Consider the following 144,179-nt stretch of genomic DNA (forward strand, 5'->3'; position numbering starts at 1 on the left):
GGGCTGTAATTACATCCTAAGGTTTTAAAAACTGAGCTTAAATAAATGATTAGCGGTAATAAAAGCAGAGGGAGGACAACAGTGATCACTGACTGTTTTAGGAGCTTTTTGAGATTAAATAGAAGAAAATACAAAACATTAAACATGTTAACAACACAAAAGCCATATTAAACGCAGACTACTTTAGACCCGGAAGTAGGATTTGTCACGTCATCACTTAACAACCGGATTCTATAAGGCCACAAAACGGCCACGCCCCAAAAAGTGCTATAAAAATATTATATATTCATATTTTTTTCCACTTTAAATTAGTCAGTCTTTTAAAACTACTCCCTGAAATATTCATATAAAGTTTTAATTATATTTCGGAGGTTTTAACCCTTTAAATCCCAGTTTCGTTACATGAGCGCACTGGTTTTTTAGCTGAAAAAAACGTAAATATTTTCCATAAAATACATTTGAAGTAATATTCGAGTGTTATTATAATTAGGCCTTAAAATGGTCCAAAGATTGGCACCAACATTCATTTTGATCCACTTTTTTTTTTTTTTTGCAGGAGCACATTTCAAAAAATGCACCCTTTTGTGTTCCTAAGGCCACAAAACGGCCACGCCCCAGAAAGTGCTATAAAAATATTATATATTCATATTTTTTCCCACTTTAAATTAGTTAGCCTTTTAAAACTACTTCTCCCTCAAATATTCATATAAAGTTTTAATTATATTTCGGGGGATTTAACCCTTTAAATCCCAGTTTCGTTACATGAGCACACTGGTTTTTTAGCCGAAAAAAACAAAAAACCTAAATATTTTCCATAAAATAGATTTGAAGTAATATTCGATTGTTATTATAATTAGGCCTTTAGATGGTCCAAAGATTGGCACCAACCATTATTCTAACCAAGTACTGTTTTTTTCTAGGAGCACAGTAAATGTAATATAACGGTAATCATGTTTTCACATTTGCTTATGCTAACTGCTTATTACCACTTATTATTTACTTATTGCGTATTACCACTAAATGCGCGTTACATTGTTGTGTTCTAGAATAAAATATGAAAATAAAAATACAAGATCACTTTGAACCAGAAAACATTTATTTTAGAACTTTAGAACAATGAACATATACTGTTTGGAATGGGGAAAGGTATGAGAGATATGAGATGTGAGAAAGAGTGAGAGATGGGAGTGTGGTGGTGGTGGGGCGGGTAGTCCTGCTCAGGTGGAACAGTTTTTGCAGATGGTCAGGCTGTGGTCCTTGCATGCGCCCTTTCCACATTTGCAGCAGGTGGTGACGACTCTTCTGTTTTCTGCGCAAAATTCGCATTGCCTCCTGCCCTTCGATTTGATGGCTGCAGAGGGGCCTGCAGAAGCAGCACCCTGCGCATGTTTGAGTAACTCTGCTAGGTGTGATGGGCGGGGAAGACGCTCTCTCTTCGCCATCTGCGGTTTAACTAACGTTTCTCCAACCTTCTCGATATACAACCTCCTCCTGTATGATTTGCCCTGCTGCCAGGCTGGGTCAACTGCGGTCCACAAGACGTAACCGTTGTAGTAAAGCGAGACGTCAATGACATGGTGGAAAAGGGCCAATGGCCACAGACTCGTTTGCCTACTACACGAGTAGGTGCCAACCACCTAATTTAAAAAAAACAAAAAAACATTAAGCCTACGTATATTTTACACAAGAATATATGAGCAAGAATGAATAAATTCGTGCGCAACTGATGCGTAATGACACCTACCTGATCAAGTTTGTCGACACCTCCCTTGGATTTGTTATAATCCTTTATTATTTGGGGCTTTCTCTTTGGGTCACCACTTACGCCTGGAGTGCGGTGTTTTGTGCTCAATAGGAGGACATTTCTGCCGCGGCGGGGGACGTAAGACACCACCGTGTGCGTCATGGCAAAGGCGAAAATGGAGGAAAACACCTCTCTCTGCCTTGTCTGGAGCAGCTGTGGCGGAAACTCGGGTTTGTTTTTTCTAATGGTGCCAACCAGGGTCATTTTTCTCCTGAGCAGCTATTCTGACAGAGGAAAGGAAGTGAAAAAGTTGTCACATGTGATGACTTGTCCCTGGAGCCCCTCTGTCAGTTCCAGAACGACCCGCATCCCCTGGTTGACCTCAGCGCGTTCCCCAGCAGCTTTGCCTGTGCAGAGCTGCAGTCTCCAGGCGTATGACGTCGCAGACTGCCCATATTTTCAGACCATACTTCGCTGGCTTTTTGGGCATATACTGCCTGAAACCGCACCTCCCTTTGAACGGAACAAGTTCAAATGTCCTGGTCTGGGCAGAACATCATCTCGAGGCGGTGGGTCCACATATCCCAGATTTTACGAAATGGAGCAAATTTATTACCACGGCGTCTTGGTCTGGAAAGTTTATCATCAAATCGCAGAGCCCTGCTGATTTGATGAAATCTTTTCTGGGACATGGTAGCGCGAAAAACCATCCGCCCGGATTTCTCACTCCAGAGACTGAGCATAGATTCATTTTTGGAACGGTAAACACCGGCAAGAATCAGTAGTCCCACATAAGCGCGCAGTTCGTCTGTGTCCACATCTCTCCAGTATGCGATTGTGCGTCTCCCTTGGAGATTGGTCATTGACGCAATATGCAGCATAATTTCATCGGTAACAAACAGTGAAAAGCTGGATTGTGGGTCACTGATACGAGCGGTGGCATAATGAGTAGGTCCGGTGTGTCCCGTGGCTGCTGGAACATAGCGGAGCGTCTCGGCGTGTGTAGGAGACCACTTTATTCCGTTTTTTGCAATCCACACTGCTGGTGCTTCCTCCGTCTCTCCGCTCTCATTTTCAGACGACTCTGCTCCACATGAGTCGGAACCTGACTCCAGCTCCTCCGTTTCCTCCTCCGATGAAATCTCCGCGTCATCCCCAGAATCCTCGGCGGATGATGAGGAGCTATCCTCGGGGTCCAGGATCATTTTCAAAGCTTCCTCTGTGTTGCAGTGTCTTGCCATTGTGAAAATGACTACTCCCGCGCTTCTGCTCATTCTTATAACCACGGCTTTAGTGCAGCTGCATAAACAACCTGAGCTTGCAGACAAAATAAAGTCTAATTTGGCTTTGGGTTTTAGTGTTATATTTGATTTGTTTGTATTGCAGTGTGGACTTCAAAGGAGAAAAAAAGTTTGAAATTAGACGCACACTCTTTTATTCTGAGATTAGACACACCTTTATTTTTTTTAACACACACACATTGATAGTGACCCACGCTCATCATTTGAGCAGAAAGAAAATTTGCTGTAAATGTGGGATTTTCCAGCAGGCGCTAAATGTGAAACAATGGCGCCACCTGGTGGACATATAAAAACATTACAAGCCCGGGCTCCAAAGTGTCACCGTCACTTACAGGACTGCATTAACTTTAGTTAAAATAATCATGCAATGAAAAACAGCGTTTATAATGGTTTTCAATGGGGCACAAATCGACCACTAGGAACAATAGAGGATGTGTTTCTGTAGCTTAGCCACTGAAGCTAATTTAAGGAAATCAGACTGAAATTTTAAAAAAAAAACTTTTTTTTTTTAGAAAATTTGGCTATATTCCATTCAACACAGCGCAAATGGCTTGGATTTGACAAATGCAAAAGCCACAAAATGGTCCCAGGAACTCTTAAAGACTGGATTTCACAGTTGCTCGCTTCCGGCCTACCCGGCTTTCGGAGGACCCGGCCCACTTAGACCGCGAAGGCCAGGTGCTCAGGTGGATGCAGCTTCTGAATTTGGGCAGCCCCGCTGTTTCCGGCTGGACAATAATAACGGTGACATTTAACGTACTTTATCCAATAAATAAAAAATGTAAAATTCAAGTTTTTGGTATATATATGTATATGTATACTACTCCCCCCCCCCCCCCCCCCCCAACAGCCGTTTTGAATGGCTCCCTAATTCTGAGGTCTCAAGGTTGGCAAGTATGACTCAAACTAAAACTTAGCTTAGCCATAACTTAGCTTAGCTATATCTCCCACTAGGTAAAATGAGTGAACAGAAAATAACAAGAGCAATAAAATTGACAAACTATCCTTCTAAAACAGGAGATTTAATGTAACTCACCAATCTTGTGTACACACACTCTGAAAGAAACCACATCCACTGCCCCTAAGCATAATTTCTGCAGATTCACACTGATTCACACTGCCTCCATGAACACATTTCACATCCCAACAGAACATTACTCACAAAAACGACCGCGCCCTCTAGTGGCGAGGCAAACTGCATCACAGAATATCACATCTTCAGAATAACTAGTACTGGCAACGTCAGGGTCACGACATTTGTATATACTTGATATCTGATTGTACGGAAATTTGCGGAGGTGTAGACTCGAGTCACATGACTTGGACTCGAGTCAGACTCGAGTCATTAATTTTATGACTTTACTTGAAAAAAGGTTGTAAGACTTGTGACTTGACTTGGACTTTTACACCAGTGACTTGGGACTTGAATTGGACTTGAACCTGTTTACTTGAAAAGACTTGATATTTTACCCAAATCTAAAATTTAACATACATATTATATAAAAAGTGTGGACCATTAATTCACTTTATTCATTCATTCTTACCACACTCCGTATGTATGTGAGCGCGAGCTGTAGCACAGCCAATCAAATTAACCAGATTTACAAAAACAAAAACGCTCGAGCCAAAAATGCTCCCAAGAGTAATTTCTTTCGGCTACATAAACTACGAAGTAGTCAACAAAAAACGAAATGCAACATGCAAAACATGCAAGAAGAGAATTACAGACGGAGATGGAACAACTTCCAACTTTGTCCGACATTTGAAGTTGCATAAAGAACGGTAGGTGCTGCCTTTTTTTGCTACGATGAGATAGCGACTTAGCTAACTTCATCTTATTAGCAAATGTTCTCCGGGCTACGTTGATGATACTGTTTGGCTTTAACAGGTATGATATGTTTGTCATGCTATTTTAAATCCGGTCCTACAAGCGCATCCAAGAATAATATGCAACTTGTTAGCTCAGAATTGGTGAGCAGGGTCCGTTTCAGAAAGTGGGTTCTGTAGCTGTACTCAGGGAAGAGAGTTTCTCTCCGTCTCCTCCCCATCATTAACCCCGTAGATTTGACCCAGTTTAGACTGACAAATATTTATTTTACCATCACATCACAATTCAAAATCACTGTTTAATTTGCAATTAGTGTATGGTCGTGTTTAACTTTTGCAAGTCTGAGCCAGGGAAAATTTTTTTTGGTTAGAAAATCTGGCCCACCTTAGTGTGTAATTGAGTAGTCCTGCTATATATGGCCTTTTTCTTCTGTCATTTATGTCAATACATGAAATAAAATACTTTGATCTTATGTTATTAGCTGTTGTTTATTTGCAAAGGTCAGTTATTCTTAACAGGGATGCTAAACATTGCTTATTAGAACTGTATGCAGAGTTTTGAGAAAAGTGTTTTAATAAATATTGTTTATATATTTTTTATTTATATTTTTATTGTCTGAAAACTATGAGGGTTTAAGTGTTAATAGTTATTTATTATTATTAGGATCAACTTAATCAATCAATCAATCAATCAATCAGTCTTTATTTATAAAGCACTTTTCATACAAAAAATGTAGCACAAAGTGCTTTACATAGTTAAAAGCAGCCCACCCCACCCTCCAACTCACTCCCCGCACTCTCATTAACATAAATGATGTGAATACACACATATCTCCCCCCACCCCCCCACACACACGCACACTTAAAGTCAAATGCAATTCATGAATGGCTGAAATGGAATTTCTGACATGAGTCTAATTGACTATGTGCACGAGAAAATGCTAACTTACTGGTTTGAGACCGGATGTGGGGTTGTGCATTTCCGGTAGCTTTACTTTGCGGTCAATCGCTACTGCGAAGATATATTCCAAAATCATGTCCAAAACTCGAAAACGTAAAGATTGCGTTAAGTTACAAAGACCAGAAGGTGGGAACACTCACCACTGTTGTGTCATAAAAAATCTAATGATCAATTTTGACATTTAAAGCGTTTAGATCGATCAGTTGTTTACATCACTCAACACAAGCAGAACTGCATTACTGCAGCAGAAGACACATCATCCACATTCAGAAGCACATCTCTGTATAGTGTCAGTTATTATGATTTAAACAGGCAGCATTCAAACTACAGGTGAAGAATAGTCAAACCAGATGTTTCTCCCATTATGTCGAGATCAGCTAGTCAAGTACACACCTACACAGCATGTTAACAAACCGTGAAAAAAGCCACACAAAAAATGAATGATTGCTGGTAAGGGTTTCTATACATTAGTATTTACGAAGGGTATGTTGTGACTTACCTTCAAAATTACAGCGGTCCCTCGCTAATAACGCGGTTCACCTTTCACCTCGCTGTTTCACGGATTTTTTTGTGCAAGTTTGCATGCTTTTTTTTACGTCACATTGTTTCCTGCGTCCTGATCGCTGCAGATGATCTCCTCCGTGACGTCTCTCCTGTACAGTACAGAATCGCTGCATCGATCGCTAGCGGTGTGACTCTGAAGTGCAGTACTGTATGTCCACGAAACGTTTTGCACCGTCAAAAAATAAAATTGGCTACTTGATTTCACCTATCCCTGGTTATTTCTAGAACATAACACCCGCGATAAACGAGGGACAGCTGAGAAATATAACATTTGAATCCCTTTTCTCTTTTTCTCTGAGGCGCGGGGGAAAAATATCGACAAGTCGATGAACATCATTTACAGATATATTGGGTAAATGCCCAAGACATCTATAGAAATGTAAATCGCCACTTGATTCATTCATTTGCTTAACTTGTTTTGGACCGTAAACAGGGCGCAAATAGGACACCGGAAACAAAGCTCCCCACAGGAGTTTCCGCACCGGAAGTAGCATATGCTAACGTGCACATAGTCAATATGCTTACCTCCATCAGATTTGAAGAATACCAGATGAAAAAGAGGATCACAAATGAACCTTAACAGCCTTTCATATCACAGTTTATGGACACTTGTGCCGGACAGTACAGCATGACTCATCCACAGCAGAAAGCTATCACGAATGCATTATTAAGTGACTTGATTATTGGTTGCAACCTGCCCCTTTGAATTTCAACCAGCATTCACTGTGTGCTTCCCCACTGAGCAAGGTGAGGAACATGATGATGATGGTGATCATCTTGACGACCCAGAGCTCTGGCATGACTTAACCTTGAAAGATCAGGAAACAGTAGGTGCTGCTATGGCAAAGACACAGCGCCTGCAGTGTTTTGCGCACACACTTCAGCTGGTGGTGAAAGATGGTTTGTCAGAGACCAAAGTGGCATCTCCTTCACTTTCAAAGTTATCTAAGCTCAGCTCTCTACTGCACACAAGCACAACATTCAAAGATGTGTTTGAAGCTGAATTTGGTGAACAGAAAGCGATCCCTGCAGCTGTAATCACAAGATGGAATTCAACACGGAGACAAGTGAAGGCAGTTATCCAATGTGAACATCTAAAACTCTGTGCTGTTCTTGAAATGGCTGGGCACAAGGAGTTATTATTCACAACACGAGAGTGGAACCTGTTGAAGGAGATGGTGGACATCTTGAAGCCTTTTGGAGACGCAACAGATTTGACACAAGGTGAGAAAATAGTCACGATTAGTGCTGTTGTTCCATCCGTGCTGTCCCTCAATCACCACCTTGAGAAAGTGAAGCCTCAAGTCCGTTTCCTGAAAGGTCTGGTCAGGAGCCTTCAAGCATCTTTGAACAAAAGATTTCTTGGAATCTTTATCAATGTGCGAATGGCTAGAGCAGAAGATGGGATCACTGCCCCCTTTTCAGATCCAGTGTACCTTAAAGCAGCTGCTTTGGATCCAGCATTTTCTCTGTTGTGGGTGGAACACCATGTGTTGGGCAGTGTGACATAAAGACAGAGGTGACACAGAAAGTTAAAGGTAAAGATTGAATATAGTTTATATTTTTTCTGTATTTTTTTGTCTAAAATTGTAATAAAGGCTCTTTTGCTGTTGTTAATTTGTTTTGCCAGATCTGATCCTGCAAGATGCGGCAGATCCTGCAAAGTCAGAGCAACCTGTCACTCCTGGTGAGGAACACCAAGAGGCCTGTGAAGATGGAGGACTCTTTGCTGCTTACTGTAAGAGGCAGAAGAAGGATGTGGGGAAGAGTCCAGCTCTACAGCTAAGTCACTACCTGGATATTGCTGATGGACAGAACGCCCTCTTGTTCTGGGCAATGAACATGCAGACTCTTCCTTCTCTGTTTCATGTGGCCACCAGAGTTTTGGTAGTACCTGCATGTAGTGCTCCTGTGGAGCGAGTTTTCAGCTATGGTGGCATCATTCTACGGCCTCATCGTGCACAAATGACTGACAGACTTTTGGCCAATTCGGTCTTTTGGAAATGCAATGCAGAATAGTTAATAGTTAACTGAAATAGTTAAAGTGCACATTCTTGCACATTCTTGTTCATTGTTCATTCATATATATATATATATATATATATATAGCAGCTGGATAGCGTAGTGGTTAAACTACACGCCTTTGGAACAGAGGATCGCAAGTTCGATTCCTGCCTGGGGCGTCTGTATCCAGTAAGGGTCCTAAGGCTAGACCCCCTATGCTAAGCAAGCCTACCGCAGACATGAGCGAGACAGATAAATATGAAGGCATGCCGGCTCGGACGTCGCCCGGATCAACAAGGTCCGCGTCAGGTGTTGAGGAACCAGGGCACCCTGACGAAAAGTGGGCTACTGGAACAAGAAGGCATCGGTGGGCAAGGGACGAAAACAGGGCGTTGTTGGAATGCTACTACGCAAGTAACCCCGGCGGAAGGGGCTACATGAATAGGATGAGGGACCTATGGATTCTTCGATACCCAACATCCACAATGACGGCGAAACAACTAGTAGCTCAGTGTTCCAACATTCGAAAGAAGGGACTGCTCTCACAGCTAGAGATTGACGAGGTACAACACAAATGCTACGGCAAGGAGGAGTCAGGACGCCAGGTCAGGGGGGAGATATCATCACCCCCACCCGAGATTGGGTACATAGCCCCAAGTGCGATAGGAGAAGGATCATTGAGTGCGAGAGGAACTGACCTGAAAAATAGGATCATGGCCAAGCTTGAAACCTGGATCCCCCGTAGCCGGTTACCAAGATTACGTGAAGTACCCTCAGAAGGTCTGCTAGATGATGTTAATGCAGCACTACGGGCAATACCTACAACCACGATTACCGACACTAACAAGCTGATCTACAATACGGCAGCAGTGATCAGTGAGATGCTTGGCTACAAGTTGAACAGCCACAAGGGGCAATACCCTCCATGGAGAAGGAGGCTAGAGGGCAAGATCAAAGTAGCACGGAGGGAGGTTAGCCAACTAACGGAGTTGCAGAAAGGTGCGACAAATAAGGTGCCTAAGAAATACAGCAAGCTGTCCATACCTGAGGCCTTGGAAACTGCCAAGCAAAGACTCACAGCCTTGGCCAGCCGCTTGAGGAGGTACACCAGAGAGATAGAAGGCAGGAGAATAAACCAGCTGTTCTCCACAGAACCAGCAAAGGTGTACTCTCAGTGGCAAGGGAACAATAAGAGAACAGCACCACCAAGGCTGGAGACGGAGCAATACTGGAAGAGCATATGGGAGAAGGATGCAACCCATAACGGCAATGCTCAGTGGCTAGTGGATCTGAGGGCAGACCACAGCGACCTCCCTGAACAGGGTCCAGTAACCATCACAGTGGCAGATATCCAAGAAAGGGTCTCCAGTATGAAGAGCTGGACAGCACCAGGGCCCGACATGGTTCACGCCTACTGGCTGAAGAAGCTGACTGCACTCCACGAGCGTCTGGCAGCACAAATGAACCAGCTGCTAGTTAACGAGAGACACCCGGAATGGCTAACTGAAGGCCGGACGGTCCTGATCCCCAAGGACCCCAAGAAGGGAGCGGTCCCCTCCAACTACCGACCAATAACCTGCCTCAGTACTACATGGAAGCTCCTGTCAGGCATCATATCGGCTAAGATGAACAGGCACATGGGTCAATACATGAGCGGGACACAGAAAGGAATTGGCAAGAATACCAGAGGTGCAAAACACCAGCTACTGGTAGACAGAACAATCAGCCGAGACTGCAAGACCAGACTGACCAACCTGTGCACTGCCTGGATTGATTACAAGAAGGCCTATGACTCAATGCCCCACAGCTGGATACTGGAATGCCTAGAATTGTACAAGATCAATGGGACCCTAAGAGCCTTCATCAGGAACTCAATGGGGATGTGGCGTACAACACTAGAGGCCAACTCCAAGCCCATAGCACAAGTTACCATCAAGTGCGGGATCTACCAAGGAGATGCTCTGTCCCCACTGCTGTTCTGCATAGGCCTGAACCCCCTCAGTGAGATCATTAACAAGACTGGCTACGGATACCGACTACGGAACGGAGCAGTTGTCAGCCACCTCCTGTACATGGATGACATCAAGCTGTATGCCAAGAGTGAACGAGACATCGATTCACTGATCCACACTACCAGGCTATACAGCAATGACATTGGAATGTCGTTCGGGCTGGAGAAGTGTAGTCGGATGGTAACAAAGAGAGGGAAGGTAGTCAGAACTGAGGGGATTGAACTACCAGAAGGCAACATTGCAGACATAGAGGACAGTTACAAGTACCTGGGGATCCCGCAGGCAAATGGGAACCATGAAGAGGCCGCTAGAAAGGCTGCAACCACCAAGTACCTGCAGAGGGTCAGGCAAGTCCTGAGGAGTCAGCTGAATGGTAAGAACAAGATCCGGGCCATCAACACATACGCCCTGCCCGTGATCAGGTACCCTGCTGGGGTAATAGGCTGGCCAAAGGAGGAGATAGAAGCCACTGACATAAAGACAAGAAAGCTCCTGACCATGCATGGAGGGTTTCACCCCAAGTCCAGCACCCTGAGGCTGTACGCTAAGCGGAAGGAAGGGGGCCGGGGACTGGTGAGTGTCAGCACCACAGTCCAGGATGAGACAAGGAACATCCAAGAATACATTGGGAAGATGGCCCCAACTGACCGAGTGCTCAGTGAATACCTCAGGCAGCAGAAACCCAAGAAAGAGGAGGGAGACGAGGAACCATCATGGAAGGACAGGCCCCTGCACGGTATGTACCACCGGCAGATAGAGGAGGTGGCTGATATCCAGAAATCCTACCAGTGGCTGGACAAAGCTGGACTGAAAGACAGCACAGAGGCACTAATCATGGCAGCACAAGAACAAGCTCTGAGTACAAGATCCATAGAGGCTGGGGTCTATCACACCAGGCAAGACCCCAGGTGCAGGCTGTGTAAAGATGCCCCAGAGACAATCCAGCACATAACAGCAGGGTGCAAGATGCTAGCAGGCAAGGCATACATGGAACGCCATAACCAAGTGGCCGGCATAGTGTACAGGAACATCTGTGCCGAGTATAACCTAGAAGTCCCGAGGTCAAAATGGGAGATGCCCCCAAGGGTGGTGGAGAATGACCGAGCTAAGATCCTGTGGGACTTCCAGATACAGACGGACAAAATGGTGGTGGCTAACCAACCGGACATAGTGGTGGTAGACAAACAGAAGAAGACGGCCGTAGTGATCGATGTAGCGGTTCCGAATGACAGCAATATCAGGAAGAAGGAACACGAGAAGCTGGAGAAATACCAAGGGCTCAGAGAAGAGCTCGAGAGGATGTGGAGGGTGAAGGTAACGGTGGTCCCCGTGGTAATCGGAGCACTAGGTGCGGTGACTCCCAAGCTAGGCGAGTGGCTCCAGCAGATCCCGGGAATAACATCGGAGATCTCTGTCCAGAAGAGCGCAGTCCTGGGAACAGCTAAGATACTGCGCAGGACCCTCAAGCTCCCAGGCCTCTGGTAGAGGACCCGAGCTTGAAGGATAAACCGCCCGCAGGGGCGTGCTGGGTGTTTTTATATATATATTAGATGAGAGAGAGAGGACAAGCTAATCACACTGCACTAAATTTACTGCGATGGTTCATTGTTTTGTACATAAGGAAATCTGCTTCTGCTTTTGCATTTTTCACTGAATGTTTGTTCTGTGAATTTGTAATTTAGAGGAAGACTGTTCTTCCAGCAAAGTTTAATTGACCTGTACAAGGTGCAATTTCAGAATTTGTTTGTGCATATTTTGTAAGTTACTTGTTTCATCAGGTGATGAGATAAATACAGATTTTAAAAAAAAGAGAGAACACATGGTCTATTATTTACACCTAACATATAACTGCAACATTGTTTTTACAAAAAAGACTTGAAAGGACTTGAAATTCAAAGTTTCGGACTTGGGACTTGACTTGAAAGTTGTCTGTCTTGACTTACGACTTGACTCTGACTTGCTTGACTTTACTTGAGACTTGACTTGTGACTTGAGGATAAAGACTTGAGACTTACTTGAGACTTGCAAAACAATGACTTGGTCCCACCTCTGGAAATTTGTATTGTCAAGGCTCCCAAATATGCTATGTCATTTCGTATATTAGATGGGAATCTGTGAGGACTGAGTAGGAACAAAGGCCCACCAACCAATACTAACAAGATCTAAGTTGTCACATATAATATAATTTGTTTTCTTGTAGTTAGTTTTAACTATAGGATCAGATCAGTGATATTTTGATTAAATCTAAAATCTTTATCATAGATGATCATCTTTAAATTATTTTCCCCAAGTCTTGGCAATGAGAGAACGTGAAAAATAATTGTTCTAAATTGCATGCATCATAAACTATTTCAGTTTATTCTTTTTTCAAAAAGCTTTTCTTCAAACTAGAACTTAACTACTGTTAAGATTGTTTGTAGCGTTGGGTCTCATCACCAGTGACGCCTCACTCAGAGGGTTAACTTGACTTTTGACATGATTCTTATTACAAAGGCCACTAGAGGGCGTTTACAGCACACGAGTCTAATCATGTTTCAGATAACATTGTAGAATCCTGCCAATATAACATTTAAGTATAAATAAATTATTATTAATAAAAACATATTTAATGTTAATTATAATACACTCATACACTGGCACACATCAATTTACATAACAGAGGGGGAGATACTTTGTCTCTTGTCTTGTAGTCATGAAACATACATATATATGTACATATATGTGTGTGTGTGTGTGTGTGTGTGTGTGTGTGTGTGTGTGTGTGTGTGTGAGTTTGCTTGTGTCAAAATTGGGGACTTCTGTCAGCTCACACACCAGTCAATTGGGGACACCTCTACCTTTGGGGACCAAAACCACCGTCCCCAATTAGATTTACCTCTAACAACGTTCAGCATGCTCTAAAACATATTTTAATCCAAAAATCTCACCTGTCCCCAAAAGTGACATTTTTTAGATTTTTTGTGTATGTGTATGACATTGCCCCCAAAAATTTTTGCAATCTGTGTATAACTCTATGTTGCCCCTAGTGGAAGTGTGTGAAATTGCAAGAATTTCCACTGTCCCCAAAAGTGACATATCTTGGATTTTTTTGTGTGTGTATTACCTCTCCCTAACCCTTATATTATTATAGTGTAAGATTTCTTTTAATATATTGATCTTTTTTGAAAATCTTATTCAACATTCTTCTGTATGAATGGTTTTATATAAACAAACATTTGTTCTCTTGACTAAATAATAGAAATCAGTAGACTATTTAGTAGATTATATTTTTAAAGGGTAAAGAAGACACTAGAAAATACAAAAGAGTCATATTTCACGTAATTATGATATAAATAGTTTTAATATTTTTTAAAGAATTATTTGGCATGATGTGAAGCAGATGCATGAAATAATGGAGCACTTTAGGTTCATATTTGCTTTCTGAACTGCAGCTTGACATAAATTACTCTAAATTCTTGATACTTTTAGTGCAAAATATTTAAGATGTTTCTTGAATTTCTGTTGGATGGTGCAGGGATCCAAAATTTGGTGAAACAGCTGAGCTAAATTTCAATTTCAATGTTAATACCTAAAAAGCATAAAAAGTCACAAGCATATGGCATAAAACTTAATTCTCACCAAAGTTTCTTTAAGAGCTGATCAAAAACTGTGTAAGACAATGGTCATTACATATGGATCATGACAGAAAAAACAATAATATCCTGGATACAAGTGGGAAAGATTAGCTTCTGTAGCATGGTTGACTGGGTCTTAGAGATATGTGCAGAGCTTGACTCAAGTCAAGTTCAAAGTCAGCTTTATTGTGAAAACCCACATGTACAGATGATACACAGGAATTTTAAATTGTAATGCTCCCACGGTCTACAGTGTACAGTGAAAACCTTAAAGATAAAAACAAAACAAAAGTCCTATGTACAACATAATACAATGAACACTAGTGTCATACAATCAGAGTGCTTTTGGGAAAGAGTTTGTGTGCAAGTGGGGGTGGGGCAGTAAGTCAAAGGGCGATGTTTAGAGTTTTGTATGTCTGTCGGGTGGGGGGGCTCAGAGGAAAGAGATGAATGCAGGTCTGGAGTTCGTGTGTGTGTGAGAGTGAAGAGGCACAGAGCAGGGACAGCCTAAAGATAGGGGAGGTGAGGTAAGACCTCTATGTCACCATAGGCCTTGATCGCAGCCATAGAGGTGTGTGCAAGCAGCAGCATGTAGAGCAGCTTTAAAGGTATGAAAAGTGATTAAAACTTTTTTAGTTTTTTATACCTATATCTTAAGGGTTCTGCTGACAAGTTTCAGCATTTTCTGTTTGAATGTAAGAAAGTTATTTAGTAATAACTGCTAATACTGGCTTGCTAGATGTGCCCTTGATGATTTGGGAAAAAAAAGATTCGAGCTAATTAGCCCGAAAAAGCTAGCCACATATAAGTTACACATTCAGAGCCGTCTTGGATTAAACATCAAGGGATGTTTGAATGAACCAAACATTCAATATTTTAGGGGATTTAATTTTTTTTATGCTTTTATGATTCTAAAATAATAAAGGATGTTTATTAGCATCCTTAAGTTTTTCATGTGCAAGCTAACAATGAGGATTATCTTGTTAATTAAGAGAGGCTAATGAAACGGAAAAAATAAATAAGCTTTATAAAGAGGAATATTATGCTATTTGTTTAATTTATTTATTTATTATTCTGAAACAAAGAAACATAAATAAACTGCAGGATTTTGAATGTCCCCATTTAGGTTAAAGTGGAGTGTATTTGTGTTAGAAACGTCCCCAAAAGTCATAAGAATATGGCATACTAGTGACTATAGTTGGATATAGTTTTGTATTTTTTTTTTGATATCATGTCCCTATTTTCTGTATAAAACTATCCATGAAGTCAGAGAACAATTTATCAATGATTCCCACACTCAAGTAAGGGCTATGTTGTAAAATCCTTCATTATGTCTAAGATTTGAAAATATGGAACAAATACCAATCAGAATGAGGATTAAGATGAAGCAATCCATCCCCCACATCATTACACATACCTCAACATATGCAGATGTTTAATAATCAGAGTTCATTGTATTTACCAGTTCCATTTATTTACCAGTTATTGTATTTTTAAAAATAATGTCATGTCCCTTTTTCAGTATAACTCCATGCATGAAGTTCGAGAACAATTTATCAATGGTTTAAAATGGAGCACTGTAACAAAAAATAATTTCCCCCAGGGATCAATAAAGTATTCTGATTCTGATTCTGATCCCCACACTCAAGTAAGGGTTATGTTAAAAAAAAACCAACCCCTTCATTATGTCTAAGATTTAAAAATACAGAACAAATACCTTAATATATGCGTGTGTTTAATAATCAGAGTTCATTGTATTTACCAGTTCCCTAAGGAAAGTTTCCCATTGAATGTCCCCATTTAGGTTAAAGAGGAGTGTATTTGTGTTAGAAACATCCCCAAAAGTCATAAGTATATGGCATACCTATGACTATAGTCGAAAATGTTTTTGTATTGTTTTTTAAAAATAGTGTCATGTCCCTTTTTCAGTATAACTCCATACATGAAGTTCGAGAACAATTTATCAGTGATCACCACACTCAAGAGTTATGTTGTAAAATCCTTCATTATGTCAAAGATATGAAAATATGGAACAAATACCAATCAGAAGGAGGATTAAGATAAAGTAATCCATCCCCCAAATCATTACACATACCTCAACATATGCATATGTTGAGGTATGTGTAATGAGTTCGTTGTATTTACCAGTTCCCTAAGGAAAGTTTCTCATTGAATGTCCCCATTTAGGTTAAAGCGGAGTGTATTTGTGTTAGAAACGTCCCCAAAAGTCATAAGTATATGGCATTCTGATGACTATAGTTGGATATACTTTGGGATTTTTTAAAAGATGTTATCATGTTCCTTTTTTCTGTATAAATCTACCTATAAAGTCAACAAACAATTTATCAGTGATCTCCTCACTCAAGTAAGGGTTATTGTTGTAAAATCCTTCATTATGTCTAAGATTTGAAAATATGGAACAAATACCAATCAGAATGAGGACTAAGATAAAGCAATCCATCCCCCAAATCATTACACATATCTTAATATATGCAGATGTTTAATAATCAGAGTTCATTGTATTAACCAGTTCCCTAACGAAAGTTTCCCATTGAATGTCCCCATTTAGGTTAAAGCGGAGTGTATTTGTGTTAGAAACGTCCCCAAAAGTCATAAGCATATGGCATACTAATGACTATAGTTGGATATGTTGCGGGATTTTTTTTTCTAAAAATAGTATCATGTCCCTTTTTCAGTATAAATCTATCCATGAAGTCTGTAAACAATTTATCAATGATCCCCACACTCTAGCAAGGGTTATGTTAAAAAAAAGAACAACCCCTTCATTATGTCTAAGATTTAAAAATACAGAACAAATACCAATCAGAATGAGGACTAAGATAAAGAAATCAATCCGAAAAGTAGTTACACATACCTTAACATATGCATGTGTTTAATGATCAGAGTTCATTGTATTTACCAGTTCCCTAAGGAAAGTTGTCCACTGAATGTCCCCATTTAGGTCAAAGAGGAGTGTATTTGTGTTAGAAACATCCCCAAAAGTCATAAGTATACTGTACGGCATACCTATGACTATAGTCAGATATGTTTTTGTATTGTTTTTTACAAATAGTGTCATGTCCCTTTTTCAGTATAACTCAATACATGAAGTTCGAGAACAATTTATCAGTGATCACCACACTCAAGAGTTATGTTGTAAAATCCTTCATTATGTCAAAGATATGAAAATATGGAACAAATACCAATCAGAATGAGGACTAAGCTAAAGCAATCCATCCCCCAAATCATTTGTGTTAAAAACGTCCCCAAAAGTCATAAGCATATGGCATACTAATGACTATAGTTGGATATGCTTTGTAATTTTTTTAAAAATAGTATCATGTCCTTTTTGCAGTATAAATCTATCCATGAAGTCTGTAAACAATTTATCAATGATCCCCACAGTCAAGCAAGGGTTATGTTTTCATTATGAAACATATGCATATGTTGAGGTATGTGTAATGAGTTCGTTGTATTTACCAGTTCCCTAAGGAAAGTTTCTCATTGAATGTCCCCATTTAGGTTAAAGCGGAGTGTATTTGTGTTAGAAACGTCCCCAAAAGTCATAAGTATATGGCATTCTGATGACTATAGTTGGATATACTTTGGGATTTTTTAAAAGATGTTATCATGTTCCTTTTTTCTGTATAAATCTACCTATAAAGTCAACAAACAATTTATCAGTGATCTCCTCACTCAAGTAAGGGTTATTGTTGTAAAATCCTTCATTATGTCTAAGATTTGAAAATATGGAACAAATACCAATCAGAATGAGGACTAAGATAAAGCAATCCATCCCCCAAATCATTACACATATCTTAATATATGCAGATGTTTAATAATCAGAGTTCATTGTATTAACCAGTTCCCTAACGAAAGTTTCCCATTGAATGTCCCCATTTAGGTTAAAGCGGAGTGTATTTGTGTTAGAAACGTCCCCAAAAGTCATAAGCATATGGCATACTAATGACTATAGTTGGATATGTTGCGGGATTTTTTTTCTAAAAATAGTATCATGTCCCTTTTTCAGTATAAATCTATCCATGAAGTCTGTAAACAATTTATCAATGATCCCCACACTCTAGCAAGGGTTATGTTAAAAAAAAGAACAACCCCTTCATTATGTCTAAGATTTAAAAATACAGAACAAATACCAATCAGAATGAGGACTAAGATAAAGAAATCAATCCGAAAAGTAGTTACACATACCTTAACATATGCATGTGTTTAATGATCAGAGTTCATTGTATTTACCAGTTCCCTAAGGAAAGTTGTCCACTGAATGTCCCCATTTAGGTCAAAGAGGAGTGTATTTGTGTTAGAAACATCCCCAAAAGTCATAAGTATACTGTACGGCATACCTATGACTATAGTCAGATATGTTTTTGTATTGTTTTTTACAAATAGTGTCATGTCCCTTTTTCAGTATAACTCAATACATGAAGTTCAAGAACAATTTATCAGTGATCACCACACTCAAGAGTTATGTTGTAAAATCCTTCATTATGTCAAAGATATGAAAATATGGAACAGTTACCAATCAGAATGAGGACTAAGATAAAGCAATCCATCCCCCAAATCATTACACATATCTTAATATATGCAGATGTTTAATAATCCGAGTTCATTGTATTAACCAGTTCCCTAAGGAAAGTTTCCCATTGAATGTCCCCATTTAGGTTAAAGAGGAGTGTATTTGTGTTAGAAACGTCCCCAAAAGTCATAAGCATATGGCATACTAATGACTATAGTTGGATATGTTGCGGGATTTTTTTTCTAAAAATAGTATCATGTCCCTTTTTCAGTATAAATCTATCCATGAAGTCTGTAAACAATTTATCAATGATCCCCACACTCTAGCAAGGGTTATGTTAAAAAAAAAACCTTCACTATGTCTAAGATTTAAAAATACGGAACAAATACCAATCAGAATGAGGACTAAGATAAAGAAATCCATCCGAAAAGTAGTTACACATACCTTAACATATGCAGATGTTTAATAATCAGAGTTTATTGTATTAACCAGTTTCCTAAGGAAAGTTTCCCATTGAATGTCCCCATTTACGTTAAAGCGGAGTGTTTTTGTGTTAGAAACGTCCCCAAAAGTCATAAGAGTCAGGTATACCAATAACTATTGTTGCATATGTTTTTGCAATTTTTAAATGGAGGTATATTTCTGTATTTAGTATTAATCTACCCTTGAGATCAGTGACAAAACCGTTAATGGTCACTGATCGTTAATGACGATCAGTTAATGATCACTGTACTCTGGTACTATATCAATTCAATTTCATTTATGTATATCCTTTTGATTGTCCTCATTCAGGTTAACGCAGTGCATTTTTGTTAGAAATGTCCCCGGAAGTCATAAGAGTCATCTTCTTTGGCAGTTTTTAATTGTCGCTTGTCTATTTGTTATTCATGTTAAATCTACTCGTAACATCAGTGAAAACTAAAATTAAGATATCCATTCTAAAATCGTACAGCTTGTCTTATCACTCACAGATCTTTAATACTGTACTTATTGGTGCCCTGATGTAAAGGATATTTTGATTGCTTCTAATGTAGGTTAAAGTAGTGTGTTTATTAATAATTAAATTAAATCTTTTATGATAGGTTTGGATAGTTTCTGAAAATCAAATGAACTCTTGGTAATTGTGTTCAAATTATCTGTGTTAACAATTCATAGGTGAAATTAGAAATTTCTTTTAGTTTAAATAGAATATAAAAACTAGTTTAACTGTCTAATGTTTGCCTATTTAACTGATGTTTATCTACTCAAGACTAACCAAGCTGAAGCAGCATCATGAGAAATGCCTGAAATGTAAAAAAAAAAATTGATCTGCAAAATCCAGATTCCTCAAGCAATGAGATTGAGTCTCTTCTGTCAGGTATGGAGCCAACAAAAACACAATAGAACAAGAAAACGGATCAAGATGAAGACAGGGGACCAGGGACTTCTTCCCAGTGAACATATTTGGAAGCAAAGTTCTTGCCTTACAATTTGCTGGTAACAAACACTCAATAGTACAGATGATTTTTTTTTATCCAAGTTTCTCTGCATTAATGATGTGCATATAAACTCCCAAAACAACACAGTAGTAATAAATGCAGTCAAAAATTTAAATTGTTCTGTGGCCGAGACATTGGACATAGTTTTGATTTCTTCAAGATAAATAGAGACCTTAATTATTGTTTATATTATTGTTAGATTGGGTAGTTAACATTACATTGTACTTTGAAGGAATTGCCTTTAAGGGAAGTATGGTCCCCAAAACTGACATAAAATAACTTGTGTATGTGTGTATTGCTGAAGACCCCGAATGGAAGTGAGGTCCCCAAAAGTGGCATAAAATAGTTTGTGTATGTGTGTGTCGCCGAAGACCCCAAATGGAAGTAAGGTCCCCAAAAGTGGCATAAAATAGTTTTTTTTATCTGTGTATCGCTGAAGACCCCAAAGGGGACATTAAACATTCCAAGTCCCCAATGGGAAGGTAAAAATACTGTCTGGACAAAAGTTGCTTAAAATTAAAATCTCAAGTGATTTTTTATTTCTGTGGTCTTGGAGGAGTAAAACTGAGTTGCCAGCTTGCTTCTAAACCATACAGAAAGTGGTGTCCCCAAAGGGGGGGAGTTAAGATATGCGACCCCAAACGGGACTTAAGCGAGTATGTGTGTGTGTGTGTGTGTGTGTGTGTGTGTGTAATTTTCTCATCTACACGCCAAACATAAAAAAGGATTGAAGGATTTAATGTTAAACATTAGTCCTCAAGAGAGAAAGTCGATTTCACTATGAAATGGCCATCCCACTTCTGCGTTTATGTACACTGTAGTCGGCCCGGGTGTGGCTTAAAAAAAAATGTTGGTCTGTGTCCAAAGTGCCCGGTGTTCGTTATAAAGTGACCGTGACAGTCTGCAAGTTAGAGACTCAGACATGTCCAACGCGAAGGCAGCTGCCGTCATCGGGCTGGGAGTGGGTGCAATGCTTATCACACAAGGTGGAGATCCGCTGGGCTCTGTGGGCAGCTGGTACCCGATATGGAGCGAAATGGGCTTACGCGGTGCCCCAGCCCGGGCCTTCTTTTGCTTCTCCGTCGGTGTTCTTTTCTTCGCTATAGGCTGGCTGTACCGGCAGCTCTTCAGTCCTCTGGAACTGCTCAGGTCGCCCGAAGACGTGGGATACGTCGAGGAGGACGGTCGCACCAAAGCGCAGGCAGCCAACGACGCCAGGCGCAGGAGGAAAATCGGGGAGCTCCCACCGGTTTACCCAAACGGCTGGTACCGAGTCCTGGACTCACACATGCTGCAGAGGGGCGAGGTCAAAAGTGTGTCTATTCTAGGTACGATGCATAGTGGTGGTTGGATCACTGCTCTTAACAGGGAATAACAGAAGAAACACAGTTACGTTACAGTATATGGTGTGCAAATGCTAAGTAAAAGAAACAAAAAGCACCAGCAGTTGTAATTAGCAAAAAATAAATAAATCAGATGCTGGTATACGGGCAGGCTGACTAGACAACGTGTTTATTAACAGAGTTGCAGCAAGTTAAAGAGTCATTTAAAGCTGTAAACTTAAAATTAGGCTATATATGTGTTCAATAAAAGTTTGGGGGATATTAAATGTGTGCCACCAGCTTACTTTGGAAATTGGACAATGATGTAATGACCCTTCGTGACTGTTAAAGTTTAACTCAAAGTTTGATTGAGTGATTAGACTGAGCTTTGTAGGCTTATATGTAGGCTTATTTTTACAGGTGTTTATTCGGCTATGCATGCCTTTCAACAATATCAGAAATTCCATCTGCAGGGCTTTTCCACATAATTTATGGCTGACATAATTTTAATAATGGATAGTTGTTAATGGTTAGTTATTTTTTGTCAAAACTGCATTTTTGAATGAGTAAACAAATTGCTGGTTGTTTTCTGGGTGCATGGTGAAAGTGTGGGGTACAGTATGGGGTAAAGTATAAATGCACCAAATTCAGTTTGCCCCCATCATGAGGGATAAGCTGAATTTCTTTTCAAGCAGTCAGGTAAGTGTTACAAGTGCCCGACACAGAATTATTTAAACTTTCATTCTCAGGTGTGTAAAAGAATAAGTGTGATACTTATTGAAGCACAGCAAGTAACATTATTGTCAGACCTTTTAGTTGTTTGCCACCTTTCCAGCAACCCAGATGTTTGCTATCTCATCCAGGTAGGACTGTTGCCAAGACAGACGAAACAAGCTCACATTACAATATTTTTGGAATTCAGGGAATGTAAAAGCATTTCAACACGTTGGCCAGGCCTTTGTTAAGAAAACGGTTGTGCATTATGGTGCTTAGTAACATTTTTTCTTTTACACAAAGGTTCAAGCTTCACCTGCATGTTTGGTTTGAAGGCGCCTTGGAGACACAGTGTTGCCATTACTGATGTTAATTACTTCACGGCAACATTAGTGCTTTGAAATAAGAGCTAGTTTCTTCATTAATTAATGCGTTAATAATTTTCTTGATTAGAGAATTAGAGAAGAAAACTTTAATGAATGCACATTTTCTAGAGCCTTAGGTTTGTTTTATAATTGTTTTTTATCATTCTGGTAACTTGCAAGAACTCTTCATTTGAATATCTAGTGTTTATTCTTTTTCTAATCCAACACTTGTTTATTATTACATCACATTTTATTATTAAGATCTGTCTTTAATGATAAGGTTTGATGTGTGAGCACTAGCTGACCCCTTTGATCTCCTGCATCAGGTTTTTCTGTGATCAACAACAAGACGGTCTCATCACTGATGGCCTAAAGTTTATGTGTATTGATTCAACCGCTGTTGTGTTTCACTTACAGATTTGTGCTTCTCATGTTGATATGTGGTGGGACTGTTTGATCTCTTCAGAGAGTTTCTTTGAGTTTGAGTTCAAAAGGGTTTCAAAGAGCCTGTCGGGCTTTTTAGGTTTCTGTCACATAGCTTTCAGTAAATGACAAACAAACAGTGTATGAGAGGATTTCACACCTGGAAAAGATATCCACCGGTAAAAAGTGAGACTTGCTCTTGTGGATTCAGCTCACAGTTGTAAATAACAGTCATCTTTTCATCAATTGCTCTTTAAGTGAGTTACACAAGTTAGCAACATACTGTAATCCTGTGTTCCTGCCCTGTCTGCAACACCCTTCATAAAGGAAAAGCAAACATCATCGAACAACAGTTGAGTTAGGCTGTTGTGCTACAAAAGTCTCCACCAACTGACTTCACCAAATACAACCTTTCACGTCAGTATACATTTTATTGGATCTTACAATCAGAGTTAGCAAAGCAATCTACTGGTCTTCACATCAAGGTGGAGCTGTAGTTTATTAATGCAATCTTCATTAATGTTCGTGGAGACCTTTTCATTTGTTTGTTCGTTCTGTATTTATAGAACGACTCATTTACTAGATCATTGCATTTTTAGATTTGTATGAGGGTTTGGCATTGTAGAAATACACCGTGCTCAAGGGCTAGGTATGTCCCAGGCCTGCGTGAGTGTGAAGGCAGGCGGACTGAGATGAACAAAAGAAAGCTATTTATTAAAGGCTGATGGCAGGATTGAACAAATGCAAAACACAGAGTACAAAGGAAACTGAAAACTACAACAACTTGAAACCTAAACGTGGAAACACACTAAGGCCAAGAAAACAATGAAGCTAGGAAACAAAGAGGGAGGAATAAAGCTGGAATCTCATATTTAAATGAGATTCAGATTTATTTCTCCCTCTAGAAACTAGAAAGTAAAAAAAAAAAATCAGCACCATAACAAAGCCACGTTATAGCAGCTACTATTTTCATTTCACGCCAATTTGAAACACCACCTGATATCAACCACCACAGACATTTTATACATTCCAATGCTGTCTGCTGTGATTTAACTAATCCCCTTACATCTGTTATATTTATCCTTTGTAAACATGTTTTATCAGAAGAGAGTGTCGCCTCTAGTTGAACTGCACCCAAAAGTGAACTGACATCATAGTTTCTATGACTGGCACTCTGTATATGTTTATGGGACTAGTAACTAAAAGGGATACCATAACACCAATATCAGAAATGATCAAACACGTTGTGACTGTGCAATTATTTTTTAACCCTGTCCATAACAGAGAATCACGTTACAAACTACAAGATGCATTTCCATCGCATTAGCTTGTATTGCTAGAATACTTAAATCCCAAGTCAATTTGCTGAACCAACTTAAATGCATTGCATTGCTAAAAAGATCATTAGAATTAATCCAGGTAAAGCACAAATTTGAAAAAGTTGTTGCACAAAAACAAAATGAAAATAACTGAGTTGAATGGCATTCCTTCAAAAAAGGGAATGAACTTTTATGTTTCACTGGAAAATACATGAAAACAATCATGACAGTTGAAAATAAAAATAAAACATTTTAAACTGTATAGTATAGTAAAAAAAGGCAATATTTTTAAAAACAGTATTTTGAAAACATTTTGTTTTGAAAACACACATTGAAAGCTCACATGTCATAAGGAGCTCCATATTTTGATATTTGAATGATATAACTATAGCTTCAGATATGCTGATTCCCTAAAGCTGCCTTGAGGTTTATTTTGAAAATATTTCATTTCATTTGATTAACTGGGTGCCTTTATTTCGAAAAACAAACAACAACAACCAACACTATCTGGTACATTTAAATCATCTTTAAAAAACAAAAACACATTTTTTTCATGTCTATAACATAAGAAAAAGAAGCAATTGCAAGGTTGCAAGGTTTGCAAACATAAAGATATCAAAAAGCTGGAGGTAACGAGTGAAAGAGGCTTTGAAGAGAATTTGGAAAGTATATATGCTAAAAAAAGATAAGCAATTGAAAGGTTTTGTAGCTAAAAGTTTTCTCAAGTAGATGCATGTTGACTGATTGGTTTTTCTACACGTTGGGAATCTTACTGTGAGTACAAGTGTGGCAGGTTATTAGACCTCCTACACACTGCAAGTGTGATGCAGAGCAGTGGTTGCCAATTTGAGAAGTTGCCAGAAACCCACCAGGGTGTGTCAGCATGTTGGAAAACATAATAAGAAGCATACAGATTGTTTTTCTCTAGATAACATACACATTTCTCTACCCATAATTCACACTGGATATATTTTATTTTTCTAACTTCTCTTTTCCGCTTTCTTCCTCACTATATCTTCTAGGTTCAGTTCTCCCTGTAGCCCCTGACATTTTACTCCCCCAAATTCTTTTGACCCAAAAAAAGATTGGCACCCATTCAGGATCTGCATCCTGCTGTGTCTCCCTCCTAACTTTTCTCTGCAGTAATGCATTCACATATTAAATTCTGCTGAGTGTGTCTTTTCCCCCGTGCAGTTCTCTGTAGTGTCGTTAAATTCTGCTCTCCCAACAGTCTGGGGGCAGCAGTGCAGTGCTGTGTCACCCTTCATCTGGATTATTTGGTGTCTCAGATTCTTTTAGTACCCTGACTAATCACTAGTAGAGCTTGCTCAGCTGTCACTCTATACTACAGTTGCTCAGCTTGCACCAACCTGAGTGCTGTCTGAGCACGACAGATCGAAAGCTCAGCTAAAAATCCAGCAAAGACAGTAGGAAGAGATCTTCTGATCTTGTGTCAATTTAGACATGCACCACAGGAAGCACTTTCCAAGAAGACCTCCACTAGGAACGCCATTTGACCATAATAGGTGTGCACCGTTCCATTTAAAATTTTGTGCCGCAGTAATTCTGATGCAACTGCATTTGATTTTGTTTCAACAAACAAAATAAAGCTCATCAGAATCATTTCAAAGATCATACAAATCTTCTATGGGTGGCATTAATTGTTAATGGAATAATTTAAGAAACACAAAGTTGTGCATTATAAAATGTAAAATCTGGCATAATAATTACTAATTCTGTGTATGGGTTGGGTTGTTTCTTGGAAAATTTGTGTGTTTCTTCGTTAATAAGTGCTGTCTATAATTAGCTATATTGCTCCAAGTAGGGCACTAAGGAACATACTAAGAAGCGGGGAAAAGGGAATATGCTGCAAAGAATGCACGTTTGTTTTTCCTTTCTCTTGAACTGTACAATAAATATGCAAACACTGGTCTGGTTTGGATAAAACTGTACAAAAACTACAGTTTGCACAGTACTGTTATCCACTATGGCCCATTAGTGACAGTTCACAAACCCAGTATTAAAACCTTTCTCTGCTTATAATCATAGGTGAGCAGGTGGCAGTGTTTCGGGGTCACGATGGAAAGGCCTATGTGGTGGATGCCTACTGCCCTCACCTGGGTGCCAACCTTGCTGTGGGTGGACGGGTGTTTGGGAACTGCATCGAGTGTCCATTTCATGGATGGCAGTTTCAGGGGGATAATGGTGTATGTGTGAAGATTCCCTATGCAGAAAAAGGTATTATAATATTGTTATGTCACAGTTCTAAGTAACCTTGAATGTTTGGATAATATGCTCGCTAAGAAACAAAAATCACTATTTTAGAAAACCTACATAAAGAAAGCAAGTTACTGAACATTTCATTGCGATTTGTAATGAGAAGACATTTAAAGCCTTCATAAATATTAGGTCCAAATCTGAAACTGATGGCAGTTTAATCTTCAGATGTGCATGAATATGCTTAGCCAATGGCTTAAAATATTATATAAACTTAGAAGTAAACAGACCAGGGTCAGATGTTATTGGTCAGTTATTAGTTATTGGATTGGATTGGATTGGTTATGATTATTGGTTATTGGATGTTATTGGTCAGATGTTAACTGACATGGGTGTAGGGCTGCTCGATTATGGCAAAAATGATAATCACGATTATTTTCACTGAAATTGAGATCACGATTATTTGACGATATTTATTTCGTCCGCCAGAGCTTATATTATTTTTTTACATGCTGTAGTGCCATTTGTGGGAGCATTTCAAGTTGCTATACATCAATACAACTGTTATAGCCCATATTTTAAAAATGTGTATGCATTAAGTCCATAGTAACTACATTAATTGCAAAAAAGTGCAATAAACTACAAAAAAATTGAAAATCGTTTTTGTTTTTACATATATTTCTACTTGGAGAAATTTAAGAGGTTTATCCCTCAAAACTTTAAATACAAAAAAGTTGCAAAAAATAGTTTACAACAACAGGAAATTTATTTTGAGTGTCTTCATAGTTTTATTTTTGGAGATACAGCAATTTTTATATACTGCAGGAAAAACAAAAAAACAATCCTATGATGCAAATTTGCAAAGAATGTGCATGTGCATCAAAATAAACTATTTCCAGCAGTGCAATTCGAGTTCTAAGGCCTACAAGTAAAAAACTACATTTTCCGCAAAAACGACGTCACTTGCGATAGTTCGCGTTGGCGTCTTGTTCAATGTGGGAAGTTCATGATCGGATCGTCAAAGCGTGTTTCTGGAATATTATGTTTTTGTTCCTGCAAGCTCTTTTTATGCTATTTTTGCAAAGCTATATGTGGAAGGAAACCGTGACCGAGGACAAGCTGATGGCATAAGAAGTACGTACAACTCCTCTGGTTTCATATGGAAAAAAATTTATTGTGCTAGCTTAGCGTTCAGGTTCTACAGGGATTTAAAAATAGTTACACAAAATGAGCATGCTGCTCTGACCGGCTTTAAAGGTTTAACAATAACAATGTATTGAATAATGACTTTAAAAAATAATATAAAATAGTGTGCAAATACTGATAACAGCGCAAATGTTTGCAATATAAGAAATAAATGAAAAATGTGAACTTTGCAGTGTTGCTCTGTGGTGCAGCTACGGCACCATAGCAAAGTTTACACACTGTGTCTACTTGATCCACGTCTGACTCCGCGAAGCCATAATGTTTCCACACCACTTAAGTTTTTTTTTTTTACCTCTCTTTTCAACCAACGGCAGTCCACTCCTCTCCAAATAACTTCTGCTTAGCTTTCCGAGCTTCCCTCGGGTCCTCTTAATTGTTGTGACGCGTGTTCGAAATGCAGAGCAGTGCGCTTGATTTGCCACATGGAGCAGCACGAGAGTAAAGCATGAGGGAGGGGCTAATAATCGGCTCAGTCATTTTTAATGATCGTTGAAAGCCCAGATCGTAATCATGATTAAAATTCGATTAATTGAGCAGCCCTACATGGGTGTACAGAATAGAGTAAATCTTGATTAACCCTCTACTGCATAGCGTTGCCCTGAGGCAACAAACCACATTTACATGCCTTACGGTGGCCCTTCAAAAAGAAAAAAAAACTTTTTTTTTTCAAACAATGCTACCAGGCACATCTCTTTCCAAGAAAATGATGAGTTGAAGGAGGTGTGACTTTGATTTGGGGGGGTAGGGCCCCTTTCTGCAAGCTGCACTACATGAGAGACATCTCCATTAGGAGGCAAGATAAAGATCACTATTTTACATGTTTATAGTGAAATAAATGTATATTAAAATATACTTGTATGTGCATGAATATGTTAAGAAGCATATTTGATTGTTTGTTCTACTTTTTTAAATCTATTTATACTGTAAAACTGTTCATTTTCATTCGTTGCCTCAAGGCAACACTGCGCAGTTAGCCCAATTTTTTTCAGGCAATATAATGCATTTGGATATGTGTGTAGAGATGTGTTTGTGTGCATTTATATGATCATAGTCAATGTTTTTTACTTTACAATCTACTCATAATTACAGGACATGGATGTAAAAACTTTTTATGCAAGGAAACCAAGGGAATGTGCACTTTCTGTCCTCAGAAAGTGAGGACAGTGAGCTTTCAGGGAGTGACAGTGAAGTAGAGGAGTGGATCCCTGAATGAGGTTTGAGGGACACTTAGGAGCTCAGGGGTCAGTGGTCAGTTGGTAAAGTAACTGTCTGTGTGTGTGTTAGTGCCCACATAGTAAGCAGGTCTGGCCAGGATCTGGTATCAAGCCGGCACTTTGAGTAATCTGGGAGAGTAGAAAAGCGCTACATAAAAATCAGTCCATTCACTATCTGAACAGAGTTTCGGCATGTTACTTTTGCACTGTTTTGCATGTTCTGGCACATGTTGTTATTGCATGGCTTGATTAAGGTACACATTATGCTGACATCTGGGGCCAGAGCTGAAACCGTTCTGGGCCAGCACAGGGCCAGCAGTGTGTCTACAACTGGCCCGTGGCTGCACATCACCTACAGATGGCCCACATACCGCAATGAATAACGGCCCTTTGGTGGCCCAGATCAGGTTTGCCAGAGGTAATCCACACATGGGCCAGCACAGAACGACCAGGGTGTCTGAAACTGGCCTTGTGCTGGCCCATGTGTGGGCCACCTCTGGCAAACTAGGTCTGGGCCACCAAAGGGCCGTCATTCTTTGCGGTATGTGGGCCATGTGTAAGCATATTGTGTGGGCCTGATCCCTGCCATACCAATATTGCTGTGTGGGTGTCAGTGTGTGTGGTCATGTATTACTTATTGTTGTGGGGACACAAATTTGTTTACACACTCATATTGTGAGGTCTCGCCTACTTTATGGGGACAAATTGCAAGGTAAATCATTCAATTTTAGGGTGAAGGCTTGAGTCAGGGTTAGGGTAAGGTTCAGGCAGGGACTTGTGATGGGTAGAGTCAGGATAAGTGTCCAGGAAATTAATGTAAGTTAATGTAACGTCCCCAAAAGTGATGGAAACACAACGTGTGTGCGCGCGCGCACGTGCATGGGGTTAGGGTCAAATGTTGGATGTATTTTGGTGTTTTATTGTTTTGTGAAATGTTTACATTGTTTATTTATGTGTTCATCCTTGTTGTACTAATACAACTTATTATAGAATAACTTGGCATTTTACTACCTTTGTTGCACAGTGTTGCCTTGAAGCAACAAACTAATATCTGTTTAGGGGGGGGCAGGGTGTCAAATTTTATGATTGATATATTATTAGGGATCCTAAAGCTCCCCCAAAATAGGGAGAAATATTTTTTTCCCCCAAAATTAAAAAGTCATGCAGTAGAGGGTTAAAGGGGTTGTGATTTAGTCTGGGGTTTCATTTGTCCATCAGTGCCTGATTTTGCCAGCGTGCGCAGCTGGCCCAGCTGTGAGGTCAACAAGCAAATCTTGGTTTGGTTTCACTGTGATGGAGAAGGACCTCAGTGGATTGTCCCTGAGCAGCCGGAGATCACAAATGATGAGTGGGTCTATCGGGGGAGAACTGAGCATTTTATTAATGCTCATATACAGGTATGGTTCATACATCTGAGTGGAAATGTATGGAAACTTGTATCTTCTCTTGTATCTTCTCTGTTTGTCACCTATTAGAGATAGGTGACAAAAAGATATAAAGATATTAAAAATATAATGACATAATGTTTTTCAGTGGCAGAAGCAAGCTTCCATAAGGAATTCCAAGTCACTCTATAAATAAAATGTATGTTGTGACAAAAAACTAATCTATCTTCTAATGATTTGTATGTCAGTAGTGTACACTGTCTTTAGGGTAGTGTTTCTATATCCATCCGTACATCAGTTACCTTCAATTTAGCATCAGTTTCCTTTTCATGGTCACTCCTCACACACTGCAATGAACCATGCATTGTTGATATTTATTCAGATTGGTTCTGATCAGAAGCAAAGCTACAAGCTTTTCATCTCCCTAAAACAACACTTGTGCTAATACTAAGATATCTCTAGAGTATACTAAGGTGTCACGATCCTGGGTCTTATGACCCAGCGTTTTGGGTTTTAGTTCATTTTGATGTTTATAGTGTATGTTTAAGCTCATTAGGTTTTCTATGTTCATTTGCTTATTATATTCCCCTTGTGTTTTCAACCCTTGTGTTAAGTCTCCCTTATCCTTTATGTGTTTCACGTCTGTTTCTTATGTTGTTAAGTTCATGTAGTCATGTCAGTGTTTCATTGTTTCCTATTTTATTTTGAAAGAGGTCCTGTGCTTCTGTGTTTTGTTTTACTCTTCCCCTGTGGCGTCATTATGTCTACTGTGCCTTTCTGTCCCATGTTTCACGTCTCTATGGCTGTGTCCCAATTCAGGATCTGCACGCTTGAAGTACGCGCACTACGCGTACTACGTACAGTGCGTACTATAAGTACGAGTAGTGCGGAAGTGAGAGGCTTGTGAAATGGGACGGTCTGGCCTTCGTTGCGCTGTTCAGGTTGCCTAGCAACCATGATACTAACCGCAAGAAACGCAAGATAGTATGACATAAATGAAGGAGAAAAAATGTTTTGTTGGTGATTCATTTTTGTCATGACATAACTTTGATTAGTTGAGTATCTGAGGCTGAGACCACGGGACTGTAAAACATGATTGTTGGGCTTCATTTCTGTACTGAACAGTCAGTTCAAGAGTAGTTAGTAAATAACAATTAGCTCTTGTTGTTCATGAGACTAAAGTCATCTCACTGTAGTAATGTAAATATAATATGACCAATATTATAGTATTGTCACATTATTATGATATATATATATATATATATATATATATATATATATATATATATATATATATATATATGTATATATATATATATATATATATATATATATATATAGAGGCTGAAAGTACAAACATCACTAATGTCACATAACTTTGCCGACATGTGGGCAACAGCAATGTTTTAATGTTCTTCGTTATTAAACATTCGCACATAAATAAGTGACGTCATATTGAGTACTTACTATTGACAGTTCACTCTTAGGCCGCTCCCTTCTGCCGTATTTTGCGGCAAAATTATCCACACCCACCGCCGCGCTATGAATTGTGGGATATATGGGACCACGAAGCGTGCACCGGACCACACTTGATATTTGGGGAAATCGACGGCGCATTTGAAGTATGCATTTGAAGTACACTTCGAATTGGGACAGCCGTCATTGCGTGGCGGTGACGTAATCACACTTAAAATGCGTACTTCAAGCGTGCAGACCCTGAATTGGGACACAGCCGTTGTTCTGTCTCCACAGTCGGCTAAGTTTACATGTTTTGAGTTCAGTCAGTGTGTTTCCTTTTTTACTTTTACAGTCTGTCCTATGTTAATGTTTCTAGTTTTGCTTCCCTTGTCTCATCCTGCGTAATTACTCCCAGCTGTGCTCTCCTCCTGTGGCTCATTATTTAAGCCCTGTGTTTTGTCAGTGTTACGTACTCCATCATAGCTGTGTTAGTCGCCCTGTGTTTTCATGTATGATTTAGTTGTAGTTTTCCCAATTTCTATTTGTTCTTTGTTTCCTTTCCAAGCCTGCAATAAAGCAGTGTTTTGAGTTCATTTTTGTCTCAGTGAGTTTTGCATTTGGGTCCTTCTCTTGCCTGCACACAGCCAAAACATGACAGCAAGGCATTTATGCATTTCATGCAGTATGTTCTTTCATGTTCTTTCTTGCAATCTTTGAATATATTTAAGGGACTTTACATGTATCTTAGAAATCAACAGACAGAAACAATATACCACATGCTAGCATTTTATTTTTTTTGCTAATAACTAGTTGTCTTCTCTTCTGTGTAGGAGATTCCAGAAAATGCAGCGGACATAGCTCACTTGTCGCACCTTCACACTCCAAGCATGCTCAGTGGAGCAGATCTACGTTACACCAATAGCAAAATCTGGGAATTTGTGCAACATGACTGGAAGGTAAACTGGAAACACTACACTAAATTTGATGTTCCCGTTATCCACTAAGGTGAATATGTTCGCTGTTATACCTGCAACTTTTGATTTTGACACTGTTTTTCACTGTGTGTCTTGAAGGTTGACTGGAAACCAGAGTCAGAGCCTAACAAGCATTGTTCTCAGATGTTTGTGAAACATGCACTTAGAGTGTTTGGATGCCACTGGCCTCTTCTGGATGTTTCTGTTGTGGCGAGACAGGTACAGTACACCAGGAATGCCATTTTTTAAACAATTCCCTATGATTGATTGTACATTAAACTGGCACAAATCACTGGTCTTGTCTATAAATTTTATTCAAACTAGATATAACCAAAATAAATCATGCTAGATCTGTAAGCGTCCTTTTAAATTGGATGAGAAGTACATTTCAACAATAAACATTATGTTTCACAGTGCAGTAACAGTACAGTTTGCTGTCGGCATTGTAACAAAACCGGGTTTGACAAAGCTTCCTGTAATCTCTAATGTCGAACATCACTGGCCTGATCAGCCTGAGAAAAATGGTCGTTTTTGCTTAAGCAAAAAACACAGCACAGTGTGACTTTTTGCCTTGCTGCGTGAGTAAAAAAATTATATGCAAGTGTAGCCTGAAACCACTAATTTCCCTAGGTTAACCACAAGGCTGCAGAGGGAGCTGGATCATTTACACGCAACACAAATGTTGGAAGCAGGATATGTTTACTGTGGCCAGCAGTGGGAGATCGGCAGCAATATAATATGAGAGGCAGGCATTATTGAGCTTAACCATGCATGTAAATGTGTTTTTCAAGCATTAATTTCTCATGAACAGACTGATGCTTTTTTGGCATTTAATTATCTGGAAATAAGGCTTGATGTTAAATGATGCAAAATACATTTTTACTACAGTAACTGCTAGTGAATCTGACTAAATGAATGAACCCTAAGTGTATAGATATGCTTATCAGGAAAAGTTGAAAACTTTAAATTGTGCTAATATTACATGTTTATCTTTCAGGTTGGCCCAGGAATAGTATTTCTGCTGTTTGACCAAACTTTCTTGGGCCGGGGTGTAATCATGCATTGTGTGACTCCTGTGGAGCCTCTGTTGCAGTGTGTCACTCACACCATTTTCTATCAGTCTAATATCCCACCTGTGGTGCCCAAGTTCATCCTCAAAGTGGAGTGCATTCAGGTGCAGTACCATTATCTTTTATGATAACTATAACACAGGCTTGTTTACATATAATTTATGCTGCCATCATTTGACCCTTATCTATCTATCTGATAAATGGATTGGCTCTTATATGGCACTTTTCTGTTGTACTTGAGAACTCATTGAGGCTCATTTGCCCTTTAACACAAGCACTTGTTTCTATGTCAAAGTTCTTTCTATCTTACATTCATACTCCAATGAACACATCAGGAATAACATAGGTTTTAGCATTTTACTTTGGCAGGCAGACTGGAGCAACCAGGGATTCAACCACCAACCTTACAAATAGTAGATGAACTGCTCTAACTCACTAAGTTTAAGGCAGTATCATATAATGGCTTTTGCTGAAAGGCAAGCAAAGAAGATGATCCCCTCCCCCAAAATAGACACAAAACAAAACAGATCCAACACTGTTCCACTAACATGACAGATTGGAGCTGATTAAAACATATAGGATTTTTAATGATTTTGTCCTGGATGACTTTTATTATCTTCTATATCTTGCTGCACTGAGCCTTAATATCTTCAACTTTCCTCTACGTCACACATGTTAGCCAAAGTGATAAGAGACAACTTACCTGCACTTTGATTGCTTAGTAGCAAATGTTCCCTCTTGTTTTCACATGTGTGTGGACATGTGTATAATAATGTATAAGAACTAATAACTGATCTCACATCAGTGAAATGCAGCTCCTATCTCAGCTTCCCCAGCTGCAGTCTTTGATACTGGGTTACAAATCCCCCTGTGAAAATGACAGAAACTATATTTAAGTTGAGCTTCCAGAGACAGTAGGTACTTTTGGCCAAAAGATGGCAGTAACTTACAGGATGGATGCAAACAAGGAACGATTCTTTATAGGACCAAATACTAAATTGTAAGGTGAGAGATCGCTTTCCTTTTAGTTCACTTTTATTGTCCATTTTCTAGATTTCACTTGGCAAGCACTGCTTGCCTTGCATGCCCCACTTACTCTCATCTAACACCCATAGTTTGTTCAAACAAGGGTTTCCCCCCCATCTTTTAGTCAATGGGTGGGCTATTATTCACTGGTTTGTTCCATCACATTTAAACTTTTGTTGTTTATCTTTCATTTCATATATCAAAACTGCAATTTATTGCTATTTATTAGTGAGATATACCCCAGTGCTGCTCTAACTTGGAGAGATCACTGTGCACATTAACCTCCCACTCTGCCTTTGATTAAATTCAGCCTCCACATTATCACGAGAAGTAACACCACAGTCACGGATAAGGTGTGAATAATCCTCATTAAACCTGATAATTAGCTTGGTGATAAAGACACATAGTTGCACTTTAACAAGAAATAATAGTAGGCTCAAAATACTTTGGGAAAAGTTGTCTGGTTCTTAAAATGTCTAGACTTGTCCTCCATTAAGATTTTCTAAAAATATTCAGACAAAATACTTTGATTAGCTAGATACATAGTTTAATTAAAAACAAACACAAGATAAAGGAAGATGATTGCACAGTTTCATGTTCCAAGCTTATGTTTTTAGATTAAATTTTTTTTTCTCCACTTGGTATTGACAGCAGTGGAAGGGCGTTCTCACTGAAATGTCAGCAGCTGACGGAGTTACTATGGAGTGACATTTAATGAGCAGCACTTCACAAAGAAACCCCTGCTGATAAAGTATTGTAATTTAATGCAAAAAGACACCAGTATAGTTTTCATTATTTAATTCTTGTTATACTTCAGTGAAAATCTGTTCCTTTACAAATTGTATTCAGCTGGGCTGCTTCATTATCATCAAGGACAAGTTGGATATTGTTAAAAATAAAAATGTTTGAAGTAGGCTTAAAACTTTTACTGTATAAAAATCTTATAATTATGTTTGATATTTAGTGCTGTCCCGTGACTCTCTCTTGTTTTTGTTTTGTCTTCAGTTTGAGCGTGATGTGATGATCTGGAACAATAAGAAGTATGTCTCCAAGCCTCTTCTTGTAAAGGAAGATTCAGCCATCCAAAAACACAGGCGCTGGTTCAGTCAGTTCTACAGTGAGAACAGCCCACTGCTGCAGTACCAGCGTGACAAGTTGGACTTTTGACCTCCCCGAACCACAAGAGGAGATTTAAGCAGAGATTATCAGGTCAGAGTACATTAATCTGACGCTTTGGACGAAGGCGTTCACCAATCATTTGTATTTGTTGCTGATGAAAAGGGGAGCCAAGAAGCCTGGCAAGTTTAAGCAATTTAGATATGCATTTTTTTGTAAAGGACTCAAACCTTGTCTTGTTAAAGACCTCTTTTTGGGGTATTTTTGATGTGTGTAATTTTACTTTCCAGCCTTATAAAATGCCTGAAGTGCCACTGAGATTTCACAAACATCTAAACAACCAATACCCTGACACCAGAAATCCCCTATTGACTGTTTGATTGTCAAAACTGTTTTACTCTGCACCAGGCCAACTATCTATAACATAAACTGTGAAACATATACATAGATATCCCAATATTTGCTCTTGACTAAGGGACTTTCTCTATTTTGTTGTTTTTTAGTCTGCCTGTAGTTTGAGATCATAGGAAAGGCTTCCTTCTTCTGCCTCAGAATGCAGTTATTACTTCTTCTCCCCTGTTATGCTCTTATGCCTCACACTGTAAATTTACATCTTTAATGTGTACTCAACCTTGGCTGTGTTTGACCTGCAGGTGTAAGAGCAGGCGTGTTTGTTTTTTAAATGATTTCTCAGGTTACTCAGCAGCCAGCTGACAACAGTCTCTTTGTTTCAGTGGTGTGACACGACAACTTAAAAGGACCATGCAACAATTTTTAAGTCTTATTTTATTTTATTTTATTTTATTTTTCAACCAAGAGGAAGCCTCTGAAGTTGGAGACGAAGGCAATGCAATGTGTCAACAACTGCAATACCTCTAGTGGCCACTTGAGGCTGGCTCCAAACATAATTCAATCCCTACAGACTCCTGTGTTGAAACCTTGTTTACAGCCTGATTAAAAAAAAAAAAGGTTTCTGCCTTTATTTTGTAGCACTTTAAGGTGTGTGCATTACACCTGTGTTGTCCATAGAAGCAACTTGCTAACCAACCTTGCTAGCATTAGCATTAAACTGAACTATCAGAGGTTCGATGAGATGACTCGAATTAGCTAAGGTGAAGCCAGGTAGACATCTAGCAGTTATGGTCACCTGTGTTCGCATAACATTAAGCCTCAGAACAAAAATATTTGCACCCTCCATACAGTTGTCATTAAGATGAATATTTGATAGAGACCAAAATAAAATTTAGCAACAGGCCAAAAGTATGTGTCATAACTCCAGGCATTTTAGCTTCAATGTCTATGGGAATCTATTTATTTTTGGAGCTCAGAATTGCAGGTTTTTACATTTTGTTCTACATTTCTTTGTCTTGGAAGCTGCTGCTTGAAAACAAATCAGTTTTTGGTCTGTGTGCTATTTCCCTTCAAAACAACACTACTTGCTCTGGCTACATATTTGCACAGTTTTCCAAGGTACTGCTTGTCCTGCTTAGTAGGACCCATGTCATCATCTGCTTGTTGGTTGTATGGCTACAAATGATTCTTTATGACTCCAGTTTTGTGAAATATTATGTCATTCATATGATGACTTGGTTCCCATAAACATCTGAGAAAACCTTACACCTACTAAATGCTCGTGCCAGAACTGCTGCTTGTTGTTTATTCCTGGACAGTTAGCATGCAGTCATTTTTTTCAGTGAGAGAGAAGAGGACAACAAACAGCTGTTAGACAAACACACGGAGGTGAAATGGAGCTCTGCAAGCAGCTCTGACCTTTTCCACCTACATGGGCTCATGTGATTCTTTGTTGATATGCAAATCATGATTATAGCAGGCATTGAAATATTCATTGTTTTTTTTTAAGAAAATAATTGTTCATATATATAATGCATTGCAAATGATGAAGTGATCATATCGGTGTGATTTGATAATTGCAATTTATAATGCACTGTCACAAATGCTTGCTGCTGCACATTTGTTTTAATGTGATAAGACACTGATGCTCAATTAAATTTAGGATATTTTTTAAGATTGTGAAAGCAGATAGCTCTAATACATAGAATGCTAATATTTATACTTATATTATATTATTATTATTATATTATATAGAATATTACACTTGGGTGTTTAATTAATCTGGGCATATGTTCCCAATGTAATCACTGATGACTGCAGTACTGTGAGGAGTCTTTACTACACACTATGGTGTTTAACTGTATAAAGGTTATAATAATGTCTTATTGCATTTGCCGATGTGGCTTTCTGCACTTTTAATTTCTGTTGGATTGCATTAGATGAGAGAAGACACATTTCAAAGCAAACAAGCAGCAATGTTAAAGCACAATAGTTGTTAAAATATCAGATAAACTGCTTCCTACCTTCTCAGTTTTAACATGTGCTTTGTGCCTGTCTAATCTGCAGATGTGATGTTTGTATAAATATGAAGAATAAATCTGTCCCTTATGCTCTAATGTGCTTACTCATGCATTTGTGAACCGGCAAAAGCTTTCAGTTGCAGTGAATATGTTAGTATGTTAAATTGAGCATAATGCTGAAATGTTCACTGTTCTTCTTGGCCAGTGGCACTTCTCTGAGGTGCACATTATTTCTTAGCACTCCTTATCTGCGAATGTACTTTTCTTATCTCAGTTAGAGGTGGGAAAACTGTGTTGCTCTCCTTATACTAAAGCATTACATCAGTAATTGGCCCGCTTAGTGCAGGAAGAAAGTAGACTTGCCATAGTCGACTTTGTGCTAGAGCTGTGTTGCCTGTATTAAAATCTTATTAATGAAGGATGGCTGAAGCAAAAGTGTTTGACACTGAGGAGGAAGGTGTTATTACACTGGAAGAAGATCAACAGTCATCTACAGAGGAAGCTTATTTCAGAGAAGTATACAAATCCAACGGAGAAAAAACAGAAGATGTAAGCGACTCAGTGATAAAGCCTCTGCTTGGGTACAAACATCAGGACAGCAGTGACAAGAATCACAAAGCAGGCGCACAAACAGCGACAGATGGGACTGACCAAAAGACATCTGTTCCACAAGAGCTGGAATTGGCTGGCAGGGATCAGCCAGGCTGCAGTGAAAGTGTCAGGAGTTTGTGCAGTGACAGCAGTCGGCACGAGTGCCCCATCTGCAGCGAGCTGTTCGACTCGCGCGGCGATCACAGTGTCACCTTACTCAACTGCAACCACAAAATATGTCACCGCTGTACAGATGCCATCATGAGCCGGGCCAAGGACACCAGCCGGCTTCAGTGCCCCTTCTGTCGACAGACCACCCCTTTCCCTGAGTGGGAGATTTGGAGACTTCAGGAGGAGTCTTACAGTCACGGCACATATGAACCCGGACTGGCCCTCAGCATCAGTTCAGGTCCTGAACTTCAGCCTGCGCCAGCACCACTGTTATGTTGTTTCACTCTGGAGAGGCAGCTGGAGGCTGACACATGCAGAAATATATGCGGATACTGCTGTAACCCTTCCTGTCTGGTTGAAGTACTGAGAGCCAGGTACTTCCTGTGCTTCCTGCTCCTCCTACTGGTAATGCTGGGCTGTTTTCTGTACATGGTCCTCCCACTTAAAATGCTGTCCATATTTTAGATGAATGAGTTCTAAGTGTGACCTGGCAGTGAGATATTTCTCATGCGCTTTGATTGACATTTGAAATATATTCCTCTGGCTTTTCCCACATTAACGAGGGAGCATGGACATTTATCTTTTCTTCTCCAGATTTCAGATGTCACCTGTTCCTGTTGATTGATAAACCTCACTTATTGTCTTCAAATTCATGGTGCACAGCTCTTTATTCTAAATAGATTTCCAATTTATAGATGGCACAAGTTCACTTGACTCCTAAATAATGTCAACTGGAGGTCTGCATGAAGAATTACGTTTTACCACTGTAATAGTTCATCTTACGCCACATTTAAAATATCTCTAAAACTGAAAGCATCCAATCTGCTGTCAGCTTGTCAACCTCCTGACTCTTGTTTTCTTTGAAGAGTGACACAGCTTTGCAGGATTTGGTGCTACAGATAACAGAGGTTTGACTTTGAATCAAAACTCCTATCTTATCTTTCTGGGTCTCATATTGACCTATTTCTCATTACAACATCTAGGATGTTCTGTGCTGTTACTGCTGCATATTATTAGCAACAAAAAACCCAGCTTGATCTCCTTTCCAACTGCACATGAAGGAAACCTGTCCCTACAATTTAAGCCTGTTTTTCTTTTCTTTTTATTATTATGCTTTGTAGTAGATGTACTTGCACTCAAAGATTTGTTTCTATGTATCTGTGGAAAATGTGTGTATTATCTTGATTTTTCAAGTGAACTGTTAAAAAACAAAATAAAACCTTGCAGCAGTCGGTGTTTCAAACATCAGTTGTGATGTGCAAAAGTTTGTCCACCCAACTTTGTTTTTTTTAAACTTTGTACTTTTATCCTAACATTTTTTTTAACTTCCCTATCGTGTCCTGACTTTCACAGTTTCCATTACCTGGTATTTTTTCATAACATTTCAAACAGTGGAAAATGTCAGGCTGCCTCCTGAAATGGCTTTGACCCACTGAAACATGGACAGAGGGCATCTGGGGGTGTGCTGTAATGGACTGGACTGGCAGTTAAATGGAGCTTTTCTACGGTCACCACTCAAAGTAATCTAGACTACAAGCCTCATTCGATCATAGATTCATAAAGTGCTTTATTCTGTACACTTTAAGCACTTTGTCTGCCTCATATTCATGGGCACTGATATAATGAAATGTGTAGAAGATTTGTGCATGCAGTCTTTGGCTGGGCTGCAGGAGGTTGAAAGGAGTCCTTGTCATGTGGGAAGATACTTGTTATGCAGTAATTTTTAGGTGGGTGGCACATCAATAAGATTTGGCCATGATTACAAATTGCTATCCTCTTTGGGTGTCAGCCAAAATACAGTTCTCAAATGATGTCAAATGTTATAAAAAGCTACTTTCGGCTACTCCTTTTAATCATAAGGGCTTTACCACAATGGATAGCTTGACAGATAGTGTCACCTGCTTCAAAATGTATTATCATGTAATAAAGTTTTCCCTTGATTGATGTGTTTTTCCTTATAATTTACATGAAATAGCATATCTCTTTCTTCTCTTGAGTCTGTAATAACATGAATGCTTGTTTTCCTTATCCCGATTCTCTCCTGACTTGGTGGACTGTCTCCGTTTTAGAATCACAAATTTGGAGCAAGCAGGCCTCTCTAATGTGTAACAAAAACATTGATCCATATCGATCCAACTCTGAGCCCTCACACAGGGCTTTGCAGCATGTTAGGAGCAGAGCTGGAATCTAAAATTCGTAAGAGTCTCTGTGTTCTCTGCAGCATCAATGCTTCAGCTCGGCATCAGGACAAGCGAGCGAGCACCGAGTGGGCTCACACATCTATAATTTATGCAAGGACTTCACACTACATGAGAAACGCATCAGATAGGCAAGCATCCATCTGCAGATGACTCATTTAGGCGACCCATTTCAAAGGCCTCACTGGCTCTGTTTATATCAAAGAAACATCAGAGCAGGACCTATTTCACGTCTCGCTTCAATCAGATAATGTGGGCGCCATATTAAAAGCGTCCAACTTCTACAGACAATTGTGTTCTGCAAAATGCTGCTCCATCACTTCTCATTTATGGTTCTTCGCAGCATTCAGCTTCGACATGTTCACGTCAGAGCAAATGTGTTCTGAAAAATGCTCTCGTGAAACACTGCCACACGGAGTCATGCGCTAAAGCATGTAGGAGTTCAAGTGCGACATCGGTTTCTGTCTTCCGCTTCATTTCCTCTTTATGGGTTTCATAAATGAGAGATTTGTCATTTAAAAGCACTTTGAAGATATAACGCGAGTATAGATGACACTATAGCAAGAAAGGTTTTATTCTCATAAGCGCGGCTGTAAGTGGCTGAAGATGGTCCTGGATTTGGTGTCATTTTTAGTTCTTTGTTGTATTATTGAGTTTGAGATTTTGACTGGGTTTTCTGTTATTTTAAGTGTTGATTCATATATTTGCTTGGTTGAATTGTGGGAAATACCATCTAGAAAGTGTCAGATTGGCAACAGCTTCATTTTTCAACATGACAATGATCCCAAACTCGGATCACTGAATTGGTCATGGATTGGCCTCCCCAGTGGCTGGAGCTCGACATTTTTGAAGCAGTGTCCTGACAAGGCAGCCAATACCCAGAGAAGAGCTTTGAATGTCCTTCAATGTATTTTCGAACTTGTTAGAATTGTACAACCTGTGTCTTTCCCTTGTAAACTGTATTTCCATGTACATTTGCACGTTTCAATAAGCTGCTGCACCTATTTCCCATTTTACTTGCAAAATATACAGAAATAAGAGGTGACTCAAGACCTTTGCAGAGTATTTTACTTTGCATATTCACTTTGTATTTTACTCTCATACATAAATGAAAATGAAGTGGGAAGGTAAATAAGTAGAACATTTAATGAAAAATAAAAATGAATAAGGGATATCAACATATGTCACATTTTATTTTAATTGATGCCTAATTTATTTTACTGTTATATTTGTTGCATCTAATTAAATATTTATTTATTTATTTAGCAGTAGTTGTCCTCCTGTAACTCCTTTCGTGTATTCGTGTGATTTTAATAATAAGCATTTTTGTTTCATTCTGGCTTTAAAACAGACACATACACACACCCATATACGCACAAAATATCCTTTCCTCACAGTGCAGAGGACAGTGTTGGTGTTGTATGGGTCTGTGTTACATCTGTGTGGGTGGGTGGCTTAAAGTGTGAACTCGGGGAGTGTGTACATGTGCGTACACTTCCACGTGGATTTTCACATATGTGAGGAAAGCTTCATACTATGTTTAAACGCCTGTGATGCTCTTTGTGTGCTTGGCTGCATGCACTTCTTGCAATGGCCTCGCTGAGCTGGGGAGTCTTTATGAAACTGTGTTGAGCTGCTCCAGCAACACACAAAACAACTTGTTATATAATTGCTGCAGAGCAGACTTGTCCGGCTTTATTGATGTGTTAGCATTGTGGATGAGTGGGCTGGAAAAGAGACACAGGAGGGTTCATCTAATAAGAGGCCTTCATGCCATCAGGGCCGTACAATAAGTGGTGAGATTAACAGTAACTGGCTGTGGCAGCAACACCAAGACTGGAAGAATAATCATTAGATGTTTTGTTCAACGTTATTGTTTCTTTCAATTGTCAGTGCTTTGATCATTTGCTCTTAAATATGTGGCAGACACACTGAAAGCAGTATGCGGTCAGGCTTTTTGTTTACTCGCCTCAATTTGGAAAACGATGTCTGAAAATGGATCTGTCCAGGCTGAGCTCCAGAGGGACACTATGTACCAAAAATCCTGGACTCTAACACACTAGTTTGTCAATAATTCATAGTAATTCTCTTTTCTTGAAAGGTTTATGACTACAAAAAGATTTCTCCCTTTGGAGCTACGGTATTGATTTGTTACCTATGGGGATGTTTCCTTCCTCTGCCTCCAGTCATTTTTTTGTGGTTATTTTTTTTTTTTGCCACTATTTTTGTTAAAAATGTGTCACTGTTCAGTAATAACTAAAGATTTTTGGATTTTGGGAAACCCAAAGGATTTTAATTTGAAAAACATCCTATATTTTATAAAACATATATACATTGAGCTCCTGTTCTTTAAAGATTAATGTTGTTATGAAAGTTGTGTGAACTGAATAGCAACTGGGAATAGTGTGATGAAGAAACATGTTTCAAATTCGTTCAGAGTACTGCTTTGTGTGTACAGCAGTGTAAAGACTTATGTGGGTGTACATACACCTATCATCCACAACAATAAAACCACTAACAGGTAAAGATTGTAACACTAATCATGTCATTAAAAAGGCTACTGTGAATCCTTGGGTCATGGTATTTATATGGACCTTGATACATACCGCCCTTTAAACTTATTTTAAAAACCAACAAACAATATTAGAGAGAAAACCCCAAGGATCAGTCAATTCTCTACAAGCAAGCACAGGCACAGACCTCTGGCTCTGGGAGGGGCAGCCATCTGCTGTGGTTGGTGGGTGAGGGGAAAAGGAAAAGGAAAAAAAGGGACAGCACACAGGCTGACCACGAGCAACAGACTGGGTAAAATGCAAACTGCAGGAGAGAGCAGATAGAATTGAATGACATGCAATAGTGGCAGATAAATGCATACGCACTAAAACGTGGGAGTAGAGAAGAAATGCTCGGTGTATCATGGAAAGTCACCCAGCAGCCCGAGCCTGTAGCAGCATAAACAAGCTCAAGTCTAATCTTAAAAGCAGAGAGGGTCTTTCTCCTGAACCCAAACTGGATGCTGGTTCCACAGAAGGAGACATGATACCTGAAGGCTCTGCCTGCTATTTGCTATGATGACTCTAAGACATGATGAGGTCTCATCATTCAAGACTTTGCGCAGTAGAAGGATTTTAAAGTCAAACTGGGCTAGAGAAATGCAAAGAGACCAAAATGTTGACTTACACCATCTCAGTCTATAAAGGATCCCGTCCTCCTGCCGCCGATGTTTAACATCACGGGACGTTAGCTAATCAACAAACAAACAAAAAACACCCCCAAGGGTTAGACCAGTGGTTCCCAAACTTTTTTCGCTGGGCCCCCCTTTGTTTTACAAGAAAAATGTTCGCGCCCCCCTCGCGCGCGTACGCACACACACGCACGCACAAATACATCCTCCAACAACACACACCCATATTTTGCTCATTTCACACCTCAAACATTTAGTAAACAATTAAGCAAATACAAGTAATCTGCAGGTAGTAAGAAAATAAACTACTAACTCTTTTACGCTATGTCCGCACCTACACCGGTATTTCTGAAAACGCAGCTGTTTAGTCCAGGGGCGATTTTAGCCATTTTGGGGGGTGCTTCAGCCAAAATTAATCAATGCACCCCCAAAGATTTCTTACTTTTTTTGACAATATTTGCTGTTTGTGTGACACACTACTAAAAATATAAAAAGCATACAGTACTGTACTTGTTTGAGACATAAGATTTTAACAACAAAAGTATAGATACCCCCCCCCCCCCCCCCCTCCCAAAATGGTTTGTTCCAGCTCGCCTCTCCCCTACTCTGGCTCTAGCCTCTTGCTGCCAGAGCGATGGTGGCTTAGACGCAGCAGAGCGGAAGTGTAAGTGCCTGGCTTAAAACAGGACATATTAGCTGCATTTAACCTTCAGTTACTCTTTATATAGTTAGGTAGGAGTCAGACCATGTTTCTTTTTAGCTGAAAAACATTACACCAGGTAACCTGCAGTGTTGAAAACATGTTTTCCGACAATGTTTGCTACCCTACAATCCGTCCTGCTCTGTAGTAAATTCAGCGACATTTGACCGTCCTGTTGCTCCCATTGAAATGTATACAGCCTATTTAAAATCTAAAACTTGTCCGCAGCCTACTGTTGGTTACCACTGTCCTGTTTGAAATGGATACTAACTAGCTAACTGACTGAATGCCCCTTAACCTTATAACTCCTGTTGTGTGTGTGTTTGTGTGTAGAGACAGCCAGGTCCATAATGGATATAAGGAAGTTTTTTCAAAAAAAGGAGTCACATTCAGGTAAAAGTGTAAGATCAAATGATCCGTCAATCAAGAATAATGTTGGATCAGTGTTTCAATGTTTATATCTTTTATTAGATGTTCATGTGGTTATTTGCCTTTTGGTTGAAAGTACACTGAGAGGACTTTTTGTTAGCGATCTTAATAGAATTTTTTTCATATTAATGTAATTTTTCATCTAATTGAATACAATCTATTTGTGTATGATTGTCAGTCCAAAGAGGGAGCGAGGAAAGAGGGGAACGTGAGGACAAAGTACAAGGTCAGGAAGAACCAGGTAAGGAAACAGACAGGGAACAGTGACAGGCACAACAGAAACTATTAAACTGACAAAGAGAAAAAATCTGATTTTACTCACACAATCTGGAAGTTGTGTTCTCCCTATATTAAAGCTGTTATACAGAATCTGCAAAACAAACTGGGTTGAAACATTTTTGACCCTCTTTAACAACATTCCAACATAACATTATAATTGATTGGGGAGATTAAAATCAATGATATATTTTTATGTGGTTCAGCCACAACTCTACTAAAACCTCAGCCAGTAATAGGTAGGCCAACTTTTGGACCGTCCACTTGTCTGTATGACTGCCGCAGTACGTACGTGAGGAGCTGTAAAGAGAAGCAGAGTTCTCTGTTTATATTCTAAAAATGTTTTAAGCTTGTTTCAAAGATTCTGTACTGCAGCTTTAAATGTTTTCCAAAAGCACACACACACTTACCTTATCAGTGTTTCAGTGTGATACCACCTGAGAAAATGTCAAGCTCTCCTAAGTACCACTATGAAAGCATAAAACTCATAAATCTTACAACACAAAATTATTATTATTAAATTAGTAAAATTAGTATCTACAATAAAGATTTTTTCATACATTGTATACATTCTACCACAGGCTAAGTTGCCTCCATTTTTATAGTTTTATTAATATTTTGTAATAATTTATTTGTAATAATTTATTCTGTTTTGGGAGTTTATTTTTATGTATCTGTATTATATTATACATACACATTAAAAGTGAATCTCTGTCCAAAAAATGCACTCAGTTTACTTTTTACTCACTATGAGCATCATTCATTATTCTCCCCCAGTAATTAAGGTTAGGATTTTTTCTATTCCAATCCATTCTTCTTTTGCAGCATTTAAATAACATTGATCAGATTTGATGGTTTTGTTACAGACTTTTCAAAAAAGTGTTTTGCTTTTCTTTCACAAATGTGGGGATTAAATTGTGTAAAATGTACAAAACAGTAATGTCATGTATTAAGATGAGGACCCAGGCACAGAGAGACTTGATGAATTTAAGAATCTTATGATTTAATAAAGAAATTTGCAGACTTGCACAGAAATGGTAAAATTATGATGACTGATAACGGAGATGAAGACAACAGACGATGAGGACAGGGAGGAACAGGGGTTTAAATGCACCAAGGAAACAGTCAGAGAGAACTTGGGACAACCTTTAAGGATGCAGGGACTGACAGAGACAGGTTTATCTTGCATGGCTGGGCATCTCTCTGGGTGCTCAGCACCCCCAAAGTTCTGATCCTATAATCGCCCCTGGTTTCGTCCACACGTAAACGGCGTTTCGAATCACCGAAAACTGAGATTTTTTAAAACTCCTTTTTTGCTTTTACGTGTGGACGAGGAATACAGAGTTCGTCACGCAACGTCAAAGGTATGTGCCTTTTTCACGTCAGCTGTGCGCCACGTTATTGTTTACATGACATGAATTGCAGAATGACAGTGTGGTATCGCAAGAAATAAGTGGTTATATAAATATGAGTATACATAATAGTTATTATTCATAGATACCTACATCCTAAGTTCCTGTTAATCTTCTGAAAGAAACAGAATGAATGTGTTGTTACAATGGTAATGCCAGGAGAGGCAGTATTAGTTCTGTGTTACATTAATGTGTAGGGAAGTGGAAGAAGAGTGTGTCCTGTAGGAGGCAGTAGAAAAATGGATGCTCATGTTCTGTACATGCCCTGAAAGTAAGGTTCAGTAAACCAGTGCAACGATACCCCGGTGTAAGGCTCAGTTATTGTATTTTTATTTTTTGAAGATGCAACATCTTTTTGGCGACGAGGACGTTTAGGGGGAAGGAGTTTGGGCGATCGGACTGAAAGAAAAGAGAAGAAAATAAAGTGATGGAGTCGGCTACAGGTTTGGCTAGCTTTTCAAAGAATGCAAAAGTTTTCGGCTGGAAATAGAAGGCAGTGACCTCGAAGCGGAAATGGCTACAATTGGTACGCTAGTAGCGTTCGATCCAAAGAATCAGACTTGGGATGAGTACACGGAAATACTCGAGCAGTTTTTCGCAGCTAACGGGATCGACGATGCAGAGAAACAAAGAGCGATATTAATAAGTGTCGTCGGAGCAGCGACGTACAGCTTGATGCGAAACCTTCTCAGCCCGGCCAAGCCCAAAGACAAAACCTTCCAAGAGCTGGTGCTTCTGATGAAAAATCACTTCGATCCGAAGCCCAGTGAAATTGTGCAAAGGTATAAGTTCGACTCTCGCTCCCGCAAGCCGAATGAAACCGTCATGGAATATGTAGCGGAGCTGCGTCGCCTGGCACAGGATTGTAACTATGGCAACACGTTACAACAGATGTTGAGAGATAGGATCGTCTGCGGAATTAAGGATGACCGAATTCAGAGACGTCTCTTGTCAGAAATAGATCTCACTTTTGACAAGGCTCTGTCAATTGCAGTAGCCATGGAGACTGCAAATAAAAATGCACAGGATCTGCAGACCTCAGGGGCGTCAGCAAAATGTTTCAGTCTCGCTAGAGGACAACAGGAGAGTCGTACCTTTAAAGCAGAAAATAAAGAGTGTTATCGTTGCAAAGGAACCAAGCACACAGCAGCAGACTGTAAGTACAAACAAGAAAAATGTCATGCTTGTGGTAAAATGGGACACATAGCTAGAGCTTGTAAAAGCAAGACTAAACTGAACCAGAAAAAGTATGGATCGACATATGTAAAGAAAGAAAAAAAGCAGAGTTCACACTACAGTACTCACAATGTGGGCGAGAAAGCAGATAACAACAAAACTGATAGCTCTGAAGATGACTCTTTTATGTTGAACTGTGTCAAGTGCAGTCAAGGGCACAAAAGAAAACTGTTCAAGTTAGGGCGTGGCAGTGCGGTACACTTAAGAAGAGTAGACCCCTACACTGTGGATATGCAAATTGATGGAAAAAAGGTGAACTTTGAAATAGACACTGGATGTTGCCTAACAGTCATGAACGAAGCAACATTCAGAGAAACAGGGAAAGACAGCAAGCCCCCCAGCCTGCAGCCCATCAAAATCAAGCTCGAAACTTATACAGGGGATCCTGTTAAGGTGATTGGTGCAACACGAGTCAGCGTCAAATACAAGCAGCAGAAAAAACATCTGCCCCTGGTGGTGGTCGAAGGCGACGGCCCCAGCTTGCTAGGTCGAGCTTGGCTCGAGGAAATTAAATTGGACTGGGGTGAAGTGAAAAACAGTCCTAACAACAGAAAGCTGCACCAAGTCAAAACAACAGAGAAAACACTTCAGCAAGTGTTAAGTAAACATGAAAATGTGTTCAAAGAGGAGTTGGGCACCCTGAAAGGAATGAAAGCTGCTATTCATGTGAAAAGTGATGCCACCCCACGCTTCTTCCGTCCGCGTTCTGTCCCCTTTGCTATGCGAGCAAAAGTCGACGAGGAAATAGACCGACTGTTGAAAGAAGGCATCATCTCGCCAGTGAAATATGCTGAATGGGCGGCACCAGTAGTGCCACTCCTGAAGCCCACAGGGACAATAAGACTGTGTGGGGATTACAAGCTTACTGTAAATACCGTGGCTTCACTGGAGCAGTACCCCATACCCAGAATGGAGGACTTGTTTGCCACACTGTCCGGGGGTAAGCAGTTCTCAAAATTAGACATGAGCCACGCTTACCAGCAAATCCTCTTGGATGACGAATCGAAAAAGTACGTGACAGTAAACACATCTCGGGGGCTGTTCACGTATAACAGATTGCCTTTTGGAGTGGCCTCTGCTCCAGCAATATTCCAGAGGACCATGGAAAGTCTTTTGAAGGGGATACCTCATGTAGCAGTGTATTTAGATGACATCTTAGTGACTGGAGTGGATGAAGTAAGCCATCTACAGAACCTGGATGAGGGGGTCGGTTGGAGGAAGCTGGGTTGAGGTTAAAGAGGTGCAAGTGTGCCTTCATGCAAGAGAAAGTGGAGTACTTGGGGCACATAGTGGACGCCCAGGGGCTCCACCCAGTGGAAAAGAAAGTTAAAGCAATCATGGACGCACCTACCCCCACAAATGTCACTGAACTGAAAGCATACTTAGGTTTGCTAAATTACTACAACAAATTCCTTCCAAACCTGGCAACCCGGTTGGCACCCTTACATGAACTTTTGAGACACGAGGTACGGTGGACATGGCAAAAGAGACAAGAGGAAGCATTCCAGAAATCTAAGAACCTGTTGAACTCAGCAGAGGTGTTAGTTCATTATTCTGCTGACCGTGAGTTGGTTCTCTCATGTGATGCATCCCCATATGGCGTAGGCGCCGTATTGTCACATAAGATGGAGGATGGAAGCGAGAGACCTTTGGGGTTCATGTCACGCACACTCTCTCCTGCTGAGAAAAAGTATTCTCAGCTTGACAAAGAAGGTCTAGCTGTGATATTTGGCATCAAGAAATTTCACAAATACTTGTATGGCCGAGTTTTCACGATTTATACAGATCATAAACCCCTAATCTCACTGTTCAATGAAAAGAAGCCTATACCTCAGATGGGCTCACCAAGAGTACAAAGATGGGCCGTGACATTGAGTGCTTACGAGTACAACATCAGGTACAAGCCAGGAAAACATCATGAAAACGCGGATGCGCTCAGCCGGTTGCCGGTACCAGACTCAGCACCTGAGCGAGAGATGGCTGAGCAGGTTTTGATGATGGATGTACTGGATGACACATTAGTGGACACTGCACAGATCAAACGATGGACAGCTAAGGATGTCTTGTTGTCGCAAGTCCACGAGTACACCTTAAAAGCCTGGCCAACTGAGACCGACACCTGTTTAAAGCCGTATCGACAGAGAAAGCTGGAACTGAGTGTGAGGGATGGTTGCGTGCTCTGGGGAGCCCGAGTAATTATTCCCACCAAAGGCCGAGACAAAATATTGAAACTCCTGCACCAGACTCATACAGGCATGTCGAAGATGAAAGGCTTGGCAAGGTCGTATGTATGGTGGCCAGGGATGGATGAGAACATTGAAAGAGAAGTGCAGGCATGTGAGGAGTGTCAGAAACACTCCAAGTCACCACCTACTGCACCATTACACCCTTGGGAGTGGCCGGAGTCACCATGGTCCAGAATCCATGTGGACTATGCAGGGCCTTTCCTCGGGGAGATGTTTCTAATCATTGTGGATGCTCATTCCAAGTGGATGGACATTTACCCTGTGAAATCCTCTACATCACAGGTAACTATAGAGAAACTGCGCCAGAGTTTCAGTGTGTTTGGACTACCTAAAATGTTAGTTTCAGACAACGGAACATGCTTCACAAGTGCTGAATTTGAGTCATTCATGAAGCAGAATGGAATTGACCATGTAAGATCAGCACCTTTCCACCCTTCTTCAAATGGGCTGGCTGAGAGGGCGGTCCAGACCTTTAAGGAGGGGATGAAGAAAGTCAAAGGTGATACCTTGCAAACCAGACTGTCCCGATTTCTGTTCAGTTATCGCATCACACCGCATGCCACTACTGGTTTATCACCTGCAGAGTTGATGATGTCACGGAGACTCAGATCAGTTTTGGACTTGCTCATGCCTGATGTGAAAACAAAAGTGCAGCACAAACAATCGAAACAGAAAGAAAATCATGACACCAAGAAAAGACTGAGAAGTTTCACACCAGGAGACAAGGTCTTCATCAGAAACTACTCCTATGGCCCGAAGTGGATTCCCGCAGTCATTGTGAGAGCATCGGGTCCAGTGTCTTACATTGTTACCATTGGATCAGGTCAAACTGTGAAGCGGCATGTGGATCAGGTGAGAGCAAGAGTGGCTGACACTGTTCCCAGTACACCAGACAGGGAGGTGGAGCCATTGCTTGACAAAGAATCAGTGCCTGAGTGCTGCTTGCCATCAGAGTTGGACACATCGCCACAACCTCCGGCAATGGAGTTGCCTTATGCTCCGGAGACTCCAGCTCCCGGAGACTCCTCAGGGACACCCGTGTTGCGACGTTCCCAGACAGAGAGACGTCCACCAGAGACTTTAAAGGACTTTGTTAGGTAGTGTGAGATCTTCCAGAAATAGAGCAACAATGCGCTCTGATCTCACAGGAAGGACGTACCTTCCTAGTTAGAGAAAAAAAAAAAAAAAGAGAAACATGGAAACCTATGTACAGTTGTATGGTTGTATGGTTACCTTAATTACATGTTGATTGTTTGTTAAGCATTCTTTAGATAAACAGTTATTTTGTAAGTCAAGGGAGTTGTTGACTTAAGGGGGGAGGAGATGTGGTATCGCAAGAAATAAGTGGTTATATAAATATGAGTATACATAATAGTTATTATTCATAGATACCTACATCCTAAGTTCCTGTTAATCTTCTGAAAGAAACAGAATGAATGTGTTGTTACAATGGTAATGCCAGGAGAGGCAGTATTAGTTCTGTGTTACATTAATGTGTAAGGAAGTGGAAGAAGAGTGTGTCCTGTAGGAGGCAGTAGAAAAATGGATGCTCATGTTCTGTACATGCCCTGAAAGTAAGGTTCAGTAAACCAGTGCAACGATACCCCGGTGTAAGGCTCAGTTATTGTATTTTTATTTTTTGAAGATGCAACAGACAGATAGTCAGATTAACAGTATTTTGTCTCTATCTTCAGGTTTTACACTCTTACATATAAACACGCAGTTACTGTCCCTCCATTTAGAAAGGCAGAGGCGTCACTGTGTGATTATTTTACATGTAGTTGTTTTTTCCTGTGTAATAATATTCAACATTGCTATCAAGAAATTTTTCAAAAAATGCCTCTCTGTGCAAAATGGGTGTAAAAACATAAACAGCTGTGGGATACTGTTTGTCTGTGATTTAGACAGGGGGAACAAATCGTGGCAAATAAATTATTACTGATGTTATTTGTATCCCGCTGTAACTTTACTGTATAAAGAGCTAACATCTCCAATATGTCAGGAGTAGTTAGTCATTACAACAAGTGTTTGTGAACTAAAAATCAAGAATGTGGGATACTGTTTGTCCATGATTTGAAGAGCCCAGCGCTGCTCCCGACAAAGGGAAAACCAATTCTGCAGGGGAGACCTACCTTGGCACTTGTGCAGGTGAAGCCAAAGGGAAGATTTGTTCCACCATATTTTCTAGTCTTTGGCTTAGAATGAAGTTGGTTTGGAAACATATTCAGCTATGCTTCATCTCCTGCTTTGCCTTTGTGTAGGCGCCCCGTGCTAGCAGTGTCCATGCCGCGCCCCCCCTGCAACGGTTCTGCGCCCCCCACACTTTGGGAAGGTCTGGGTTAGACTAATCTTTCTGTCAAACTCTTCTCTTGTTGCTCTTTTCCTCTCTTCCACTCTCTGTGTGAATGCATTTAAGTGAGTGAGCAGCTAACAACGCTTTTGTGTTTCAGGGGTGGGATTCCTCTTGGCTTCCTTCCATCCTTCGGTCCTGTTCACCCGGAGATGATGAGAACATCCATTTGTCATCGTCTCATTGTGCTGCTGATACTTAAGCTGAGGGAAGACATTCAGTTGTCGCCTGATCACTGATTAAGACCGTTAGTGATGTTAGCTCCCCATGTCTGTATTTTTGCTCTGTTTTTGACGGTGACTTACACTTGCCTGTTTTCTTCCTCTGTGCAGAAAATCCTGGTGTGTTCCTGAGAAAGCATTTCAGAGAGACAATCTGTTGTGTAAAGAGTTAGTGAAGGACTTGAACCGTCACTAACTGGAAACCCTCATGTTTGCCTTTTGTTTCTGTTCATCTTGCTGTAAATAAACCTGAGTCACCCACTTTGAGTCCAACATCCTCCATAGTCCACAAAACAAATTACATTTGAAGGGTAAACCACTCTCTCTAGGGCCCAGTGGAGTTATGAATCCTCTGCAATCAATACCATGACATGAGTGACCCCTTGCTGGGCCAGAACCCTGGAGAATTTTGTGTCGTATAATGTTTATGTAAGCCAGTGTATGTAAGCCGACTACTGTAACCATTAAACTAGTTTTTTTAACAACCCGAAACCATCAGTAGAATTAAAGAAGTTAAAGAAAATTAGAGCAGACGATGTCGTGACTTATTGCCCTTTGCCTTCTGTTGTTCAGCTGATATCTGTCCACTTATCTTCCCTAATTAAAGCAGACTAAATCATTCTCTCTTATGGCACTAGCAGCATGAAGCCTGCAGCTACAGCACACAGCTGTTTCAACTCTGCAACACAGTGTGTGGTATTGCAAGTGCTGGGTCTAATTATGTGGTAAAAATCTACATTAGCATTCACTGTGTGCAGCTTGGAAGCGAGGATGGGCAATCAGATCCCAAAAAACTAAATCTAGGACACATAAATGCAAAGAACTTGTCTAATATTCTTCCCCATGCCACAGCAAAAATGATGATAATAAAGACAAAAACTCTAGGAACTTCCTTCCACAGCCTTACCTTGTATGGAGTATTTCCCTCTCTTTATTGTAGCTGCATTTCCTTTTCTTTGTAGTAGTCTTCAACATTTTCCTGTCAAATGCGCAAAGCCTTTGACTTTGTGGTGACTCACAATGTCCCCTGTTGGTCATACTCTAACCTAAATGTGAGTGATGTTGACAGTCTTCTCTGCTTTCTTAGCAGCCATTGGATAAAAGTAAAGTGTCTTTACAGCAGATGCAAGTTTTCCAAACTTGAACCAATCAAAATGCGGGACACTGCCTCAGTTTGTGGGATGGGGGATGGGCAAGGGACAAATATGCAGGACAAATCCATGTAAACAGGGACACCTGCACACTGTAGGGACAGACAGCGGCTGGCAGCTTGGCTTTTACCCTACAATTGATTATCAGACTCCCAGAGGACCAATGAATATGTCTCCGTGCCTCAGGGATGTTCAGGTAGGATGATGGGAAATCTCTAATAATGGCTTTAATGTAATGGTGCATGGTCACATTCTTGGTGTATATGGGCATTTTCAATTCAATTCAGATTTTTTTTATGTAGCACTAAATCACAACAACAGTTGCCTTAAGCTCTTTTCTACAGTAAGGCAAATAGCCTATGGTGTTCTGGAGAAAACCCCAACACTCAAAGGTCCACTGCTGCATAACTAAAGGATGATTCAGGGTTGCCTGATCCAGCCCTTACTATAAATCTTATAGAAAAGAAACGTTTTAAGTCTAATTCGAAAAGTAAGGAGGACACCTGTCTCCCAAATCTAAATAGGGAGCTTTGTGTTGCTAGTTTCATAAGCGTGTTCTGTGAATAGACCAGTATCCCGAGTGAGAGAAGCTTGATCAGAGATTGTTATGGTTGAGCGGTACATGTGAGCACCCAGAGAAAGGTGCAGCATATATATGCTGACAACATACAAGAACCTGCTCTATTAGGGTGCAGACCATCACTCTGATAAGCCCTCCAAGCTCTCAGAACAAGTTAAAGTTGGCTATAAAAGTCATCTTGTAGTTGCAACAGACTGACTAAGCTCAGCAAGCAACTGAAATGACCCACCCTGCAGTAGAGAGTAGGAATTGTGTCTGAGATGAAAGTGCGGTAGTTCAGAGACTCCATTTGATCCGACATGGACTACAACATACTTCAACTTAGCGTGGTCCCATATAGTCCCCGGAATTTCGCTGTCTAATTCCAGAACTCAGGTATCTTCATCCCGATATTCCAGGCAACAGGGTCTCATATAACCACGGCCGTGAAGCAGGATGGAGCAAGAATCAAGGTGAGGATCAGCTGTGGTGTCATGGAAGGACCTGGCTGTGGATGGACTGTGAGATGGTGCACAAGACCATGGAGAAACCAAGACCGTGGCATCTCTTGTGGAGCCAGGGTGATAGCCAGTGGGGTGGCAGGTTTCATTGAGGAGCCTGGTCTAGTTAAATTGCCTCCAGTGTTCTTCAATGGAGACAGAGGCTTCTCATTAGTGCAGCAAAGTCCCAGTCAACTGGATGCTAAATTTGTTGATTAGCTGGCTGTCCTGGGAGCGCGGGCTGGAATCTGGACACTTTCTCCAGTACTTGCTCTTTCAGATTGTGGTCGCAGGCTTCACTTGCTAGGCAGTACTGCTCACTCGGTCTACTTTGGTTGTGGCATCCAGTGTGCTCCAGTTACAATAGAGTCACCTTCTTGGTAGAGGGTGGCAAACCTTTGGTCCAGTTCGGTGACACAACAAAAATAAAACTGAGTTAAATGCCTGATTCTGTCTAGATCAGGACGCAGAACCTAATTTCCTGATTTAAAAACAACGATTGAAAAAGAAATGCTAAATTATTTATCTAGATTTAGAAAATAGAGTCCTACAAGACCCACTGTTAGACTAAAAGTACACCAACAGAACAACACACAAGCGCAGTAGTGAGACACACAATCTCTTTTTAAATTAACTTTGTGTAGGTTTGTAATACAACCTACACAAAGTTAAATTCATGCAACACCTTTCTCCATTCGTTTTTTATTAGAACTACTGGTAAACATGTGTCAGGTTTCCTGCGAAATTGAACCGTCATGCCTAATATCCCCTTTGTCAGTGCACATTGTTAAAGTTATAAAGAAAACAGTCAGATCATACTTGAGAGGAGCTCACTTTGGAAGGAGAACAGCCTGCAGCTGATGAATGTTGATTTCTTTCAGCCTTGTGATTAATTTATCAGCTCACTGCGAGCAGAGAGACACCACAGTGTTTCAGTGATTTAGAATTCGGAGCACTGTTCAAACACTGGCCTCATTTCAAAACACCTTTTTTTTTCCTACGTAGGAATTGTTAATACCGGGAATAAACGCATGTACTCTCAGGGGAAATATTGAAATAGTATCCAGCTTATTATGATATTAAAAATAAAATGATAAACTGATGTTTGACCATTTGAATCCTTCCGATTAAATATCCTCTTTTTAATCTTTTTCTTTTCATTTTGGTGTTAATGACCGTTTTGTTACAGAAAGATATTTTGACGTTTCCTGCAGTGATGAATAAACTCATTGTCTCACTGCTTTCCATTAAAAAAAAATTGAGAGAACATTTCCTCCGTGTGAAGCTCTCCGCTGTGTGCAAGCGCGTGTGCGTGTGTGTTGTAAAAGCCAGTTTCCTAGGTAACCAGGAGGTTGATTCTGCTCGTGTCTTCAGCTGCAGGGAAGCAAACAGTTTCATCAACAGAGGGGTCAGATATAATGCAACATCCACAATATCTACAGTGTGTTTCTTTTACTTCGCCTCTGCACACACGCACACGCACACACACACACACGTACAAAAATTAGAGAAACAAGACAGGCGAGTCATCTTCTGCAGAAGAGTGACGGGCTATGACTGATGATGCCGACATCCTGTGTGATTAATGAGCTGCTCACGGAGGTCGGTCCAGTTTACGAGAGAGAGCAGTATGAGAAATCAGGCTCTCTTTCCAGTTCCAGTTCCGGGGGGGGGGCATGACTACTGTTATACTAAAAAGACAAACGCCTTCCCTCCTCCCTTCTGACCATTTCAAATTTTATGCACCAGCAAAGCCCACAACGCTGATATAATTTTTTTTTGCAGCCCATTCATACTGCTCCTGCCTTTCGTGTCCTGTTATGACAAACATGATGATCGAGTGTGTTTTTAACAAGTGATTACATGTATTTTTCATAGGATTAGCTTCTTCGCCGGCATCATTAGTAGCTGAAGCAGCAGCAGCAGCACAGCACGCCAACGCGCAAAACTCCGGAGCAGGGAACCGATACAGCGGGAGCGCGCACCACAGGCGCGCATGCACAGCTGTCAGGACCAAGGACAGCAGCAGCAGCAGCAGCCGCTCAGCCCGGAGCAACCAGCGCGCCACGCATCGGTGCTGAGTTCGGAGAAAGCGCACGGGAACAGAGGCTGGAGAGAGCGATACTCGCCCCGGAGAGGAAGCCGTAAAAGCGTGGGTTATGGTTTAAGTCTTTGTGGCTGCCACTAGAAGGTTTTGCAGCTCCTCAAAGGAGAGCAAAGAAGGTGGACAATGCGGGTTAGATGTCCCCGGTTGACAGCCTGTCTCTAACATGATCATGCACATTCCTCCGCATTGCATATAACCAAACCACCTTTTTTTGGACAAAGTCTTCCTCTTCCTTTTTTGGCCTCCCTCCCTCGCTATCACCGCCCACCTGGATTGTGCCTGCAGTCGCGCATTCAACTGGCTGAGCTGTCCAGAAGCTGGTCGAGCCGACCCGCCACCGGGGAGAAAAGCGACCGGGCTGCGCTGTGCTGTTTGGTGGTCCACACGATGCGTCTGTTTCTGCTGGCGGTGCTCTTCTCGTGCTCCTGCGCGCGGGCCGGCTGCGAGCCGAAGATCGTGAACATCGGGGCCGTCCTGAGCCAGAAGAGATACGAGCAGGTCTTCAAAGATGCCGTGACCCAGGCCAACCAAGTCTATGGCAGGGACAAATTCAAGCTGACCGCCATCTCCGTAACGCATAAATCCAACGCGATCCAGATGGCTCTCTCCGTCTGCGAGGACCTCATCTCCAGTCAGGTACAGTTTACTGCCAATGGGCTCTAGTTGCCTTATTCATATCTTTTAGTATATTTGCCACGAGCTAAATGCCAAGTCCACCTACCTAAAGATAGTTGCATCCGGGTGTCTTTGAGGGACTGCTTCTTAACAGAGAAAGTTTGTGCTTTCGGTGAAATTGCTTACATTTCAGAAGCATCTTTGTTTTTTCACCTTTGCACCGTTGAAGGGATTGGTTGTCATAACTAGCTTATTAGTCTCAAATTCTGAATTAAACCTAGACAGACTATTTTATTAGATCTTCAGCTGCAGAATATCTATCAAGCAGGAACATGTTAATGTAGGGGCAGGAAGTTAGACTACATATTATGCTGGCCTTCTGTTGTTCCATTTGGCACTATTCCACACTTTAACTCACATTTTAGTTCACTTTGTATAATACACTGATCCCTCTACAGCTCCATCTGTTTTCCAGAAATCCAAAAATAGGCTGTGGTTTGGGGCAATAACTTGGATGAGAGGGCAATTGTACTTTATAGGACACCCAGCTGCAGAACAACTCAACTGCAAAGGAACCAGTCAGGAGTGAAAATGTGCAATATGTAATTTGTGATTAATGGCTTGGCTCTGACCGTGCGTGTTGCATGATGAGTGAACATTTTGGAAAAAGGAGGCTGGAATGGTTTGAGGTAACAGTTTAGTATGTTTGGTGGATAATGACCTCAGTTCCTCTGATAGTGATCCGAAGCATGGGTGGCATGAGAAACTGTCTTTGTAAGGTATACTAGGAGGAGGCGCATGTTAAGAATGACCTGAAATGTGAATTATCTTGGAGATTCACGCCATTTGTGCTGCAGATGTAGCCAGCAAAACATATGTCATAAGTAATACATGATTAGAGAGTGTGTGCCTTTGAGAGTTGAAGCATGCTGACAAATGCACCGACCATCCTCTCGTGGTGATGCTCAACACAGCTTTTAAAAAGCGCCAACATTATGTCACAGCATGTTGAGGCGTGAAGTCCCTCTTGCTCTCACTCTTCTTTCTCCCACACACATAATTAAGCTTTATAAAAAAAAAAGAAAAAAAACACCCACAGCTTCAGTGTTGCGTTCATGTCCCTGGTCCTCTGCTTAATACAACGAGTCTAAGAGACACAGGCTTGTAGGAATAAAACCATCATATTCTGTCTCTGTCATACAAAGTAAGAGTGTACAATCCACCCACACGAGATTCTAAAGACAACACCAACAATGTTCTCTGTGTCCCCCGTGAACTTAAGGGACATTAAACTGATTTACAGTGATTTATTGGGGATATTGTTTACCTTAACTACCTGCCTAACCCTACCTGCCTAGCCCCTTAAAAGACCGCATTATGTTAAAAATTTCAGGTTCACACTTGTTCACCATACACATCCTCACAATGTGAATGTGTATGAAGAGCAATAGTCACACACACACACACACACACACACACACACACACACACACACACACACACACACACACACACACACACACACACACACACACACACACACACCTCTTGTGAATGAGACTAAATCACACTTGAATTGGACAGAAAGTCTATCGAAGGTGTAATCTGATGAGATCAGTAGGTGCTAGCAGTCACAGAGGAGGGAAGACTGTGGCAGATGGAAGAGTAGATGCCTGGGAGCAGTCCTTGGAAGATAGACCTCATTTTTGACCCAACCATACGGACTCCTCATATCCAATAATCCATTCCCGCACAGCCATGCCAACTTTATTCCCCTTCATCCACATCTCCGGGGCATTTCTCAAATCGATTCTCACATAAATTCATCCTTTTACTTGAGTAGTTGATCAGCTTGGGCTCACTTTTTGCAGGAATAAGACAGCACAAATTAATATTAGTCTGCCAGCCCACACAGTGAGCATCATCTCAAGGAGAAGTTTCTTTTTTGTTTTTTTGCTTCTCTCTATTTTTTGTTATAGATGTGGTTGCCCCTGGCTACAATTTATGTCTAGATTCAAGGTTCACTGAATGAATAATGAGTATATTGTATGTTAGGCACACAGAAGTTTCATTCAAGCTAAAAAAAATAAATAAATAAATAAAAACCCTGATGTTGCCGCCAAGGCTTAATTGCTGGCTCTGTCTAGTGGACAGCTTCCCCAGGGCTATATATGCTCACTGGCCTCCAATGTCCTAGATTCTGTGAAGCAATCAGTTTGTGATCAGTGATTAATTCCAAATAAAAACTGAAATGAAAAGACTTTAACACAATTCCTGCATTTTAATCTAGTCTTAAAGGGAAACTGCACATCAAATTGCACAAGGATGGAGACATACACTTTTTCCTATTCAGTAACACACACACACACACACACACACACACACACACACACACACACACACACACACACACACACACACACACACACACACACACACACACACACACACACAAAGCCACAAACTGAAAACACTTGTGTGGAGCTGCTTAAAGTGACAAAAACTAAATTTGAAAACTGGCCTCTTTCTAAAAACTATGACCCAGTTACTCAAAAAAAGTTTGAATGTTGGAGCTTTTTTCTTTTCACTGAACTACACTGTCAACTGCATTACTATGCAAAAGAAGGACTGCATCTCTTGCATGCTGAAAGGCTCACACTTTTGATGTCATCAGTGGCTTCCACCTGCTTTCTTTAGGTGGTTGGCGCCATTATGCTCAAGAGAAGGCAGACCCAGACCCAGAGGCTGGGCAACTCACATCTAAACAAGACCTGGGAGAAGATGTGTGTGTTTGATTTTGGAGGACACTGTGTCTTTAAGGGTCTGTAAAAATAGACTGTATATCAAAGATGGATGACGCCACCTGGACATCAACTATTGATTTTTTTTTCAAGCCTAAGTATTGGTATTTTGTGCCACAAGTATGTAACTTTAAGCCTTAATGTAATTTGAACAGGTCTCTTATTAAATATTGCGACTCAACCCCCTATCCTAAAGATTTTGGTATCTCTAAAGGCAAAGACCAAAATATTTTTTATAACAAACTGTAAAATAGTCTTTTCTCCCAGATGCACCGATTCACTTTTACTGTATAAAAAGGTGAATAAAACCATTGTGACTTCTGGCATTTGTTAGTGAAAAGATGAAGTTCATCATGAAGCTGATGGATACTGCACGCAAAAAGGAAAGACACTTACCAATCACATGATAAAACGTATCATACGTTATCCTTGTTTTTTAAACCCTTTAAGACCTAACCTAGAACCAAGTCTGCCAGAGCTTATCTTTATATTTTTACATGCTTTAGTGACATTTTTGGGAGTATTTCAAGTTACTATACATCAATACAACCATTATATCCCAAATGTTAATAATATTTATGCATTAAGTCCATAGCAACGACACAAAAAAGCAAAAAAAAAAATGCAATAAACTATAAAAGAAAAATTGAAAATGTTTTTTTAACACATATTTCTAGTTAGAGACATTTCAGAGGGATATCCCTCAAAACTGTAAATGCAAAAAAGTTGCACAAAATAGTTTTCAACCACAGGAAATTTATTTTGAGTGTCTTCATAGTTTTATTTTTGAGATACACCCATTTTTATATACTGCAGGAAAAATGAAAATAAATATTGTAATGCAAATTTGCAAAAAACAAACATCATTTGCATCAAAATATACTATTTCCAACAGTGTAATTTGAGTTCTAAGCATCCCAGAAACTATAAGAAAGGCATAAACTCAAACAGGAATTTTAAAAACACCAGCATATCTTTGTAAATGCCATATAAGACAAAAACTACATTTTCCACAAAAATTACGTCACTTCCGGTTTCGGGCAGACATGCGATAGTTCTGTGACAGCTCTGACCTCTATTCCAACGTAGGAAGTGCTATAAACAGCTGATTGGATCGGCAAAGTGTGTTTCTGGAATATAATGTTTGTATTGCTGCAAGTGCTTTTTATGCAATTTTTGTAAAGCCATATGTGGAAGGAAACCGTGACCGGGGACAAGATGAGTGTATAAGATATAAGTACAACTCCTAAGGTTTTATATGCAAAAAAAATTATTGTGCTAGCTTATGGCTTATGAGGTTGCAATTCTACCAGGCTTTAAAAATAGCTGCGCAAAACGGAGGCTGTCCACTCTGACCAGCCATAAAGGGTTACCTGGAACCATGTTTTAAATAATTTTTTCATTGAGATATATTTAGCTTGGCTTCTTTGTACAACAGGAAGCATCACTCCCTCTTGGCCATTAAAAGATTGGAAATTTAAGACACCTGGTGTGTCTTCACTTTTCGGACCTGAAAGCTACTTCCATCTTTAATATACAGCTTCTAAAGAAAGAAACAAAGATAGAAACTGCTGCCCCCAACATCTATCGGAGTAGGATGAGTGGTCTTAACATTTTATCTTAATGGCAGTGTCAAAATGACAAAGGGTCCTTCTTCTGTATCTCTGCAGGTCTATGCTATCCTGGTGAGTCACCCTCCCCAGTCCAATGACCACCTAACCCCGACGCCTGTCTCTTACACGGCAGGCTTCTACCGCATCCCTGTGGTGGGGCTCACCACCCGCATGTCCATCTACTCAGACAAGGTGAGTGATGGATGTGAGAGATGTAAAAGGAGACAGAGAGAAAGAGGGAAACAGGAACAACAGGAAGAGCGTGAACACAGAGTGGAGGAATAAGAAGCTCCCCTGGGGCATCTTCAGAGGCTTCCTAGATTAAACGTCCCATCAGTGTCCATTAGGGGAGCTGTGATTAAATGGGTTTCCAGCTGAAATTTGAAAGAGCATCATTAATAATGCCTCTGACCTGACTTGTGTTTTTAAGAAGCACAAGCAACCAAAATGAAACTAAAGCAATCACATAAATGCCAAAGACATGAATTGAGTGTTTAAAGTGACACAGTCCATAATCTCCCAAAATAAGGGAAATGAGAGGCATTCAATTCAGAGATTTAGATAGGCCTGGGGGAGATGTGAGGAAGGAAGATCAAGGAAAGGGATTCCATATTGTTGTACATGATATTTATCCATTGTGTTTGCTTTTGTTCACTGCCACAAAACATCTTAAATATGTGGTGCATGATTTGTCTAGAACAGATTGAGCAGCTAAAATGAACAGCATACAAAACCATATCCCAGATCACCAAAAGTATGTGGACACTCAATTAAAGCTATCCAGATGTAGAGACTTGCAGCATCTTCAAATAATCCTGTTTTTGCATTCAAGTCTTTATTTTGATGGCTAAGGCTCTTCACTTTTATTTGTGCCCCTACTTTTAAAAAAAAGTATTTATTTGTTTAAAACTCCTGGTGCAGACTCTGGACTCTCAGCCAGAACATAGTAGTAACTTCAGACTCCACTCAGTCTCAGAGATCCTCTTTTTCCCAAGTGGCTAATTACTTCCTTTATTGATATTCTTCAAAAGAGGAGAATTTTGGGGATGCAGCGCATGTCCACTGCATACTGGATTACTTTTGGGTACACTGTGTATACTTACAGTCTTATGTTGCAATCAATGAGACCATTGGAAATTTAGCTGTTATGTAGTTCTACATGATACATTTTTTTTTTATCTTGTGCACACGGGATAATTATCAAGTTGTCAGAATATGATTTAATATTATTTCCACTTGATAACAAACAGATTTTAAAAAACTAATCATGCATCTTTGCTGATCACCTTATTTTCTGCTCAATGCTCCTCAGAGTATCCACCTGTCCTTTCTGCGGACAGTCCCTCCCTACTCTCACCAGGCGCACGTGTGGTTCGACCTAATGCGCGAGTTCAACTGGAACCACATCATCCTGATAGTGAGCGACGACCACGAGGGCCGGGCTGCTCAAAAGAGGCTCGAGACCCTCTTGGAGGAAAGAGAAACAAAGGTGAGATGCTCTGGCTCCCGGCCTCCTAGCCTCCTCCCCCGTCCCCTCGAGTGTATGAGCATGAGCGTGCGAGTGTTTAAGGCTTTTAAACCTCAAAGGTCTTCTATGTATGTGACTGTTTTCCTTTCTGTTGTGTGGCCACATCTCTTTCTCACCATTGTGTAAACATTGGCTAACATTCCTAGAGACATTACCAGCGTTTAATGTGGTCTAATCTTACAAAAGTTTGTATGTTTATTTGCTCATCTTCACTTTGCTTTTCTCCATAGTCCAAATTATCCAGTGTCTTTCCACATTGGGAGCCAAATAGTGGAATTTAACATGGGGCTTTGCAAACCATCACAGATTTAACTGTTTCACTGGAGTCAGGTGTTTCTTTGCAGGCTTTGTTACTGCACACAGAGGGCTTTCCTTTATTGCAACCTGCTACTTCATGTTTGGAAGATAAGAGGATTTATTTTTTTCTTTTTAGCGCTGATGCTTCCATTTTAAGTATTGCTCTGGGCTGTGTATATGGGTCAGTGAAATGCTGATCTTTGAGCCAAAACAGACTTGAGACTGTGATGATGTGTGCCCTTTGGGGCAAAGAGAGTTAGATGGCTAGAAAGATGAAGAAAAAAACAAAACAACTGCATCTATTTCATCCATTTAATAAGATGAAATCACGTTGCGATGCATTTTCTCTTTGTACTCTGCGTTGCTTGTCCCTCTCTGGGGCTCTTTTGCTGTAATTGTGTGGCAGAGTGAAATGAGTCCTGATTCGGAGACTTAATTAAATCAGAAGATGAAGAGACACTGGGTATGACACACACCCGAGGCAATTTTGCAGAAGGCAGCTACGGTTAAAGCAAAGCTGCTTAAATGAAGCGAGCGGGATCGGCGTCAGACACCAATCGGAAAAAAAACACTCTCGATTGTGAAACTGCAGCTGCGCACTTTGAACCATAACCAGTGACAGTCAGATGGTGGAGATGTGACTCACATCCTGCACTGGAAAAGATAAATTTGTATATTAAAAGCCTGTGCAAGTGCAAAGTCTTCGTTTGGATCTCAGAATGAACCCATCTGTGCATTCAGCTCATTCAGTCCCATAAAGCTGAGCGAAGTGGCAGCGACTCTCTCTGCTGATGAGAGCCTCTACCGGTAATTATGAATATATTTAGTCCTCACTGCAGTGCCAGTTTGAGAGTTTCTGGGCCCTGAGAAGGATTTGTTTGAGAATCTTTCCAAAAACATGCAGAGATAATTACACTGAAACCAGTGCAGAGCAGCATAAGACAAGTCCTGTATACTGCTAATGACTGTTTTCGCCATATCCAAAGGCTGATGTATGTCTTTCAGCTGTGCCGTAGCGCTCAGCTGCTGTCGATAAACCATAAAAAATTAACGAATCCTGCTGTCACACTGGCATCATCCTTCATTACCACGAGCAAATCCTCTATAGTTTGTTTTGAGTCAGTCCAACATACACTCATCTATACACTACTGGGTAATGCCTGTTAATCCATAGCTGAAAATAGCCGTGAACAAATGGTTAATCTGGACTAACATTTTCTCAACACTACAGATTCCAGCTCTTCCACTAAATTACTGCAGCTTTTCTTTCTTAAATGAAGCATTAAATAGGAAGAAATATGCAAGAGGCTTAGAGCCACACGCATGTGGAGAAGTTGGAAAGCTTTAAAAGGCACGCTGATGTAGTTCTGGCTATGCTGAGAAAATATTAAACAACAGAAGCCTTAATATCTTAAAATGCAACATGATTTTCATAAAATGTCACAAAAGAAGAATCAAAACTTGGTCCCCAGCTGACAGGACAGTTGGGGTTTTACGCTTGGCAGTGTGACAAAATCCGGGAGTGTAACCTTCATACTCTTAAATGACGAGAAAAGAAATGTCAGAGAGCAGCTGCTCAGCTCACTTTCCCCTCGGCTCTGACATCCCGTGTGTCACTTAACAAAATAATCATGATAAAAAAATCTTTTTCACTACCAAACCAGCTTTTTCTTTATAGATTTGTCTGGATGTCATATCTCCAAATGCTTTAGGTGATGCTGAAGGATTTCATTTTGTCTCAGGTAGACCACGCTCTAATTAAAACTGAGAAATGTTGCTCTTGCTAATCACCTTGTTGTGCTGCATAAACTCAGTGACAGGCAAGATGGAGTATTTTTATCTCCGTGGTAAGTCTTTAGCGAGGTCACACAGTCACAGGGGGGCTGTCACCACCAGTGAAAAGGCGCTGGACACAGTGGACTTAGCCAGAGAGCAAATGTGGCCAACACAAAGTGAAATATTAATGCCTGGCTGCAGATACAAAAATAGAGTGCTCAGAAAAACTCAGGGGATAAAGACAAAGTCCTTTTTTTCTGGAAGGCTTCAGAGAGGGTTTCTACTTGAATTAGATGCAAAAAATTCTCAGTTTATGATAAATTTCCAACTCGATTTTTGCCTTTATAGTTGATAGGATACAGAGAGAAATGCCACTGCCAGGAGCTGAAGATCAAACACCATTACCGTAAGGTTTCTGGGACACTTTTGTAACATTACTTTGAAATAAATTTAGTGATCTGTCACCACTGATGATAATTCCAGATATTCCAAATATTAGGTAGAAGATTCTTTTGCAAAAATACAATTTATATACACTCACTGGCCACTTTATCACATAGAACCTAACAAAGTGGCCAGTGAATACCACAATTCACCTTGATGCTGATTGTTGCAGGCAGCTCCTTTGAGTTTTTTATAAGGAACAACTTACTAGTAATGGTTTGAACCCCTTTTGTTCTTCAGAACTGCCTAAATTCTTCATGACATAGATTCAACAAGGTGTTGGAAATATGCCCAAATCATTATACCACCACTGTCAGTCTGAGCCTTTGACACAAGGCAGGATGGATCCATGCTTCCATGTTCTTTATGCCAAATTCAGACCCTACCACCTGAATGTAGCAGCAGAAATCGAGACTCCAGACCAGGCAACACATTTGATTCGCTTTCTTGATGCTCGTCTGTATAGCTTGGTTGTAATAAGCGATTGTTTGAGTTACTGTTTCCTTCTTATTAGCTTGAAGCAGTCTGGCCATTCCTCTCTGACCTCAGACATTAAAAAGGCATAAGCCCCCAGAAAACTGCTGCTCACTGGATATTTGCTCTTTGTTAGAAATGGTTGGGCGGTAAAATCTCAGTAGGTCAGCAGTTTCTGAAACACTCATTTCTTCCTCGTTCTGATGCTCAGTTTGAACTTCAGTGGGTCATCTTGACCATGTTTAGATGCCTAAATGGAGTTTCTTGATGACTGGCTGGGTAAATATTTGCTGTTGAACAGGTCTATGCAATGAAGTGGCTGGAGAAACATCTATGTGTTGTTTTTATAAAATAGAAACATTCTTTTCCTTTGTTTTTTGTTCTTATTCTCCCATTAGCATCCAACAGTTCTCATATCTATATCATATATGATAATTTTTTTATGGGCTTTTTATTCTTTTGGAACACAACAGCATCCACACAGAGGTGTTTAACATTTGTTTGTTTGTTTGTTTATGTGAATAAAAGATTTACTAGGCAGCATCTGTTGTCAGTTTGCTGAATAGTGCATTGATGCACAGTCAGCCTGAACTTTGCAAACGGGGGAGTGCGGACCAGAGTGCACTGAGGTGTGAGCTCTGAATCCAGGCAGCTGTGAAAGAAACCCTGTGATGCAGAAACACGCAGTTTGCTATTTTACTGCAAAATGGCTTCTAAACTCAGCCTGGACTCCCAAGTGGCTCCTCTCGCAGGATACAGAACAGGACCAGAGTCTGAAATGGTGACACCTCAAGTGTTAGATAGCCTGAATGTAATTAAACGTGCATAGGAATCCCCTATCGGATTGCTCTGTCTCGCTTTCACAACACATTATTTTTGTTAGTACTGTGCTACATGCTTTAGGTGTCAATCAAGCTGAAAATGCCACAAAAAACAAAATGCTGCAGATGGAATGTGAATGTTTTTTGTGAAGATTTATTACTTAATTTGTAGACCAAGAGCTTTCTGGACCTGCCCTACAGCACCACCACTCACACTTTATTAACTCTGATTCAGCTCTGTGGGAAACCTTTGTTTCCTTTGTGCAATAAATTTTGAAAACAAGAGCTTGCTACAAAGTCAGACACTTTTATTGAGTGCTATATTTTTATTTTTCTAACATTCCCAGTTTAGACAGTCACCCTCAAAGACTGCCGAGAATTAGTCTGTATAGTGCCAAGTTGGGACAGAAGTTTTCCGGATTTGCTGGATTTTTACGGGGTAAAAAATGACTGCGTGTTAGCAGTTGATGTTGAATTACTGCTGTTACTGCTTGCAAACTGCAGCCAAGCTTTTAATGATTGTGTCTGAGGATGCTAAGTATAGAACGAGCTTCTGAAGATGATGTTGAATGAGCAGATGGTTTTGTGGAGTAGCAGTTTCTTTTGCAAGTGCGCCATACTGCGAAAAATTTAATGAGCTCTTTGTGTTTTTGTTAAGAGGCCAAAAAAGTGATCACATAGAGCTGATTTTTAAGGCGTGCTGGAAATCTGATCACTCTCCTTGACACTTATGTTTGCCTATGCGGCTGGATTATCACTAATAATTGATGCATCACATGCACAGTACATGTAAATGCTGTATATACTTAATATCTGTTTTTAATAAGAGGACATAATCTCAGCATGATTGCAAGTGGTCATCTCTGATGTTTTTGCAAGCCCCACTGTTAAAGATCCCAATTTGAAGCAGAAAAGTGGAGATTTGTTGGAATGCTTTACTGCCCTCCATTTTCAACTGTTTATAATATTTTTCTGTGTCTGCATATTTTCTCTGTGCACATTACTCATCAGAATAAAAAAAGGAACTATGAAAACCTCGACCAACTGTCCTATGACAACAAGCGAGGACCTAAGGTATATTTGCATGGTCAATGCACGCCGCCCACCAACTTTCCAAACGTAGCAACTAGAAACCAGACCAAACCAGTCACCAGCCGACCCAGAAATGTCCCTCTCTTGGTAGCACGTGTTTTCTTTAATTTTTACTTTGAGACATTTCCCTATGATTTAAATGAAGAATGATTTTGTTGTGAAAAAAAATCTATAATTTTTTAACATAAAAAAAAAATCAGTGGCCAGCGCCTCGCTTTTATCATTTTTCATTTTTTCCTTCAGTAAAGGAATGCATGTACTCAGAACACACACACTCACACACACAAAAAAAGTTTGCAACTCCATTCCTTTGTGGAGAACCGGTAGTGTGGGACAAAACCGTTTCCCAGATGCTACTTCCTCCTGTTCTGTAGCACTTCCCCAGTTTTCAGCAGTTTTTTTGTTGGGGGAAAACGTCCCTCTCACCCCCCTTCACCTGTTTTTAGTTACTGGTTGCATTGACCTTCTTCTTTCCCCCTACCTAACACATGCACGTCCTTCTTTGGAGCCTTGATAACCCTCAGTTTGCATGCGAACAAATGCAAAAGTTTTTTTTCCCTTCAAGCTTTTTTTATTTTTTTAGTTCAGCCGGTTCCCCTGGATCGCTTTCCTTTTTATATCTCTGTCTCTCGTTTTCAAACAAAATCGGCCAAGCTCAAACCAACAAGGTAAAGAGGCAGCATGGTGTCTGAGGTAGGGGAAAGTAGCTGGCTTGACCTTCCTTATGCCCCAATCACAGGCAGAGAAAGTCCTCCAGTTCAGCCAGGAGACTAACTTAACTGCTCTGCTGCTGGAGGCGAAAGAGCTGGAGGCCCGAGTCATCATCCTGTCCGCCAGGTGAGGTGTTTTATTTATTTATTTTTTAAATAAATAACATACATATATTTATAGACCTTCTGGAGAGTGCTTCAAAGGTTTCGGCTGCACTAATATGGAAAGTTGTAGAAGTCCTGCAGCTCTATATTGAGCTTTGTATTTACTTGTACTTACATTTCTGCATTTCAGAGGAAAATAATTCAAATGTATTGTATTTTCATAGAAATGTGTCTATGAATAGAATATACACTTAGATTTCTTTTTGATGTAAGTAATCATACACGATTGATAGTGATGGATTCTGACACAGGGCATCAATGTGTCCAAAGCCTGACATCAGTTTTTGTCATTTCACTCAGTATAAGAATAATATAGCTTGAAGTAAATATTGTAAAAGTGAATGCAATATCTAAAATATGAGTGGGTTTTTTCTTTTAAATTAAAATGTGGGTAAAGTCAGCCTTAGGGTTTTTTGTCATCAAGTTACAAATATGTAAAGATCTTGTGTGTTTAGCAACTTTATGATAAACGTGTCTCCCTTATATGAAATTATGTTTTGGGGATTTTAAGAATATAAAGCAGAGGATTCTCTGCAGTACAGAGTTGTGTGTTTTGGGGCCTTTTTTAGCTTTCATAATTGGCTGCCCGGGATGATATGATGATTTCTGAAAAAATCTGGGATACCAGTTTAGCTCACGTGGTTGAACAGGTGACCATGGTTTCAAGTGTGACTCCAGGTCTTTTGCTTTCACCATTTTCCTCTCTAACTCTTCACTATTCTATCAAATAAAGACGTAAATATCCCCCCAAAAATGACAAAAAACTGAAATGATAAACCTTCATCAATAGAAAGCCATTTCTTCAGACTAAATCATAAAATGCTGTGCAGACTAGAGAGCTTCATACTGTTTTCAAGGAAAATGAACTTGCATAAGTGTCCATCCATCCATTTTCTTCCACTTATTCAATTCAGGGTTGTGAGGGAACTGGAGCCTATTGCAGCTGTCATGGAGCATGAAGTGGGGTTCACCCTTCACAGGTTGCCAGTCTGTCGCAGGGCTACAGCTAAATGTATCGTAACAATTTACTATGCGACATGTACACGATTGGAAGACAGTTATTGGCTAGATTAAGGGGGAAATGACCTAAAGATATTTATTACAAACCAGAATTACAAACTTTGTCTAAACCCTTAAAATTTAAAAGCAACAATTACATTTTCTTCGGTTTTGTCCTATAATGACTCACGATGATCTATTTTTAATGAAAAGTTTTTAATTAAAAATCCATGAGTGTCAAAACTTTAAATTATTAATCTTTTATATCATCATGGCTGACTTTGTTTCTAATGCTCGGAAAAGCCGTCAGGTTGGATTTTGTTTAGTATTTTTTGTGATTCATGTCACTGCTCCTGTTTTGGTTACTTGAAAGCCTCGACAGACTCGCATATCAGATCAGCATCATCTGCTGGTTAAAACAATCAATTGTCTTTTATTGATTTAATTTTAACAAATTCCAGTGAGGAGGACGCTGCCGCAGTGTACAGGGCTGCCCGTTTCCTCAACATGACGGGCTCCGGCTACGTGTGGCTGGTGGGCGAGCGTGAGATGTCGGGTAAAGCCCTGAGTGAGGCGCCAGACGGTACGTTCATCCAGCTTAGATCACTGGGAATGCACCAGTTTACCTCAGCTTTACTAAGAGGCCGAGCATAACACACACAGGATTAGAAAGATTAACCATTTATCGATGGGTTTATTACATGATTATTTGTATTACTGCTTGTTTCGTGTTGAGCATTTAAACGTTTAAGCATTCTTTGTTTAAAGGTTTAAATGTGGTGTGTACACTCAGTTTTTACTTTAAATGTGTGTGTATCCTGGCTCATCCAAGGCTAAATTCACTGTGCTAATCTGCCATATTAACATCCTGGTCTCTAATGAATTATAAAGGGAGAGTTTTGCAACAGATAACTGATAGAATGGTAAGCCACAACAGTCTTTTTGTATGTATTCGTGGATATTTTTGCACATGTCTCACAGGTCACGGTATTTTATCACTTTCTGGTCACAAATGTCGACCGTTTCTCCCCCAGGCACTCAAACACAAGCAATCCCCGCAGAGCATTTGTTGTCCTGTCCGTGTCCAGTCTCTTCCACCTGCACTGCAGCTTCTTTTAGGAGCCTGCAAGACTGATGGACCTGGTTGCAATCAGAAAACTTAGCTGAAGTTGGATTGTTGCTTGGTTTAAAAGTAGGCCTGGTGGTATTTTTGTTTAGCGAGAACACAAATAATATGTGTGCCTGTGCTGAGTCCTCAAACTTTTGCCAGAAGGGCTGAAAAATATAAATCCAACTTCAAGGGACTCCTTGCACATGCTGCGAAAAGGTCATCGGTGACAACATCAGAAAAATGATCCACTTATTTCTGCTGTCTTTTATGAGACACTCTTATTGAACTTACCCCTCCCAGTGGATCAGAGCTGGATCAAGCAGCTGATGTCTGACCTTTTTTCAGGATGTTTAAACTGGAGGCCCTATAAGTTTTTTTCCACTTTGCGCATTGCAAAAGGCTCCTGAGAGAGTGTGCCTTGCTCAGGAAGGTGATTATCTTTATGTTGTTGGAATGCTCTCAGGTCTAATCGGCCTCCAGCTCATCAACGGGAAGAATGAGTCTGCCCACATCAATGACGCAGTGGCTGTGGTAGCTCAGTCCATACAGGAGCTATTTGAGAAGGAGAATATCACAGAGCCTCCAAGGGGATGTGTGGGCAACACTAACATTTGGAAAACAGGACCCCTTTTTAAACGGTAAGCTTGGCACAGAAGCTTTGCATGTTTCATGGTTTTAAAATAATCCTTTTTTTAATCTTATACAATATATGGCCCAAATGTTTCGGCTCCTCTACCACTTCCATCTAAAGCAAATTACAACTGATTGGCTTTCCCTTTGTAAACAAAAGGTTTGAACAGCAGGTGGTGGGGCTTTTAGGATACCATACAAACCTATTTAGTTAAAAAAAACTTTTTTTTAAACTAAATAGGTTTTAATCATAAATACTGTGGCTTCTTCATTAGAAATCTTTAATATGAGCAGCTATTATTACAACAGTGTAGACATATGACAGAAAATGTCATATAAAAAATGTCTCAATTAAAAATAATTGGAAAATTAAGATATGTTAGAATTTCCATTATTGTGATAAAGGGCAAAAACATATTAGACATGCTCAGGTTTAATTACTGAAACAGGCCTGCAATATAAATAAGTTGTATGCTGCATTGCAGTCATTTCCCCCCCATTGTTGACAGTTTTAACAGATTCATCAGATTTATCAGGTTTTCCTGAATGTACCATAAACCTTGTATTTGTTATTTCCAAACGAAGCCAGTGAGTTTCAGCTGACCCACTTAGAGCAGCTTCGAGGCAGCATAACAAAATATAAAGCGCTGCTTCCAAACAAATGCAACAGCAAGTATTGTCAGCACTCAGCAACCACAGCTCTGCCTTTCGTTAACAAGAGATGTGGTGAATCAATTTTATTTATTTTTTGCTTCGTGCACTGAATTAAGAGCCCTACACTGAGCAATTTACAATAAAATACACTGTTACACTAACATGAGATGATGCACAATGGCCTTACATGGGCACATTTGCACTGATTCACACAGATAACAGTTTTCATGTGCTTGCCACAGGGTGCTGATGTCATCTAAATATCCCGAGGGTCTCACAGGGCGTGTGGAGTTCAATGACGACGGAGATAGAAAATACGCCCACTACAGTATACTGAACTATCAGAAGTCCAGACTCATCCAAGTTGGCATATACAATGGGACGCAGGTACACAAAGGCACCTACAGATGTCCATTCCCTGTTTTATACTCACAAACCATGTGTGGATTTTGTCTTGCCCACATACAGAATCATCTGTTTTTTATTTATTGTGGGTGGGTGGGAGTCAGTTTTCTATCTATACCACATACCAGGTAATGTACATCTACTCCGCATATCTGTGAGCCGTTGCATAAAAAAGGCAGTTCAACAAATGCTCTTTTCTATTAGAGGGATATTTCAGATTCTTTTACTCATCATATGATGACAATATTGGTAAATGTAGCACAAATGTCATTCAGAACTCCTGGATGCAATGAGGGCAAGAAGAGAAAGTGGCAAGATTATAAAATCAGTCTTTCTTTTTTTCAATCCTGCTTGCATTGCATGAAATGGGAAATACAACCAATCATGAACCCCAAGTATGCAACAGAAACCGATAAAGAGGAAATATTTCACTCATTTACCATTTTGCAAAGCACACAATAAACTTCCAAGTACATTTTTTAGCGCTGGCTGCTCATTTACTCACCATGAAAATAAAGGTTTTAGTACATTTTATTAAACTTTAGTGAGGAAACTAAACAAACACAGCCCTTGTTTTGGCTCTAAATGTACTCTTCAATCTTCCACTGATCCAGTTCGGGTTCACGGGTGAGCAGGAGCCTACACCAGCTGTCACAGGGCAACAGGCAGGTTACCAGTCTATTGCAGGGCTAACACAGAGAGACAGGCAACCATTCACATTTTTGGCAATATTAGAGTTGTCAATTAACCGAACATGGATGTCTCTGGACTATAGGAAGAAGCCAAGTACCCATAGAGAACAATCTCCATTTAGAAAGGCACTAGGCGGCACATTCAAGCTCAGGACCTTCATGCTGTGAGTCAATGGTGCTAACCACCAAACCACCATCCTGCTCTGGTCCACTAACGATGTATCCATCTGCGAGAATGCCAGCCTCACTAATATCACCAGAATAGAGCTGTTGTGCAGTTTTAATCAAATCCAAGCCCAATCAGAGTGTACTAAATGTAACAAATTCAGTTTCTGATTCTAATTTTACTGCTTGTTCTTTGAAAATCCCTGCAGTTTGTAGCAAGTAGACTAAGGTGTAGCATGTGACTTACTTCCCATTACCGCTAATCCAACCCTTCTGTAAAATGGAAGCTGTTTTATAAGCCTTGTTTCCATCCCACTCTATTTTAGCTAATGGTGGATATTCAACTCAGCCAGGCAGCCGATAAAGGCTGCAAGGATCAGCTCTTCTAAGCTCTTCAGTTATTTGGCGACAGGTGGAAAAGTAATAATTTCATGAAACCCTGTATCATACAAAAGTCAGAGGTTGATGCAATAAATAAACTGCTGAGCTGTGGTTATGTAAAGCTGACTCATTAGTGATGCTCACCCACAGTGCTGAAGCCTCATCAGCAGCAGGCCTTCTGTCAGCACTCACCTATAATACTGTATATGTGTGTGTGGCATCGCTACAGGTGGTAATGAACAATCAGCGGAAGATTATCTGGCCCGGAGGAGAGACTGAGAAACCACAGGGCTTCCAGATGTCCACTCGACTAAAAGTAAGACACCTTCACTTTGCTGCTGCAATGTGGCACTCATGTCTACACGGATAGACTGCGGACCTGAGCCGAAATACTCGTGTTGGACAGTGTGCTAACATCTCTCTCTTGCAGGGAAGCTAATCTGTGTTCTTAAAGCAGAACTGACATATTTGCTGTGACTTTTATCTCTTCACTTCTGTCTTAGGCCTCGAGAGAAGCTCATCTGTATCCTTGTTTATTATTTTTACTTTCACCTGTCCATCCTTGCACATCTATATGTTTTGGTGATGTGTAATGTATGTTTTTCTCCTAAAGCAGATGCATCTCCAACTCCGTGATAAACAGCTTTCTGTCCCGTCTGTTGTAGATAGTGACAATACACCAGGAGCCATTTGTGTATGTGAAACCCACTCTGCCTGACGGTACTTGCAAGGAGGAAATGACATTAAATGGAGTCTTAATTAAAAAGGTTATCTGCACTGGGCCCAATGAGACCATCCCAGGTAACACATCAGGGACGTTTACATTATCACTGTGCTTCTAGCGCACCCGCCAAACATCCACCGGAGATGCATACATATATATGCAGCAGGTATCTATATATGTATGCATGTAGCCATTCAGACTGAGTGATTGTTGGGATGCTGGCACACACCTGGTCTGTGTGCAATGAGGCTGTGTGAGGTTGTCTGCAGTGTATCAGTGTGTCATGCATTCTGTGCAGTCTACATGCGCCGCCTTTGGATTCAAAAAAGCAAAAACAAAAAGAAACCAACAACAAATGAACCAGTTTCCACCAGGTTGTGCATAACTTCCAAATGTTGCTGTTTTCGTTACAGGACGCCCAATCGTACCCCAGTGTTGTTATGGATTTTGTATTGACCTCCTGATAAAGCTGGCTATGACCATGAACTTCACCTATGAGGTGCATCTGGTGGCTGATGGAAAATTTGGAACTCAGGAGCGGGTGAGTTTCACATTAAGATCCATGGTTGGTGTATTTTGGCTCACAAGAAGAATATATTTTCCATCTGCAGTCATTTAAATCTGGTGGCATGCCTTTATTTTGGGACTTTCCTGTAGTTCCACATGAATGTGTTTAAAAATCACTCAGATCTAAAAAGGAGATCATTAGCTCAAGGCAGCAAAATTATACAAATTTCCAGTTGTCAACTACCGATGAGTAGTTGCCTACCAGTTGCAGAGTGGCCTGCAAGCCACCAAGCACTTCCAAGGTCACCAGGTTCAATATGGTTTTGAGTATTTGTCTTTTTGGATGGCGTTTAATGCTTTTGTTAATCGTTTTTTATGAGTCACACTTACTTCACAGGCTCAGAGAACTTGACTCACATTGTCTGTCCTGTCTTCTAAATAATTCAGAAGACAAAGGGAGTAGAGTGCCATTTAAATTTAATCATGTTTATTTTTGACTCGAGTCCAGCTGTTTTACTGCGATCCAGCCTTCTGCTGCACATCCTTCAGCTTTCCAGCTGCTTTTTTTTCTTATTGATTGCCATCTTTGGATCAGATCACTTATATATGAGTCGTAGCTGTCTTGTTGCCAGATTGTGTTTTTACTGCACCGCTGCCAAATCTGTTCTGTGATCCATGAAAATGGAACACATACAAACTGTACATACCACCACTTGTGTGCTGAAGATTTTTTTTTGTGGTTGTTGTTTTGGCAAGGTTTGTTCATTTTTTATGAACCCCTCCTGGGAAAGAGTTGGGTTTTGTGCAGATAAAATAGGACACATGCCCTGCTAGGATCAGCTATATATAACCTAACCTTGTATTGCTCAAGCAGCACACCGTCATGAGTGCACAGAAACTAGCCTGTGACTTATCTTTGTAACCAGTCCAGTCTTTGGTTTCTCTGTTTACATTCTCAACAGATTGCATTACTTTTCCGGGAATCTGCTAATCATCAACTACAATACTATAGAAATATGTTAACAATGAGCTATCAGCAAATATTATTGTATAATATAAAAAAATGTAAGCTATCTTATTTAATAATAGCGGCAATGTTACTATTAAACTGCACTGGCTTATTTAAGATGAAGCTACTACAGGCCTACATGAGGTGCGACTTATGTGTCTATTAATTCTGATGTGCAATAGAAAATGTAATCATTACATTTTTATAACCCAAGGGCATCTTCTTTTGTTCCTGTTAAATGCTTGTAAATGATGCTCAATTTTACTTCCATCTAGGAATCTTTTTTTTTCAGTTCAACAAGGAAATAAATTAGTGTGCTAATAACACTTTATAGCCTGAGGACATTTTGAATGGAATCACACCATTTTGAGTCAAATCATGCATCATTTGGAAGAACAGAGCCTCAAAATATACAATAATAAACCATTTGAGAATCACAACAATTATAAATGTATACTACAGTGCATAGCACTTGGTAAAACAGTAGTTTCTTGCCTTTTTCAGGCATCTCTCTGAGCATATGTTTGTTCATAAAGTATGTACTGTAATGCACATTGTTTTTAAAGGCAATAGTCAATCATACAACATATTCCTAAGCTTTTAATAACTGTAGTGAAATGCATTGCTATGAATTGTAAAATTATGCTCTAATATTAAGAAGTCTAAAAATGGCCAACACATTTTATACCAACACAAAAGTCATATTATGTCCTTCATGCCTGTCCGTATTATTTTTGTGACAAAAGAAATTGGTGCAAAGATTTTCAGGTGTCCCTGTGAAAATATTCACCCTTCTAATGGGTCTTTAGCCCCCAAATCTCAAGAGCACAATCCACTGTATATAGGTGACCTGAATTAGAAAGGACATAAAACAGATTTAATCACCTCCTATTACCATTCTAGTATGTTCAGTGCAGATTTCATGTATCATTGCATGTTTATTTTTAGAGCATTAATTCTTATTTGTCACATATTAAACAAGGATGATCTCTTGAAATTGAGTCCTTCCCAAAACGGGAGCGTGAGGCTGTAACATGTCGCAGAAGCCGTAAGAACTGCAAGAAAGCAAAAAGAGAAGAAACTAGATACGCTGAACTGAAAACCTGCAACCTTCTGAAACCTGAAACTCTGTTCTTTAGGCAAAGCAAGAACACGCTGTTCTATATTTTTGACGTTTACTTGGTTTAACCCAAATCCTTAAATCCTGAAGCAAATCTGTGGTCTAGACAACAGCAGGGCTAAAGCTGATTCAGATTCTCAACTTTCTCAACTCCTTCCATTTTGGGACTCCAGGTCAACAACAGTAACAAGAAGGAGTGGAACGGCATGATGGGCGAGCTCCTGGGAGGCCTGGCTGACATGATTGTAGCTCCGCTGACTATAAACAATGAGCGAGCCCAGTACATCGAGTTCTCCAAACCCTTTAAATATCAAGGCCTCACTATCCTCGTTAAAAAGGTAAGCAGGATATTTGGTACTTAGACCTATGACTAGGGGAGATGCATCTATTGCTTACTTGTGCATCTGTTCATTTATGTAAAAATATAATGAAGCAGAGACAGAGATTGTATGGCTTCAAGAGAGATACATTTTAATACAATTTGCTCAGCTGTGGCAGAAAAAGGTAGTAGAGGTGGTCTCAAGATACCATCTATATTATTTGTATACCAGGTTAATGACAACACGACAAAGAACTACGTAGCTGCAATTTAAAGTGGTGGATGGAGATCAAATCACCCCTGACAGTTTGGAAAAATATTGATTTGATCCGTTAACTTTAATTTCCATAGGTTATTAAAATCTCTAAGTGGACAAAGACCTAGAGGGAATATGAGGTGATGCAGTATCAGTTAGCCATTCCCTCTACCATCTTTCTTTGAAAGAAATGAATGCCATCTGGGAAGGATTAGCCATGGATTACACATCTCAAACAAGTGTTAAGATAATGCGTTCTCATTTTCTGTCCTTGCAGATTTTCGCAGACACAGAAATGAGCCTGAAACAGTAAAAAAGACACAACTGTGTTCAGATATAAATAACACTGGTTAAAATGTTAAAGGCATGGAAACAGTCAAACTTATTTTATCTCATTTGCCAGGTTTAAACCTATTTGATGTATGTGAGTGCATAATAACCTGCACTGTTGTGTAAAAGACACCCTTTATTTTTGATCTTGCATTTTGCACTCTGCATTTTAGTCAGAGGTGTTGGGGATTTTGCCAAAGATGGAATCGAATTATGAATGCAGAAAAATACCATCAGGTTTTGACTCATCATGCATTAGCATGTCGAAAGTGTGTCTTCATTTTCCCAAACACACTGCCAATGCATCAAAAGCATATCCACTGAAGCAGTGTAGGATCATTTTGACAGAGAATAGAACAAAAGGCAGCCAACATCCAAAGAAAAGCGTTGAATGTCCTTCAATAACCCTGAAGAACTATTCCTGAAGACTACTTAAAGAAAGTACAAGAAAGTTATCAAAGCAGTCATGCAAATATTGACTTGAAGTTTACAATATTTGTACAGTTTCTGATTTTGCTTCTGTTTTTATCTGTACATGTTTCCCATTTTCCTAGCTGAATATAAAGAAATGAGGGATGGCTCAAGACTTTTGCACATTACTCATAAAAAGACCTAAATTTTTTTTACCCATAGTACATTTTGAAAAAATTTACATTTAACAGACCACACAGTTACAGAACATATGAGCATATAAGTTTTTTCTTGCTAGAATCCTACTTCAGTGCAATATGGAAGGTCATGGGTCTTTGTCAGTAAAAAGACTGTAAAACCTGACAATGAGCCAGACCAATGGTTCCATAAAATTCTAAAAGAATTCATTATCAATCGATAATCAACTGCCTGTATCTGTTTTCAGGAAATTCCTCGCAGTACACTGGACTCGTTTATGCAGCCGTTCCAAAGCACGCTGTGGCTGCTGGTGGGTCTTTCGGTGCATGTGGTGGCGGTGATGCTTTACCTACTAGACCGGTTCAGGTACAAGGGGGGCCTGTATGTGTATTCATGTATCCATATGTGTATGAACGACTGTGTGTGTGAAGTACATGCTTGTGTGTGTGTGTACATGGACTCCTGAGCACTGCAGATCTTCCCTCGATGTGGACAGCAAGGCAGACAGAGGTGAAGATTGGTTCCAGTCATCCCACAGCTCTGTGCCACCGTCTTCACCCTGTTTTCTTTCTGAGGACTTTGTCTTGCTTCGCCCACTCATGTTCAGTTTTCCTCCCTTTTTTGGGGAATCACTGGGTTTTTCACATTCAGCAAGTTGTTGGACATTTCTCATTTTATATCTTCTGCAACCCTCCCAATTTCTTCCCATAGCCCGTTTGGAAGATTTAAAGTAAATAGTGAAGAAGAAGAAGAAGATGCCCTCACCTTATCATCTGCCATGTGGTTCTCCTGGGGAGTATTGTTGAACTCTGGTATAGGAGAAGGTGAGTCATACCCAGTTGTTGAATTTTCTCTTTCCCACAGAGCTCCTGGATGATGTCTTCTAGTCTTTGAACAGTTTTGCATTTGTAAAAGGATTGATATCAAGTGTCTGTGTGGCTCCAGATATCCAGCTGCTACTGTCATATTTTTCTTTGAAAACGACAAAGAAAAAAGAAAAAAAAGAAAAGCTGGTACAGCTTGTAACAGTTTTGTTATCTTATTTGATTTTCTGTCAAGTGTTTCCTTTTCATGATATTTTATGAGTTTTATATATGTATATAAAAAAGCTACTTTTGCAAGGCTCCCTTTAGGAGAGCCCTCTCTTTAAGATTTTGTACTCATAAACAAACTGATCTATCCTCATAAACTTAAAATGAAACCATTAAAAATCTATAGGACTGGGTGCCAGTTTGTAGAAACCATGTCGCTGCGCCATCTTGAATACAGTGGAAATAAATACTGTCCCCGATGTTGTTCTAATTGCTTATTGTCAGCAGGTTAGTTACTGAGATGAAAACTCAAAACTTGGACTCACCACACAGGTGCACCACGTAGCTTCTCAGCGAGAATCCTGGGCATGGTGTGGGCTGGTTTTGCCATGATCATTGTGGCTTCCTATACTGCCAATCTGGCTGCCTTCCTGGTGTTGGACCGGCCTGAGGAGCGCATCACCGGTATCAATGACCCACGGGTATGTGAAACAAGGAGCTTATTACTACACATTACCTTTTTTCAATCATATTATCAGATTGTGCTTTTCCTTGTCTCTTTATGCAGCTGAGAAACCCATCAGACAAGTTCATCTACGCCACAGTGAAACAAAGCTCAGTGGATATCTACTTCCGGCGGCAGGTGGAGCTTAGCACCATGTACCGCCACATGGAGAAGCACAACTATGAGAGTGCCGCCGAGGCTATCCAGGCCGTGCGTGACAAGTGAGTCTCGGCCAGGCCGGGCCGACCAGAGTACGTGTCGGCCGGCTGTTCGACCTATCAAGCACGTAGACCAGGGCTATTCCAGTTAACTCTAGGGGAGGGACATGGACCTCCGGATCAGGTGGAAGTGGTAGGCTTTACTGCGACATTCGCCCTGATTCAGGCCCATCGCCCAGCCAAGGCAGGTTTCCAGGGACAGCAGCAGGAGTGGACGTGTCAACAGCACTGACAACAGTGTGAGGTTGAGCTAACATTGAGTCGAAGAGCCCCCTTTTTCAGGTTGTACCCAGACGAACATCTTTGAGATTGGGGGAATCCAATGGGGGACGCGCCCTCACCCATCTGGCATTGGATTTCATTTGGGACATAAGCAGCGGTAGAGATTGCTGGTAAACGCTGACTGACACACACGATGTGGTGTGAGAGAGAGAGAAGGGTGGGAGCCGTAAATGTGTATGTAAATCATTGTACTGTTGCACCGTAACCCCCTCCTTCCCCTCCTTCCCCTTCCTCCCCACTTCCTCCTCCTCCTCCCTCCCCCTGCCCCCACAGCAAGCTGCATGCTTTCATCTGGGACTCTGCGGTGCTGGAGTTTGAAGCCTCGCAGAAGTGCGACCTGGTGACCACGGGAGAGCTGTTTTTCCGTTCGGGCTTTGGCATAGGCATGCGCAAGGACAGCCCCTGGAAACAGAATGTGTCCCTGGCCATTCTCAGGTCTGTCCCAGCCGAAGCTGCATTACTCGTATGACCTTTTTTTTTTCTTTTTTTTTTTCTTATCAATATGATTTCATGGTCACATATTGACCCTTTATAGCCATCCAATACATTGCCTTATGTCACATCTTTGTATCTCCCCTTTCCTGCCCTGTTTGTCTGGTTGTCTCTTGTCAAGTGTATCACTGTTTGTCAGTACACGTGTCTGTACAGCTGTCTGTGCTTCATCTGTGTTGCTAGCTGGGAGTAAGCGGCTCAAACATTCGGTCATTTGCGGCATTCATTAACTCTGTTACCTCTCTCCCCACTACCCCCAACCCCCTGCAGTTCTCATGAGAACGGCTTCATGGAAGACCTAGATAAAACCTGGGTGAGATACCAGGAGTGTGACTCAAGGAGCAATGCCCCAGCCACACTCACCTTTGAAAACATGGCAGGTATGGTCCTTATGGCGTAGAGAAAGCGTTAAAAGTGATTGGACAAAAACTGCAGTGGTAAGGTACTGTAGCCCTTTTTTGTCCAATACCTTTACAAAATCGTTGTTTTAGTGTCAGCGTGGTGCTCTGTGGGTAGTGTGCCGTACAGTATCTTGTCCTGTGATTTCGTGCGGTTGTGGTTCTCTATTAATATTGTGTAGTTTGCAGCAGTCGTCGTCAGTAGGAGCTGGTTGAGAAAGGAGGGCGACCACTGAGCATGACAGTCAGACCATGCGTTCATGCTTAGTGGGAGCGGGGGAGATGTAGACAGGAAACTCACGCATCCCTGTGTCTGCTCTGTTTCTGTTCATGTGTCCCTCCTTCACAGGGGTATTCATGCTGGTGGCTGGAGGAATAGCAGCAGGGATCTTCCTCATCTTCATTGAAATTGCCTATAAGCGCCATAAAGACGCCCGCAGGAAGCAGATGCAGCTGGCCTTTGCGGCCGTCAATGTCTGGAGGAAGAACTTGCAGGTAGGATTGATACCCTGCATCCACTGAAGGTGGAAGGGTCAAAACTGGGGTGGAAGAGAGCCAGAAAAACCTCCCTCGAATGAGGGTTGATTTCTGTTTCTCAACCCATCTGAGAACTTTGGGGGTTTTTTTAAGTAGTGATCAAACCAGCAGATCACCATACAAGAAACAGTGATCTCTGATGCCTACATATAATGTAAGGCATGCTGAGTGGCCACCCTGTGGGTTTACACAGTTCCCTGAGGCCAAATGCACCCGTGTCTCTTGTGTGTGTGCCTGCAGGATAGTAAGGAGACTTCTGGAAGTCAAGCGGTGGCTGGAACTCCCTCTTTAGTATGTAGTAGAGCCATTTCCACCGTCATGTCACCTCTCGTTCTTGGCGTAACAATAAGATAATTAGAGATTCTCTCACACAATAAATCTCCAAATGAAAACTCTCCACTACCCACGTCCATGGCATGAACCAGTAGTTCTAAGCTGCTGCTGTGGCGCTATATTCTTCATAAGGTCATATGATTTGTACATGGAAATCCAGCAGAAAAAACAAATTCCCTGCCAGAAACATTGAAAAAACATTATTGACAATGAATACTCTAAGGTTGATGCATTTTGCTCGCGACCCCATTGATTTCCTTCTCTCTGGCAGCAAAACTAACAGCAGCCAAAAGCTGATAAGACAAATAGAGCATAAAGAGTCAAATCAATGCCCTGGCACAATCATACGGCAGTGATCGTTCCACAATTGTCAGCATAAGTGAAATGTGCAATGCTGCAGCGCACAGTGTGTCTCCTTATCCACCGCAGTGTTCATGATGCAGACACCAAGCAAGAACTTAAAATCTCGCATGGCAAAGGCTTCGTGCAACATTGCCTGAACAGGCATCAATCTAAAGGCTCAGTTCACTCAAATATAATTTTATAAGTCCTTATTTTCATACTTGCTCTAGTGGTATCTAACTATACAGCTAACTTAGATTCATTTTCAGGGGTTTTCAGAAACATTCACGTAATTAAAAAAAAACAATAAATGGAACTTCTTTGCAGTTTAAAGTCATTTTCATGGCCAGATACCACTATGAACATTTTTGTTTTTTGTTTTTTTTGAATGAACTGACCATCTGAGCTATAATCAAGCGATAAGTTCCTTTGCTCAGCCAGTGAAGAACATGATTTCCCCTGCACTCTGATGCAATCAGTGCTGCTTTGAAGGTACAGGGTTTCCACATTTGATGGCCAATCACAGCCTGAGTCTGTGATGTGGCTGTGGCAGTTTGTCTGCTGTGTCTCTCTTGAACCAAGTGAAATGAGACAGCAGGGCTGGAGGAAGGTACAGTATAATTATCACAAGTGCCTGTCAGCAAATCAATGTCCTTCTAAAAGTGTCTACCATCAAACTGATAGCTGTATGTAACTGTCGTATGTGTCCTCATATAGCTGTACATATAGATGTAGGCGCATACAGCAGATGAATGCATGCAGGGGGGCGTCACTGAGAAAGGAGAGGGACACACTAAACTGCCCGCAGACTAATGTAATTTATATCCATGTCAGTGATGATCATGCCAATTTCTCTGCATCACTAAACAAAGATGGCTCATGCTTGCTCATCTTGCTCATTCACCATCACTCTGGGCCCAAAAGCTAAAATTGCTAGACACACATTGCTCTAACTATAGCTATTACAATGGCGCCTTACGCAAGAAGCGCTGAGAGGACCCATGAAGTAAGGCTAATCAAATCTGCTTTGCATGAAAATTATTCAGGATCTTATTCACACTGTTTAGGTACGCTGATTTGATTACTCACAGTGATCTAAATTTCTGAAATTAAAAATGATAGCTTGGTTTTCCAGGGTACAAACTCAATCTAAGATCACAGTTTATGTGGCCTCTTCCTTCTCTAGTACAGCAATCACTAAAACCTCGATACCCATTACTGGCATCGTTTCGACTGCTTCCATGTGTGTTTTTTGTTATTATGTGCTTTTAAATGCCTCAGGTTGTATTATGCAAAGCAATGTGCAGGACTGTGCACCCAAATGCCTTCAAACAGAGGTTTAACTTCAGAGAAAGTGCACTTCTGAGTAAATCTGTTCACAAAGTAAAATCCTCACTAGTTGCCACCTTTGCATTATCTCTGCACCCAGTTATTTTTAAAAGCTAAAAGCTCTCAAACAAGAAGTTCATTAGGTGTCACGCCACCATGGCATTGGTTTTGCAGACTTTTACTAAGAAAGAAAAGTGCATGTGTGTAGGTTGCCCAGGATTGTAAAACTTTAAAAGCTGTAGCAACATACATGATGAGTGAGTAAAGGGTCTTTGGAGTAAAATTTATTTTTAGTTTTTTGAGTTCTATAATGAGAAATGCTAGTTTACTGGGGCATTTCCTACTTTTACCTAATTTAGCTAATGCACATGCATTTTTGTGTGTGAGAGCTTTTTATTTGGTTGCCGATGGTGCCTAAATGATATTAAGGCTTAACTGTCCCTTTTAAATAAAGGCATGATATATAGTAATGGGCCGAAGTGTCCGCTTATTCCATTATTCAATTTATAGAAAGAAAATCTTAGTATAAACAGAACCAGTATGACTTTAAAGTAAAAGTAGTTGTGCCTTTCAAAGTATGTTGGTTGGAGGGGAAAAGAATTAAGCCAAACCGATAAAGAAATAACCTAAATAGCAAACACAATTAATAAGTATACGTGTTACACAGTCATCTATCTGTCACTTTACCATAGCTGACTGTGAATAAATCGCCTAAGGGTGCGACCACTCGAGTGCAACGATTGCTATAATTTATGTAGGGTGTGTAAGTAATAACTCATCTTCATCTTTAATAAAAGCTGTCAGTTACATTAGGACTGGGGCAGGGTTAGGGTTAGTGAAAGGCTGCTGCTGATCCACTCTCTCTGTTCTCTTTTTTAGAGGTGGACAATGTAGCTACAATGTGAACATTTATATTATAAAAAAGTTACATTGTGTTCCATTACTAAGAGACTACACATGTGGCTTCTACATCTGTCTTTTCAAACAGATGTTACTTAGAAGTGCACTGTCTGAACCAGATTGAACCTGATGATAGTTTGGGATGAAAACAAAGCGTCAGAAAGTCTGCTGCGTGACGATAACAGTGATGTTGTATAATGATGCTGGACTATGACAGCTCACATCTGTTTCCAACGGGAAACACGCAGCCGATGTACACGGTGCAAGTCCCATGCCGCTCTTCATCTGATGGTCCAGCATGCCCTGCATGGCCGGGACTGTGCACACGCAGCGCCTCATCAGGGCTCTGGATGGCCGGGCTTCACTCCTGCAGTCTAACATGTGTAAGAAAAGGGGAAAGTAAAGATTAAACGAACACCTGACGTCACTTGGGCATTGATTTTTCTGAACCAAGACCAATACGCACGCTGACTTTAACCATTTACTAACACGAGATGTCATCTTCCAACAGGAAAAAGATATTTTTTGCACTAAAATCGAACGGTGCCGTGCACCAATCACTCTTCTGCCAGCTTTCATCTATCCTGCACATGAGATAATACCTGCTCGCCACCTGATATTATGTCATCAGGGGGTTGAGAGAGTGCTGGTTGGCGGGGTGATGGTGGAACAAATGTGCCCTGAAAGAGCCTAGTCATGTGACCTGATGAAAAAGGATGAACTGCGGGGCCAGTGCTGGCCAGGATTGATTTGTCGTGCTATTTGTTTTGTGTTACTTAATCTATGTTCCCCCTTTTATTCCTTCCCTCCATCCATAAAACGATTTGGCATGTTGAAATTCACACCACACTGCCCCGCCCACCCCAAGGGCCTCCCTTGCTGCTACTAATCTGTCATCCTCCACTTATACTATACTCTTTTTTTTTATTAGAAGTAGCATCTTTTAGCTTTCATTTGCTCAGTTAATTATGAATTTATCATTTAAACACTGACTTTTGTTTTTGCACTTTAATTTCAGTAGAAAACAGGCTTTTTCGTTGCTCTAGTAGACAACCATTCCTTCTTATTTTTACCTTTATGCTCTCCATCTCATCCCATTCCCTGGTGTGTGGGGTGAATTTCCATTATACCCCTTAAAGGTATAATGACGTTAAATGGGCTTTAATTACTGACTTATGTCGCTGTTGTTTTCCTTCTATGCATCCAATACTGTAGCTTTTTTATTATTATTATTATTATTTTTAACTTTTTATACCTGCCTGGCTTTGGATGTGAATGTTTGCTTTGCTAGTTTTGGGATTTTTTTATCTGCCATTTTTGGTTCCCTTGGCTTTTGCTTAAGGATATTCTTTAAAGTAATAACAATCCAAGTGGATGGACATTTATTTTATTTTTCTTTTCTCCCCCTATGCAGCCCTCTTCCTCTGTAGAGACTCAGGATGTAAGAATACCTTAATATGAGTTCTTAATATGAGTTCTTTTTTTATTGTTGCACACAGACATCCAGTAATTGTGCTGAGAATAGCTGTGGGGCACTCTGATGGTATGAGGGAGCGAGGGCACCAAATTGGCTCACCATGTTGTAAGAATACGGTTAATAGTGCTTCTTTTTCTTTATGTTTTTATTTTATTTTGACAGGTATGCATTTGAAGATGTTACCTGTGTGTTACTGAGTAAGAGTAGATTGAAGATTAATCATGTGCTGAGATAAAGAAGTGGCAGCTTTAAAGTGTGTGTGCACTCACACAATAGCGAGTGTACGGGTAGACTATTTTAGATGGTTTAAAACCTAGGTATCACACCCACTGACATCTTTACTAGTCATCACTCATTCCAGTGCATTTCTAGGGCCAACTGAGTGTGTTTCTAGAGGACTACTGTGCCATCTTGTGCAGTCCAAGTGTGATTATGTTGCATAAAATGTAGACAAATGCCCTCATATCAGACTGAACAGACTTTGTTCACTCTCACATCTAACAAGCTTTATCCCCTTCTTTCTCCCTCTTTTACATTTCCAAATGGTGTAGTGTTTTTCACAAGGACCCTCCCAGTAATTAGTCTATTAAAAACATAAGGTAATCTATTGGGGTGGCAGTGGTTTTGGTGGTGGTGGGTAGAGAGAAAACGGGTGAGACTGAAACCACGGTTATCACCCCAGCCATAGGACATGAATAATGTTTCTACATATATTTATTTTAGGATAGGAAAAGTGGTAGAGCAGAGCCTGACCCCAAAAAGAAAGCCTCTTTTAGGTCCATCAGTACCACCCTGGCCTCCAGCATCAAGAGACGTAGGTCCTCCAAAGACACGGTAAGGAGACGGAAGAAGCGACACCTTCCCTTGTTTATTCTTTCCTCTCTTTCCTCTTCTCCTCCTCTGTCTCTGCTTCCATCTCTTTGTCTTTCGCTGTCCTCTCTGCCCCCATCCCCATATCTGACCTCAAAAGAGTCCCATGTTCCACTCACTCATTTCCACACGGCTCCGCTGGCCTCTGCCACGTGTCTGTCCCTTCACCATCGATCAACCATTACCATTTAGCTCTTATGGTTCCTCTACAGCATAGAGGGCATCAGTGCAGGATCTCAGGTCAGGCCAGGCCAGGAGCTGGGCTCTGAATTTGGAAAGGGAGCGTCCCAAGTGTCCAGGATTTGGGGGAAAAGGGGGGAAGGATTTAATGGGATTAGTGTCTTCTGGAGGAAGGGGCGCGACAAAAGCAAGCAGTCTGCCAGTGGTGTTTTGTCTTGGGCTGCTCTTCCTCCCTGCCTCTGGTTTGGACGTGGATTCTGTCCGTATTTGGTGGTGGTGGTGGCACTGTGGTACGTGTGTGCGTGAGTGTACCGTATGCGAGCGTGTCTGTTTATACGTTTCTGTTCATGTCCTGTCATTTTGACTGCCTGATCCTTCGTATATCCATTGTTTCTTTGCACCAATCCTGCACTTCCTCTGTTTGGGTTTCAGCCGCTGTTGGTTTGCTTATGGTTTGAAAAGCATGCGCTGGTGTTCTGTCATTTTTTTATTCCCAAAACCCTTTTTTAAAATTTAAGGTGACGTCCAGCCCTCCCGAGAAGAAAACTAATGTGTTGTCATATTTTTCGGTGTGTCTATTTCAGGATTCCACTCATGGATTTCTATTAATCAATTTACTTTTTTGCATTATCATATTTTGTTTGTCATAATTCTTGTTTTATTTCCAGTGTCCTTGTGGTCCGAACTGTGCATGCCTTTTGCAGGGTATATTTTCAGGTCGTGAAGACAGTCGACTTTAAGTTTTACATATTGTTTTTATTGTGCTAAAAACTCTGTGAAGCCTTAGACTCTCACTGTGTTGTGATGCAAGAATAAATACAAGCTACTGCCCCCCCCCATTCTTTTTATATCACTCCTTTGCTGCAGCACAATGAGAGTGTCAGGTTTTCTGCATTCCTTCACAGTTCGGTTGAAAGGCCCTGCTCATTGCGGTTTGGAGATTGCACTACACAAGCTTGGATCGCGCTGACAAACCGGTGACCCACGGTCATTTGTGCCCAGCTGATCTGCCAGGCATAGCTGGTTGTTAACCAAATCTGGGCTTTATAAAAGAATGGCAATAATTTGTGGAGATAGCCTTCATAGCCTTTTGCATTAACACTATGCTTTGAATGTGTTTCTCTGGAGAAATGTAGCCTATGGCAGCAAAGATAACAGCTTGCAACATTTAAAAAAAAGTTACGATTTGATTTTCTGTTTCTCCTTTCTTTCTCTTCTGTTAACTATCTGTTGTTGTTTTTTTGTTTTGTTTTGTTTTTTAACGGATGTTTCAGCAATGAAGCCAAGCACCTTTACTCTTCCCCGGCGTTTTTCCAATAGAATTTCTTTCATTTTATGAGAAGAAGAGCGGGATCGCCACTGCCACTTTGTCTGTATGAGGTTTCGGATGCTGGTTTGGGAGCCCTATTGGGGGAAGAAAATGTCTCAAAGTGTAAAATGAAACAGGATTTAGTGTAATTACAAAAGATGCTCCAACTGAAAGACCTACCATCTTCAGTCTTTGACCATTATTTTTGATTTTATATAAATGTTCTTCTTTTCTATTAATGGATATCAATGGACTTGAGTGTCAGTGTCCCTCACCCACATGCCACACTGCTCCTCTCTCCCTCTACAAGCATGCTAATTACTTTAACTGTCATAGATGTAGTAACCGTAGAAGTAGTAATACTCTTTGTAGCTGTTCCATATATGACAAAAAACCCCAACAAAAAAACGTCATCTTAGTTGTGCTGAATAAGTAGCTTTTAACTGTGGTTGTGATGTCAGTGAAGTGTTTCTCTTTTGCTGGTCCACTTGACCCCAGTAGGGTGCGCTGTTAGCAGGCCCTCAAGGTACAAGACATGTGGAGACCCAAATGGGGGCTGTAAGCTATGTGATGATGCAACTTGCGGGTCAAGGAGATGAGGGACATCCACTCTGACTCCTATTTATTACCTTAAAATAAAAAGCAACAATTTTCCCATTCAGTCTGGATGCCCCCACATCTGTCAGCATGTTAGTTGCATCATACCAACTTCTGAAACTCACATGCTTGAATGTATCGGCTCTATTGGCTTAAAACGAGAGGTGCTTAAATCAAAAAAAGTGACAAATGAGACGGGTACACCTTCCCTGTTTTGGTTCTGAATGTCATTAATGTGCAGTAGTAATGTGCTTAATGTAAAAAGAAAAGATGCTTTCCTGCATGCTTTGCAACACAGCACTGTGAGTCAGAATTTTGATTGGCATGTTGGAAATTAGCTGAATTATAAAGGACATAATGCAGTTACTCCACCCAATCTCACTGTGTTTCAAAACATGAAGCAATTCTACAAAAACAACATGTTCTGCAAACTCGATTTATGATGTATAAAGCGGATTCTGTAATGTAGGATTTCTGTGTTTCTATGTAAAAGATAACATTTTAAAAAATGGCTTACTGCTGCCAAAAGCACTAAAAACAACCCACTCAAACGAAGCATATGCATGGATATGGGATCTTGCCTCCCCTCTCAGCATTGTAGAAGCCTATAATTCAACATATTCTGCTCTTAAAGAAGCACAGTGATGCAGGGATTGGACGTAAGAGTCGGACACAGCAGCACTTGTGCAATCAGCCCAAAATTCATGTTCTCCTCTTGAGCTAAATATAGAGAAGCTGCCTGTCTGCATGCACACAGATGACTGTGGGGGTGATAAATGAGCTGCCCATTTTATCCATGGCAGGAAGTTATCACCCAGTCATGTTGCTGAGGCAAAAAATAAAATAAAAAAAATAAATGACTGCTGTTGTCAAGACTCTCGGGATCTTACGTCAGCTCCAAAACTAGCCCACCCCAGGCACAAACTGTTCTACAAAAATTCAGACTTTAAAGAAAATGACACAAAATTAAAGTCTGCCTGAGAGGGGTTAGAGCAACATCCAGCTTCTGCAGAACACAGTTGTTCCCTAAATTAAAATTAATATTTAGACAATGCTAGGACAACAACAACATCGGCAACAAAAGGGACACTAAATTTTGTCAAGAAATGACACCCTGTTATGTGTCTCTCTTCCTCCGCCCTGTTTTTCTTCACCTCTGCAGCAGTACCCACCCACTGACGTCACGGGCCAACTCAACTTGTCTGACCCGTCTGTCAGCACAGTGGTGTAAACGGAGAGGGCGACAATGAGGTTCACTCCCCAAGGAGAGGAGGAGAGGAAGCCAAAACCGAAGCTTTTATTTCACCGCCTGCCAGCGGAGCTTTTGAGGAAACTGCTTGCTGAGGAACTGGCTGAAAACACTCAACTTGCACCTTTCTTTTTCTTTTATCTTTTTTTTTTTAAAGACGAAATGACTTTAATGTTCGTAGGGTCCCTGAGCATGCACAGAAGAACCCATCCGACATATACAATCTTTTCCTTCTGTATATTATTACCTAACTTATTTAACGTTGTTTTGTCCCTTTAATTGCACACATTTACTTAATGTTTGATGTTTTCCAATTTCCCAAGCAGCTTTATAGCTTTTAGCAAGCCAGGTTAGTTCGGCTAAGTTTATGGATGAACCAGTTTGGCTGCGAGTATTGTACTGGACATTTCACTTCCACTTAGGGCCTAGAAGTCACAATATTTAATATTTCTTAACAACATATACTGCAATACAAAATGGTCTGTAAGCTCCGATGGAGGTCAAGTATTTTTTAATAGGACATACCTGTGTTTTTATCCACACTAATAATGGCACTACAGAAGGCAGTTGGCTAACCATGTCAACCAGAGAAGATGATGAAGGCATGGGTGTGCTTGGGCAAGGGTATACATCAGCTTCTGGAGATGAACAAATTGAACCTTTCCCCACTTTTATTTTGCACTAACCTCAAAATTTGCATGTGTTTCTATTTTTAACAACAATTCAAGTTTGAAGTATTTAGCTTTACTACTATTTATAGCACGACATATGCAGGTGATATAAGAAATCACATCCTACTTAATTAGTTAAATACTAGTGGTGTCTTTCATATTCAGCCATATTTGAGACAGTTGGCTGTGAGCCATGCTGCTGTTTTGGGACGCCCTCTCTCTTCCTCTCTCCTGCCGCCGCCACTGCAGTCTTTCTCATTTCCAGTCTCCAAGGGGTTGCATCAAAGGGCCAGGTTTTTCACCCAACCAGCACTCGGTCTTTCATGCAAAACCTCCTCCCCTGTGCAGCGCCGGAGAACTTTTACACGAAGGAAGCCGAGTGAATTTGAAAGCTTCGCTCAGCTTGCAAGCACATGTGCAGGTTTGGTTAGATGCAAAAACAGGCCGTTTCCCAATTTCTGGAGATGAGAAACCACTGCTCTGAAGAAAACTGTAACATTCTTTCTGGTGTATGGCACTGCATAGCACTTTATGATGAGGAGTCTCCCCAAACTGTATTTAAACAAAACACCGATTCCCAAAACAGAATGACAGTCATACTGTAAAGTATCTTACCGGTTTCCTTTTTAATTTGCTTTATTGAGAAAAAACAGAGCAGGATCTACAAAGTCTTTATAGGATTAAATGATTTTAATTTGAGCAAAGAGGTTGCTTCTGATCTCATTCAGACCTGTGCATGCTTATGTGTTATTATTAATGCTTTAGTTTGGATGCGTGCTGTTGCCATGTACAGTTAGCTGAGCCGTGAGGAGCACTTAAAGTTGAATGAAATGTAAATAGAGTCTGGCTCTGTGTAGATGAGGTTCATGAGCTCGTACAATGACTGCAGCTGGGAATGTCTTATACTATAGTTACACAAACACAAAACAGGTGTGATACACAGGCATGCATCAACACACACATATACATATGCATATACGCGCACACACACACACACACACACACACACACACACACACACACACACACACACACACACACACACACACACAAACATTAAGGGAAGGTTCACTTGTTTTTCTTACCTTTTCCAGTGACGATCTTGCATTGAATCATGTTGTTTATACACCTGTAAATAAAATACACTTACATTGTCATGTCTAATGAATCCTTTGCTTTAATATGCTAAATATAGGGCTCCAACTAACAACTATTTCTCTCGTCAATGTCAAGTAATTCTTTCAGTTAATTGATGACATCTACACAATGTCATATAATCAAGGCAAGCAAAAAAAGTACAAATAGGGCTACAGCCACTCCATGCAGGTCTGTGAAAAACTTAGTGTATCATTACTGCAGCCATAGAAATTAAGAGTGAAAGTAGGAGACATATGCTGCTAATCAAATTCACTTGATTAACTGATTGTCAGAAAATTTTGGCAGTTCTATAAACGCAGATGTTTTGGCAATTTGATGGTTTTAAGCATCCAGATGTGTAAACACAATACTACAGTCTTCTCAGGAGTGGGCCTCCCAACAAATTCACTTCAAGGTCTGACCGTGCGATGCTCAGAGAAACCGCAAAACATCCAAGAGCTACATCTCAGACTCTACAGGTCTCATTTAGTATGATAAATGTTAACATTCACAAGTGCAAAGGTAGAAAAAAGACTAAACAAATTTAAAATGGTAGCATAACCCAGGTTCACACAGTTCCATCTGAACTATCCACAAGATTCCTGGAACTATGTCCTCCAGACAGATGAGACTACAGTAGAAATGTTTGGCCATAATGCACAGAACCACATTTGCAGTAAACAAAACACAGCATATCACCACACACACTTCATATTAAATGCCAAGCACGGTGGTGGAGGGGTGATGATTTGGGCTTCTTTTTCATACACACCCATCTGAGCTTCTTGCACATGACTGCAAGAATCTAATAACTCCTCTGTATACCACAGTGATCTAGAGTCAAACCTGAGGCCACCTGTCCAACTAGCCAAGTCTAGTGATATAGGTTAAAGTTTGTGAATCCCCATAGCTTTGTTTCTGTTGTCTACATTTAGACTGTATAGTTGTCTGCTGCTTTTACTCATTGTTATAAAAGTATAATGCAAAGCAAAGGTGTGTCTGAAGTACTTTTTACATGTTCTCCTCAGCTGCTTCTCAGTTTGGTCCCAACTGAAATATCTCAAAAACAGCCATAAAATCTTTGTAGATATTAACCATAGTACATTTCTGCATTGTAACATGGATCTCATTCGCAGGTCAACATGACAGCAGTATTGCTGTGAGTATATTAGCATGATTAGTAACATTATCGATTAGTTCAGAAGGAGTCTGCTAGCCAACTTGTTTTAGTTGCATCTGTTAGTTGACATATTTAGTTATTTTGGTTAATAAGATAAGATAACCTTTATTAGTCCCACACGTGGGAAATTTGTTAAATTTGTTAAATATCCACAAGGGTTATGAAACCAGCTTTTAGCTTTTCCTCTAAAACTCTCAGTAGAGTTACTCATATAAAATAGCTGATTGAAACTTGTATTTCACAGCAGCTTTCCTAATGTAAGGGTTAATAATTTGACATTTCAGCAGCTGTAATTATACCACTGTTTTCTTGGATGAAGCATAGCGCTAACATCAAAATCACATTAAGTGTAATCTGAAATTTAATTATGAGCGTCATCTTTGGTCATATCTCAGCTGTCACTATTAATTAATGCAAATGTTGCAGAAGCAGGAGGTGAGATATTTGTCTTGGTGCACTGACTTTCTGTCCTAATCACAGCAGACAGTCTGTCAGAGTCGTTATAATGCTCAGCCATCAACCAACAAGCAGATTTCAAGTCCTGAGATGAGACCACTGTATGTACACAATATGTTTTGGGATTTGTGCTCAGGACATTTGCAGGTTTGCTTTTAATATGCAGTGCAGTCATGCAGTTTTATAAAGGTATGTAAGTCAATTATTTCACACATACATACAAAGTGTTGAAATTGTATTTTATACTTTTCTCAGCGTAATTTTAAATATAAGGTCCAAATTAATGTCAGTGGAAGTGAGGCTGAAAAAGCAAAATAGCCTTGTAAGACAGACCAAAACCTTTAAGATCTGCCAAATCAACAATCTAATATATATACTCTTAAAAACTTTGGATACACTGGCCACGTCAGCAACACTGAGGGGCCTGAACGACCACAGAAGACAACCTAAGTGCATGATGACCGATTTTTTCCGATGGTTAAGAAAAACACCATCAAAACATCAACCAAGTCAAGAACACACTCAAGGAGGTAGGAGTTTTTTTGTCAAGGGCTACAAGCAAAAGATGCCTCATGTGAATATAAAAGCATTTATAATAAGGTGAAACCCAACAGTTACATTAAAGAACAGGAAGGCAGATTAGACTTTACCAAAAAGAAACATCTAAAAGAGCCTGCATAGCCCTAAAACTAAGTCTTTGGATGGATGGAAGGAGGAATGAATATATCTACACTGAACAAAAATATAAACGCAACACTTTTGTTTTTGCTCCCATTTTTCACGAGCTGAACTTAAAGAAAGATCTGAAACATTTTCTACAAACACAAAGGACCCATTACTATCAAATACTGTTCACAAATCTGTGTTAGTGAGAACTTCAGGTTTGCCGAGATAATCCATCCTACCTCACAGGTGTGGCATGTCGAGGTGCTGATTAGACAGCATGAACATTGCACAGGTGTGCCTTAGACTGCCCACAATAAAAGGCCACTCTGAAATATGCAGCTTGATCACACAGCACAATGCTACAGATGCCGCAAAACCAGTCAGTATCTGCTGTGGCCACCATTTGCCTCACACAGTGCAACACATAGATGTGTTGCACTGTGTGAGGCAAATGGTGTGCAATGGGCATAGAGTTGATCAGGTTGTTGATTGTGGGCAGTGGAATGTTGGTCCACTCCTCTTCAATACTTGTGCAAAGTTGCTGAATATTGGCAGGAAGTGGAACACGCTGTCATATACGCCGAGCCGAGTGTCCCAAACATGCTCAATGGGTGACATGTCTGGTGAGTATGCTGGCCATGCAAGAACTGGGATGTTTTCAGCTTCCAAGGAATTGTGTACAGATCCTTGCAATATGGGGGAGGCCCATATTATCATGCTGTAACAGGAGGTTATGGTCATGAATAAAACGCACAACCATGGTCCTCAGGATCTCAACACGGTATCTCTGTGCATTCAAAATGCCAACAATAAAATGCACTCGTGTTCATTGTCCATAACCCCACCGGCACCATGGGCCACTCAGTCCACAACATTGACGTCAGCAAACTGCTCATCCACATGACGCAACACAAGCTGTCTGCCATCTGCCCTGAACAGTAAAAACATCTGTCAACAGAACACCTCTCCAACGTGCCAGATGCCATTGAATGTGAGCATTTGTCCACTCAAGTTGGTTAAAGTGATGAACTGCAGTCAGGTCTAGACCCTGATGAGGACCACGAGCATGCAGATGAGCTTCCCTGACACGGTTTCTGACAGTTTTTGCAGAAATTCTTTTATGCAAACCGATTGTTGCTGCAGCTGTCTGGGTGGCTGGCCTCCACCTGGTCGACCATCCTGGAGGTGAACATGCTGGATGTGGAGGTCCTGGGCTGGTGTGGTTACATGTGGTCTGCAATTGTGAGGCTGGTTGGATGTACAGCCAAATTCTCTTAAACGCCTTTGAAGATGGCTTATGGCAGAGAAATGAACATTCATTTCACAGGCAACTGTTCTGGTAGACATTCCTGCAGTCAGCATGCCAATTGCATGCTCCCTCAAAAGCTGTGACATCTGTAGCATTGTGCTGTGTGATCAAACTGCATATTTCAGAGTGGCCTTTTATTGTGGGCAGTCTAAGGCACACCTGTGCAATGTTCATGCTGTCTAATCAGCACCTCGACATGCCACACCTGTGAGGTAGGATGGATTATCTCGGCAAACCTGAAGTTCTCACTAACACAGATTTAGACAGATTTGTGAACAGTATTTGATAGTAATGGGTCCTTTGTGTTTGTAGAAAATGTTTCAGATCTTTAAGTTCAGCTCATGAAAAATGGGAGCAAAAACAAAAGTGTTGCGTTTATATTTTTGTTCAGTGTACTTAAAGTAGTAATTATTTTGTTATACATAATAATAATGATAGCTGACTTCCAGATGCTGTTCGTGCTGGCTCACTGTCACACTGCCCTGCTTTACTGAGACATCTGAATAGAACAGACCCATTGTTGTCATTATTGGCGACACTAGTGCTTTTTCGACTGCAGCAAATTATACTGACTGCTGTGAAAAAGGCCTGTGACACAAGGTTTAGATGAACAGCAATAACCTTTTAGTTTATGGGAGACAAAAACTCTTAAGGTATGTAACAGGATTCAAGCAAACAGACAACAGGGCATGCAAAAACAAGCCTAAGTTTCCAGAAAATTGGAAAGAAATGACTTATACGCACAAAACATGCTATGGCCTGCTGTCATGTGTGTGAAAAGAACTGGCTCCAGAAGGAGATGTCTGGAAAGTCACGCCATCTGGATTATTTATGCTTAGGCCCAGAGGTTAATAAAGTTTTGTCGTACAACCTATGCTACAACCTGGAGTTGTGAAATAAGGAAATCTTGGAAATGACCCAGGTAAGCTTTGACAACAAATATATCATGGGAACTATAAAGGATTTTGAAAAGTCTAAAATCCTCTCCTTAGAGTGCCATTTAGTGTAACCAAATGCTGAATAAGAAAAAATTGTATCTTCCTGTCACTTGAAGCACAATGTCTTATTGTTATTCACTTTAATTCTTTTTCCACCTTGTATAGGCCAATATCACATACAGAGGGTCAAAGAGTCTCTGTATGTGATATAGAGAAAAAAAAACATAGTAAAACACAAGGTGATGGTACTTGTCACATGTCCTGGTCATATCGTTTTGTTGCCACCTCCTCCTTCAGCAGGAACTTGATACATGGTTAAGGTTACCATGTGAATCTCTTTTTCTGTTTTTGTTTTCTTTTTACCTTCTCTAGTCTGACTTCTCCCAGTATCTCCGAACCTTTGCTGGTTACAAAGAAGGTCAAGGTCAAACGCTTAGACAACCTAGGTACCCACGTCCCCTGAGGTTTAGTATATTGCTGTGAAGTTTGAAGACATTCCATAAAAATATTAATAATAATATTGTAAAAATTTTCCTGAGTTGCACATTTGGTGTGACCTTGACGTGATTTCTACCAAAATTAAATCAGTTTGAGATGTTACTGGTATCTACCAACACACAAAATTTGAAAACAATATTTTACAAACTGTGAGTCTGTTGGGTCTGTGTTTCCACAAGCCCCGCTAGTTTAGAAACTTATTCTCGTTAATGACAAAAACAAGACGAACATCTTTTACTTGCTAGCAAGGGAAGTCTTTGCTCAAGAACCAGCTCTTGGAGCTCACGCTCCTAACCTGACTCCAGCCCAAAGTCCTTCAAAAGAGCAGCTGTCCCCGTAGCTATTTATTAACAAACTGTTACAATACACATCACAGCAAAAGCACCTCCCCTCGTAAGACCCCTCTTGATTACAAAGACCAAGAGAGGTATGTGTATGTATGAGTAAGCACCTATATGCATGTGCAAGAACGTGTGTGTGTGTGTGTATGTGTGTGTGACCTCCTGCTGACCAAAAGGGTCATAAAAGCAGGAAGAAACATCACAAGAAACAGATCTTTCAGATAGGATGTTTCTGCAATAAAACCTCCCCCAGCACAGAGTGGCTGGAGAGGTGTTCGGGATCAAAGGAATGTCTTGATCCTACTGCTTGAACCAAGACTGGACAAATTTAATAACATAATGACAAGATTCAACAATTAGACTTAACAGAGTCCCAGACTGCTAACAAACAGACAGAGAGACAAATGGACAGAACTGATTACATACCCTTTGAGGGAAGAAAACCAATATCTGTTCATTTTCTCATATCTGTCATTTAGGCCTCGATGGTCTTGGCTCATTATCGACGTTAGACAGGCATACATTTATTACCAGCGGCTTAATCACTCTATTTGTGAATGTGTTGGGAAAGCAAGGAATCAAGGCTGGACTGGGACAAAAAATCGGCCCGGGCATTTTGACTAGAGACCGGCCCACCAGGATAAAGATTGAAAATGTGACGTCATTCAGGGATAAAACCGCAAAGGATTCTGGGAACTTGTGGCAAGAGGTACTAGCGCACGCAGGCTTTCAATTGAACTCAGTTACACAGCGATAAAAAGAAACCCAAAAAATGGCAAGAAGCTGTTGTATTATTATTAACTGCAATAGCCGGTCGCATGACAGCCACAGGAAGTCGACGGGTAAAGAGATCGTTTTTTTTTTTATCGGATTACGTCGTTGAAGTGAAATTTTTTAAGCCATGTTTCCGAAGTAAGAGCCGATGGATGGTCTGGATATACCAAATATAACGTCTCAGAACACTCCAGCTCACATGTTAGTCTGTTCCAAGCATTCCCACAAAGGTCAGAGTTTTGTAGTAGTTAATACGTCATGTTTCTTAACATAATTGGTGATATAGGTTACATGCAAGTCTGGCGCTGAACAGAAATTGTCGCGCTATGCTCCTTTGTTTATTGTGCATAAATAGTGAATTGTTCTGACACAATATTGCGTTTCGCTTCTGTTATAACCATGGTACACTGACAAAAACATAAACTTTTATTCACAGGATAAAACAGTTGTTTTGTATCACTAATTGTCCATTGCGATTACAATATACAATATTACTGTCACTGCTACATTTCTATAATGCTACTGTAACCGGTTTCTGCTTCATCCCGCTGCAACAGTTCGGCCCAAACAGACTCCTCGACTCTGCGTTGTGTAGTGTTTTTAAAAAGACAAGGAGTCTCTGATCGATCGTTGCCACTTTATTTCCTGAATGGAAACAACGGTGTATTATCAGTGCACAGGCTCGCCATACACCACTCCGCACAGCACACTCTCGTATGGCTACGGCAGACTGGCAGCGATTACTGCAGCAATATTACAATTTCTAATATACAATAAAATAACAGCAACAACAAATGATGTACCTGAATGGAAACAACGGTGTATTATCAGTGCACAGGCTCGCCACACACCACTCCGCACAGCACACTACGGCAGAACATCTCATTAGCATTCCGCTTTAGCATACAGTTTCACACATTAATAAACAAATGAAAAGTACATAAAACTGGTGTTGGACATGTGTCCACTAAGCACTTATTACACTCGGTGCTCGTCAGCTAATCAAACATGTTTTATGTGTCTGTACTACTTAGCTATATTGTGTGCGGAACAATACAACTCACCTCTCGTATGGCTCGTACGGCAGACTGGCAGCGATTACTGCAGCCAGCCACACCGAGAGGGGGGCGCTGTTTCCCCATTACACTGATATTTGTGGCAAGTGGAATAATACCACATAAACACTGTTACACTACCAGAAATTATTTCCACTACTAATTAATTACCGTTGAGCTTAAAGGTCCTATTAATAAACTGTTAATGAATGTGTATTTATGAAGACGATTTGTGAGACTGGTAAACTTATGATATGTACAATAGTCTTTCGTTCTACACGGTGCATTTCAAGGTCCTGTACCCATCCGTCGGTAAACTGTACCTGGGCTTGTTGCAGTGACCTGAAGTTACTAAAGTTCATGAGTGTATGCACTCACTCCAAGAAGCGTATAATTATAAATCTGAGCGTGGTGAAAGTTGGGCAGCACGCTGACGTCTTTTGTCCACTCTTTCACTCCTTTGATTTTTTCCTCGTATCTTTTCTTTGTCTTTTCGTCGAGTCTGTCTTTGTACGGACCGACATTGTTCTCCTTTTGTTTTGTACATTCCTTTTTTGTGCGGCAAAGAAAAAAAAAGAAGGTATTGGAACCGGAGAATGAACGTTTTGCGGTGCTGCAAATGTTTGCATTTGATGCGGTACTTGGATTGTTTTGCCACGAGTTCCCGGCATGCAATGCGCGAAAATCACGTGATTGCTAAAGAAGGGGGAGGGTGCAGCCAGCCTCCTCGGCTGTAATTGGTCCAGCCCAGAGTCGATCATGACCAATTGGCCAATCCAACACCTTTCATTATATATACCCTTCCTAAAAAAAAACCAAAAAAAAAAAAACCATCGGCCCATAAAAACAAAAAATCGCCAGCGGCCCACCGGGCAAATGCCCGGTATGCCCGATGGCCAGTCCAGCTATGCAAGGAATGGAAAGATAATGGTATTTTATTATTTGTCACAATGGCAATAAATGTGCCATGTCTATTGATGTGAAGTCACTAGAAGGGAGGGAATGATTTAGCTTTGTGATACATTATATGCATTAAAGTGCTGCATTTATTCCATGTGCCATTTACATCTCACGTCTTCCTGAAGACAGATAAACTCATATGGAATATTGACAGTGAATGATGCAGCAATAACAATTTGTGCTATGAGTGATAATGTGGAGAGATGATATTCAGAAACTCTTTCAAAATAACTCATTATGTATTCTGCTAAATTTAGAGCTTGTCAAAAAAAAAAAGGATTTCAGCAAAAAATAGACTTTAAAAAAGCACTTGTACAAACAAAGTATAGGCCTCTGGTGAAAAGACATCATTCAGCAGAGAACAATTTGCAAGTCGGGTTTAAGGCTGCACCTATTCAAATGCAAATACTAGTTGAAAACAACCAGCTCTGCAGCTCTTCAGTCCAGAAACTAGGATTTCTGTCAGTTTAAACCACCCAGTTCCATTCATGATTAAATAATTATGAATCATATGTTTTCCTTTCTGTGTTGAATTAACAATAAAGTGCCTGAGCAGCAATTAGTCATTAGCTCCACCCAAGCTAACTGCTGAATATAAATGAACAGCAGGCCACTCCATTCTCTGCAGCTCTGGCCATGGCAAAACATTTTTCCTTCCATGGTTCGAGTAGCCTTGGAGCCATTCCCATTCAGTAGAGGCACATTGAAAAGGACTTGGCTGGCATTTAAATTCAGGTCTGACTTTGCTTTCTCAAGTAAAATACAATACAGGACACAAGGCAATGTAGCAGATGAAGAATATAGTGGACTTATTTGCATCTAATCTGGGCTCATTTTGGCATTTATGGCAGTTGTGGAACTGGTAAATATGTGTCTTGAGCCAGATTTGATATGAGCTACAGCAGGCGCAAGTGTTGACATCTGGCTTTGGTAAGGTGGACCTTTGGCTGAGCTGCAGCGGCGAGACTCACCTTGAGTCAACATGATCGGTCAAGATATCTGTCTGGTGGTAAAGACATAAGAGACCTATCGAGGCAAAATCGTGGAGTTATACAGATTCTTGGATTGAGACAGGATATAATAGATGCTGATGTAGTGACGTTTGAGAAGGTTTAAAAGTGTGATAAATGCAGATAAAAATAGACAGTACAACTTCCACTCCACTTCTTCTTTGTGACGATATACACTCACAGGACACTTTATTAGGTACACCTGGCTTGTACTGGGTTGGCTCCTTTTTGCCTTCAGAATGGCTTAATTCTAGAAATGGAATTCATAGATTGCATAGGTAGAAACATAGAAACATTCCTCAGAGATTTGGGACCATTTGACAGAGTATCACACAGTTGCTGCCGATTTATTAGTGGCTCATCCACTTTGCATTTTTCATTATGACAAATATCCACATGACTGACATGATACCTAAGGTGTTTTGCATTCACTGATCTAAATACAGGTGACAAAGGGAAAACTAAGATATCTTTACTTTGCGTTCCTTTGATAACGAGCTCCCAGTCTCTTGATCCAATATTCTTCCACACAGTATTCCTTTTTTTGTTCTTTTGTTGGTGGTGGTACGAAGCACTACTCACTGATTTTAAGTTGGGTTGACATCTGGTGAAAGGCAAATCTGGAGCTCTATCAGCAGTGAAGAAATGTTTGATTGTACACTAAGACAGGTGAATTTTATCTACATATATTTGGACAGACATGCTATTTTTCTGATATATTTACCAAAACATATTCATGTTGCAAATTCATGTTGATAAATCACAGAGAGGCGAAACTAAAAACAGACTGCAACTTAAGACAAAAGCAACATTTTTCAAATTTACATACATTTGGAAACTTCATAGGTTTGACACTGCAGCTTTATTATTATGATAAGAATAAAATGCCTTATTGGAAAAAAAACGCATAAATAACTTTTTTCAATAACTAACCTTTTCACATATTACGTAATATACTTCCTTATAAGCTTGCACTTGTAGCTGTTGCTCTCTTGGTGTGACGTATACCGGGTTGCGTGTTCTCAATTAATCATCAGTAAATCATTCGAATGATTTACACATGGGCACACCGCCTGATCTGGAAACAAATCCAGCATGCACTGTTCGGATTGGGTAGCTAAAGACTCCTTTTCTCCTGGATGTCTCACTTCTGTAGTGTTTTTTAACTACTCCTCCGGTTATCTGGCAGCCAGCCATTTCTCCCAGTTGGACGCTATTACAGTAGGTAGGCGCTTGAGTGTCCTGCAGGCGCAGAGAGGAGTTGCGTTTCACGCTTTCGCTTCATGGCTCAGCGGTCTGCTCACCTTGTCCCGATCGCGCTGCTGGTGTTTGGACTTGCCGGAATCCTCCTCCTTACTATTTCCACCGAGAATGTTCAGGAGGAACCTGAGCTCAGGGTAAGGTCGGATCGGTGCGCGTCAGTGTGTTGTGCGAAGGGTGTGAAACAGGTGGTACATTAAAAAAAAAAAAAAATTAAATAAATAAAATTTAAAAAAAAATTAAATGTGGGACCAGGGAATTCGAGGACATTAGCCTTGATACCTGGATGTAACAGCCAGTGACTACTCTTGTTTATTGTCCGGATTAAGCTCTGTTTTATGCTTAATTATGGCCCCATATTTTGAATTTACATTTTATATTATGCTTAATTTTTCTAGCCCAATAGGGCCGTGTCAGTAGCAAGTGGCTTGCTGCAGAGCCATTCAACACCAAATTCTGTTACTGCTGATCCCTCATTTTTGTGTCACCAGCTTAATATCCCATGGTTCCCTTTTATAATGTAGCTCCCCTTCCACCCAGCAATAACGTGGGAATCCAGTCTGAGAAAGCAAGCACAAAGGTTTTCTTCTACTTTTTTTCCGAGGAGACAAATGCAACAGTGTGTTGAAAGGACTGAACAGACAATTAGAGCGTCTCGTGTTTTGTTTGCCATGTGTTGGGATTCCTCACAGCCGAGTGCACAGCAGTAATGAAGAATTATTATTAGGGGTGATTAGGAACATGTCTGTACATTGTTGCCGTTCACCTGCAGCACTGATATGAGACGCGTGTGGTCCCTTCCCTTTGCATTGTCGGTCACATGGGTTCCCGGGTGGGCAGATTTCAGCACACTCTCCAGATTCCTTTATTTTCAGAAGGCATTGAAGCTGTAATGATTTGATATTTATTGATCCACAGCAGCACAACGCAGACCTGCAACTGAGCTCAGAATTGAAATCTGTCTGGCTGCATAAACTTTTCCTTTAAATGTCTATACTACAAAGCATTTTACAAACAGCTGTGAGCATATACTGTAGCATAAAGCATGATCCTAAAATTATGATGAAGCACAGCTGAATCTGTGTTAATGTTACAAGTTCAGGATAACTTGTAGCACCCACACTGTATAAAAAAAAAAAAATAAAAAAAAAAAAAAATTCCAAATATAATTTGACTCCATTGTTTTGGCTTCTTAGAATTACAAATTATAGGCATTTTTTTTCCAGAATTTCATACTTAAGCCTCTTATTACTCCGTTTCCAAAAAGCTGGGATGCTGTTTGCTTGTCTTCAAATCACTCTAACCATATATTGAAATGTCATACCACGTATGCAGTTGTGAAACATTTATGCGTCGCAAAGATCATTTCATTAAAGTAACCCGTGATGGGTCTTGGTCTTGTGACATGCAGGCATATAAGATGATGTCTGAAGTTCTGTTTCTGCAGATACTAATTGTTTGGCTTGCACAAACAAGTAGAGTAAAAACAATTGTAACACAGCAGTTTATATGGCAGGCAGCACAACTGGAGTGTATGAAGTGCATTTAACTAAAAGTAAGGAAAATGATTAAAATGTATTTTAGTTGATGCTTTATGCTATTAAAGTCTTACTCCTCAATTTATGGATTTTACACTCAGGTCATTCCATTTGAAATCTGCAAATTTTTACAACTTTTTCTGTTCATCTCTTATTTTCCCTAAAAATACAAATCCAGAATAAAAACTGGCTGAAAAAAGTATTTAAAAACAAAAAACAAAAACGTAAGCATTTTATCTCATCTCGTTTTTTGTGTGCAGGCCTGTTGTTGTTGTTGTTGTTGTTGTTGTTGTTGTTTGTTTTTTACTCTTGTTTTTGTGTTGAAGTGTGTAGCTCAAATTGTAGCTCCTGATTCATTTAAAAACCAGTTAAAATTCAGGTTTATCTTTCATAGTATGTGTGACATTAATTTTCAACCATTACCTCAGATTTCAGTGTGAAATAAAACAACCTGAAAGTGGGGCAACAGGATGCCTTTTAAGTTAATATATAAAAGTATTTAAGAGCTGAAGCTAAACTTTTACAGAAATTATTCTGTGTCCAAACTTTGGTTTGTTGTTCGGAGAGGGTCAAGCAGATGGTCCATGTTGATTTTTAGATGAAATGACTCATTTAAAATAATGATTTTCATTAGCCTTGAACTTGTTCATTTTTTTTCTCATAGGGCCAAAACTTTGTATTATTTAAGCAGTGTGGATTGATGTAGTATTTGCATTGCACAACTCCATTAAGAGGACTCCACAGACAAACACAAAACTGATTTAAAATAAAATAAAAATGTATTATGGATACTGAGATATTTTATACATGTGCAGGGGGAGAGAGAGGATACTTAAAGGAGCTGCCAGGTAGGAAAACAGATGCAGAAATCAGAGGCAGTTCATGGATGAAGGACATGCAGAGAGTTAGTGTGACCGGGGAGGGTGCTACAGATGGGGTGAGATGGAGGCAGATGTGGCAACCCCCTAAAGGAAGCAGCTAAAAGAAGACGAAAACATGTTAGGACATCAAAGTCCTAATTTATAAAGATCTTATACTGCTGGATTAGTAGTTGAATCACTGTTTTCAAAGCAAACATGTGATCTTGTACAATATAAAATCCATAAGGCTCTTTTGATTGCCAGTTGACCTCATTTCTAGCCAGATGGTGAAGGTCACATCGCCACGATCCTTAAAGTCATTTTTGCTACTCTGCTATATTAACTTGAGGTCTGTTTCAAAGCGGTTGCCACAAAAATCTTTGTAAAGGGTGGAAAAAATGTATTTTCACTGCTTTTTCTCCTGAATTTCCCTTCTCTGTAGTATGGGATTGTCCTGGATGCTGGATCCTCACACACATCTTTATACATATACAAGTGGCCAGCAAATAAGCAAAATGGCACAGCCGTGGTCACCCAGCATAGCAAATGTCATGCTGAGGGTAGGTATCATAAGTAGCACTTCCCACACCAAAAACATTGGTAGAGTTTTGCTTGAAAAACAAAGGGTGCTTACAGCAACAAATATTTGCAGGAAATCGTGCAGACTTGTTTGACACATACGTTCATTTGAAGTTGGTGCAGTTCGTTTAGACAAATGGAAAAGTTATGTATATGCAAAAGTTGTATAGCATATGGACAATAGATGCTCAAAGTTTGAATGGTAATTAAAACATCAATGAAATTGAAGGCATTTTGGGGGGGGGGGGGTTCCCTTTCTTTCTTTCTTTCTTTCGCAATTTTTACACACAAACCTTGGGAGAAGGAGGTCAGGATATTGTTTTGTTTTTTTTGTCCGCAGCTGTTCTTTCCCACACAGCAGGAAATAGTCTGCCTAAGATTCATTCACGGTATTGAGTGATCTAATGAGAAGTAGCCTTTATTGTGCTAACAAAGAAGACTAACCAGTTTCAACATAACTTTATACATTCATTATAAATGAACTACTCTTAAGTTAAACCTATTAGGTGTAGTTCATCACATTATTTCATAACAATATACATGCAGTTTACCTTTCATCTAATGGAAGAGTACTCTCATTACACCACATAGTAATTTATATACTTGGTTGATAATTGAGAAATAGTGGAAATCTTAATGATGAGTTGGTTGTGGGAAAGTCTGCATGGAGTTTTTTCTGAATGAGTCATTTTTATTGCATCACTGCACTGATGTCAAAGCAAATGTTTGCCTAGCAACAGTCAGGATCGAGTCAGAGTTGAGCTTTGTGGTTTGCCACTCCTGCCCTGTAAAAGGCTTTTATTCCTGTGTTAAACAACTTTTCCCCCCTTGTCATTCATGAGCACGGTGTTTATGCTGACATGTTTCATAATAAAACGATCCTAAGAAAGGATTTGTAGATGGATGTCTTGAGGAGGAAATATGCGTTCTTATTTAAATATAAAGTGTTTTTCCCAAATCATTTTTTTTCTGAGTTAATGCAGATAACTTGCTTTAATATTACTTATTCTGTGACTTTAGATAACGTTAATATTTTAAAATTTCACACACAATTCAGCAGATTTTCATACAGCTGGCTGGGAAGCTGGGATAGTAGTTGGATTCTTTTGTATTGCAGCACCACAAGGATATGGGTCACAATTGCTAACACTGATTTTTGTGAATATTACACCAAGTTGATTATGTTATCAAACAGATTTTGTTTGTTCGACATGTTCATCATTCGCTCAGGTGAAGGAATTGCAAGTTATGCAGGTCAACCGGGAGCAGCAGGGCAAAGCTTAGAAGCATGTCTGGATCACGCAGTGAAGAGCATCCCAAAAGACAAGCACCAGCTCACACCTGTGTACCTGGGAGCCACAGCCGGCATGAGGCTTCTGCAGTAAGTCGTGTCTGTTTTGTTTCCATGTGTTTTAGTTATGCATCACCTTAATTTTGATCCTGTTCCAAGTAAATCTTGTAATAATGCTAAAATGGCAATCCATACTGGCCTTTTTAACCGGCTTACACATTCATTAAACAAGGTGAATCTCATGGAGATGAATGTGTTGGGAATATAATTATTTCTGTGCCAAATATAGCAAGTTTCTACAGTGCAGAAGAAATCAGAGAAAAGTGAAAAAAGCTAAATGTTGTTTAAGAGTTCTCAGAGTAGCTGTTGCACTGTTTGTTGTAATGACTCCACTGGACAAACCTAACCAGCTTCATGATATTGCCACCTACAATGTGTAATTGTTGTCAGTTGTGTTGGCATGCAGTGAATAGCCCTGTTTGACTCCTGGATAATAGACTAAGAGGTCCTGCTTCAGAAAATGAGGTATCCACCAAAAATGGTCTCCCCTAGATTCAGTTTCTCTCTTGCAAATTTCTTACCATCATAACGTGTTTTCTGTAAAAGAGCTGCTTAAATGTAATCCTTCATTTAAGACTGTTTTAGCCAGATTATTTTAGCGGCAACCCTTGTTGCATTGAATGGTCTGAGGATGAAAAAATATAAACACGAGGAATAAGCAGTGATTGCAAATTTCATAGGGCTGAAGTCACATGTTTCAGGATACTTTGGCTGTGTTATGTTATTTTAAAATAAGGAAATTACCTTAAAAGTGTTTGTAGCCACCTGCAAGCACTTAAGCCTCTCCTCCCTCTGCATTTCTTATTGGAAAGACAAACACATCTGAGGGTCTCTCAAAACCTGTAGATCCCCTCAATATCCACACACTGAAGTTCACAGAGAATTGATTGGACAGTGTAAAGTTGTTTTATGTGTTGATCTCTAGTATCCTGAGCAGGATATGTTTTACATTTGTACCAGTTCTATTGTGCCTGGTGGAGGGCATGCAGCAATGGGGTCAAACCAAAGTCTATAAAGTTAAGAGCATTGAGTGGGGATGGTGACGGGGCATTCAGACATGTAGATAAAATTGAAGGTATGAGTGTTGAAAATGCAAAGCATTATCGAGAAGAGTTTAAATGTATTCAAATATTTGGTTTAGTGGCTTAACGTTGCCTGCAGACAGGAATCCATCTTTTTATTTTCAGTTCAGCCAGCAAAACTGCCTGATTGGGTTTAGGCAGCTATCAAGTATGGATTTAAACATCTGGAAGAAGGCCTCCTGTCCTTGTATGTGTACCATAACTCAATCAAATATGCAGCGGAAAACAGCTGGACAGTCACTCAGTCTAACTTGCATGCGTGCGTAAATCATTTGATTCTTGCAAATGTGTTTTAAAAGCTGTTTTGTCACAAATGCATTTCCATACACAAATACACCACCTCATTTTATAGTTTGAGCTGTTTTGTTTGTGGGTTTTACTGACGAGTATCAGCATGAATGTTTACTAAAATGTTTTTCATGTAGCACTGACACTAAACTTTAATGTGACACACAATCTTGACTTCAGCTTATTCTAAACTCTAATAATAATAATAATAATAATAATAATAATAATAATAATAATAATAATAATCATCATCCTTTAATTTAAATTTACTGGGAGATCTAAAGACCTCATAAGGATGACTTATAGCTTGGAAAATATCTGGAAAAGATTTCATATAATTTAAATGTTAGTTTTGACTTTAATCTGTTCTTTAGTTCCTGTCTGCATATTTGTCTCATGCAGAGGTAATGAACAGATTAAAAATAAATAAATAAAAAATCATAATGTTCTATAGTACTTCTAGTAACTTTATTATTTAATTTCTTCTTTGCCTTTTCTGTTATGAAGCAATTAAGTAAATGTAAATCTTTGGTGGGCATTTCTGCTCCCCTGGCCTTATGTTTGACACCCCTGATTTGCAGTTTTAAAACTTGTGCCTGAAGCTTACAGCAGAAGGTTTTTTTGTTTTTTTTTTGTTTGTTTTTTTTTTAAATAATGAAGTGTTCATAATTATCATCATGATCATCATTCTTCCTAATGATTTGCTGAAAGTCTTATCACTAAAAATCTTGATTATATTTGTTTTTATTTGTTTTTCCTTGTTCAGTTTATCTAGTCCAGAGCTGTCCACTCAGATTCTGAAGGAAGTGGGACAAAAAATCCAGTCCTACCCTTTCGACTACCGGGGAGCAGCCATACTGAGTGGCAAAGAAGAGGGGGCATATGGATGGGTCACAGTTAACTATCTCTCAGAGAACTTCATTAAGGTATCCAAGTGTGTAAATGTGAAAATCAGTAGGAATCTGCAATACTATTTATGAGGAGACTAGAAGTCAGTTATTGCTGTCACTGTGAAACTTCACCAGCAAATTGATAACATTATGAGAGCGTTTGTATTGCAAGTTTTCTGAAAATGGCTTTATATATTCAGTAAGGCATTAGTTTAATTTGTAAATACTTTTCCAAAACAGAGATGCAAACATTGGATGAAGCCAGGTTTTTGTGACTGTTCCTTTGCAGTATGGCTTTGAGGGGCACTGGTTCAGCCCCAGCAGACCGACAGTGGGAGCTCTCGATCTGGGTGGCGCGTCCACGCAGATAACATTTGCTACTCAGGAAAAAATTGAGAACAAAGACGATCTGATGAAGCTGCGCCTTTATGGTCATGAGTATACTCTGTACACACACAGCTTCCTGTGCTATGGGAAGGACCAGTTCCTCATGACACTGCTGGCTCATATAATGAAGGTAGTGTAACGTGACACTTAAATCACAAGAAAAGCTCAAAAGAAAAATCCTGTCCACAAAATGACTGTTTTTCAGGATTTTACATCAATTACTTTTATACATGAACTAATCAATTTATCCAAAACAAGATTCATCCCAAACCTAACCAGTCACTAGGCCTAACCAAATGTTAGATCTTGCCACAAAAACACAGAATGACTACAGGGAGCAAAGAATAGAGCTGAGATGTTGCTGCTGCCAGAACCAGACTTTCTAAGCAGCACCAGGAATGTTGCAGCGGAGCCAATCAGCAAAATGCTGAGATTTAGAGAATGTCACTTAGTTATTCTTCTAACCACAGTGTAAAAAAAAACAAAAAAAACAAAAACCCACTTGGGTAATAATGCGAACACAGACGGCCAAATACATAAATGATGAAGAAGGGGACAGGCCCAGTGATTCTGAAACTCTTTTTCTGAAATCGCCACTTCAGGTTCTCCCTGGCTTCAGTCTAATATGATGCGTAGTATTAGACTTTAGCTTTGTAACACAGAAATGTTCACTCCTATAATAGAATAACGTAAGTGTAGGTATGTGGCTTTAAAACTGGCACACATTAAAATGAGTTACTAGGAACTCCATTCAGTAAATGTCAGCTGCAAGTTAAGGTAGAAACATGCAGCTATGTAGAGAGGAACATATCTAACTATACTGATGTATTTTTAAGGTCAACTTCTCCAATAAAATCACCAGTATAATGTATATAAGATCATTGTACTCAATGTTTCCTCTTCCTCAGTCTCAGGGTTACCCTCAGTCTGTCACTCACCCCTGCTATCCTGCAGACCACAGCAGGACGGTGAAGCTCAGCAGTATACTCGACTCTCCATGTACAGTAAAGTACAAACCCAGCTCCTACGACCCTCATGCTTCTGTGACAGTACATGGCAGCGGACACTATGAATACTGTCTGGGTAACGTGTCTGAAGTCTTCTCCTTCAACAGCTGTCCCTTCTCCCAGTGCTCATTTGACAAAGTCTTCCAACCAAATGTCACCGGAGGTTTCATGGTAAGAGAAGCAGAACAAATGCTTTCTTGAACTTAAAGCTCAGCCTGTATGTCAAAGGTGCCGCCACAATCCCAGATTTCTTTTCACAAAACTTTAATGTTTTAAAGCTGCTATACTGTTTCTGAAAGTAACATCATTGCAGACCACACTATACATTCAAGATTGTTCCTGTCCATGCTGTCATAAGCACAGGTCTGTTTATCAAGGGTAGTTGAATATTAACATTTGCTTTCCTCCTGAACAGTGACACCTTTTCTCAGGTGTAGTTTGGTAATCAAATTACACCTGCCCTACATGCCAAGTCATTCTAACCTCGAACATCACCAGATGTTTTGAGTCTCATCCTCTCTCACATTAAGACGGGCCTCCCCGCTGATCAACCTACAACAATTTGCATATCAAGCAAACATGTCAACGGAGGATGCAGTCATCATAGCTCTCCACAACTAAATCTGGAAAACTCCAGTGTAAGAATGCTGCTGTAGGTTTCGTGAGTAACAGATCCCAGAATATCAGGGTGGGAGATCGCTCTTATCCTGAACACTGGCACATCACAGAGGTGTGTTGTCAAATTTACTGATCATGCCACCATAGCAGGACTAATATCAGAATGGTGAAACCGCCTACATAGAGGTGGTATGTAATCTCAGATTGGTGTTATCACTCTCACCTGGACTGAAACGCTGCATAAACCAAGGAAACAATAGTGGACTATCTCCAGCAGACCAGCTTCTACCAGTGAGCCGTCAAGTCTTGTTTCAAAACAAAAAAAATTGTATTTATATTGGTCCTTTTTTTTTTTTTTTTTTGCTTCAAACCTAGAGCTGCTAAACAATGTTTTATTATTTTGTGAACAATCATGGTAGAGATGTCTTCTAAAATGATTCCTATGTGACCTCCTCACAAATCTTACACATTTTGAAGGGGTTTTGATCTTTGGAAAGAGACATTGCTGCTGAGTTTTTCAAAGGCATCATTTGTGTTTGGCTTTTGCCTTTTTAGATACCCCATAGTTCTATTCAAGAGAAGGCATGTCGCACTAACGCGATCTTGAGTGGAACGCATTTATATTCTATCCAGGGTGAGCTACCATTTAACTGTACTGGTGGTAAGTGCATATAAATCAAAACATATCTTGAAGTTCCATCCACACAGGATGACCCTGATGGTTGGCCACTAGTATTAATTCCAGGCTCCGGTTGCCTGGGTAACCCTCTATTGCGTTTCCTACTGTGTCAGAGGTCAGTCAACTCTGCAGTTGCTTGACGTTGCTGAATATAGTTAACTTTACACGGTTGCCTTTCAACATGGCTAACTTTTATTTGATTGTTGTGCTGTAGCTGTATCACTTTTTACATACAAGCTTTTTTCTTTTCCCTTTTCTGTTTTCAGGCTTTCTCTGCTTTCTTCTATGTTCACTCATTCCTTCAGCAAGTCACTGGCATAACTGCTAGCTCTCCTTCGGAACTACAGGATGTGACCAAAAAAGTGTGCAGCATGAGTTTCACCCAAGTAATCACCTTTTCTATTCATGCTTTACTTATCCAGAACATCTGTTTCTGGCAGCATGTGAAAATATTTATTGTATTTTTCCAGATGATGCTTCTCGCTCCAGAGCAAAAGTCCCGTTTGCATTACTACTGTGCTGCCTCTGTGTTTCTCAATACTCTCATGTTGAGAGGATATGGCTTCAATGACACAACATTCCCACACATTTCTTTCCAGAAGAAGGTGATTATTATCTCTTTCCAGTTAAAAACAAAACATGTCAATGCTCCATTGCAAATGGATGGGAGTTGATCCAAATATATTCACATCATTATGTTGCTGACCCTGCAGGTTGCTGACACCATGGTGGGTTGGGCTCTGGGCTACATGCTGAGTTTAAGCAATTTGTTGCCAGCAGAGCAACTGGAGCTGAGAAAGGCCCTGACCCCAGGAGTGTGGGGATCCCTCATCTTTCTTTTTGTCATGCTCCTTGCCGCAGTGCTTTCCTTCTGCTTATTTAGAGTTTATAATGGACAGAATAAGAAAAGAGGCAGTGAAAGCACAATTTAGCTAAGAAATGTCAGGTTTTTGTTTTGTTTTTTATTTTGCTCTGAACACTGACCCGACAAGGAAGATTTGGAGCAAGATTTAAGTTTTAATTTAAGCATATTCTCTGTTATATAATACCATAGTTTGCTTTTGAAAAATTTTTTTACACCAATTGACTTATTTTTAACTAGTGCTAAATGTAAACTGTGGTTTGTTCATTGACTGCAAAAGTTTTAACATGACATATACAAAATGTTTTGACTTTAACATGTTTATACAGTTTGCTGCTTTAACCTATAATTCAGTGGTATGTATAAAATGAGTGAAACCACTGCATTAACTTGCTGTGAATGTAAACTACTTTAAAGCTGACAGTGAGTACTCTGACTTTAGTTTGAAAAACAATGCCAATGTGAAAGTGCCTTAAAAGTGCATCTTTTTTAATGGCCAGCAGGTGGCAACTCGCTCAAAAACACAAGTCTACTGGAAAATGGCCCTCGGCTTCCTTTACTCTGACCTCAGCGAACCCAGTTTTTGATGCAAGTTTCAAGTCATGCTGAATAAAATATTAAATGCATTTTGTGAATATCTGCTGCTAGTTGACTCAGAAAGGCATTTGACCACAGATATTATCCAATGACCTACTGTAGGTGGGCAGCAGTTGTCCTTTGCTTCTCTGTCAAATCCACCCTTCACTTGGCACTAGGGCTGAAACCGAAGATGGCAGCACTGCATGTACAAGGATGCCAGCTGCCGTTAAACTCCGAAGAAGAAGAAGAAGCTCTGTCCCAGAATTCATAATGCGGCCCTGCTTAGTTTACAACAATGGTGACAGCTAGTTCATCTTAATATTACTCTTATTATTCTTTCTGGGTCACAAAATAAATGTTTAACAGATTTTCAGGCGAGAATGTAGCTGTATAAACCTCAAATATCTGCTCAGTTTATCAGGACACCACATATTTTCAAAAGCGCTCCAACGTTTTTGGAGACGTCTGTTACCCACCAGCTCGATAGTCAGCCGGGGGCAAGGCTCACTAGAGCCCGTGAGAACACCGGACTCCTGGCAAATAGTTTTCAAACTCACCACAGTCTTTCACTATATATATATACAATATATATAAGTCACTTAGATAACTTAAAAGTGTTATTGTTTGGCTTTTTTTTTTTTTTTTTTTTGTATTTTATTTGTTCCTGAGTAAATCGGTTTGGCTGAGATTAAAGTTATCGTTTTTACACAGCTGAATAAACATCAAGCAGACAACTGATTATCAGAAGTGTGAGGTGCTCGAGAATTTACTCCGGTGTCCTGTTATATTTTAGATAGCAAGGAGCAGACGGCTGAGTTTATTAAACTTCACCGAAACTATCATCTTGTTTTATTTTTAGTTAGCACACACCTTAAACACTTAAAGCTGTAAGCTAATGATAGTTATATAAGAGCAGATGCATGCTGGTGCAATAAGCTGTACGTTTTACGTCCAATGGATGCATAATCTGATTAGTCGACTAATTGCAAAAATAATCGTTTGTGGCAGCCCTACTTGGCACCAACATGAACAGCAAGATTGCAACGATGAAAACATAACAGGACTTGTATACAGACTCAAATAGATTCATAGGCTCAGATCTTTTAATAAGTGCCGCTGTAGATTTTACAGTGCCAGTTGGCTTGACCAGGCCACGCCACAGCCTGTTAAGAAAATCGACGAATCGCAATATAAGCTCAACCAATTCTTGTTTTTTAAAGTCCTTAAGGATATACACTTTGCAATCATTGCGCCCTGGAAAAAAGAAGTGTAAAGAACTCTATGGTCACCAAATCACATGACATTCATGCTCATGAGTATATGTAAACATTTGACCACAAATATATATTGATATTTGATATAACATTTGTTTATAACTAGAATTATGAAATAATTACTTTTATCATTATCTTTCACATGATATGTTTTCTACCCCAAATTTAAACCCTCTGCATTTTTGTATGTTTTTTGTTCTGATCAATGACTGTAGAAAAAAAGTCATTGCCCTTTAAAATATTCATTTGGACTGCAGATACCAAAATGCATTTCTTTTTTCCGTTATGTTTGAACTGCCTTCAGAATAAAATTAAGTTTTAAAACATTTCTAATAAGGAATTTTCACAGTTTCTTCCATAGCTTTTCCATGAACAGCAAGAAATAAAACAATGAAAAGATTACACATCATAAGACGTATGGAATATCTGTATGTTTATTATTATTATTAATGGTGGCGATAGTAAGTCGTAGTATTATTTATTTCGAAGGGTCATACCGGAAGTTAACTTGATTTTGCCGGCTAGCTGTATTATGGCGGTGCTAGAAGGAAACTAGATGATGTCTTTTATTTTGCAATGATTTATAGCTTTTGCATTCCCGTCCAGATTACAATATAGAGATATAAATGTGTTACTTCCGTATTAGTTTCTACGCATAGACACGAAGCTTGTTTGGAAAATCCGAGCGTTACGCTTGCTGCTTGCTTTGCTAGTGTGCTCCTTGAGAAGTTTAGACATGTGCACACAGACGAAGGCGGCTGCTCTCATGGCCAACATACCGCAGGCAGACATCGACCCTTCCGGAGTATTTAAGTACGTCTTGATCCGTGTTCATAGCCGAGAGGAGGGGGACGACTCGGAGGTGGATATAGTCCGAGGATACGGCTGGGCTGAGTACCACGGTGAGTAAGGACAACGCTCAGAGCGCTCTGTTTTAAGCGTAAAATACACCTCCATCTGCACCTGGACGCACCAGAGATGTACCCCCGAGATCAAACAAACAAACAAACAGATGACCCAGCTTTGCTTCTGTCCTAATACTGACTCATCTCGAGGACCTGTCTCCCACCTCCGTGTTGTTCTTGATTGTCCTCCTACCCTCGCCATACCTACAGACTGTATGTAAACGATGGACATAAACAGTTGCCCTCCCAGTGGCTGTTTTGTTGTGGCCATAGTCAGAATTCATCCAAAGCTTTAACAACCTGTCATTAAAAACATGGCCGCAGGTCATTGCACAACATGGATAGCATGCTGTTAATTAACACGCTTGATCAGCATCACTTGTGAGATATTTTGTTTGTTTTTAATGATGATTGGACAGTGCATTGCTCTGAATTGTAGGACAGCATTATTCCCTGTCCTTTCATGAAGGACAGTGACCAGTGTATCTCCTGCTAAATGAGATGATAAAGGGAGGGACCATGTTGCAAATAATAATATTACTTATAACCAGCTTAATTAACCCCATCTAGATGGGACTGGCAAAAGAGAGAACCCAAATAAGTTCATATAAACACAGTTATACTGTTGTCACAAGACACACTCTAACAATTGTGCCCATTGATGATGAGGTCAGAGATTGGTCTAAAGTAAAAGATTTTCATGTCATTTCTCAAGTGGTGCATTAAAAAATTAATTATTTTGAGTTTCATAATAATTTGAATCTGCCTCCCCATAGTTTCCTGTTCTACCTCCGCATATAACCAACATTAGGATGTGTCTAGGTGTCCACAGGTGTGCGCACATGATTTCTTCCCTGAACTTATGTTCACTTTGAAATCAGTGTGTGTGTGTGTGTGTGTGTGTGTGTGTGTGTGTGTGTGTGTGTGTGTGTGTGTGTGTGTGTGTGAGAGAGAGAGAGAGAGAGAGAATGAAGCAATGACTCTGATCCATCATAAGGAAAGATAAGTTTTTGTCAGTGCAAAACAGGGTATAGTAAATGCAAGAGAGACAGGTGAGATATTTTAAAAGGGAAAAAACAGACAAACTGGACCTGAAAATATCTTAAAAGTTTATTTTGTGACCCAGAAAGAGTAAATGGCCTGTATTTGTATAGCGCTTTTCTATTCCCTAAGAACCCCAAAGCGAGTAAGTAGAAGTAATAAGAGTAATATTAAAACTAAAAGGAGGACGCATTTGTCGGCTGCATTCGGAGTCTACGAATTTGGACAGCCTTTGGTGCATCGCTGTGACGTAATCCGTCTACACATGCGGCCTCAGGAGGATGCAGCCCATGAATTTGGACACCCCCTATATCCCTGTCCCATCCTGATCACGCCAAAAATAATCTTAACATGTTCAATTTAGCTGCTTCCAGCTAGGCCTCCCCTATTTTTTTTTTTTAAGTTTTGTTTTTTCTTTTTTCTTTTTTTGCTACTTCACTCAATCCTATCAATCAATCAATTTATTTATAAGCACATTTAAAAACAACACAGGTTGACCAAAGTGCTGTACGTAGTAAAAAAAAGTAAAAAGCATCACTCTGTGTTCCACCCTCTTCTTAATGTCTACCACAGCCATCCCAGTCCTTTTTGCATATCCACCACCATCTATCGTTCAACATTTCTCTCCTTAACACCTTATCGCCTCTGTTCCTGCATGTCCACTGAAGTCTACTTTAATATCCACTCACGCCCTCCTTCAGAATCACGCCTTCAATTTCCAGCTTCAAACTCATAATCCTGTCTGACAGTCTTCACCTCCACAACATTCTTCATATACTCTTGTCAAGATTACCTCTACTCTATTTTACTTCATATCTACACCATAGTAGAACTATCTCGATCCACCTCCAATGCTTCTGGCCTCGCTTCCGTTCCAGCTGTTTTTCTGCACACACAATATATCTACTAATCTTCCCCCATTCATAAATGCTCTCTGTTTACCAGACAGTTTCTACACTTAAAGTCCCTGCTCTCTCCTTCACACTCCTAATTTTCCTTCAGTCTCGCTGCCTCCTAACATGCCTTCTCCCTTTCCTTTTCCTTTGTCTTTGGCCAACACAAGGCAAAGTTTCAGCACAGTTTCTAAGGTCAGCCTGTTGGCCAGCAGCATCATTTTTACTTCTTTTTTTTGTCAGGGTAATATCTTATCTACTACTACTCTAAATTGCTATTCTAATATAAATATGTATAATTTATATGGATTTCTTTCTATTCAACACAATTCATAATATAAATATTAAATGGAAAAAGTAAAATGTATAGACTTTGTTTCTATTACCCAGTTATTAGTAAGTACATTAAGCAAACATTACTAAGAAATGAACAAAGAATTTCTGTGTGGCTCAAGCACACGGCCACAATATGCTCAAATATCCCTCATGCCACAGATAAAGTGCGGCCTAGAGAATCCACATTTCCCCAACCAGTCAAAAGATCTGTAGACTTTATGCATGGCTCTGCCCCTATCCCCTACCCAACCTCCACCTTTCCTCCGCTTTGTCTCTTTTATATTGTGGAGGAGGAATTATCACCACCTCCAGCCTGTCGTTGATAGCTCTGTGCAGACCATACATTAAGGCCTCACCGTGCCTGCGCTTTCTCCTCAGGCTCAGCTTTTCACTTTTTCACAGTTTTGACCTTTTCTCCTCCCTATGAGCTGCACGACGAGCTTGTTGTGCTCCTTGGTTCTATAGGGGAAGCAAAGACACTGTTTTACATCTAATGTATATTTTACATGTCTGTGCACTCATTGACCGACTGCCTCATTTTGGCTTTGGAATTTTGTAATGAAGGGATGTTTATGTAATCCGTTGGTGCTTATTATGTAGTATTGGTACACAATATGGAGCGGCACAAAATATTATAAACACTGTATAATAACAGGCAGCCTTCAGGATAACCGCAGACTTTATGAATGCAATACTGATGGCTTTGCATTTAGTAATGACAGGTCTGTGCTGCTCTCTGCTGGACAACACTGAAAGCACAGTACATGCAATTTTATTTAACAGCTGACCAACCTCATGAAACTCAATGAACACTGTATGGACACATCCACATACCAAGCAGGCATTTGAAATTATAAATAAAACTCCAGTTACAAACTCTAAGTCACCAAGCTATATTTTCTAAGGCAATAATTCATACTTTGATGTAGAAAATATTCCAAAAACTTTGTTTCTGAGTTGTATCCATCCTTTTCCCAGCTGACATCTATGAGAAGGTAGCAGAGGAGCTGGAAAGGGACGGGCACTTGGACTGTGAGTGTATAGGAGGAGGGAGAATCAAACATGACCCCCAGGCCAAGAAGATCCATGTCTACGGATACTCCATGGTGGGTGATTCTGATCTGTAAATACTGAGAAAGTATGAATACAATGATGGTTTTTGGGTTTTTTTTAGTGGTTTAAATCAAATGTTATTTCATCTTTCTGATGAAACACTGATGTGTCTTTTTTGATCACAGGGATTCGGAAGAGCAAACCATGCAGTGACCACTGAGAAACTCAAGGTTCGGTATCCAGACTATGAGGTGACCTGGGATAATGAAGGCTACTGAAATAAACTTTAAACAGCTTCTACTTAATTCCCTGTAACCCTGGACTGATGTATTTTTTTTGTAACCCTTCGTTATCAGGCTAAACACATTTAGGATTTTTCTTTTTATTAATACAACAGCTTTAAGTTTTCACCTTCCTTCCTTGTGTAAAACATAACAGCTTTTCATAGTGTAGCTAATAATTTTTTTTTTTTTTTTTTTTTTTTTTTTTTTTTTTATTAATATTTTTGGATGGACAGAAACATTAATAAATAAATATACAACTGCAATAATCATACTGTCAGTTCTCTGTCCATTTCTAAACAAACAAACAAACTAAGACAAGCAAACAAACAACACACTAACAAACAACAAAAAAAAAAAAAAATAAATAAATAAATAAATAAATAAATTACATAAATAAATAAATAAATAAAATAAATAAAACCCAGGAGAAACAAAATAATACACCGCCTCCTGGAAAACATCAACAAAAACAAAAACGAATAAGGGTAAAACCCCCTGGTGCAAAAAAAAAAAAAAAAAAAAGGCAACAACCAAAATACCAATGACACATGAAATATCCCTCTAAGAGACCATTTATCATAATGTCTAAGAGACATTGTCAATGTACCGCAAAAAGGGACCCCAGACCTGCTCAAAAATATCTTCTCTTCCCTTCATTCTATACATAACCCGTTCATATGATGCCATCCTAGACATTTGTTCGGTCCATTCCTTGAAAGAACAGGGGCTGGATGACTTCCAATGCCTAAGAATTACCCTGCAACCAGTTATAAAAGCCAGACGCATCCACAATCTCTGTTTTTTTGAGAGAATGTTATCGTCAGGTAGTAGGCCCAGGACGCATATAGCTGGAGATTTAGAAAGATTAAGTTTAAAAATATCATTCACCAAGTTGATAATCCCATCCCACAAATAATCATTTTTCCGACATGTATACAACATATGAACTAGAGTCCCGACTTCCTGCTGACATTTCCAACAAATGTCCTTATCTGCGAGCTTCAACCTGACTAACTTACTGGGTGTCCAATAGTTTCTGTGAAGCAACTTGTACTGGATAAGTTGAGACTGTGTTTCAGGTGAGCAAACATACCATGATGAAATCAGCATCTTCCAACTGTCCTCTGAGATCTGGATACCCAGATCTTTCTCCCAACACCGCCTCAGTCCCCCCAAACTGGGAGCATGTGCCTCTCTGAAGCTCCCATAAAATTTAGATGCCCTGATTCTGTTATTGTCAGGGGTTGCAAACATCTTCTGAACACTAGATGGAGGGTCTAGATTATTTTTCAAAATGGCTTTAATACAATGTCTTATTTGAAAAAACCTCCAAATTTCCCTTGGATCCAAATTGAATTCTCGTCTGATTTCTGCAAACGATTTCATGCCAGTCTGCCCAAATAGGTCCCCCATCTGATTAATACCTGTCCTAGCCCAGGCCTCCCACCAGACCGGTTTCTTCCCTATTAATACTTTCTTATTATACCAAATAGAGGCTCTAGCGGTGAGATAAGGGCTGCTGTTGGTATATTGGTGAGCTCTAAGCCAGGTCTCTTGCATGAAAGACAGTACTGGATCTTTAAACGGTACTGGCCTACCCTTCTGAGTAAGGAAGGCCTCTAAAGACGAAGGGGCCACAAGACTTTCCTCAATCCCAACCCATGATGGCTTATCAGTAGAGGAATTATGTATCTTAACTAACTGAGAGAGGGAGAAAGCGTAATGATACCAGACCATCTTAGACAATGCCAACCCACCACTCTCTTTAGCAGCATATAATTTAGACCGATTGAACAATGGCTTTTTACCTGCCCACACAAAACCCTCTACACATGTATTATAAAGCTTTAGCAAATTATGTGGGACTGCTATCGGTAACATGTGAAGAAAGTACTGAAGTTTAGGGGCAATAATCATCTTCACCAAATTAATTCTGCCCAAAAGGGACAGATTTATTTTAACCCAATTCTGCAACAGCGAACGGATGTTTTGAATCACTGGGGAAATATTTACTTTCATTATGTTGTCTAAACCAGGGGTCAATTTAATCCCCAAATAAGTCAGACCCTCGGGCTTCCACTTAAAATGCCATGAACTCCTCATAACAGGCGGACACATTTTAGAAATAGGCATAGCTTCAGACTTAGACCAATTTATAGTGTATCCAGAGATTACAGAGAAAGAATCAATAATTGAGGAAATTGCAGGAACGGCCTGTTCTGGGTTAGTTGAAATCAGTAAAATATCATCTGCATACAAAAAAGTTTTATGTTCTTCTTGACCCAAATCCACCCCTCTAATTTTCTTACATTCACGTAAAGCTATGGCTAAAGGCTCCAAAAACAGAGCAAAAATGAGAGGTGATAAGGGTGAACCTTGTCTAGTACCCCGACTTAACGAAAATGAGGGTGACATTATCCCATTGGTAATAACTGTAGCCATTGGATCTGTGTATACCACCTGAATCCACTGCCTAAAAAAGGGACCGAAACCAAATCTCTTCAAGGTATGAAACAGAAAAGGATACTCAACTTTATCAAAAGCTTTCTCTGCGTCCAAAGAGAAGGCAACGACAGGGTCTAGCTTAGTCCTGCTCTTCCAGAGTATATGCAATAACCTACGTAGATTATCCGCAGAGCTTCTATTTTTCACAAAACCGACCTGATCCCTATGCACCAAATACGGAAGAACTTTTTCAAGCCTAAAAGCTAATATCTTAGAAATAATTTTTTCATCCACATTAATTAATGAAATTGGGCGATAATTCCCACAATGCTGTGGGTCTTTCCCTTTTTTATGTAATAACGTGATCACTGCCGATCGCATACTAAACGGTAGTCTCCCTCTTTGAAACGCATCTTGATATACCAACAGTAGTCTTGGAGCTAGTTCGTCCACAAACACCTTATAAAAATCTGATGGAAATCCATCATTACCTGGAGATTTACCCACTCTAAGGCTGCCGATTGCCTGCTTAACTTCAATTAATGTAATCTTACCTTCTAATATACTTCTTTGATCTTCCGACAGGCTGGGAATTTTAATAGAAGAGAAGAAATCTGACAGCCTCTGTTCCTCCACCAGTCCATTAGAAGTGTACAGCTCCTGATAATATTTAGTAAAAATATCATTTATTTCTTTTTTACTAGTAGTCAACTTATTATTATTACTAGGATCAAAAATAGATGGTATAAGGTTACTAGATTTTATCTGCTTAACCCTGTGTGCCAACATTTTACCTGTTCTCTCCCCTTGTTCAAAGTACTTCTGATTTAGACAAAACATTGCATATTCCACTTTTTTCTCCAATATGCTATTCATCTCAAATTTAAATTTAATTAATTTGTTCCATAAGTCCCTCTCTGGGAGCAACATATGTTGTTTTTCAAGCTCCTTGATATCCTGTTCCAACTTCATCAGCTTATCCCTCTCAGCTTTTTTAATCAAGGAGCAATATTGAATAAGGCGCCCCCTTAAATAGACCTTAAAAGCATCCCAGGTCATTCCAACGTCGTCAATAGAGCCCTCATTGTACAACCATGTAGCTAATAATTTAATGAATTTGTCATGTGGAAACATTTAAAATAAATGACTGCCTGCGCTGGCTTTGCAGATTACCGCCTCTCCTTCACTGACTCGTTTTAGAGTCATGATCCCTCATAAATTTCTTTGGAAATTTAAGTTACAAAGCAAATCTTACAAGTTTTGATGTGGGGTTTTATTGTGAAATGTGTGCTTATATTATGTGCCTCTTTCCTGCAGAGCAGAAAAATGACAACACCCCATCTCTTTGCTTATCTTACTTTTTACAGCAGCTATGGTCCAGATTCCAGCGTGCTGTAAACTGTTGATTAAAATGGGCACAGTTGCTAGATAAAAGTAAATGAACTTGATGCTCCTGATTACTACCATTGTGCTGAAGTATTCTGAAATGATTCTGACATTCTGACATATAGGATCCAATATTTATAATATATACCCAAAAATCCAATATTCTGATATATCATCTGATATTTACCCAGTGTGCGTAGCACAGGTATTTCTCTCGATTTCTGACAGGTTTACAAAATGACTTGCATTTTTTTAAGCAATATAACTGAAAATAAGTGACTGAGATCATAAGTTCATCAGGAACATATTCACTGAGGTCAGGTCAGATTTAACAAGCCAATTTTCCCATAGACTTCCATAAGCCTGGAAGTGTTTGCAACCAAGGCTATTGCCATCTGTTGGCTTTTTAATTATCAGATATATGCTAATTAGTGCTTGTAGAGACTAATAAAATACTAGAATTTCACTCAACAAAACTGAAGAACAAACGTCTTGGGTAAGTTGTATCACACATAAAGACACATTATTAGTCAGATTATTCCATTAAAATGCTTCAAAATGGGCCAACACCACAAACACAGTGGAGATGAGCTCAGTGACTCAGTAGGGAGGTCAGGCAGTTGGCAGTTCTCAATCAACTGCAAATTTCTCTAAATCCATGACCTAACAGAATTGAGGGTTTGTTTGTTTGTTTGTTTTGTAAATTAAGCATGTCATACTTTATGGCTTTATGGGGAAAAAATGTTTACAAAATGAACACTGAATAAGACTTAAACTAGTGACTGAGGCCATAAACTTATCAGGAATAGGTTTACTGCGTTCATAAAGCAGGTGAACTAAAGCAAGGTGGCCCCTTGCTGCCATAACAAACAATACTGGTTTAATGCTGTTCCACACTGGCTTCCATTTTCAGATTTGGAAACTATGTATAACTTTTCTATACAGCATATGATCCACAGCATATTTATGCCAGGACAGAAACCTGACAACACATTTTTTATTCTACATATGTTCAAACAGTACCTGAAACACAATTCACAATGTATAACATGTGTTAGAAAATACATATTAATAATCAGTAAAGATAACTGTGGATAAAAATGCATTCAAATGTTTAATTTAAAATAGACAGTCATGTAAAAAAAAAAGAAAAAGACATTTTTCACAGGGCTCTAATGCAGTTCTGTGAAGGACTAAGTATCCTTACGGCTTCCATGGTAAGTAGCAGCTAGGTGCTCCTAATCTGATGCAATTGATTAATTGATCATCACTAAGTGTGAGCATCTCTTCCAAGAAGATTTAGCATTTTCCCGGTCGGAGCTTTCAAGTGTTAACACAGCGCCACGTTCTTCCCAAGAGTGGGCACCTCAGTAAATTCGACCCAAGGTCAGACCGTGCAACGCTCAGAGAAATATAAAACAAACCCAACAGCTACAACTTAGACTCTACAGACCTCAGTTAACATGTTAAATGTAACAACTGTAAAAAGAACATGTATGGTTTCTTTGGAAGGATTGCCCCGGCGTGCCATGGTCTCTTAAAAGAACATGGCAGCACATCTTATATTTGCAAAATTGCACGTAAACACACCACAAGTCTTCAGGACCTTACTCAACCAAAGTAGAGATGTTTGGTCATAATGTGCGGTGCCACATTTGAAGAAAACCAAACATGGCTAATGGCAAATGCCTTATACCAACTGCCACGCATGGTGGTGGAGGGGTGATGATTTGGGCTTGTTTCAGAGCCACAGGATCCGGGCACCTCTCCTGTCACTGAGTCAACCGTGAGCGCCTTTGAATACCAATGGATTCTAGAATGCAGTGTTATAAACTGCACCTATTAATAAAGACAAAGATAAATGAATCTACTGAGGTAATGATGTTGGAGTAATGCATGCGTGACTTAAAGCAGGATGCTGCCCATGTTTCTGTCTTAAATACCTATGCAGCATGACTGAGGTAAGCTAAAATCGCTTCCGTAAACTGCACTTTGCATCTGCTTTGCTCTGCATTTCTATATCCGCCAAGTAAATGAGCAATGTCCGGACATCCGCCATCGTTTGTAGGAGATTATTTTATAATTGTTGGCTGCTGTTGCATGATGGGTGATTTTAAAGTCCAACTGTTATCTCTCATGCACAGAGAAGAGGTCAGAGTCAACAATAAAGTCTCTGCAGGTTGTCGGCAAACCTTCAGATTGATGTGGTGCAAGAAGGGAGAAAAAGAAGATGTTTCATGTGAGGAGCTTAGCGCTCATTCTGCTGTGGGCTCTGCAGTGGGGTAAGAAAACCTTCAATTAGATTTTAATTATGTGCAGCAATAATGGTGCTAACTATTCCAAACTGAACTTGTGCAGCCCTGCTACACATAGATTGAAATAATGTCTTGACAAGTCAGTTGATTTTGGATTTTTTAATCAAGCCACAGTCAGTAAAAAACTAAAAAATTAGTATTTGATAAAGAAGCCACAAGCAGTTGAAAGATTTTCTCTTTCATCTCAGTCTCAGATGCACAACTGTTGTTGCTATGGAGGTTTTTGCTATCTTTGGGAATTTAGGCAACCTGGCATTTGTTTTCCATCTGATAATTAAAGATCCACAGACAGAACAGACATGTTGAGACAGAACATATAATTAACCTTAATATTTAATATCACAAATATAAAGGATAAAGAAATGCTCAATGGGGTTTTGAGTATTTCACAACTCTAAGAGTCCAGAGAAGACTTCAATATTTCAGGTAATTTTTGATGTCAGGTAATAACTCCTTACTAAAAATGTGAGCTTTCATGTGTGATTTATTTTCTAACAAAATGATGATGTGATGTCTTCTGGGATATTCAGACTCAAAAATCAAATGTCTGGTGTCCTGTCTATTTTCTAGCTATTAGGTTACTGAATCATAAAGTCTTGAGTCTTAGTCAGAGACGTTTGGTTGGACAGATGCCTTCAGTGGATGGTGTCACCCTGATTACCTCTCTGCGGTCTTTGAGCCTGTTGGCATTAGATGGGTTGTAAACCTTTGAGTCATGAGTCATGAGAGAGTTTGGGCCTGAGTCACACACCCAGAAGCAAAGATGGAAAATATTTGAGTATTTTCAATCTTTGGCTGGAAGATATTTGCATATTTACATCAGCTCTGACAGGTTAAGGCTTCTACTAATAACCTGTTGTCTTTTAATAGGAAAGGCTACAGTTATTTTTTGCAGTCCATAGTGATCATTGGTCTGATTTTTGACCATCTCATACACCCTTGATCAGCAAGTGTAATTTCACAGGACAAAAGAAAAAAAAAAGAATTTTGTGTTTCATATTCTTATCCAGCTGCTGGCTCTTCAGCTCAGTCGTGTCAAGCTCCTGGGGGGAAATGTAACTTTGTGCAAGACTGTCCAGACTGGAGTGATGAGCAAGGCTGTGGTAAGTTTTAAAAATGTAATTTAGTCCCATCTATAATCGGATTTTTATTTTATTTTTTTGCCATTTCTTGTCAGATTTGTCTCAAAAACTGGAAAATGCTTCAGTGCTGAGTATGCTGAATATTGTATTTATTGTATTTAGGACAGTGCATGATATTGAACATAAATGTAAAAAAAATTACATGAATGTAAACATACCAGATTATAGCCAAGGGCTAATTTCCATCTGTTGTCCTTAAGCATAAAATGTGATTATATGATTAGCATCACCCATAGATTTGACTTGACTATATCAATGTGATCATGTTACATGATCATTATGGTCTCATTAAGCTTCTGTGTTTTATTGACATTCTGAAAGGGGAATTTTAACTAATTTTGAGATGCTGGTCACTTATGTTCAAATAAAACAATCATCATATTTAAGATAAAAATTAAAAGACCCTGATTTTGCATCTGTGGCATCTGCTTGCTACGGGAAAACTTAGCGGTTTCTAAGGTTTGGTCACAATTTCTAGATTTTATACCTACACAGCAGGAAAATTTTACTCCAAATTATGGTAGGGTAAATAGTTTTCTTAGTGGAAGACCTCTCCTGTAATACACAGTATTATAACAACTGAATGCTCTGTCACCCCTGTGAAAGGCTACAATGGAAAGGGGTTTGTGTGTGACTTTGAGGATGAAGGAATGTGTGGATGGGCTGACACGTCGCCCAGTGCACAATACAAATGGGAGAGACATCAGAGAGGGGAAACAGTGCCTGACAGTGGACCGTCCACCGATTACACCACCGGCACAGCCATAGGTATTGTACAGTCTTTTTTATTGTCATGTTTATAGTCAAAGCTGTATTATTGCAAGTATTTTAGAGAGTCATCCTGCATTAAACTGGAATGGTAATATCTTAAAATGTTCTAATCAATATGTCTTTTTACAAAGGTTGGTTCATGGGAATCAGTGCAGTGAATGAAGACTTGCTCCACACTGCAGTTTTAATCTCTCCAGAGATTAATCAGTCTTCAACAACGTGTCGCCTTCGCCTCAGATACTTCCTGTGGGACTCGGGTAATGATGGCAAATAACTGCATGTCATATATTTAGATAACCAGGTTTTTTCCTCTCCGTCTCTCTCTGTTAGTCCTGTTTTTGGTCATAACAAGCCCTACCTTTAAAAATGTACAATGTTTCTTTAACAATCTTTAAAGATAAAATGTATTTCCCCTGCAGCTGTCGTGCTAATGAATACTTTAATGTTTACTTTTTACTGTAGGTAACACCGGTCTGGGATCTACGCCCTTGTGGGCATCTGTCCTCTACCCAGGTGGTGAAGAGGCTGTTGTTTGGCGTCCTGAGGCCTCCAGTGTTCGTGCCTGGAGGGAAGCTCTCATCTTTCTGGGCCGGATTCCCTCAACTTTTCAAATCCGTCTTCACTCGCTGCGGTCAGTGGGACAAAGAGGAGATGTGGCCATAGACCAGCTGGAGTTTCTAGACTGTGCTCTTCCCTGTAAGCCCCTCAAAAGATCCCATTTGTCCCTGCCTTTTTTCAAGTCCTTGCAGAGTGTTTTACAATCAATTAATTCCAGTAAACTGATTCATAAGTGATAGTTTTTTATTTTCTCTTGATCATCAGCACCAGTCCCCGGGGGAAACTGTTCAGCAGGGATGGTGAAGTGTAACAACGAGGCCTGTGTGGAGGAGCGCCATCTCTGTGATGGCAGCGATGACTGTGGTGATGGATCTGATGAGCTCAACTGCAGTGAGAAATCTAATTTCACCTGAATCCCATAATAAATATGTAGGAATATTTTAGTCACAATACAAAGTAATAAAATTGGTGGGGAAAACAGACTTATTGTTCACAAAAGTTCAATCAAATTAAAAAAATGTCTGCAAATGTCACTGGAAGTACGTTCAGACACAGCTATAGTCCCAGTCGATGCGCCGGTGTGTACAAGCGTATTTTACATGGTGGTGTAGCACCACCATGTATTTTGATCAGTGTGCTAAAACCACTTTTGTAGTCCTAACCATCAGCTGACCTAACCAAAAATGTCATCATCATATCATCAGTGAATGACACGCGGCTCTTTGCTCTTGAATAGGACACCTGTGCACAGGGTCCTTTGTCCCATTTAGCAGAAGTGACATAGAGTAATAGGCCTGTGCAATTAATACAAATTAAAACGTAATTACAATTATAATTTCAAGCATGTGTGAAAATATTGCTAAGATGCATTTGTTTTTTCTATGGCACTTCTTTGTTTATTGTTATCAAGCTAAAACTCCAAACTCAGTCTCCAACAGTGTGTGGCAGGTTTAGTTCAGATTGGAAGACAGACTGACTTTTGTCAACAGGAATAATAAAACGTGGTTAAAATAATAAAACTGACAAGGAACAACAAATCCAAATCCATTGTCAGTACGATTTAAAATAATCATGAGTGCCTTGGGTTGCAAAAAGAAGATGTGTTATTATATAAGGCAGTGGAAAAGCGGTTCTTGTGTATTTTGCTCAGTTGCCTCAGAATAAACATTCCTGTAGAAGCGACTCATATCAATATCATCTTTTAGCTTTTGTAAGAAATGCTGAAATCAGAATGAATCATCTTACATTAAATATCTTTGTCAAAAGGAGCTTTTTATTGGTAAGGACCAAACTGTCTTCATGTTAATATTTTAAGCAAAATTACTCCAACAAAGTGCTGCGGCTGGAATGGCTGCCATGTTTCCCAGTAACAAAAAACCTGATTTTGTACTCAGTACTTTGTAAAACAGAGTTTGCTTGAAGGAGGTTGCTTGTGATCGAGAGGCAACACAGGTATTGGGCAAAGATCGGTATGTATTTTTAAATAATATTTATAAACCAGGTTTAAGGCTTTAAAAAAGTTGCCACGATGACCATGTCCATCTTTTATGGACAGTACACTTCATGATGATGACTATTTGTTCCGTCTTTGTTTGTTGCGTCCCCAGCTCAATATGAGTCCTGTGACTTTGAGGAAGGCCTGTGCATTTGGGACCTAAGGTCACTTTCATCATTGAAATGGGTAAGGACAAATCAGACACAGATCACCAACACAGATCCTCTGAAAGGACCAGGCAGAGATCATTCTAGTAACTCAGCATCAGGTATGATATTCAGACAAATCAGAAGACCCTTTTGTATTTTTGATACTGAAGCTATCCTATTACTCCTTACTGCTAGTATTTGAAATGCTTTTGTATTAGAAATAAAAGGCAGATTTAAAAAAATACTATGTCATTGTTTTTATTTCAGGTCATTTTCTCTATGTTACGGTCCCTGATGAGGGTCTCAAAAGGGACTGGGCCTCCTTCCAAAGTCACTCTCTTGAACCCACCAACAGTTCACATCCTTGTAAGGTGAGTCCAAAACTGATGCCTTCGTTCTTCAGCGGCTTTTACTTTTACTGTTTCACAGTAGTCTGAAACATTCAAATGCTTTGAAAAGGTAAAGATGTGGAAAATGTTATTCACAAATTGAATTAACAGTCACATAAGGGTTATTGTTTTTTTTAAAGTATACTTTCTTATTTAAAAAAAAAAGGGGGGGGGGGAGGGCAGGGATAGCTCAGTAGGTAGAGTCGTGGCCCCATGATCGGAAGGTCGGTGGTTTGAATCCACTGAACGCCTACCCTGAGGTACCCCTGAGCAAGGTACCGTCCCTACACACTGCTCCTCGGGCACCCAATGGCTGCCCACTGCTTCACTGAGTGAATGGGTTAAATGCAGAGAGTAATTTCCCCATGGGGATCAATAAAGTACACTTTCTTTCTTTCTTAAATTCCTGGAGAGAAAAGCATTTTTTCATCCCTCATCTTTAAATTAACATTGTTAACAATAATTTGAATTCAATTCCTAATTTCACGAGTTTACTGCACCTGCCTGTTGTAGATGGTGATGTACACTCACCAGTTTGGGCCGAGGTCGGGGGGTTTGACGGTGTTGGTTGCAGATAAATATATCTACCCAGTGTGGGAAAGAGGTGGCTCTCTAGGTGATCTCTGGGTAAAGGCAGAGGTGGAGATTGTCACCAACGTCACTTTCCAGGTAAGTGCCTCTCACAGGTGAATTAATAACCGTAATAGGGAAGCTGGGCTTCACCCATTCCAACTCTAAAATAGGGATATTGATGGGTTACGACTACAAATCTTAAAAAAAACAAACCCTGAATAGCAAAGAAGTTATTACATAAGGTAAAGATCAGTAAAATTAGGTTTTTGTAAGTAGGTAAAGTTTACAGAATCAGTTAAGTCTGGCCACAGAAATTCATGTAGCTCGGAGGTGCGATGATTTGATAAGAGATGATTCATCCAAGCCACTACAGTAATCTATGTAATGTTTACTGCTAATACTGAGATTGGTGTTTTGGTGAGCCAATTAAGGATAGCTGGGAGTCATCGTTTAATCAAACACTTTTCCACACAGAAAACTTTAAATTCTTAATACATGAACATTATGAAATAGTTCAGAGGGAAGTTGATGTTGTGAAGGCAACAGTGGTTAAATTTTAACTTTAAGCTTAAATAATTAAAATATGAGGGAAAATATTTTTACCTTTTCACATATACTTTAATTTACTTTAACGGAAATGATGGTGATTATTCAGTTCAGTTCAATTCCATGTAATATACCAAAAGCCGCTTTATATCATAATGTAAAGACCCTGCAATACTGGGTCTCCATGTACCTATGTAATTAATGCACACAAATCCATATATATATATATATTTTTTTCATTATTGTTCTACTAATATATATAAGAAATATATCATAATATAATGTATTTAAAAAATAACATTTAAATGTAAACATTTAAAATGAATATAACATCGCCTAAAAAGCAAACAACAACATTTTATAGATCGCATTAAACCAAAGCTTCTCAGCTCTAGCGTACAGCTTCTACATGCGCATAAATAATCGAAAATCAAAAGTTTCTGACTTTAAAATAAAAAACATTTGAGATCTGAATGTAATACTCAATAGAAAGAAAAGAACAGTTTACATGCGACAAATGAAGAATAAAAGAAAAGAAAACATCTCTTTTAATTTGAGTTTACGTGACTACTAAATGTAATTTAGTATTTTTGTACTCACAAAATTCAAAAATCCAGCAGCTTGGAAATAAGCGATTTAGTTGTTGTTGGGCTTTGTTTTTTTGTTTTTTTTTACCTCTTTTATAGTGTAACTGATGAGAATTTTAGTTGAAATATAAAATAGCTAATCTGCTCTTTTGAATTATTTTCTCCCTATAGATCCTGATTATGGCAGCAATCAGAAACTTTGCATATGGAGGTATCGCGATTGACAGCATTGTTTTGTCTCCCGAATGCCGCTTATCAAGCAGTAAGCTTCTTAATTGTCTTAACTTTGAGAAAAAACATCTGCAGGGAATAAGTATAAACATCTTGTGTCGTTGAATGACTCTTGCTCATCTATGGAAGTATTATCTCTTCCATAGATAATACTTCTGTTGAAACATTCCCTGGTCCCCCTAAAAATCCATGTGCTGAACCGGATAAGTTGTGTGATTTTCATATTGACTGTGAAGGAGCAGAGGATGAAGCTAAATGTGGTGAGTGTATTCATCCTGCTTATTCGGTTTGACTTTTTTAAAATGGTCTGCAAAGTTTTAAATTATTATAAGACTTTTGATTTTATGAAATGAAGTGATGCTGATTCCAGCAGGGTGTTCCTAAACTTAACCCAACTCTATTAATAATAGCTATTTTATTTCAAGAAGAAGGTTAATATACTTAAAAGAGTCTGCTGGTAAATAATTAACTTGTATTTTACACAATTTCATTGCTAATTTTCAAAAATAAATTAAGTAGGTTGTGTTTATTGCTTTGGTTGCTCCTAAACTTTACAAGTAATGTCTCATGCATGGAACATGTAATATACAAGGTTATTGCTGATTATGGTTGCATTTTTAATCACTGCTGTTAACTGCTGTTTCTTCAAAAACCTCTTCTGCAGGTGATTTCTCTTACTCTCAGGGCAGCTCTGGGTGGACTGACACCAGTCTTGGGGGTCAAGGTTGGGTACTATATCAAAATTCCACAGCCCAAGGTACAGACAGCTCTTTCTGGTATTCATTTATTTATTTGTTTAGTGCTAATTTCATAGTACAATTTATTCCCATGGGTCTATTTTCATCTGTCAGAGGAGTTTCTGTATGTAGCCAAAGCTCCAGGCCAGCAGCTGACTGAAGCCCAAACACGGACCCCCCTCCTAGGCCCCACTGGTCCCAATTGTAGCATGAGCTTTGATTATGCACTAACTGGGAAACCCAGTTATATTGGTAAGTTGTTGCCCTGCAAATCTTTTTATTCTTTCCAGAACACAAACTTGGTATGCTGTAAATAACCCCGGTTGCATCTTTCTGCTGCAGGTGATCTGTCCGTCAGAGTGATCGACAGCTCAATGGGCACGGGGCCTAAATTGTGGGAGTTTAATGGGAAGACTGGACCAGAGGCAGAGAATTGGCAACACGCTGACATACTCATTGGATTCAGGAAAAATCGATTCCAGGTCAGCTTAACTTTAGTCTTGCTGTTCAGGTATTTATCATTTTGCTCAACTAAAGAGATACAACTCCTCTTCTCATTGGCTGACTCTCATAAACAGAAAATTTGAATAGTAGCTGGGTGGGGCTTCTGTGCCACTTTGATGATATCAGCTTTCAGTGAGGTCATCATACAAAGCCCGAGATTAAACATGACCTCATTATTTAAAATATTTACCTTGTTTAACATGAGTGCCCATCGCTCTAACAGTACACATGACATGAGCTATATTATTATATTTTTAACTTCAGTCTGAAAACTATAGTCAAAAGAAAAGAGAGTTTTGGGAGGTTTAAGCAACACACTCTATAGGAAATCTGCCAATGGCACATTCAGAGGAAGTATAAGCTGAACCATCTGCTCATGGATTTGAGATCAGCTGATCTGACACAATTGATGTTGAGTTTCACTTTGTGGCTTGACTAAGCTAATGCTATGCTATTTGTTTTTCTGTAACACAAAATCAAACAATGAAACAGTTAAAATATTATTTAACTCATTAGACCGCTTTGTTTTATCTTCACCAGCTTGCTTTTGAAGCTCACGCTAAGAAACTTTGTCAGTGCTCCAAGATTAAAGTGAAAAATGTCCAATTTAGTGACTGTCATGTTGACTATTATCCATGGTCTCCAACAGGTAACTTTAATATCTACTTATAATTTACATAATTTATGATGCTCAGTTTAAAGTTTTTCCAGTAAATTGTCTAGCACTTGCTTAAACCAACCAGTTTTGTGTGTGTTTGCCCAGGATTGTCATGTAACTTTGAAGAAGGACTGTGTGGATGGTATCAGGACAGCAGCGACAACTTTGACTGGACAATGCTCAGTGGGATGGACCATACTATCAGTGTTGGTAAGCTCATTTCAAATAAATTAATCTAGCATTTTATACAGGCTTTTAATCAGGGAGCATCTCAGATGTACATACTTTTAAATCCTTTCCACAGACTCACTCTCTCTATTAGAAAACCCTCAGTGTGGTTTGGTGCAGGTGTAATGCTCTTAACTGCTGTCAGTAATGATTGGTCCTTGTTAATTGATTTTTTCAGCTGACATTTAGGATGTTATTCTTGTCACAAAGCTGAGAGATGTTTCTTTGCTATAAACTCCTTTCAGTCCCTGTCGATAAATGATGGAAAGCACAGTAAAAGTACTTTGTAATAATTTAATGTAATTTCTTTTGAATAGTTGCCATAAATATAATACAAGTTTGAAAGTGAAGATACTAATTTTGCTAAGCATTATGTCATTGGTATTATACTGTGTCAGTGTCTGATGCCGACCTGTCTGTCTGTTGATGTTCAGGCAGAAGCCTTGTCGTGGACATGAGGAGTCCATACCTGCACGGTTTGTTTGGACGCTTAATTTCCTTTCCACAGTCACCGGGTCCTAAAGATTACTGCCTTTACTTCTTCTACAAAGTCTATGGGCCAAATGCAGGTGATGATAATTTGACTAAAAGAATTTAATATGTAAATTTAGAATGAAAGATTGTTTCTTCAGTAAAAAAAGAAAAACAAACCTTTAACTAGAAATCTCTGATAATTTTCTTCCAGGTACTCTGAATGTGAAGCTAATAGATAACAAAGGTTTTGAGATGGTCCTGTGGACCCACAGTGGAGCTCGTGGAAATGTTTGGCATGAAGCACAATGCCCAGTACCGCACCAGATCTCAAAATTTCATGTATGTAATGACTGCACACAGCACCAGTGAAATTACTAAAACAAGGAAATCCATCCTTTTTTCTTCAGCACTTATCCAACTGAGGGTCATGGGTACTGTAGCCTATCCCAGCTGACACAAAGTGAAACTGATTTTAAACAAATGGTTTGAGTTTTTGGAGAAACTTTGCCCACTTGTGGTAAAACAAAACATCATTGCAGCTGTAAGGGAGTAGATGCCCTTCACAGGTAGACCTATCCTGCCTGCCGCTGGTTTAAAATGCAGCACTGACGCTTTTTGCTTTTATGAAGAATAAAGACCACATCTCCCTTTAACTCATCACTGAGTACAAGTGAAGTGCAGAAATTATTTTGGTCAATTTTTTAACAGCTGAACCTCTCTTCACCTCCAAAGATCTTAAATATGTATAACGACCCACAATTTTTCTTTATCATTTTTACCATGATGCCATGCCCACTTATGCCAGCTTTCTGTCTTATGTTTGTATTTTTTGTTGCTTGTGCATGTTTTTATTAATTTACTTCTGTCTGCTTATTTATGCTTATGTTTCATCTGAAACATAGATATCAAGTTTCTGTCAATGACATTGTCCAGTATTTGTTGTTTTAAAATCCCCTGTACACATTAATTAACTTGGCTTTTTAATAGGAATAGTTAATAACATCTTCCTTCTCTTCCAATTCATCAACAGCTGATGTTTGAAGCCGTTCGCTCTGGCTATGATGGACTCATTGCCATTGACGATGTGGCATTCTTGGAGGGTCCCTGTACCAACCCAAGGATGTGTTCCTTTGAAGGCCAACAGTGTGGGTACACCAGCTCTAGTAAAGATCAGTGGCTCCACCGTAGCGGATACACATCCACATCAAATGGGCCCAAATTTGATCACACCCTGGAGACTGAACAGGGTGAGAAACACCCCTGCTGTTTAACATTAGAATATACATGCAGGAGACTGAGAAATTGAGAATTGTGTTCATGCGCTGTATGGTCTCTATCCAGGTTTCTACATGGTTGTTAACACTGGAGCAAGCATCCTTCCCTCAGGTAGCACTGCAGTCCTCACCTCATCTGTTCGCCAAGGAACTACCCGTACTGAGTGTCTAAATTTCTGGTATCACATGGGAGGAGTGAATCCAGGTGGGCCAGCTTCACAGAGGAAAACACAGACACACACATAAAGTTAAACTAATGGAGTGTGTCCCATAGGTTCTCTTACAGTGTATATGAAGCCAGTGAAGGGAGAGCGGGTCAAGATATTTACAAACAACCTGAATCAAGGAGATGTGTGGCGTCATGGCTATGGCAACATTTCGAGCTCCCTTGAGGACTGGCAGGTAAGTGTGAAGGCAGATACAGACTTTTTAAGCCACTTTTAATGTGATTAATTTATCCTTCACATAAAATAAACTACTCATTTAATAAACTCATTTATCTAAAAATATGAACATGTGTGAATTCAATTTTCAGCAGTCTGCCTGAGTCACTCACACTCTCCGCTCTCTCTATACTGTGCAAAAATTTCGAGCCATCTCACTGTCATCCCATCAGCAAAGAACCAATTTTAGTTTGCATTTCTAGACACATCATTTGTTCCACTTTCTTTAGCTGAATAACACATAACACACATAACACAGTTTGAAAGGCATAAAACAGTCATTTTACACCAACAAAGTGATTCCCATAATGCCATTAGCTGAAAACTTTGGCATGGTGTGCACTATGCACTTAAAAAATTTGAGGAAACCAGATAAGTATCTACAGCAGGTGTATCTGTGAGCTATGAACTTAATTAATAGGGAAAAAAATCATTATCTGATTGGCAACAGCTTCATTTTTCAGCATGCTAATGATCCCAGACACACTGTCAATGCAGTAAAAGCATATCTGTGTCATGACGCTGTGTGTGGCAGGCAGGTTAGGACCCAAATGTAGGACTGAACTTAACAGCTTTATTTCTGGAAAATACAAATAACTAAATCTAAGTAACTTAACTGACCGGTTCTCCTAGAAACATACACTGCAGGCACTGAACAAACGGGGCAAACAGCAAGAGGGAGATCATCACAAGGAGCACAAAAAGACACAGACAATATATATACATGAAGGAATCAGGGCAGAGAGGAAACACCTGGGGAACACGGCTGGATTATAATCTAACTGGCAAGACAGGGGAACAAACACTGAGACGTGACTGACTAAACAGAGAGAGAGCAAGAGACACATTGAAAATATATAACTACAGAATTATGACTATACATGGGGCATGGAACAGAGGGGAGGCTTGACAACAGAAATGTAAAGACTAGATAAGAAAACTAAGGTGACCTAAGAATACAAATGTTAAACAGAAGGCTAACAACTATAATAACCAAAACAAGGAACAGAATCTTAACCTCAGAATATTAAATAAACCAAAATCAAAAGTCCAAACACAGAAACGATGGGTCACAGACCCGTGACAATGACAATCTGGATAGAAAAACACACAGTGGAACACTATCAATCATGGTTCAACCTCCCTAAATCCAGGACCTCAGCATTTCTGAAGCAATGTGGGATCATTTTGACAGAGAATTTGGAGAAAAACGAAGGCAGATCCAAGATAGTCAAGAAATAACTTTTAATTTCCTTCAAGATGCCTGGAGAACTATCCCTGAAAACTACTTAAAGAGATTACTGAGGGTCTGTGTGGAAGAATAAAGGTGGTCATATCAAATAATGGCTTTCAATTAGAATTCTACAAATTGTGTTTTTGTGTTGTACAGTGAATCTTCATGCAACTACTTCAGGTTTTCATAGCAAAAAACAAAGAAATGAGTGGTGCCTCAAGACTTTTGCACAGTAGCTTTTGATCTAAGGACTTTGTGCCCGCTGTTCAAAGCTTATTTTGTGGTAATTTTCTTCTGCAGTTGGAATTTGAGGTTGTCGGAGCTGGAGGGAAAGACACTTGCATTGCAATCGATGACATCTTTCTTTCACATTATCCCTGTGAAAATCAAGGTTTGTACTGACATGCCTCATCAAGATTGAAATCACTACAGATTTTAAGAATGCAGTAAAAGCAGCACGCAGCTCTATGTATCTAGATACTTTTCCTCATGGGCTTTAACCAAGGATCCCGCTCAGACTTTAAGACTACAGTAAAAATGACTTAAAAATATTACATTCTTTAGACATATTTTTGTTTGTCTTCCATTTTGTGCTGCATATTTAAAATTGTGGCTTCAGTGTGTCTGTACTACTCTGTGGTTACACTATGCTGAGTTAGAACAGGTTTTTTTTAAGTCTGAGGCTGGATGATGCTCTTAAAGGCTAGAGAAGTCTTTTACTCACCACTGGCCACAGGCCAAAGAAAATAATGCACTTAGTGTTGCACTCCTGCGGTGAGTGAAACCACAATTGCCTACAGTACCACCTAGAGAAGGTGTAAGCCAATTTGCACTGGTGTATTTTTATGTCTTTAACCCACTAAAATAAAGGCCTTATATTAGTTTTCAAAAACTACTCCGAGTACATGACTACCTCCTCTATAATATTTTATCCTACTCAATATTGCACAATTATAGCGTAATATTTATTTTGTTAGATTCCCCAGGTTCCAAGTGTAGTATGGAGAGAGGCATGTGCAGCTGGAGCAACACTCAGAACATGACCATAGACAAACTGGACTGGGAGCTGACGAGTGCAGAGATGGAACGTCACTACCCAATCCCACTTGACGACCACACTTTGGGCACAGAAAAAGGTAAAACCAGAGAGAAACAAACAACTAGACAGCTGGCGGATGCTGCAAAGTCACACTTCTTATCTTCTTTTTCAAAACACCCTTCTTTTCTTTTCTGCAAGGTCACTTCCTGTTCTTTCCAAGCAGCAATCGGACAGAAGTGAGTCAAAACGCTCTACTGCTGAGCCCTCACCTGCCCCCTACTAAGGGCACCTGCCTGAAGTTCTGGGTCTATAAAAGCCAGTCATGTAAGAAAGAAAAAACATATTCAATTTATGTCAGTTTTGAATGCATTTACCTGTAAATATTTTTAACCTTTTTTATGAATGACTTCAGCGGACTGCCAGCTAAAAGTATGGAGACTCTCCGAAGGTTGTTTCAACCCGCTGGCTGAGACCGAACTTGTTGGACTGTGGAAACGTTTTGACATCGACATCACATCTACTGAGAAATACCAGGTCAGGCTCATTTTTTTAATGGCTGAATACACTTAGTGACTTGCTGTTGTATGTAAGCATGTACGACCTACTGCAATCTCTGCTGTCATCTTACTTTTCCTGTAAACAGATTGTTTTTGAAGGCGTCAAAGGTACAGCAGGTGTGGTAGCTCTGGATGACATCGAATACACCATCGGGATCAACTGTGCTAACAAAGTCACAGATCCAATAAAACGTATGAGCAGAACTCCCAGATTTCTATTCAAACTATTGCAGACTGTATTAGAGGTTTTTAATGTTTCTGCACAATGTGCATGCTCAGATTCAGTGCTGAGAAATTTAAAAAGCAGCAGTCACTGCTAAGATGGTTTTTTTTAAATAAAATAAAATTTCCTAACTGACAAAGTGAATTTAGAACTAATATGCTTTTAATAATATTCAGTTTTTCAGCACTTTTTTTTAACCATTCAACCATTTGACTGAATTTCTAACTACAATGTAAAGTTTGGCTTCACTACATTAATGAGACAAATACTAAATGTTTCCCATCTGTGCTGCAGCCTCCCCAAACCGAAACAATGCAGGAGGGATCGCGGCGTCTGTGATTGTGGTCCTTCTGCTCATCGGCACGTTGGTCGGCCTGCTGGTTTTCTACCTGCGAACACGACAGACATCACCTTCCTCATTTGTTGCTGGTTTCACTAATGAGTCTTATGACACAGACCTCACAGTGAGTAAATCTGACATTCAGACCCTTAAGAACACTTGTCAGAAAGCAAAAGGACAAAAGCATTGCCCATATGATCAAAAATGCTGATTTTTACCTTAATGTGTCTTAATTAATCACTAATAATTAATTAGAGTTCACTTCAGCAGGACCATGTTACAGTTCCGCAGACCCAAAACCCAGATGGCAGCTGGTTTCAATAATGTCTCTGTGAGTATTTAATATGACATTTGCTGTTTGATTTCCAATCCCTATAAGAGGCAGCTTTATAGACTTTTCTGCCACCAGATGGTAGAAATAAACTCCAGAATACTTCATATAAACTAGCACTTAAACACCAGAGACAAAGTAACATGGTACCTGCTGAAGTCCTATCTGTCGCCACCTGTTAAATCTCTCATTCATACATTTTCTTACCAAAGTGCTGATTCACTGGGTTTTGGCTTCAGAGGCTGTACATGAACATAAAAAATTTTTTTATAGGCTTCTTTATTTCATGTTTGAATTTCATAAATATGTTAATAAATCATGAAATTAATGGTCAAAATAACGGAAAATAGAAGTTATCTTTCATGTAGCAGTTTATCCAAAATTGACATTTTCACTTCACAACAGTCTGACCTTTTTATGTTTTTGCAGGTCTCTTGTAACACCAGAGAAATGGAGGTGGAATGAGACTCAAGGTACAAAGGTTCTGCCACCCAAAGGTGGTTTGTTGAAAAAAGGTGATATCACAGCAGGAGAACTACTTATGTCACCCATACATCACACACACAATATGCAAGCATAGCTCACACACTGACCAACCAAGCTAAGCCTAATTGGTGAAGATACCTCAGATCAGATGTGACTCTGGCTGTGGATGGAAAGAAGACAAAAGGAGGTCTAATGTGTTTTGGATGAAAATTAACTTTCTCTAAATCAAGACTGGGCACAGCCCATGAATGACAGAAATGGCTGTAAGTAGATCCTTTTAGGTGTCTCAGAAACCTCGAACAGTTATAAGTTAATTTTAAGTGCAAGCAGCAGAAAGATTTCAGTAGTTTAAGCCCCCTTTTTATCTTCTAAAATGGGCACTCCTATTTTAGATAAAATAATTTGCTAGTTGTGGGAATAAATACTCAGCATATGGAAAAGTAATATAACTTTGTCTGTTCATAAGTTTTTTTTCCCCAGCTTCAGCCTAGAGACTACATGTTTATAACAGAATAAATGGGCCACTGGAGTTTGAAACTATTAAAGTTTATCAGAACCCTTGAGTTGCAATATGTAAGTGGAGTCCAATTCATATTAGGGACATAAACTCTTAATTTGTTGTTCAAAAAGAAGGAAAGTTGTGGACAAAAGAGAAAAGACTGTAAACACGCAGGTTATAGCCTTGAGAAAGTTGCATTTAAGTGGACGCTGAGGTGCGCTAGGGTTTGTAAAGATTGTTAGAGTAATGCAATGTTTTAGATGTACTGAAGGGTTAATTTTACTCTGTTTTAAAACAAGCTGTGATTGAGCTCTGGTAATAAATAATGATGACTACTGCAAGACCAGTGTTTTTTTCTCTGATCCCAGATAGTACTTCTGGTGTATGCAGGAAGTAGGTCTAAAGATTTTTTCTGAAATCATATAAAAAAAAAACAACTATAATTTATTTAAAGATTTGAGTAGTGAATTACCTGTTAATTATAAATTAATCAATAAGCAGTAGAAAATATAAAAGAGTAAATCGGTCATCTGAATAGCTAGCCAAAAGTACGGCTAACTGACAACATTGTTAGCTTCTAAAAGTATAGGTAAATAGTTGTTGGCAGGTTGTATGTAGAAGCTAATGAAATAGCTTGCTAAACAACTGAAAAAGACTGTGAAACCTAGCTAAAATTATGAGTAAAACATATCTAAAACAAAAATGTCTACCTTGATATGTGCAGCTAAATATTAGCAGCTGAATTGTTAGCGAACAGAGTAACAGTTGAAATACAAGTTTTAATGAACACAATTTTTGATAACAGTATATTTATTACTTGAAATAGAAAGGTGAAAGTAGCTAGCAGTGAAGTTGTTAGCTAACAGTGTTGATTAATAGTGAAACTGCATGGATATACACTTTGTTTGGTACACCTGTTGAACTGCTTGTTGACACAAAAATCTTATCAGCCAGCCGCTGCACCAACTTGAGGCATTTAGGTATGGAGATGGCAACCTGCTGAAGTCCAGACCAAGCATCACAATCAGGAAGAAAGGTGATTTAAGTGACTTTGAATGTTGCATGGTCATTGGTACGAGATGGGCCTCCTGCTGATCTGCTAGGATTTTCCCACACAAGCATCTCAGTGGTTTAGAGATAATGGTTTTATATATATATATATATATATATATATATATATATATATATATATATATATATATATATATATATATATATATATCGTTAGCTTGATAGCATAATTGCCTAAGTCATTTTTGGCCAATGACATAGGCAGACGGACAGGATGATGCAGCAGTGGTAGGGGAGTAAAGTTAGGCAAAAATCTCAATTTGACCAAAAAATGACTTAGGCACTTATGCTATGAAGCTAACGATATATATATATATATATATATATATATATATATATATATATATATATATATATATATATATATACGTACATACATACATGTGGGGCAAAAAAGTATTTAGTCAGCCACCGATTGTGCAAGTTCCCCCCACCTAAAATGATGACAGAGGTCAGTAATTTGCACCAGAGGTACACTTCAACTGTGAGAGACAGGATGTGAAAAAAAAAAATCCATGAATCCACATGGTAGGATTTGTAAAGAATTTATTCGTAAATCAGGGTGGAAAATAAGTATTTGGTTAATAACAAAAATACAACTCAATACTTTGTAACATAACCTTTGTTGGCAATAACAGAGGTCAAACGTTTACTATAGGTCTTTACCAGGTTTGCACACACAGTAGCTGGTATTTTGGCCCATTCCTCCATGCAGATCTTCTCGAGAGCAGTGATGTTTTGGGGCTGTCGCCGAGCAACACGGACTGTCAACTCCCGCCACAGATTTTCTATGGGGTTGAAGTCTGGAGACTGGCTAGGCCACTCCAGGACTTTCAAATGCTTCTTACGGAGCCACTCCTTTGTTGCCCGGGCGGTGTGTTTTGGA

General features: G+C 39.8%; 5 protein-coding genes across 16 annotated transcripts; all 5 read left to right on the plus strand.

Annotated features, from left to right (window-relative positions):
- The first annotated feature begins 20,371 nt into the window (after positions 1-20,371).
- Positions 20,372-38,295, plus strand: LOC308391795 (cholesterol 7-desaturase nvd). Its single transcript, XM_080874543.1, has 7 exons — positions 20,372-21,367; positions 26,232-26,420; positions 30,038-30,216; positions 32,493-32,618; positions 32,736-32,855; positions 33,634-33,810; positions 35,738-38,295. The coding sequence occupies exons 1-7, from the start codon at positions 20,962-20,964 to the stop codon at positions 35,897-35,899; spliced, it is 1,359 nt and encodes a 452-aa protein (XP_080730669.1). The 5' UTR covers positions 20,372-20,961; the 3' UTR covers positions 35,900-38,295.
- A 16,255-nt stretch (positions 38,296-54,550) lies between these two features.
- On the plus strand, positions 54,551-93,520 carry grin1a (glutamate receptor, ionotropic, N-methyl D-aspartate 1a). 10 transcript variants are annotated; one of them, XM_080874489.1, is made up of 21 exons: positions 54,551-54,581; positions 57,323-58,187; positions 62,638-62,772; positions 63,893-64,069; positions 68,932-68,994; positions 69,752-69,849; positions 71,348-71,469; positions 72,461-72,635; positions 73,524-73,668; positions 75,154-75,240; positions 75,590-75,725; positions 76,062-76,189; positions 78,458-78,622; positions 80,046-80,164; positions 80,510-80,622; positions 81,163-81,311; positions 81,398-81,555; positions 82,108-82,269; positions 82,597-82,706; positions 83,074-83,219; positions 88,366-91,741. In XM_080874489.1, the coding sequence occupies exons 2-21, from the start codon at positions 57,939-57,941 to the stop codon at positions 88,702-88,704; spliced, it is 2,976 nt and encodes a 991-aa protein (XP_080730615.1). In that variant the 5' UTR covers positions 54,551-54,581; positions 57,323-57,938; the 3' UTR covers positions 88,705-91,741. The 10 variants fall into 10 exon arrangements, with proteins under 10 accessions (XP_080730615.1, XP_080730617.1, XP_080730614.1 ...); XM_080874491.1 differs by lacking the exon at positions 54,551-54,581 and adding an exon at positions 91,764-93,520 and having other exon boundaries at positions 57,138-58,187; positions 88,366-88,476; XM_080874488.1 differs by lacking the exons at positions 54,551-54,581; positions 68,932-68,994 and adding exons at positions 87,580-87,606; positions 91,761-93,520 and having other exon boundaries at positions 57,138-58,187; positions 88,366-88,476.
- Positions 93,521-103,881: 10,361 nt separating this feature from the next.
- entpd2b (ectonucleoside triphosphate diphosphohydrolase 2b) lies at positions 103,882-115,320 on the plus strand. Its single transcript, XM_080874633.1, has 9 exons — positions 103,882-104,239; positions 106,943-107,060; positions 108,310-108,460; positions 110,567-110,726; positions 110,980-111,207; positions 111,986-112,255; positions 113,648-113,767; positions 113,852-113,986; positions 114,095-115,320. The coding sequence occupies exons 1-9, from the start codon at positions 104,126-104,128 to the stop codon at positions 114,311-114,313; spliced, it is 1,515 nt and encodes a 504-aa protein (XP_080730759.1). The 5' UTR covers positions 103,882-104,125; the 3' UTR covers positions 114,314-115,320.
- Positions 115,321-116,606: 1,286 nt separating this feature from the next.
- Positions 116,607-120,781, plus strand: phpt1 (phosphohistidine phosphatase 1). Its single transcript, XM_080864193.1, has 3 exons — positions 116,607-116,998; positions 120,250-120,377; positions 120,510-120,781. The coding sequence occupies exons 1-3, from the start codon at positions 116,833-116,835 to the stop codon at positions 120,600-120,602; spliced, it is 387 nt and encodes a 128-aa protein (XP_080720319.1). The 5' UTR covers positions 116,607-116,832; the 3' UTR covers positions 120,603-120,781.
- Positions 120,782-124,154: 3,373 nt separating this feature from the next.
- mamdc4 (MAM domain containing 4) lies at positions 124,155-142,563 on the plus strand. 3 transcript variants are annotated; one of them, XM_080864162.1, is made up of 29 exons: positions 124,155-126,721; positions 127,765-127,857; positions 128,503-128,664; positions 128,799-128,924; positions 129,130-129,363; positions 129,490-129,615; positions 130,833-130,988; positions 131,137-131,240; positions 131,772-131,927; positions 133,136-133,226; positions 133,342-133,455; positions 133,860-133,952; positions 134,047-134,184; positions 134,275-134,414; positions 134,977-135,085; positions 135,200-135,304; positions 135,757-135,891; positions 136,008-136,135; positions 136,827-137,043; positions 137,138-137,275; positions 137,345-137,472; positions 139,048-139,138; positions 139,725-139,883; positions 139,985-140,110; positions 140,199-140,320; positions 140,430-140,535; positions 140,861-141,030; positions 141,174-141,237; positions 141,667-142,563. In XM_080864162.1, exons 1-28 carry the CDS (start codon positions 126,670-126,672, stop codon positions 141,228-141,230), a joined length of 3,576 nt encoding a protein of 1,191 aa, XP_080720288.1. In that variant the 5' UTR covers positions 124,155-126,669; the 3' UTR covers positions 141,231-141,237; positions 141,667-142,563. The 3 variants fall into 3 exon arrangements, with proteins under 3 accessions (XP_080720288.1, XP_080720289.1, XP_080720290.1); XM_080864163.1 differs by having other exon boundaries at positions 141,177-141,237; XM_080864164.1 differs by lacking the exon at positions 141,174-141,237.
- The last annotated feature ends 1,616 nt before the right edge of the window (positions 142,564-144,179 follow it).

Source organism: Rhamphochromis sp. 'chilingali', assembly GCF_963969265.1.
Source record: "Rhamphochromis sp. 'chilingali' genome assembly, chromosome: 2".
Lineage (NCBI taxonomy): Eukaryota > Metazoa > Chordata > Actinopteri > Cichliformes > Cichlidae > Rhamphochromis > Rhamphochromis sp. 'chilingali'.

Excerpts from the sequence above, each read along its gene's own strand:
- entpd2b (XM_080874633.1), top strand. The coding sequence starts at position 104,126 with ATGGCTCAGCGGTCTGCTCACCTTGTCCCGATCGCGCTGCTGGTGTTT. Across the intron at positions 104,240-106,942 it reads AGGAGGAACCTGAGCTCAGG|TATGGGATTGTCCTGGATGC; the intron begins GTAAGGTCGGAT and ends CCTTCTCTGTAG. Across the intron at positions 108,461-110,566 it reads GCCGGCATGAGGCTTCTGCA|TTTATCTAGTCCAGAGCTGT; the intron begins GTAAGTCGTGTC and ends TTCCTTGTTCAG.
- phpt1 (XM_080864193.1), top strand. The coding sequence starts at position 116,833 with ATGTGCACACAGACGAAGGCGGCTGCTCTCATGGCCAACATACCGCAG. Across the intron at positions 116,999-120,249 it reads CGGCTGGGCTGAGTACCACG|CTGACATCTATGAGAAGGTA; the intron begins GTGAGTAAGGAC and ends TCCTTTTCCCAG. Across the intron at positions 120,378-120,509 it reads ATGTCTACGGATACTCCATG|GGATTCGGAAGAGCAAACCA; the intron begins GTGGGTGATTCT and ends TTTTGATCACAG.
- LOC308391795 (XM_080874543.1), top strand. The coding sequence starts at position 20,962 with ATGTCCAACGCGAAGGCAGCTGCCGTCATCGGGCTGGGAGTGGGTGCA. Across the intron at positions 32,856-33,633 it reads TTTCTGTTGTGGCGAGACAG|GTTGGCCCAGGAATAGTATT; the intron begins GTACAGTACACC and ends TTTATCTTTCAG. Across the intron at positions 33,811-35,737 it reads TCAAAGTGGAGTGCATTCAG|TTTGAGCGTGATGTGATGAT; the intron begins GTGCAGTACCAT and ends TTTTGTCTTCAG.
- grin1a (XM_080874489.1), top strand. The coding sequence starts at position 57,939 with ATGCGTCTGTTTCTGCTGGCGGTGCTCTTCTCGTGCTCCTGCGCGCGG. Across the intron at positions 75,726-76,061 it reads GCCCAATGAGACCATCCCAG|GACGCCCAATCGTACCCCAG; the intron begins GTAACACATCAG and ends TTTTCGTTACAG. Across the intron at positions 82,707-83,073 it reads CACCTTTGAAAACATGGCAG|GGGTATTCATGCTGGTGGCT; the intron begins GTATGGTCCTTA and ends CCTCCTTCACAG.
- mamdc4 (XM_080864162.1), top strand. The coding sequence starts at position 126,670 with ATGTTTCATGTGAGGAGCTTAGCGCTCATTCTGCTGTGGGCTCTGCAG. Across the intron at positions 131,241-131,771 it reads ACAGTTCACATCCTTGTAAG|ATGGTGATGTACACTCACCA; the intron begins GTGAGTCCAAAA and ends TGCCTGTTGTAG. Across the intron at positions 141,031-141,173 it reads CTTATGACACAGACCTCACA|CAGGACCATGTTACAGTTCC; the intron begins GTGAGTAAATCT and ends AGTTCACTTCAG.